The 144,179-nt window shown below is 34.0% G+C and overlaps 5 protein-coding genes across 6 annotated transcripts in view; 1 reads left to right on the forward strand and 4 right to left on the reverse strand.

Moving 5' to 3' along the window:
* LOC141325150 (lysosomal-trafficking regulator-like) overlaps window positions 1-23,505 on the reverse strand; it is an 85,333-nt gene extending 61,828 nt beyond the window's left edge. The window contains exons 1-13 of the mRNA XM_073833647.1: window positions 23,319-23,505; window positions 19,642-19,732; window positions 17,043-19,122; window positions 15,127-16,105; window positions 14,810-14,971; window positions 9,058-9,214; window positions 6,769-6,995; window positions 6,280-6,346; window positions 5,031-5,140; window positions 2,725-3,091; window positions 1,538-1,694; window positions 1,067-1,240; window positions 780-940 (exon numbers count right to left, since the gene is read on the reverse strand). Of these exons, the coding sequence (XP_073689748.1) occupies window positions 780-940; window positions 1,067-1,240; window positions 1,538-1,694; window positions 2,725-3,091; window positions 5,031-5,140; window positions 6,280-6,346; window positions 6,769-6,995; window positions 9,058-9,214; window positions 14,810-14,971; window positions 15,127-16,105; window positions 17,043-19,122; window positions 19,642-19,732; window positions 23,319-23,498 (4,912 nt within the window). The 5' untranslated portion in view covers window positions 23,499-23,505. The remainder of the gene's footprint in view (window positions 1-779; window positions 941-1,066; window positions 1,241-1,537; window positions 1,695-2,724; window positions 3,092-5,030; window positions 5,141-6,279; window positions 6,347-6,768; window positions 6,996-9,057; window positions 9,215-14,809; window positions 14,972-15,126; window positions 16,106-17,042; window positions 19,123-19,641; window positions 19,733-23,318) is intronic.
* Window positions 23,506-46,469: 22,964 nt separating this feature from the next.
* Window positions 46,470-100,779, reverse strand: LOC141325151 (nidogen-1-like). Its single transcript, XM_073833648.1, has 20 exons — window positions 100,552-100,779; window positions 90,563-90,871; window positions 90,197-90,417; window positions 85,286-85,581; window positions 83,104-83,238; window positions 82,650-82,901; window positions 82,277-82,477; window positions 79,123-79,356; window positions 76,427-76,564; window positions 75,855-75,983; window positions 71,165-71,308; window positions 68,875-68,994; window positions 62,763-62,981; window positions 60,815-60,984; window positions 56,018-56,144; window positions 55,690-55,861; window positions 53,017-53,174; window positions 52,722-52,845; window positions 47,123-47,235; window positions 46,470-46,950 (listed from the first exon to the last, which is right to left on the reverse strand). Exons 1-20 carry the CDS (start codon window positions 100,753-100,755, stop codon window positions 46,820-46,822), a joined length of 3,597 nt encoding a protein of 1,198 aa, XP_073689749.1. The 5' UTR covers window positions 100,756-100,779; the 3' UTR covers window positions 46,470-46,819.
* Window positions 100,780-112,979: 12,200 nt separating this feature from the next.
* Window positions 112,980-127,084, forward strand: LOC141326107 (G protein-coupled receptor 137Ba). Its single transcript, XM_073834806.1, has 7 exons — window positions 112,980-113,555; window positions 116,926-116,975; window positions 118,453-118,675; window positions 123,257-123,406; window positions 125,005-125,133; window positions 125,787-125,908; window positions 126,893-127,084. Exons 1-7 carry the CDS (start codon window positions 113,205-113,207, stop codon window positions 126,996-126,998), a joined length of 1,131 nt encoding a protein of 376 aa, XP_073690907.1. The 5' UTR covers window positions 112,980-113,204; the 3' UTR covers window positions 126,999-127,084.
* A 1,849-nt stretch (window positions 127,085-128,933) lies between these two features.
* On the reverse strand, window positions 128,934-137,639 carry LOC141325817 (interferon-induced, double-stranded RNA-activated protein kinase-like). Its single transcript, XM_073834547.1, has 10 exons — window positions 137,179-137,639; window positions 137,021-137,047; window positions 136,802-136,921; window positions 136,574-136,696; window positions 135,964-136,062; window positions 131,767-131,947; window positions 131,540-131,677; window positions 130,931-131,032; window positions 130,772-130,834; window positions 128,934-130,689 (listed from the first exon to the last, which is right to left on the reverse strand). The coding sequence occupies exons 1-10, from the start codon at window positions 137,637-137,639 to the stop codon at window positions 130,564-130,566; spliced, it is 1,440 nt and encodes a 479-aa protein (XP_073690648.1). The 3' UTR covers window positions 128,934-130,563.
* A 2,121-nt stretch (window positions 137,640-139,760) lies between these two features.
* LOC141326108 (interferon-induced, double-stranded RNA-activated protein kinase-like) overlaps window positions 139,761-144,179 on the reverse strand; it is a 7,699-nt gene continuing 3,280 nt past the window's right edge. Inside the window, exons 7-11 of one of the 2 annotated variants that reach the window (XM_073834808.1) lie at window positions 141,879-142,059; window positions 141,656-141,793; window positions 141,471-141,572; window positions 140,706-140,768; window positions 139,761-140,625 (exon numbers count right to left, since the gene is read on the reverse strand). In XM_073834808.1, coding sequence (XP_073690909.1) covers window positions 140,500-140,625; window positions 140,706-140,768; window positions 141,471-141,572; window positions 141,656-141,793; window positions 141,879-142,059 — 610 coding nt within the window. In that variant the 3' untranslated portion in view covers window positions 139,761-140,499. Of the gene's footprint in view, window positions 140,626-140,705; window positions 140,769-141,470; window positions 141,573-141,655; window positions 141,794-141,878; window positions 142,063-144,179 lie in introns of both variants that reach the window. The other variant, XM_073834807.1, reaches the window with a different exon arrangement.

Genomic DNA, 144,179 nt, shown 5'->3' on the forward strand with positions numbered 1-144,179 from the left:
TTTGAACTTCCAAAATGCAGTTTAAATGCAGCTTCAAAGGGCTCGAAACAATCCCAGCCAAGAAAGAAGGGTCTGATCTAGTGAAATGATCAGCTATTAAAAAAATTACAATTCATATACTTTTTAACCTCAAATGCTCATCTTGTCTAGCTCTGTGTGAACTCCAGCTCAAGACAGTTAGGGTAGGTCAAAAACTCCCATCTCATTTTCTCCCCCAACTTCAAAATCATCCTACATTGCCGTTTTAACATTTTTTGTAGAGAAGGTTTGATCTTCTTTGCATGTTCACTTTGTAAACACTGGGTCGGTACTTCTGCCACAATGTTGGATGATTCTGAAGTTGAACGAGAAAAAGAAATAGGAGTTTTTCATCATACCCTAACTGTCTTGAAGCAGTTTATACAGAGTAATTAAAAGTATTTAAAGTGTCCATTTTTTTTTTTAAATAACTGATTGCTTCGCTGAATAAGACCCTTCTTCCTTGGCTGGGATCATTTAGAGCCCTATGAAGCTGCATTTAAACTGCATTTTGGAAGTTCAAACTCACAGGCACCAAAGAAGTCCACTTTATTGAGAGAAATCCTGAAAAGTTTTCCTCAAAAAAATGAATTTCTTTACGACTGAAGAAAGGACAAAAACATCTTGAATGACAAGGGGGTGAGCAAATTCTTCTCCTTTAATAGTCAAAAAAAACTTGATCGTTCTGATGAAAAACACAAGTATTTTAAAAGCGAGATTGTTATACTATAGGGAAGGTCTTATGGAAACTGGTTTCATACCATTGAAGAGCAGCAACGTGCCCATATCCCAGCGTCCACTTAGGCTGGCCTGATCCTCTGAGGGGTGCTGATAGTGTCCAAGCATACAGTAGGTCTTATTACTGTCCGATGACAAACTGGACTTCCTGGGCAGAGTGAAGTCTAGCGAGACGTCACACTTCCTGTATGTGGCACAGGAAGGCTTGATTAAAACATGATTCTGATTGCATGAGAACTGATGTCCGCAGCCCTGGTGGGACCATCATCCCTTTATATCATTCATCAACCAATTGCAGTGGCAGACTCACCTAATGCCCTCCACCCAGAGGGTCAGCTGACCGTGGATGTTCTTCTTGCCCTCGGGCTGCTGAGAGTACGTGAGAGCCAAGTGCTGCCAACTGCCTGCCTTCAGCACACCGTCTCCAGACTCCGCCTGGGCCAGCAGACCCGCCTTCATCTCATCGTTTGGATCGATGCAGATCCTGAATTCACAAACGAAGAGTCGCTTTAGTAATTTAGCATTGAATACATGTACTTTCTGTGGCACAATGCACACAAGGAAATAACAATGTTTATACGCTATTATAGAGTGCACAATAAGGAGTTGATTAGATGGTGTAAAGTGGCGTTTTACATTACAGTGGAGATATAGCTGAATGCGAGTGTTTGCAGGGGATTGTTTACGATCTACTGGCCTGCTGAAACACAATTGGTGTTCACTTTTGAGGCTTTTGAGAGGGGGGGGGGTACTTGGTGGCAATTTTTGGCATGTAGCTCACCTGAAGGTAAAGGCTCTGGTGGAGATGTTCACCCACACCTGAAGCATCAGTGCCTTAGAGCCCATTGAGAGGACATGAAGGAGATATCTGTCTGTCTGCTGCTCTGTGACATGTGCGGGACCATGCGGGGCTTCCTCTGCTAAAGACGTCTCCTCTTCTGGAACACACAGCCAAACAAAATCATCAAACATTGGTTTAGATATTGTGGGATTGTGTTCATGTTTCAGTGCTGTTATTGTTGACTAAAACCAATCATACAGTTGAATTTATAAAAATAACCCCGTTTAAAAGTTTACATACACTTGATTCTTAATACTGTGTTGTTACCTGAATGATCCACAGCTGTTTTTTTGTTTAGTGATAGTTGTTCATGAGTCCCTTGTTTGTCCTGAACAGTTAAACTGCCTGTTGGTCTTCAGAAATATCCTTCAGGTCCCACAAATTCTTTGGTTTTTCAGCATTTTTGTGTATTTGAACCCTTTCCAACAATGACTGTATGATTTTGAGATCCGTCTTTTCACACTGAGGAGAACTGAGGGACTCATATGCAACTATTACAGAAGGTTCAAACGCTCACTGATGCTCCAGAAGGAAAAAACCATGCATTAAGAGCCGGGGGTGAAAACTTTTGAACAGAATGAATTTGTGTACATTTTTCTTATTTTCCCTAAATATCATATTTGTCATGTAGTACTGCCCTTCAGAAGCTACAGAAGATACTTGCATGTTTCCCAGAGTAAAAATTAAGTTAAATTTACCCTTATCTTCATATACCAAAAGTTTTCACCCCCGGTGAAATGCATCGTGTTTCTTTCTTAAGCTTCAGTGAGTGTTTACGAGTTGCATATGAGTCCCTCAGTTGTCCTCAGTGTGAAAAGACGGATCTCAAAATCATACAGTCACTGGGGCCATCTTTATAAATTAAACTATTATTTTCTCTTGTGGACTATATTTAAGTCTCATGTGAAATATCTTAGTCAGGTCAGTACTAAATAAAAAAATAACAACATGCATTTTGTATGATCCCTCTTATTTGGGTAAATTAATTAACATTTTGCAGATTCAAGGTGTATGTAACTTTTGACTTCAACTGTATATAAATAATACAAATATGTATTATATACTTACACTATAAAATATATAAAAAATAATAATAAAACAACGCATTCATAGAACGATCATCTTACCCTTCTTATAACGCCCATCCTCATCCTTCCCCGCTCGCACCCACAGCGAGGCGCTGAAGCCACTGGCCATGTGAGGCCAGCAATTCTGTCCCACTAGGGGCAGGTGGAAGGGTGCCGTATGCCAGGGAGAGGTGCGCAGATGACCGGGCCTGCTCATGTCTGCTTCACCTCGACCCAGGGGTAGTTTACCTCTCAAAAGAATGTTCACTCCACCCTTAGCACCAGCTGTCCCATGAGGCCTCATCCCAGGAGAGGAGCTCAGGCCAGGGACCCCTGTGCCAGGGATCATGGGAAAGGACATGAAGTAGAGCGGCTCTGTGTCTGTGTTAGCCTCCACGATCTGAAGCAAGCCTCTGAGCAAGATCCCCTGAAGATGATGAAAACAAAAACGATTTCACCATTTCATGAAGAACATTTTTTATTTATATCAAATAACACTACAAAATGTAGCACAAGAGTTTAGGGTCTGTAAGTTTTGTTTAATGCAAGGATGCATTAAATTAATCAAAAGTGTCAGTAAAGACATTTTTAAATAAATGCCATTCTTTTGAACTTTCTATTCATCAAAGAATCCTAAAAAAAATTAAATGCATCACAGTTGTCACTAAAATATTGGCAGCACAACTGTTTTTGACATTGATAATAATCAGAAATGTTTCTTTGAAATGTTTCAAATCAGCATATTAGAATGGTTTCTGGAGGATCATGTGATACTAAAGCTGAATGATGCTGAAAATTCTGCTTTGATAACAGGGATAAATTATATTTTAAAATATATTTAAATAGCAAACAATCTAGATAGTAAAAATATTTCACACTATCACTATTTATACAGTGTTTTTGATCAAATAAATGCAGCCTCGGTGAGCAGAAAAGGCTTCTTTCAAAACTTGTAGAACTCAAACAGCAATCCACATGGAAATGTGCTGCTCGATGTAATGCAACCTTTGCAATATGTCCGATTGACAGGTTTTGTGAAATTCACACACTGATGACGCCCGTTTCAGTCGCCTGCTACAATGAAAGTGCACTAATGCTGTTAGGAGCATTAAAGACAGCATGTGTTTCTGAGGTAAAGAGGACTTATGACTCCCTATGGACCTTCATTAACACAACCGTGTGAAAAGCGCATTGCACAGGGCCATTAGCAATACTTTGTGGAGTACAGCAGTGCTAAGAAAGGAGCCAGAAAATACAAGAATTAGATACAGCAGCAGAACACAAATCAAGAAAACACAAAATACTGTGTTTAATGTTAAAAATGTCAAGGGATGGGTCATTAATTTAGCTTTATATGTAAATTTATTCTGCATCTTTAATGCATATCTCTGGTATGTAGAAATCACATCAACTAGTAAATTGGGGTGATAAAGATATATAGCAATAGAAGAAGAGCTCAGAAGCAAACGACTGGCAATCAGAAACAAGGTATATAAAGGAAAACTTAAACAGAGAAAGATAATGAATGTGGAAAAGCTGACTCATATCAGTGATGACAAACCAAAGGCTGGTGTTACTCAAAGCACATTCTGCTTCAGCATGTCCGCTTTCTGACATTGTGTTAAAAATAAACCTGTTTATAGGGTGTTTGATCACACTGACAGCATATGTTTTGTTGTTTTAAACCTTTTCCTTTTCTGTGGACAAAATGAAGTGTGAATGTTTTGATACAGTGTTTTCAGGTATGATACCTGATTTAACTGCTAGCTAAGTGAGCAGGGCTCGCAAAATTTCAAAATCTCTGGTAGCCCTTCGGGCTGGTACTCTTCAGATTTTGGTAGCCCGAAAATTAATTTATTTTTAGAAGGCACATGAACTTCTTTGACATAAACTCTCTGTCACGAGGGGGCGCTTTAGGAGCGCTGAAATATTACGGTTGTACACAAAGCAGCATTAACGCAGTTATCAGGCATGAAATGAAAATGCCAACAACACGTTTCTGTCGGACAGTCGGTTCCCTTCAGATTCATTCATATAAAGAAATCCGTGTGGCGTTTTGACTTTGAAACGTGCAGTACCTATATTTTTATTGAATGACATCATTGCCTTTTGAAGTTTAATCCAGCCCTATCTCGATTCTCGTCTTTCCGTCCTCAAGTGTAAGACCCCTTAATATTATAATTAAGATTTTTCTTTTACTATTTAACATATTTAAAACTTTTAATGGCCTTAAATTAGATACAACTACATTGAAGAGTTTTTAAGGACCTCAGGAGCCCTGTACTTTAAGATAGTTTTAAGGAAAACACAATAGCCCCGGGACGTCGGGCTAGCGATTTTGCGAGCCCTGGTGAGGATATACTCACAGTGGGTGGAGTCTTCTCCAGGAAGAGGCGGGTCAGCAGGGCGAGTTCCTCTGCTGTCATCCTGTCACTCACCATTGCAACAAGCAGCTCCATCAGTATTGTCTGGCACTCTGCATAGAGCAATTAGACCAATGTTTAAGGCTTATTAACATGATTGCTCCCAACAAAATAACACCTTTAGTCACAGTGAAATCAAAATAGAAAATTCTTTTCTTTTTCTTTTATATGTCAGTATTTATTCTAAATGATCTGTGCACTAATTGATTTACTTCCCAAAATATACATATATATGACCCTGGACCAAAAAACAAAGTAGGTCTTAAGTAGCGCAGGTATATTTGTAGAAATAGCCAAAAAATACATTGTATGGGTCAAAATGATCGTTTCTTCTTTAAAAAAAAAAAATCACTTAATGATTTTTGGCATAAAAGATTTATTTTGGGCATTTTCGCCTTTATTGATAGGACAGATCAGTAGTGACAGGAAGCGAAGTGGGAGAGAGATAGGGGGCGGGATCGGGAAAGGTCCTCGAGTCGGGATTCGAACACGGGACGCCCGGAGTGCAACGGCGCAATCATTAAGTGATTTAAAAAAAATAGGATATTAAAGTAAAGCTCCATGAATATGAAGATATTTTTTAATTTCCTACCGAAAATGTATAAAAAAATTCTAAACAATAATAAATTTTTAAACAATAATATGCATTACTAAGAACATTATTTAGACAACATTAAAGGCAAATTTATTAATATTGAGATTTTTTTGCACCCTTAGATTTAAAAATAGGTGTATCTCGGCTAAATACCGGCCTATTCCAACAAACCATACATCAATGGAAAGCTTATTCATTCTTATTCATTTCAATGTATAAATCTAATTTTAAAGATATTGACCTGGTTTTGTCGTCCATGGTCACATATATAAAAAAAATATTTATAAAGAATTGTTCAAAAATATTTATAAGATAATATTTATAATATACATTTGTCAATAACACATAATATTAAAATGAATATATATACACATTTTAATCTGTATACATAATTTTTTTGTTGCATTGCCTTTCAATAAACATCATTTTATTTATTTATTTATTTTTAATTAATTGTATTGCAGTATTTTTTGTGCAAAACAGTAAATACTGTAAAAAAAAAAAAACTCAAAATGTATTATTAAACTCAAAAGTATAAAGACAAAACATCTGGACACATTACAGTAATGATAATTGGAGAAAATATGTATAATTTACCTTTATAGGAGGCATCTGATTGGCTGAGAATGTTCTGAAATCCGGTCAGAATGGCTTTCACACCACCCTGATGAGAGAAAAACAGCATGATGGATCACATTCCCTCATAAATACAGTAAAGATTAATTAATCTGGCTGGTCACTGTATTCCAATCAAGACTGACAATGGGACAAAGTGAAAATAATCACAATATTAAAAAAAAAATCCTGTTTTCTCCATAAAGAACTGTCAAAATGCAGCTACAAGGCTTTAAAAAAATCCAGACAAAATCTCAAGTTGCTAAAAGGTTTGCATAAGGTCATGTTGTTCCTGCTACGTAGATCCTTTGGTTTCAAGTATACTCTTTCAAGCGTTTAGAACAAAACTTTCTACCAATCAAAGGTAGGTAACTTAGACAAGGTCTTCTAGAATAAGATATGTCACGGCGTTGCATCAATATGTAATTGCATACATTAATAAATCAGTTTGGCATGAGATAAGAGTCTGACCTGCTGGTAGAGCAGCGCTGCGTTGTTGTGGTGGCCTTTCACGGCTCCTGACAGGCTTTGCAACACGTGGCCCAAAACCTCCAGGTCCGGAGAGCCGCTGGCTAACAGCTGCAGCTCCATCAAGCAGATCTCCGGGAACAGCAGACGGCCGTGGCCGGAGCCCTGAGGCGCTCCTGCCATTCCCAATGTACATTCCCCCAATGAAACTCCAGCCTCCACCTTTAACCCTGTCACAGGAAGACAAAAGATGGACTATAAACACTGGTGGTGGTACAAGAGTGCGTACAGAAGGACTGAAGAGCAAGTACTGCATGTACAGAGACAGCTTGCAGCGCTCAGAGCTCCAGCTCAGTGAAATGAATTAAGCTGATGGAGGTGCCACACACCGGAGAACCCGCATGATTTAACTGGACTACCCTGCAGCTCCTACGCAAGATCTGGGTGCTTTTCATTAATGAACTTCTGCCTCATGCGCGCACACACACACACACACACACACACACACACACACACACACACACACACACACACACACACACACACACACACACACACACACACACACACACACACACACACACACACACACACACACACACACACACACACACACACACACACACACACACACACACACACACACACACACTCGATACACATACATACTGCGAAAGACAGATAAGACAGACATAGATAGATGGATAGATAGTTTTTGAACATTAAGATTTTTAACGTTTTTTGAAGGAGTCTCTTCTGCTCACCAAGCCTGCATTTATTTGATCCAAAGTACAGCATAAACTGTAAATTTTTTAAAATATTTTTACAGTTTAAAATAACTATTTCCATTTAAATATATATTTTAAAATGTAATTTATATATGTGATCAAAGCTGAAATTTCAGCATCATCACTCCAGTCTTCAGTGTCACGTGATAATTAAAAGAAATAATTATAATAAGCTGATTTTCTCTTTAAGAGACATTTTTGTATTATTATCATCATCATCAATACTTAAAACAGTTGAGTACTTTTTTTCAGGATTCTTTGATAAATAGAAAGATCCGAAGATCAGCATTTATCTGAAACAAAAAGCTGTTGTAACATTATACACTAAACCATTCAGAAGCTTGGGAGTCGGTATAATTTTTGTTTTTGTTTTGGGAAATAAAATTATAGAAAGTGACACTTTTATTTAGCAAGGATGCTTTAAATTGATTAAAAGTGATAAAGTCCATTTATAATGTTACAAATTATTTTTATTTTAGATAAATGCTGTTCTTTGGAACTTTCTATTCAAAGAAAGCTAAAAAAAAAAAAAAAAAAACTTCTACTCAGCTGTTTTCAACATAATATCAGCAAATCAGAATATTAGAATGATTTCTGAAGGATCATGTGACACTGAAGACTGGAGTAATGATGCTAAAAATCAGCTTTGAAATCACAGGAATAAATGGCATTTTCAAATATATACAAATAGAAAAGTTATTTAAATAGTACAAATATTTTAATACATTTTACTGGTAGTGTAGACGGATGGACAGTTGGGCAGATAAATAGATAAACCAACAAAATAGATGGATAGATAAAGACAAAACAACCGAAAGACAAGATAAAAAAGATGAAAGAAAAAAGAAAGAAAGAAAGAAAGAAAGAAAGAACAATGGATAAAACAATAGAGACAGACAACAGATAGATGGGCATGACTGATAGACATTGTGAATAAAATGACAGTACTTCCACTTTAGTGGATTAACAGAAATGTTTCCTCAGATGCTAAAATTAAACTCCACTATCTAAACCACATTTAGTTCACTTTCAGTTTCACAGCCAGACTGCAAACACACATAGTAGCCTCTGCCATTTTGAGCTTTGCCTTCAGTCCCCTCCATTAAAAATTAGATCAACTACAGGTCCTCATTTATATATGTGGACGTAATAGACTTGTCACAGTCACAAGACACAGCTCAACACGGCGAACTTACATCATAGCCGAAGGAAACAATGACACCATTCTCTGGGCGAGAGGGCCAGCGTTGCATGTGACTAGAGAACAGGATCACGTACCGCTTGACCAGACGTTCACTCAGCCTACCTGACGCTAACCGGCTCAGACTGGCATTCGAGATCATTCTAGAAATTCCCCCTGCTATCAGTTACTATGCACTTCTCAGCCTGGCTAACTGTAATGATTATTAGGGTTACACTCATGCTTTGGCTTTAGATAATATGCAAATACACAAATGACCATCACAATGCAAGATCTGATGTCAGAATAAATTGGTGGTACTACCTTCCTCTTGACGGGTGGAGTCCTCAGGGTTACTTTCACTGTCTGCGTCATAGCCTTCCTCTTCTCCCAAGGGTGGAGCGCCACTCACCTGAGCTTCATCCACCTCCTCTGACAGATCACCTGCTGGAGGTGCTACCTCACCACTGACCTGAGACTTCTGCACAGAGGGACAGACAGATCAGTACCAGATGGAAGGATGGATTAGAATATAAAATAAAATAGAGTGTTACAAGCTGTTTGTGCATAGATAAGATCTGTAAAATTGCAAAGCTTAAACTCTCAAAACCCAAAAAAAGTTTATAGTAAAAGTTAAGACTCAACCACACCTCCCTAAAACGGCTCGTTCAAACACGCCCCCCCCCCCCCACTTGTCCATGTCATAGGGTGAGTAGATTAGCATAACACCATACACATGATTATGGAAAGAAAGAAGGCCTAACTTTTACCAGCTGTGATAGTTTTGCAGCTGCCATGTTGTGGAGAAGCAAAAGTGAAAGTACTTTGTTTTCCTCCCAAATGAGGACACAACTAGAAATCAGTGGTTACGTTATATTTCAACACTGTTCTGGAACAGTTCAACACAAATATTCGATTGGGTGATGTGCATTTCAGGGAGGACTGTTTCCTGAACCTGGGAGAGAAGCTTACAATGCCAGCTGTACACAAAAGGTTAAGGCTATAAAGTAAGGCAATTCCAATGTTGCTAGGACAGTCTGCGCTTCTGACTCACAGCCTGTAAGTACGTTTTCATGTTTAAAGAATTCAGTACTGACTATTCAGACGTGAGTTTTGAGCAGTGTAGAGAAGTGCTTATTGTTTCTCATTCTATGATCACAAATGCAGACATGGTGTTATGTTTAAAAGGTGTAAAAAGACACTATGAGTCATTATAATCAGTAACTGTGTCCCCACTGGATGCGACAAATGCCTAATTTATAATGGGTTTTATTGTTTTTGTCTCATTGCACCGAGAAACAGCATGGTTAGGTGCGTAACATTTCTGTCACACGCTTGAGGTATTCAGCCAATCACAATGCACCAGATAGCTGGCCAATCAGAGGACACCTCAGTTTCCAGTAATTATGAGTTTTGTAGAAATCCAAGTGTTTCGGGAAGGCTGGGCGGAGATGAGCAACAATAATGTACAGTATGTGGAAATTGATGTTATTTGAGACTCAAACTGCATAAATACATTGCATTACAACAAATACACAAAATAATGCTTTTTTAGCAACATCATATGACCCCTTTAAGAAATAATTCGGTAAAACTTTACAATACAGTACATTAGTTAACATGAACTAAGAATGAACTTTTCCTGAATTTTTTATTATTTTAGCATTTACTAACGCATTATTAAAATCACAAGTTGTGTTTGTTAACATTAGTTGCACTGTGAACTAACATGAACTAACAATGAACTGTATTTTTATTAACATTGATTTGTCGGCTTTATGGAATTAAAATAATTTGCATATTGATATCTAAGATTATGAATTATTAATTAATGTCTTGCGAATTATTATATTTATATGATTACTAATCTTTTTGAGAACATGTATTCAATGCCCTAACAGTTTTACCCTGACAGACCTTTTGAGACATGAGACTGTATGCTGTTGCTATGTAGCAATGTTTTTTTCATGAAGTACATTTTATCATATCTATCATTAACTCCGACACAGATCGATGTTCTTAGAACAAGAAGTATTTGTTTGTAAATGTAGTAAGGTCTTTAGATGATTTAAACCATCTATCTTTTTAAAGATTAAAGGAAGTTTGGGTCGGTGGGCAAACATGCAAATTAGTAACGCATTTGGTCACGAGCTGCAAAGACATGGCTAATGTTGCTAATCAAAATTAAAAATAAAACTGAGCTGTGGACTTTTGAACAGGAAATTACATGTCGCTTGTCTGGTCTGGTTTTAGAGTGTTCAAACTGCACCCCTGACTTATACTTCTTTACTTCTCCTTTCTGTCCACCCTCCTTCTTTCTCTCTAATACTGGGTGCACCTAGATAGTCTAATCTTTCTATGAGACTTACTTTTCTCAGATTTCTAATTTGACTACATTTAATTACACTTTATTATATTTGGTTCTATTTGACTGTAAAATGATTTGATCATTGAATTATTATTATTTTTTATCAAAATTACATCTTTAATGATGGATGAGACAATTAATGACATCATTCTCTTTCTTGTTATCCTTTTTGCTATTTTTGTATTTGTTTTGTTACTCATAAATATCTTTTGAAAATTTAGAATAAATTTGTAACTTTTCCAACCCACCTGTCTGACTTTGATTCAATTATGCATCAAACATGAACAAAGATTAATGAATAGTGCAATAAATGTTAGTTACTACAACTACTGTTAACTTATAACACCTTATTCTAAAGTGTTACCAATAATTTAAATACATTAGATTAAACATTTTTATAATAAAATAAAATATATTAATATTATTCAAATCTGAATTATATATTAACAATTATTACTACCAACAATAATACTAGCCGGATAGAGGATAATATAAACACAATATAAATAAAATCTATAAGTATTAAATATAATAAATTAATTAGAAATAAGAGAGAAATAATTAAAACAGATTAAACATTTTCTAATAAAGAATAAGCCTTTTATGCTCAGTTATTTGATCAAAAATATAGAAAAAAGTAATATTATGACATATTATTGCAATTACATTTTTTTTAATACACTTAGTTTAAAATATAATTTATTTCTGTGATGCAAAGCTGAAATTTCATCAGCTATTACTCCAGTCTTCAGTGTCACATGATCCTTCAGAAATCATTCTAACATGCTGATTTATTACTTTTATTATCAATGTTGGAAACGGTTGTGCTGCTTAATATTTTTGGAACCTGTGACACTTTCTTCAGGATTCTTTGATGAATAAAAGGTTAAAAAGAACAGCAATCTTTTCTAACAATATAAGTCTTTACTATCACTTTTTATTAATTTAAAACATGCTTGCTGAATTAAAAAAAAATCTTTCAAAGAGAGAAAGAAAGAAAAATAATTACTGACCCCAAACTTTGATATTCAAAACCTTTGCTGAGATAATGCCTCACTTCCTGTTTTGTGTCTTTACTTGCACTTTCATTATGCTTGTCTAAAGCATTGCACAGAATAAATGACAGAAGAACTGAAGATTTTTATACATTTAAATTTTAAATATAAAAAAGTAAAATTCTTTGCTTTTATTGTTTATTATATTGTGATTTGTAACAGTTATTTTATTTTTATTCTTTTTATGTAAAGCAAAACTTTGAATTACCATTGCGTGTGAAAAGTCCTATATAAATAAATATGCCTTGCATTTTTGTGAAAAACTGTGTGTAAAACACTGCACTGCAATGATAAGCATGCTAGTATGCACCATTCTAATACCTCAAATCATTGCAAAGACACAAATTTTACCATTTGGTAACTAATCAAACTTCAGTTTATTATTAGTTTATTAGTTAATAAATGTGTGTAAAAAATAAGTATAAATACAAGAACTAGTGTTTAAGCATCAAAGTAAGAAAGAAAAGGCCAAAACCACTCTTACACAAGAACACAAGGTAACCACTTCTAAATTTTATAGCTTTCATTTCCCTACAGCACAACATATCAGAAGTTAAAACAAACAGTAGCAAAGTAGATTTAAGCAAAGCAAGCAGCAAACGCTTACCTTCTTGAAAATGAGCTCTTCTCAGTATAATGTACTGCTGCATTGCAAAAATTAAATTAAACGATCCTTATAACATTGCTTCTGATGTTGTCTTTGTTAGAGAGATAAAGTCTGTGATTTCAGAAAGCTGGTAAAGTAAAAAAAATATGATTTTGGTCACAGGGCCACATCAGCTGACTGTTTCCACATAAAATATATCCCCCGTGTGCCCTGTGGTGCTCAATCACACTAAAACACACAAAAAGGCTGTTTATCCGTGTGTTGGCCAGAGGTCATTTAATTCCAGAAAGCAGATTTACTTATTAAAGAACTAAAGAGTGCCAAAATAAATCTTACTTGTCCAAATGATAAGTTTTACTTGGGAATTATTCGGTGATGTGTTCCACTACAGACAATACTACTGGGAATAAAAGCCCTCAATGCAACTGAAAGAATCCACTAAACCAGTTATATAAATCATGCAACAGCAAAACAGTAAGTTATATTAAACCACAGAAACCAAAAAATAGCCTTTTTTTTTTTACATACAGCACACTAGTAGTCAAAATTTTTTGAACAGTATGATTTTGAATGTTTAAAAAAAAACAAAAAAAAGTCTCTTCTGCTCAGCAAGCCTGCATTTCTTTGATCTAAAGTACAGCAAAAACAGTAAAATATTGAAATATTATATATATATCAATATATTTTAAAATATAATTTATTCCTGTGATTTCAAAGCTGAATTTTTAGCTTCATTACTCCAGTCTTCAATGTCACATGATCCTTCAGAAATTATACTAAAATGCTGAACGTTATTCTCATTAATATTTAAAACAGTTGAGTACATTTTATTAAGGATTCTTTGATGAATAGAAAGATCCAAAGGTCAGCATTTATCTAAAATAAAAAGCTTTTGTAACATTCTAGACTATATAACATTCAAAAGCTAGAATTTGTATATAAAGAAATATATAAATGATAAAGACATTTATAATGTTGCAAAAGATTTCTATTTCTTCTGAACTTTCTATTCATCAAAGAAACCTGAAAAAAAATCTACTCAGCTGATTTCAACAAAATAATACCAAAAAAAGTTTTTTTTTTTTTTTTTTTAAGGAGAAAATCAAAATATTAGAAAGATTTCTGAAGGATCATGTGACTGGAAAAAATATGCTAAAAATTCAGCTTTGAGAACACAGGAATAAATTACATTTTAAAACATATTCAAATAGAAAGCAGTTATTTTAAACTGTAAAAATATTTCAAAATTCTAGTTTTTGCTGTACTTTGGATCAAACTAATACACACTTGGTGAGCAGAAGAGACTCTAAAAAAACATCTTACTGTTCAAAAACTTTTGATTGGTAGTGTAAAAAGTACATAAATACAGTAAATAAATTATATAGCATATAATCGTCCCTATAGATTTTGTATTTTGTATTCACCAAAAGTTAAAGGTTGTATCAGCGATTTCTAGCCTAAAACATAAAGTGTCAATTTCAGCTGACCTTTCTTCACGATCCGCTCGCTGCCTGCCCCATAAATTGTCTGTGAAAAAAACGCGTCTCTCTGGTCAGCCTAGGGTCCGAGATATGCCAAAAAAACAATCGGCACTACCAACCTTTCCACACATAAACAAACAGTGTTCCAACCAATCAGCGTCAGGGGTTTGGTGTTGTGGACTTTCCTACTGGTGCAGGGATGTGAGGGAGGCAGAGCGAAAGTCCACAACACCAAACCCCTGACGCTGATTGGTTGGAACACTGTTTGTATCTCGGACCTTAGGCTGACCAGAGAGACGCGTTTTTTTCACAGACAATTTATGGGGCAGGCAGCGAGCGGATCGTGATGAAAGGTCAGCTGAATTTGACACTTTATGTTTCAGGCTAGAAATCGCTGATACAACCTTTAATCTTATTTTAGTATATTTGTTATATTTTATAAGTTGTTTCTTCTGGTTGGGTGAGAAAAAAGATGGGCAATGTGGTGAAGATCAGACTCAAACCTGAGTCACCCAAACATACAGAACTGGAACACTACAGATTTATTTAACAACCAACCAATTACCTTGTCAGGTTTCTCCTCGATGACTTCTGGACTGCAGAACATCTCAGCCAGTGCCACGCGCAGTAAGGAATCAAACAGAGGAACTGCCAGTTCAGAACTGACAACTCCAGACCGAGAGAGCTGATCCCTGACCTCACACAGCGTCTCCTCCACGGACTGGAGCTATAGGATAGAGCGTGGGAAAATTACACTCATCAATAATGAGAATAGGACATAGTCCTACTTCAAAATAGGAATCAATAGCTCTGTTTCAAAACCTTTCAGACCCTTATAAGACAGCGGGTTTGAAGCAGAGCTTGTGTTTGTGTCCACTGTACCTGAAAGGAAAGGTCTGGTTCAAGTCTCTGCAGGGCTGAATTGGCACTATGGAGGCAGATTGCCAAAAGTGCCTCCAGCAGTCGGATGCTCTGGAGAGGCCATTCCTCTTCAAGCCTGTGCGTTGGGTCACTTGACTTGCTCTCAACTTGAGAAGAGCTGTGAGTGTCATGCGGGTGGGTTTCCCCTGTACCTGCTGTGGTCGCTACATTGTCAAACTTTCCTGTAAAAGCTTGAGTGGGAGAGTCTACATGAGACGGACTGCTTTTGCCCTTACTCTCTCTCTTTTTCTTAAATTTAGAGTCCTTGTTTTTAGATGTGAGTTTCTGGATGACCATTGTCATTAGACGTGAACAGACATCTAGACCTCCCAGTCTAAAAAACTGCCTCTGGAATACCGGACTGGACATGTACACCCAACGGCATACTGACCAAACGTCAGCAGCCCTCCTTATCTGTTCTTTAGAGGGAAGAGCCACACTGTCTGGAGAAAGGCAGGGTAATCGCCCACCCAATGGTTCACTAGCTGTACTATCATAGCCCGAGGTGTCTTCAGAATCATTCGCAGAGTCTCTATCAGAGTCTGCCTCTTTGCTTACACATAGGAAGGCAACACACAGAAAAAGGTTGATTGCATTTAAATGCGCTTCACCTCGGTTACGCCCTACTGCAGAAAATGTGCTTTTGCCCTTTGGCTGAGGGCATGCCTCTTTAAGGCCTTCGTAAAATTTAGTGAGGCTTTGGGGGCCATCACCGGCCCCACGTGAACTCAGTTCCTCTACAAGCCCAAGAACAGCTTCCCTCTCCTGAGCTTCCGCTCTTTCTAGCTCATGCACAGCAGATTCCGTGTGATGGTGCCACGCGTTCAAGATAAGTGTCTCAAACACTTTCAGTGCCCACGGACGAGTGCAGTCCAAGTAGATCAACTCTGTAATTTGGTTCAGTCCGTTACAACTCAGGAACAGGTCACGTACCACCCGGCTGAGTTGGAAAACAAAATCAGAAGTTAGGTAAGGACATTGAAATCGCAGAATATTTTAAAGGCTCATTTATGGGGGTTTTCACACTGGCACTTTAGTTCAAAACACAGCATGGTTTGCATGAAAAATTGTTCATGTGAAAGTCATTCAGAACTAAGTTAAGTTGCAATGGAAATTTATGACACAGATAATAAGTGACAGTGAGCATGCAGTGTAATCATGCGTGTGAAAGCCCCCTTAAAGGAGAAGTTCACTTCCAGAACAAAAATTTACAGATAATTTACTCACCCCCTTGTCATTTCATTTTTTTTTTTAGAAAATTTGATATACTTTTTGACCTCAAATGCTCATCTCGTTTAGCTCTGAACTCTGTGCGTTCTGATTCATGACAGCTAGGGTTTGTCAAAAAAACTCCCATCTCAATTTCTCCTCCAACTTCAAAATCGCCCTACATCGCTGTTTTACCCACATTTGACCCTCCTTGCTTTGTAAGGAGAAAATAAGATGGGAGTTTTTCAACATGCCCAACTGTATTGACCCAGAATGCACAGATTTCACACATAGCTAGACAAAATGAGCAATTGAGGTTAAAAAGTATACAAATTTTTATTTTTTTAGAAAATGACCGATCGTTTTACTAGAAGACCCTTCTTCCTCGGCTAAAATATTTTAGAGCCCTTTGAAGCTGCATTTAAACTGCATTTTGGAAGTTTAAACTCACGAGCACCATAAAAGTCCACTATATTTAAAAAAATCCTAAAATGTTTGCCTCAAAAAAAATACTTCTTTACGACTGAAGAAAGACATGAACATCTTGGATGACAAGTGGGTAAGTAAACGATCTAAATTTTTGTTCTGGAGGTGAACTTCCACTTTTAAAGAATCTAAACAACATTGAATTAGAGGATAAAGAAAGATGGTTAAAAACATGGTTATACCTTGACTTCAGCAGAGCAGGCAGAGTTTGAAGATAAACCAGTAGTACCTCAACTGGGAGGCAATGGGTATGGTAACTGCAGACTTGGCTACATGTAGTTGCCACACCAAGTTGCTGGGCATGGTGGGTTAGTTCCACACCCCGCTGAAGCACTGGGTTAAAAATATGAGTGTAGAGTTGCCATTGCACTACTGCATTGCCTCGTAAAGTCAACTGGCATACATGTCCGGCAATTTGTTGACTCAAATGCCAGTCCTCTCCAAACACAATTTCTTGATAGGCCTCTAAAGCATCCCACTTCCATAGCATGTCTTCAGCTCCTCCACTGGGCAGGATACCTTGGGAACGATAGGAGGGAGATGGGGATGTGGATAGTTTTGATTCTTTCTTAGGTCCATAGCCCTGCAGAGTCTCTTCAAGGCCAGGTAACTGGCTACTATCCAAAGTGCAAATGTTGCAGGAGGCAAGCGACGCCTTTTCAGAAGGTTGGCCACCTCCAAGCTGTTCTAAGACTAATCTACTAAGGACGCTCAACACATGGGACTGGTAACTCCGAAGTCCTGGTGCTTGAAATGCTTGGAGCATCGGTCCAATTACGGACCTTGGGTCCATGCAGCAACAGATGCCAACAGCTTGCACTCCTGCCAGTACCTGCAGCACAGCAGGACCTGAGGGTGAGAGGCGCTGGAAAAGACGCAAGCATTGGTGGGCACAGGCTGCAAGGCAACAACAGCGTTCAGGGTATCGCACTTCTCCAACATGACCCTCGCAGTCCTCTTCAAAGGGATTACGTCGGGCTGCATGCTTGAAAGCAGATACCGGCAGTCCTGAGAGGTCACGGTGATGGTGCAAAAAGTGGGAGTATTCGCAGCGGCGATGTCGCCGACGTGCACAAACAGACTGGTGTAGCTGCTCTGACTTGGCCCTCTTGACCGCACTGATTATCTTAAGTACATCAGCTATCAGACAACGCAGACGCTCTGATGCCTCGTTGCCGACTTCTGAATCTCGAGCTCCTGCTAAGGCCTCAAGGCGCAGAGCTGTTGCCTCGAAGAGCTCCAAGCCACGGTGTTGGACAAATTCATGAACTAACTCAAGAGACTGACTGAAAAAGAAAGGGTTGGGAGCAGAGACCTGTAAGCAACCTAGTAATAGCTGCAGGACACCCTCCAAGAGTTCTGGCAGTAGCAAGGCCCGGTGACGATACCTTGAAAAAGAAAAATCTTCTTGTATCTCCTGCAGAGTCTTCTTTGGCCTTGGCGCAAAAGGGTCGGCTTGCCTTTCTAAACAGGTACGAATCTTTAAAGTTGCTCTGAGAAGGTCAGTCAAGCTTCGACGCAGATTATCAGGCAGTGTCTCATTTTGACCCACATCTACAAACATCAAGTGCAGAATGGTGCGTAAAAGCATCCTTTGAACAAGTGCAATTGGCTCCTCAGTCCAGCCTCCAGCTAGCTCATCGATCCCACCGCCAGGACCACAGCAGTCACCGAACTCTGTGAGTATCTCTGTGAGAGTGGGAACAACGCTGACCGCCAAGCCTGGGTTGTGATTGATGGTCATGTCGAATTTGCAGACTTTTTCAAGAAGGGAGAGTAGAACATGGCAAAGGTCAAAAGGCGAGTTCTCCATGCGGTTAAAGATGGAGAGAGTGGTTGGATCTGTTAGCATGTTAGGATCTAGTGCGTAAGATCCAAAGAGTCTCACATGAGGTTGGGATGGCTCAATGGTGCTCATGGCGTCGTGAGTGGGGTGTTGCGATGCTGGCTGTGATGGATTGTTGGACTGGTGAAGCTGGCAACTAACGCGAATGGCTGAACTGTGAAACCGGCGATGTTTGCCCCCAGTATTTGTGGTCTTATCATCAGAGTTGGCTTCAGAATCTGACGTGGAAAGCTGAGATTTGCGTGCATCCCTCACAGAGTATCGCTGAGCTGTTCTACGTGAGCGGCGTGACTTCCAAGAGCCAGATAAACGTTTCCCAGAGTTCTGCACATCACATCTATCTTGCCCCGGCTTTTGAGGGATGGTCCTTCCCTCGTGGCATAGAAACACTTCTAGTAATGAAGGCAGGGTGAAATCTAAGATCAAAAAGCAGAGTAGAAAAGGGGGAAAAAATTACATGATTGCCTTTACCAGTTATACAAACTGGTTTAATCTAGTTTCATCAGAGCAAGTCATGATGAGCTCGAGAGGTCTGTTTACAACACAATTACGGGAACTAATAACTCAACAATGTGGAAAGCAGCTGCTAGAAAAGATTAGCATGCCTTCTCTAAATACCTCAGGCCTCAAGCTCAATGAATAGTCTTATCCTTTCCATCATCCTTTAACCGTACTGTTTCATAATTCAAGCCATCTCATGGTTTCACTTGTTGTTCATGCAGGCATCTACTTAAAAATTCATGGCGTCCTTGCGTAATGAAACAAATTGTGTAAAAGTATATCATCTTTCCAACTGAATGCAATGCCAGGATGTCATTTAATATTAGCACATAATTATTTAATTTAAGGTTTAATGTGGGTTACAGTATACCTCTAGTGCATTCTCAAAATTGTTAATAGCATGCATTATTAAAGGGCTTTATTAGGTGACTTACCAGGGGCTTTCTCCTCCTGAACAGGAATCTTCCAAACCAGAGGTAGCAGAGACAACAAGAGCGTAAGCAGCTCTTCCCGACAGGTCAACTCCTAAATAAAAGGTTTGAAAGGTTATTTCTGGATTTTAACTGAATTCCTCACTTAGTCCCTGCAAATCCAATCAAAAACTGTCTCCTTGTGTTGATGTCTACCTAGAAGCAGATTACATTTTTCATCCTGCCTCTCTCGGCAAGCTAGCTTTCAGAGCTACGCAAAAGATAGACAATTGCACTCATCAAAAACTGCATCACTGCTCAAGTAAAATACAGCTTTTGCTGGACATGAGATACGACAGCAAGCCTCTAAATACTGGCTCCACCCTGAGCAAGAAAGCATTCCTCACAAGGAGAAGCGAAAGCACCCCGACACGTGTGAATTAAAAGCAAATACAGGGGGCTGCGTGCCACAGTGCTGTGTGACCCCAGGTAAACAAGCATCTGGCAGCATACTCATAAGCTAATTAGCAAAGTGGCTGGGGAGCCATATTGACCCACCACTATGCAAACACACAGGCGATTGATGTTGTGTTGAGAGATAGTTAAGCAGTGCCGAGTTCAGAGAAAAGGACCGTTACTTGTGAGTAAGAACCACTCCAGACGAGATTCATAAGAACTCTCACTTCAAAGAGAGAAAATGAAGGAGAGGTGGTAAAGAGGGGTCTGGAAAAAAAACACGGGATCAAATAAACCACTTGTCAGTTCCTTTAACATCATGCCAAAAATTCGGTTGATAGATTAACACAGAAAATAATTCTAACTCACCTGTTAAAAACAACAAAATAGAAATGCACTAACAAAGGACGTGCAAATAAATTTTTAGACAACAGACTTTGGTTGTGATTCTGTCATTATTCTTCTTTTCAAAAGTCTATATAGCTTTTAAACATTTTTATTTAAGTTTTAGTTATTTTATTACAAGTTAAAGTAAATAAAAATGAGAAATTAAAGAAATTAATTTTCAGTTTATTTTATTTCAAGTAACCACCATATTTTATGGTTTTAGTTTGATTTAGTTACCTATAATAACCCGTCTAGACCGTAATATAAAGTAACAAATGTCCCATTACAACAATCAAAGCTGTCCACATTTGCAAACAGGCAAAACAACACCGCTTGCTAACTAGAGCCTTTCGGTTTTGCTGTCACATTGTGTATCTCGCTTGCAGTGTGCCTACAGAGAGATGAATGTCTGTACTCAGCGCTTCGCTGCTCTAAGCAAAGATTCCCAGTAGTTTTCCTCATGTCTGCAACGAAAAACTAAGAAAGAAACAGCAAGAATAGATTCCCAGGGCCCATTCATTAAGTTTGTAAGAGGCTGAGCTCCACAGAAAAGACATTACTGCTTAAACACAGATCTGTTGATGTTAATTATATAGAACTGAAAACTATATATACATAGGCAATTCATCAAAACACACAGAAATTCTTGAGTTGAGATTTTGATCCATGGATGCTTAAGCAAAATTTAAGTCACTGCGTATTTCCAAGGTCCACTGTATGCAGTATTAATGCAAATACACGAGGCATTCAGCAGGGCTGCTCAGCTCTGTTGTGACTGTGACATATCGCCACACTATTTCAGAACAACGCCAGCATTTGGAAAGGAATTCATTCCCTAAATAACACGCCTTTTGAGAAATACATTTCCATGACGTGTCCAGGAATTATCCAGTCATTTGTTCCAGAGATGAGCGCAACTAGAAAATAAAAATGGACACATTCTGGACTATATTTTTTGTACTACTGTCTATCACATGAGTAAATAACAAAATCTCTTATGTGTATTGCTTTTTCATTCATCAGAATTTTATCTTACTTAAATTAAGATGCAATTCTGATTAATGAAATTTCTATACCAGTAAAGCAGACAACTTACATAAACTGCATTGCGTAAATATCAATTGTCACTATATCTCCAATAATATGTCTTAGAAAGATAATATTTAAATGCTTCGTTGGATAATCAATATAATACAAATGTAATCCAATGATGATTGAGTGATGAACAAATTAGAGTTCTTCAAAAGCCTGATGATCAGATTTGAGACTTACACATTTTTCTAAAACAATGATTCATGGATAATCAAGTAAAGCAATGCTGCTTCAGTCCAGTAAGTGCTCATCTTAAAATATTACTAACAAAATTAAAGTTATTCTTACATTTAAAAGACCTTTTACTCACAAAAAAAAAATCTAAACTATCAATAAGATGACAGAAGGCATGTAGTAAATTGTATGCAACAGTTTTAACAGCAAACTTTGATCATGCTGATCATCTAGAGACGCTGGTTGAGATCTAGAGTTTCTTTTGCTCATCAAGGCTGTGTTCATTTGATCAAAATACAGAAAGAAAATACATGAAAATTTTAATTTTTATCTGTAATTAAAGTTGAATTTTAAAGTCTGCAGTGTCACATGAACCTTCAAAAATCATTCTAATCGGCTGATTTATTATTTTTTGGAACCAGTGATACTTTTTTTCAGGATACTTTGATCAATAAAAAGGTTAAAAAGAACATCATTTATTTAAAATAGAAAGGTTTTCTAAGAATATACACTACTGTTCAAAAACTTGGGGTCAGTAAATTTGTATTTTTTGGAAGAAACTACTTTTATTCACCAAGGATGTGTTAAATTAATAAAAAGTGATAGCATCGATTTACATTGTTAGAAAAGATTTATATTTTGAATAAATGCTGTTCTTTTTAACTTGAATCAAAGGTTCCAAAAATATTTGACAGCACTGTTTCCAACTTTGATCATTCTAATAATAAAACAGCATATTAGAATGATTTCTGAAGGATCATGTGACACTTAGACTAGAAAATGTAGGTTATATTTTAAAGAGTAAAACAAAATACATGATTTTATATTGTAATAGCATTTTTCAATATTACAATCAAATAAATGCAGCCTTGATGAGCATAAGAGATTTATTTAAAAAAAAAACACAGTACAAATCTTACAGATCCCAAACATTTGAGCGGTAGTGTAAATATCAGTTGTCACTCTATATCTCCAATAATATGTCTTAGTAAGATAATATTTAAATGCTTGGTTTGATGATCAAAATATATATTTACATTTACATTTAGCAGACGCTTTTATCCAAAGAGGCTTACAAAAAAGGACAATGGAAGCAAACAAAAACAACAAAAGAGCAATAACATGTAAGTGCTATGACAAGTGTCATTTAGCCTAACGCAGTACATGTATAAAGGTTTTTTTTTTTACTATATAATAAATAAATAAAAATAGATAGAATAAAAAAGAAAAAGCAAACTAGTGTTAGAGGCCTAAAATAGATTTTTATTCATGGATAATCAAGTAAAGCAAAGCTGCTTCAGTCCAGTAAGTGTTCATCTGGAAACATTACTACTAACAAAGTCAAAGTGATTCTTACATTTACTTCATTAAAATCAGTAATGATTTTGCAGAACAACATGTGAACTATGAGCTGAAGCTGGACGTTTGTACAATTACACTAAAAGACTTTTTATCAATCAGATGAGAGAAGGCATGTAGTAAATTGTGTGCACAACAGTTTTAACAGCCAATTTTGATCATGCTGATCAACTAGAAACTTTACTAGGCTTTATAGTGTTAAAATCTCTTCAAACGAAGCTTCTATGACTGACCTGGTCAATGACAGAGTCCAGGGTGCTGAGGAGCAGGAACCCGCGTCCGCGCACCAGATACTCTCCCAGGGCCACCATGTGACTCTCCTCCTCGTCCTCAGCCCGCTGGGCCACCGCGCTACACAACTGGTGCACATCGGTCAGGAACTCCCGTGCCAGGGTGTTACTGGCCCCACTCATGTCCGAGCTGACGAAGGAAAGAAAACCAGAGCATGAATACATGTAAATCACCTGCTAGAGCTCTGCTTTAGTTTCACATGCAGTTCTCTTTTTGTATAAATTAACAAGAAAATAAATAAAAAAAACAAGTGAAACTGCTCAGGTGGTTTCATGTCCAATAAACACTTCTATATAAATGGATGTAGATCAAATCAAATCTGCTATCCTCATACTGTTTTTATATTTACATGTAATTAATTATGCAGTCTTGTCTAGGAGTTTACTAAAAGAAAACTAGTGACCAATATCACCAATATCTTACAAAGGCTGATAATTTGTTTGACGCCACCTGCTCTGTCATATCAATAATGCAGCTAACCAACCAGATTTGACCACTGAAATGTACTGTAGGTGATGGTATGCACAAAGACTAGGAGTATGTGAGGCCTGTTAGGAACTACAGTGATGTTATGCAACAGGATTAGACTTCATGGACAGGGACAGCAGATCCTGTCATCAGACACTGACCCAGCGTACTGTATCGCATCAACCAGTTATTCCATCCACCACATCAACCGCTGGACAGAATTTCAGCCGTCTCACTTTACCAAACCACAGACAGAAGAACAAACGGTCACAAGAAGTGTAACGATTCCTAGACATTGATTTAACCCAATTACTTTGAAGACATTAAGGGTGATCACTGTAATTAGCCATCATAGAACACCCCCCCAAATTTTTTTTTTAAATGTTTACTATTTAAAAATAACTGTTTTCTATGTGAAAATATTTTCTAATGTAATTAATTCCTGTGATCAAAGCTACATTTTCAGCATCATTACTCCAGTCTTCAGTGTCCCATGATTCTTTAGAAATCATTCTAATATGCTGATTCACTGTTCAAGAAACAACTTTCAATATTATCATCAACATTTACAACAGCTGAGAACATTTTGTTCAGGATTCTTTGATGATCAGAAAAAAACGAAGATCAGCATTTATCTGAAATAAAATGTTTTTGTAACATTATAAACTATACCATTCAGAAGCTAGGAGTCAATATCATTTTTCTATTTTATTTCATTTCACATGGATGCTTTAAATTGAACACAAGTAATGATAAAAAATGTATAATGTTACAAAAGATTTTGATTTCAGATAAATGCTGAACGTTCTATTCATCACAGAAACCTGACAAAAACTGGGAAGCTGTTTTCAACACAATAATAATATTAAATGTTTTTTGAGCAGCAAATCAGAATATTAGAATGATTTCTGAAGGATCATGTGACTGGAGTAATGATGCTAAACATTCAGCTTTAAAATCAACAATCAACAATCTTTTGGCAGGTAATGTCAATTAATACAGTCAATGCCGAGTGGTTATTTAATATACAGACCATTTTTTCACCAGCAAAACAATATACTTTGACATATGTCATGGTAAATGTATTTTGGCCATACTGTCCACCCTAAAGACACATGTGCTCTGTGTTACATAATGCTCATATGCACAATTTCAGCAGACAATTTTAATACGTTTGCTTTACATCACACGCATCATAAACACACCCAGACGGTGCTTTAAAGACACGCCTCCTTTAAAATCTACAATACCCAGAAACACACACACACTATTCTAGTCAACCTATAGTACCTCTTATAACCAGCCTGCTCTGGAACTCAAAATCTCCATAATCGTCCGCAGTGTTTCAGCCACATATTCCACTCATGTTTCTAGTAGTGTCTCCGCTAAACCGCAAGAATCAAGCCTGCGTCCGCATGCCTCCGCGCTTCACTAATGACTGAATTTTCTGTCCTGCTCTGTAAATTCCATTATATGGGAATTTCAGAGGGAAGCTTTCCAGATTTTGAGTTGATCAGTGCATCACATGAAAGCATGTGATGTCACATGGTCGCACAGGGGCAAGCTGGGAAGCAAATTTCTGGTCAGGCCTGAGGGTGACTCGGAGTAATTCGATTTTGTAGTAAAGCTTGGATGGTGAACCTGCCATTTTCCAGACAACGAAACAATCCTGTTATGTAAAAGCAAATCGTACCCCTCTGCAAGCCATATTATCTTATTTTGCACAACTGTGTAAATATGAACATGCTTGTATTTCTAAACAAGTAAACCAGATTTTAGAAATGGACTTTCTCCTTTTAAATACTGTTATTTTCAAACTAAATTATCAAAAGGAACATGACAGAAGAAAATAAGAAAACATATTGGTTCTCATTGACTTTAACTGTATTAAAACAACAACAACAAAATCAGAATTCTGAAATTATATCTTGAAATTCTGTTTTTTTATTTTATAATATATAGATCAGAATTGTGTGAAAAGTCTGAACTATGATAAAAAGTCACAATAACCGTTTTTTTTTTATCCCATGGCAGAAACGGCCTTCCATAGTAGATAGTACACTACCAATCAAAGTTTTTGAACAGTAAGATTTTTAATGTTTTTTAAAGAAGTCTCTCCAAATTACAAAAAAAACAATAACATTTTGAAATATTTGTACTATTTCAAACAATGGTTTTCTATTTGAATATATGTAAAAATGTTATTTATTCCTGTGATTTCAAAGCTGAATTTTTAGCACCATTACTTCAGTCTTCAGTGTCTTTATCGTCACTGATGAATTGATGCATTTAAAGCATCCTTGGTGAATAAAAGTATTAATTTCTATAATTAATATCAAATTTGCATATTAGAATGATTTCTGAAGGATCAAGTGACACTGAAGGCTGGAGTAATGATGCTGATAATTTAGATTTGATCTAGTTATTTTAAACAGTAAAAAAATTTAAAAATTTGACTGTACATTAAAAATCTTACTGTTTAAAAATATTTGACTGGTAGTGTATTAGTTAATATATTTTATTTTAAGCTTATATATTGTTTATTTGTTTGCAAACCAGTTTAATATAAAGACAATGAAAGACTAAGAATTGGTTATAAAATACATTTCATGAAATAGAAAAACTCTGCTTTGTGCAATGCACACATGTAAAAAGACATTATGTGTATGGCACTGCACTCCCATTTTATCATCATTATAATTGCTATACAAGTTAATAATAAACTTATATTATTGTTTCAGTTTGCCAATATGCCTCTGGCAATGTGAAGCAGAGTTACAATAATTCATTATCCACAAAAAAATCTGAAAGTTTAGAACAACATAAGGGTGAATAAATTATGCCAGTTTTATTTGTTGAGTGCACTATTGCTTTATCAAAGTAATTACATTATTATCTCACTCCAAGCAGATAAAAGATTCAAAAGGGTCAAAGGGTTTCATATGCAATAATCATGCACTAATGCATTTCCATCAGAAGGGCTGTAGCTTTGTCCAGTTCCTGTGTTTCGGCTAAAGTTCCAGGAACCGCACATGATCATGAGATAAAGATTAGGAGCTGAGAAAACACACTTAATTGAGCACACGGCATGTAGCCACTCGGTCAGACAAAGAAAGCCTTTTAACACTCGCCAGCTTCTCTCAACACAATGCTAATTAACATGAGCTCTAGTCGCTGGTTGCTATGATTTTAGTTCATCTAAACAAGGTTCAACTGACTGAGGGCGGATCTGAAATTGGGTAAATTACACAAAAAAAAACACTGATAAGGAACTGTGATCTGTGCTTAAAATATCTCAAAAAAGACGCAGTGAGTCAGTGTTTTTAATTGGTCACCAAAAAACAGATGAAACAACAAAGACGTTATTTAAAATTCTGCTTGACAGTTGTGATCAAATAAAAAAAATGCAGTTTTAGGGTTCTTTGAACATGGGCTGTCAACTGAAAAAAAACACATAGGCATACACTGATCTGGTTTATCATGAAAAAGAAGATGGCTTACCAGAATTTGAGCACATCCTTTGCTCTCGGGTCACTGAGTTGTCGCACACAGTGAAACGTGCAAAGAAAACTCTCCAAGCACTGAAGACTGACCTGAAATCAGAAGAAAAACAAGAACATTCATCTCTGTTATGAACTAGACATTTGCACAGTTTGCAGCACAGGATGCGTCGGAACACTTGGTTAGGAGTTTGATCCATACAAGTCACAAATAAGTTTGAATGACAAATAATAACATTGTTAATTTAATTGAGCAAGCACCCAAAAAAACCTCTTGCGAGGGAGCTTTGCATTGTGAGTTTGAGAACTATGTCAAAAGAGCAATACAATCTAGTTTTCAACATGTTCTTTGTGAATGTGTTTCTAAACAAACGTATCGAAATGACACACGCATTGCCTTCAGCTAGTTGATCATTCATTCGGTCAACCAGAAAGCGTTCAAAACACCCAAAGATGTCTCTGTTTCTCCATTTACTGGAACAGACAAGGAATAATCGCATTACATGGAGCAACTTCCACTCATGTGAGCGAGTGAGTATGAGGCCAGACACAGGGAAACATACTACAGCTGCTGCATCTGTGTGGTTCAGATCACATACTATCTGTCCTAAATGGATCAATCTCACGAAACCTGACAAGAACTTATCAAGGGCTGTATTTTAATGCAAAGCAAAAAATAAATAAAAACAATAAAGACAAAAACTAAAAATAAAAGCAATTATGATCATTCAAATGTATTATTATTATTTATTTATCTATTTGCTTGTTTTTATTTGTGGTTAAAATATGACTTGACAAATTCTTAACTAGTTTTGTGAGATGCATACATACACATTCAAGCACACCAGGGATTATTATTATCAATAATATTGTGGTCTCGTGATTGCCATCTCGATATCATTGTGGTCATAAAGTGTAGTTTTCTAATATATTTCAACTTCTTATTCGAACATAAAATATCTGTTGTGTTTTGGGCCATTATGCTTTGGAACAGTACCTGTCGAAAGAACTAAAACCAAAAGCACAATATGGTTTCATTCCTTCATCAAGTCTGTTTTCGCTGCAAGTTTCAAAGCTTAGTGCACACTTTGTTCAGGCGATCAGTTCATGATCCGGTGTTTTCCATGCCTCAGAATGGCTTACTTCACAATGAATGAATGCAGTGAACTCAATTATTGCATGTGCTGTGAGTTTAGCACATGTTTGGTAATGCAACAGTCACCAGTTATGTTTTATTTTCACAGCAGATGATTACAGCATGGTTAAAAATCATGAATAAATCTACAACCACATACAATTGGTAAATCAATTTCTTTTGTTAAATATTAAGATCCAAACAAATACAAATTAAACACTGTAATCAGACTTACGGAATAAAATGATTCTGAACAATAATTATTAAACTCGTGGCACACGATTACAGCATTTCACTAGATTTGTAGTGAGAGGTGTTTTTCATCCAAACAAAAGCTCGACTGACATTTCCGTCAAAATAAAAGCTTGAAAGTGTAGAATGAATTGCTGACAGGTAGTGGTTTAAACGTTATTGCAGGCCAAATTGAAAAATTTCTCTTGAGTGTAGAAATTAGAAAATAAGTATTGTAATTTCCCTATTGTAGTGTAAAGCAAAAATAATATGAAATGTTCTTTTTCATTTATTTACAGTGCAATTGTTTTACAACCAGTCAAAAGTTTGGACACACTTCACCATTCTCTTTGATGGGGAAGTGTGTCCAAACGTTACTGTTAATGATCCATTGTTTAAAGAATAAAATATATATACACATCAAAAATCAGAGGCATGTCTGAAATCTCTGATTATCACAGGATTTCTATCTGCATATGGCTGGTCACCTGACCTTTTAAACTAATAACTATGGGGGGGGGGGGGGGGGGGTTGTTAATGCGGTCAACATTAAAAGGCTCAACAGCAGCTTTGATTGATCCTCCAGCTGTCAGACTGCATGCAGGTCTGCGGGAACCGCTTCACTAATCTACAGCTTCCACAAAAGCATTTAATATGGACAAAACTGCCTTTCATCAAAATGAAAAAAAAAACAGGTAACAATAGCTGCCTGAGATGTTTTGATCAATTCTTAAACTCCTGCACTGACATGATTTATCACTTTCAAACTCTCATCACTAAACTACTAAAATTAGAAATCATGGCGAAATGTACAACCACATACAATTGGTAAATCAATTTCTTTGGTTTCAGTCACCTGAAATGACCCCTCAATATCATCTTCACCTAAAAAAAAGTCGCTGAGCCTCAATTCACAAAATATACTTCCTAAAATGATGAACCCCCAGCGAATAAATAAAAAAAATAATACAGCTGAGGTCAAATTTTCATACAGAATCTGCAAAATGTTAATTATTTTACCAAAATAAGAGGGATCATACAAAATGCATGTTATTATTTTTCATTTAGTACTGACCTGAAGAAGATATTTCACATAAAAGATGTTTAAATAAAGTCCGCAAGAATAAAAATAATAGTTGAATTGGTAAAAATGACCCTGTTCAAAAGTTTACATACACTTGATTCTCAATACTGTGTTGTTACCTGAATGATCCACAGCTGGTTTCTTTTATTGTTTAGTGATAGTTGTTCATGAGTCCCTTGTTTGTCCTGCTGCTGTTCTTCAGGAAAAACCTTCACGTCCCTCAAATTCTTTGGTTTTTCAGCATTGTGGTGTATTTGAACCATTTACAAGAATGACTGTATGATTTTGAGATCCATATTTTCACACTGAGGACAACTGAGGGACTCATATGCAACTAAAAAAATAAATAAATAAATGAATAAATCAAGAACTTGTCATATTTCAACCCAAAAATAATAAGACAATTAGACAGATAGATATATAGACCGAGATAGCATGTCACGGTCCATAAACATCAGCCTATTAGAACTGGTTTAACTCAATTAGTCCAAAAACACACTCCATACACACTATTAGTATTATCACAGGTTTCAAGGCAGGGTTATTGAAGGGGGCAGAGGTCATGACCTTCTGCAGGTATCAGACACTCACCAGACAATCAGGGTCCCACTATCTGAATCAGAGCAGAAGATGATGGTGAGGAATCATTGGACAGCAAGAAGCTGGAAACATGGGACACAGGAGAGAAAGAGACAGATGGGATGAGACGAACAGAAGATGAACGTGACAGGAAAACAAAAATTAAACTGAAGGACAGAGAAACAGGAAAACAAGAAGGACGTAGCTCTAACTAGTTTGAGAGAAAGAGAGAAGTTCATGCAGAATCAAATCCAGGTTTGAACCAATCACCTTTGCTGTAAATGTCATGTGACAAATCACTCTGGAGATGTAGGAAAATGTCAACACTGGCTCTCCACTAGAACAAACACAGACTCACACCCTCACTAGACTATAAGCCGCGACATCAAAAATAACAGAGGAAAATGTACTTTTACCACGTATAAGAGGCCCTCAAAGCAAGCAGCAAGTCTTAACTAACTACTAAAGCAAACTAGCCTAATCTAAAACCCCTGAGACAAATTATCAACAAAAATGAGAGCATATACAACACTAAACAACAGGATATGGTTATGTAGTCACAAAGCAAGTTTCAGACCAAAGGTAGTACCTACTACACAGTATTTGTTTTTGGACGCAGCAATAGTCTTGTGACTGTAATGATTCAGACTCTGCTGTCCTTCTCCAGTCTTATTTACGCTCACAGGATTTTCCAAGAGGACACATTGGATCAGAATTTCCCCAATTTCATGTGACCCAAGAGCTGGGCTTCTGAATGAAACACTGATAGAGTCTTACTGGATACACAAGGAGAGAAAAAAACACCCTTTTACAGGAACGGGTTGTGTTTCCTGTCAGATCTGTTTGGCACTCTAGTAAACTCCACAACACATGAATGAACCAGCAGCACTGCTATCAGGGGAACAGGAGTGGATGGACACTGATGAAATTAATGAAAATACATTTGATGCAAAGACACACTTTTCTCAAACAACATCCATAAGTGTCAAAGCACAAATCACGAGTCATTATGAATAATCCAATTTAATTAAAGCACTATGCATTTCCCAGCACTATGCATATTGCTAGGAAAGTTCCATTTTAAATTAAAGCATGTCAATGAATCAAATTATTCTGAGTTGATTTTAATTTACATTTCAAATGTTAGTTTATATTTTTGATAATCTTGTAATGTTCTTGTCATTTTTTTTTATATGTCTACTTATTTAGTTTCTTTTATTTCAATTTAGTTCGTGATTTTAGTTAATTTTCAAGATAACATTTCACATTGGTGACCCTGGAACACAAAATCAGTCTTAAGCAGCACAGGTATATTTGTAGCAATAGCCCAAAGTCCATTGTATGAGTCAAAATTATATATTTTTTTCTTTTATGCCAAAAATCATTAGAATAAAGATCTAAAGATTTAAAGATTTTTAATTAGTAATATGCATTGCTAAGAACTTCATTTGGACAACTTTTAAAGTCGACTTTCTCAGTATTTAGATTTTTTTGCACACTCAGATTCCAGATTTTTAAATAGTTGTATCTCGATAAAACTCAATTTAGAAAAATGTGCCCTTGGTCACATTTTAGTTTAAGTTTGTTTTTTATTTTTATTTTTAAGTTTACTTTTTTTTTTTTTTCAATATTTATATTTTACTTCAATTAGCAAAATTTTTTTTAGTTTCAGTTTACTTTAACACAGATTTTAACAGTAATTTCCAGAGACCTGGTTTAATACCTTGTTTGTTTTGTATGTCGGCATGTTGTCAGTTTCCTCTTTGCTCAGCAATGTATTTTTCAATGAGTTATGGTTACGCTCTTAAAAATTAAGGTGTTTCATGGTGCCATTGAAAAACCTTTTAGTCTAAATGGTTCCCTAAAGAAAATTGAACATCTGAAGAACCTTTCTGTTTCACAAAAGGTTCTTTCCGGCAAATAAGGTTCTTCAGATTCTAATAAGGTAAGCGAGAAATGGTTCCTTAAAGAATCTTTGACTGAATGGTTCTTTGTGGAACCAAAAATGGTTCTTCTATGACATCGCTTGAAGAACCTTTTAAAGCACCTTTTTTTTTTAAAGAGTGCAGTGTGAGTGTGATATTGTTTATCAGACATAGCAACAGTAACTAAAGAGGGCAGGTTTTTGCGAAGGGTCAATTGCAGTACTTCATTTGATATTCAAGAGCTCAAATGCACGTTTTAAAGAACCGACCTTTTGGTGTATATTATTATCTATTATTATCTATTATTATCTACCAGTTCATTAGCTGTGGTTCATATGTTTTTGTGAGCCTGGAAGGAAAACAGCGTCTAATTAACACGTTCTCACCCCATTTCCATAGCTCAGACACGAATGCGGCACAGGAAGTCACACGTTAGCGTCGGCACTGTTAACGCGAGTCGGTCGCAGAATAACTACAGTGGGTTTGCAGAAGTGTCATTTTCCTTCTGCTGTTGCAAAAAGGCCAAAAAGCAGATGTTGTTTTTGCTTGCAGTGTTGTGTACATGAAGTCAGACTGTGCAGATCTGATGTTGAGGATTAGATCAAAACTTTAAAAGAAAAGTTATACTTCCACAGACAGCATGAAACAATTTGTGTCCTGTATCCTTAGTTTGCATGTACAGTAAAACAGCATTCCGAAAAAAAAAGTAAACAACCTATTTTTGCACTAAAATACATTCCATATGGCTGCTCGATTATGACAAAAATCATAATAATGATTTTGGTCAATACTGAGACCATGGTTATTTAACTCGATTATTTGATGACCTTGGAGAAATCATGCCTTTATTAAAAAAATATTTTAATAGTGGATTTCCTTTAAGTTTAGCTTAACTGAAAAACAAATAAAAAACAAAGATAAAATACCAGTTTTATATATATATGTGTGTATGTATGCATGTTACATCCTGTTTATATCTTATGCTGCATTTACTTTACTACATCAAAAATCTAGATCCAGAAAAAAATAATAATAATAGTACAATTGTGAATTATTAATACAGTTTAAAATAACGGTTTTCAATTTTATTTTATTTTTTAAATAAAGTTTATTCCTGTGATGCAAAGCCAAATTTCCAGCATTATTACTCCAGCCTTCAGTGTCACATGGTCCTTCAGAAATCAATCTAATATGCTTATTACTTTTTATTATACATGTTTGAAACAGTTGTGCTGCTTAATATTTTTTGGGGAACCAGTGGTTCTTTTTTCAGGAGTCTTTGATGATTAAAAGTTAATAAGAACAGCATTTATTGGAATTAGAAATCTTTCTAACAACATAAGTCTATGCTATCACTTTGTATTAATTTAAAATATCCTTGGTAAATAAAATTATTAATTTCTTTCAAAAAAAGAAAGAATAAAAAATTTTCTGACCACAAACTTTTAAATGGTAGTTTATTGTTACAAAACCTTTCCATTTTAGCAAAAAAATATTTTTTTATTTTTTTAACCAGCAAAAATATTAAGCAGCACAACTGTTTTCAACATGATGGTAAATCAGCATATTAGAATGATTTCTGAAGGAATATGTGACACTGAAGACTGGACTAATGATGCTGAAAATTCAGCTTTGCATCACAGGAATAAATTTCACAATATTACAGTTTTTAAATGCGGTCTTAATGTGCATAATAATAATATATTATAATAATAATAATAATAATAATAATAATATTTTTTAAATAATAAAAATATAAATTAATGTTTAATTATACAATGTGTATATTATTTAAAAAATATAAAAATACTAAATAAATTGGGCCAACAATACATCAAAATTGCTTAATCCTGATAATCTAGTTTTCATCATTTTTGGTAAGACAAATAGTAACTGAATCAATAAAAATTTTAATAATTGGTCATGCCGCCCTAGTGACCTGTAAAGTTGTCTAATTAAACCTTTTGATGTCTATCTACTTCTCAATGTTGACAAACCAGCTGATTTTTGCCCAATGACGGTGACAGCCATTAGAAGCAAGTCTGCCGTATGACCCCGTTCTTACAGAGGATAACCGTTGTGTAACACTTTTTTCCGGTCCTAATTGTGACTGATCTAATTTGGTCTTTGCTTTTATGATGAACATCATGAGGAGATTTTTTGAGTTCCACATTCCTCCAAGAACCATGAAAAAAGAACTGGAGAAGTGAAAATGAACTCAGAGATGCCAGCCAAACAAACATGTACACACTCGTTTACATGCCTGTGAGGTGATTTCAGATGAGGGCTGTGCATTATGATGGTGCAGTATATACAGTATAGTGGTCAAATCTGCACCACAGTCAGTTTTTCTGACCACAAACTGCACTCCAGCAACATTACATTGGCATAGTGACTCAGAGTCAAATATATTTGGAATTCTAAAAGAAAATACAGTGAATTTATGTTCAAAAATGTTCGAAATTAGAAGTGTAGAAACAAATTAAGTTGAAGCTACACACAAGAACTAGAATCATGTACGTAAATTAAACATTGAGTCACCAACGAGACAATAACTTCTAAACAACTAGTTGACTATTTAAAATGATTCAGAGCAAACTTCAGTTAAAAAGAGCATCTATCAGATCACAGCCAGTGGTAGAAATGTGACTCACCAAAGACAGAGATGAATTATTCAAAGAGCTGAGTCAATTAACTAGTCCACTAAGCAAAATGTTCAATCTGGCGGTAAGTGGAGAGGATAGATGTGAGGCTCACGCTAGAGTTCACAAAAGCAGAAACACAGTATGTTGAACCAAATGATTGCTTAAAAGTGATTTAGAAATGCCAGTGGCAGAATTAAGGATGAACTCATGTGTTTAGTACTGCAGATGTTGATTTAGACATCTTGAGCAGAATAATACAAATGCATCAACAGTTTGGAGACAGAATTCATTCTCTCACAAGTCCTAACTTGGACATTTTTTGGCGTGTAAACCATTTGACTGGTGGTTTTTTAAAGAAAGATCTGATGAGATCAATCAGTTGATGCCAATATTAAAAACCCATGTTTCTGATTAATTCATTGCACGTCACTCCACAGGACATGTGTACAAGAATGAACCACCGGACGTTACCCAAATAAACATCTGAAGTATTGGCCATTTAGAATATCAGATTATCCCTATAATCTCCAGCCATTAACAATCAAAACCCAGCCCAACATTTTGTGTCCTAATATTTCCGTTTGCAACAACATAAAGGCAAGTACTTTTTCCCCCAATTTATATGGTTAAATTATATTTAATATTCAAGAATATTTAAGCAATTGAATTCATAAAACATTAACAATTTAAGAATTTATTATTATTGCTATTTTTCTTTTACAATAATAAGGCACTATGAAACTAATTAATGTCTGATTTTTCTGCATTTATCATTTAATACATGCTAACTATCAAAAACAATCAAATAAAGGCATAAAACTTTTTTTTAAAAGTAGTCATAACTTAATAGCAACTCATTTTATTCTCTGGCAAACAACAGAGGTTTACTGTTAAAAATAAAACATGGAAGAAATACTGGTGTGATATTCCTTAAATAAAGCTTTAATTATGTTAGTAGTAGTTTGAGAGGTACAGTACATTCAACTGTACAACAACAGTCAAATTCAAGTTAAACCAAACTTTTATTTTGACAGGTTGTTATGAAGAACGTCTAGCTTCTGTGTGTATGCCAAATTCCGTGACAATCCCGGTTTACACTAGAAATTCCATGATTTTGTCTGTGCTTTTTGCATCACAGTAATCATAGGTTCGATAAATGTTAACAGACTTTTCACGTTTGAGTGAACTGTTCATTTAAAGCTCAATGGGAAGAGTGTATCTTGATGTCACTGCTGACATCTGATTGACAGACTTCACAGAGAGACTCGATTAAACTAACAGACTTTTCAATCATGGCATTGAATCTGCACTTCATGAGAAAATCCAACAATCTCAAGTAAACAAAACTGCCATTTCAAAAGGACTCTTTACATTTACATTAACAATCTCATAAGCTTTAAACCACTACAAATAAGAATGAAATGGCATTTTAAATGACTAACTTACCCTCAGTCATTCAATGTGTTCAGAGAACAAATCTTGTTGAAAATAAAAACTCTCTCCTCATTTGTACAAACGAATCGCTACTCATACAGACATAAAAAGCAGCAAGAAGCAAGAGCAGCGAGCATCCTGTCAGCGAACAACATCCCCTTATCAAATCTAAACTCATCTCACGCAAACCTCAACTGATTTAAAGCAACACTGACATGTTGAAAGTCTCTTCCAATGAAATAACAGCCCACATAGTGCAATGGAAAAGCGCGTGGTTAGTGTAACACATCAAGATAACGGCTGACCTTTTTCTCCAGCGTTCTCTTTAACAAACCACATTTTCACTGCACGCTCAGTATGGTTCAAATCGGAACTTTCAGACCTAAAGACCCATTTACAAGCAAAGACAATAGCTATAACAAAATCTGTAACCACAGAGATCCGGAGGACTGCTCGATGGCCTGGGGCCAGCGTGAAAGATGTTCGGGACAGTTGATGAATTTGATCGAGCCACTGCTGCTTCCTCACAAAAGTTTATCATTTACACATATTTTGAAGCCTTGCCAATTTACACATTCAAGCATTTTTAAAACAACTGTTGCCAGACTAGATGGACAATTTCCAGGCCAAAAGCTCACCAAAACCCGCCTACTTCAACAAACAAAAAACACCCAAAACATTAACTGTCAAAAATAATGTGATAGAATGTTATTGCCATGCCAAGCAAGGTTAAGAGCCATTTTTAACTCTGAAAGGAGAAGTTCACTTCTAGCACAAAAATTTACAAAATGTACCCATCCCCTTTTCATACAAGATTTTCAGGAATGTTCTCCATATAGTGGACCTCTATGGTGCCAGCGAGTTTGAACTTACAAAATGTAGTTGTTTCAATGCAGCTTTAAAGGGTTCTAAACAAATTGCTTTCTCATAAAATTGACAATTTTAATACTACCTTTTAACCTCAAATGCTCATCTTGTCTAGCTCTGTGTGAACGGTGTATTCTATTCAAGACAGATGGTCCTACATCGCTGCTTTACCTTTTTTTGTAAAGGGTGTTTGACCTCTACTCCCTCGTTCACTTTGTAAACCTTAGGTCTTACTTCTGCAGTGATGACGAAGGACGATTTTGAAGTTGGAGGAGAAAATGAGATGGAAGTTTTTCAAAATACCATAACTCTATTGACCTGGAATGCATTTTGCAATTTAAGAAAATAGATTTAGAGCCATTTGAAGCTGCATTTACATCTACATTTATTAATTTAGCAGAAACTTTTATCCAAAGTACAAATGAGGACAATGGAAGCAATCAAAATCAACAAAAGAGCAATGCTATGTAAGGGCTATGACTAGGGTTGTGCTGATAGACGATAGAATCGTGTATCGACGATCGTCAGAGATATCGCCTGTTGCTGATGCCTGTGACGATAGGAAGACGATTATTATTATTATGAGTCAAAAAGGCACCTAACTTTAGCGATGCAGCGTGGAGAGTCGGTTCTAGGATGCCTCAGAAACTTGCCGTGGTTTTTTATTATATAGTAAATAAAAAGAAAATGGATAGAATTGAAAATGAATAGAGCAAGCTAGTGTTTTTTTTTTTGTTAATTGTATAATTAAATAATAAGGAAAAAGATAGAAAAGATAGGAGATATAAAAGTAGAGAGGTTTTTTTAACTGCATTTTAAACTGCATTATGAAAGTTCAAAGTTGCGGGCTCCATATAGACGACTATATAGAGAAAATCCTGAAATGTTTGCCTCAAAAAAAAAAAAAAACAATTTCTTTACAACTGAGGGAAGAAAAACATGAACATCTTGGAAGTTGCTGAGTAAATTATCTGTACATTTTTGCTCTGGAAGTGAACTTCTCCTTTAAAACTTAATAATGATGACAGAATAATACAAAAACAGATACATTTTCCAGGAAAACAGATCAAATCAAATTAGAGAACAACTGAATTTGACTAAAATCTGCAAGCAGATTTTAATGAATGAATAATGGCAAACAAGAAATGAATACCCTCGAAATATGCATCATTTTCAATGTCAACAGTCAGAATAAATAGAAAAAGAGCCCAATTTAAGTGATTAGAATAAGCAACATAATTAGCAATTTCACACTCATTCATGCACGCACCATGAGTCTGTCATTCATTGATACATGCTGTATGATAATCCAACAATAAAACATTAACAACAACAATAATGTGCTTAACAATGTGTCACACTTTAACTATAGACAGAATTAGAGGAAGTCTTTCATCTTAGTACATATTGTAGTAGAACATAATACAGAATTGCAAAGTCGAAACTAAGCAAGTCAGTTTTCAAGTGTATAGTGTGGACAGATGTCCTGATGCGTATAGTCCCATTACGATTTTGCCCTTGTCGTGCTAAAAACCTGCATACGCCAACATTAAATTCTCTTTCCTGCCTTGCTTTAACACACAAATATTAATTTCCATTCAACATTCAATAGATTTTAAAGCATTCAATAATGGGCTTTAATACTAGAGCTACACAACTTATCTTCATCTCAGACAAAGGCTCAAAAAGGCTGATTTTACTTCTGGCTCATCAATTGTACTGCAAATGGAAGGTCAAGAACATTGCATCATGGGATAAAGTTTCCAATGTAGTGTGAATTTGATGTATATTACACAAGCACATCTAGTAGAGAAATCTACACATAAACATACTACATAAAGCAGAAACAGCATGTGTATGTATGTAAGTATGCTGTTACAAACATAACATAGAGTTGTTTATTTCACTTAGTAACCTTAACAAGTTCAACCCCATCACACGAACATTAATGAGCAGTTTATTTGACGGGTGACAATAAATAATTCAAAGGAAACTGGATGAATGGATGGAAACAGCATCACAAAAGGGAGGGAGACACAGTCGTCACACAATGTTTACTAGTCAGTGGCGTTGAGAAGAACTGTCATTATGGTGAAACCATATGGCAGGAAACTGAAATTGTGACGCTCACAGCCACAAACACACATGAAGAGAAACTACAGTGGCATACACTGTAATAAAGACACAAAACAAGGACACAACTATATGGTAGATTGCAGAAATGACAGACTTTAAACTCTGACTAGTCCAAATTTACACTGTAAAAGTGGCAGAGAAGCACCTCTGAGCAGCATCAAACTGTCTGTGTTACAGATGCCTTAATGTCACTTCTGAAGCACAGAGCCTCGAATGTCTCATGTTTAGGATTCAGTAAGAACAAAGTCTGTAGAAAAACTCCACAGTTTCTAGTTAAGCCTGGCTGACAGGCTTTTAACCTTTTAATCCACTCCACCCAAACATCCAGGAGGGCTTTGATAGATCAGCCTAGATGTGTTTTAGCTGTTTGGGCCAAACAATCCAACTAAAGCAAAGTGAACTCATCAACGTCCACCAACCCCTGAATTACAAAAACAAAAAAAAATGAAGATCCACCAAATCTGACAAGATCTGACACTTTGTTTGTGCATCTTATAATAAAATCACACAATCATTCACAGTTAACTCCATCCCACCCGCCAACATAGCAAAGTACAGTGCGAAATCAAACCAACAGTCAACATAATCTGAACTATTCTTGGCCGTCGCTCCACGACAGCTGCTCTCAGCAGACACGCAGAAGACAAATATGATTAAGAAGTGCTCCAGCAGGACATCTCTGTGTATTTATCAAAGTATTTATATCTTTGTGAATTCTGCTAATTGTTTCTTGCTGTGTGATTTTGTACTAGTATCATGTTTTTTTGGACATTTACCATGGTTGAACCATACAATTCTTTTTAGTTATCAGTGAATAGCATGAAAATCCATGGTAATCATAGTATTATAATCTCATGCACTCACTAGACCATAATACCATCACGCTGCTACTTTAAAAGGGAGTCCAGGATGCTTGGCTTCTGTCTAGTACCATAACACCCTAGTAAATCTACAGATTGAGAATTAGTAAATCAGAACTATTCAGTATCTAGTATCTGTTTGTCTAGTAACACTACACACCATAGTAAGTCCACAGCTGTAGATCTAGTAAATCGAAACACGGTAATTTGTTTGCCTAGTAACCTTAAACACCCAGCAAATCTACACATTTAAATCTATCAATCCAGAACTACTTTATCTGCTTGTGTAGAAACCCAACACACCCTAGAAAATCTATGGATCTAAATCTATTAAATCAAAACTAGTTAATCTGTTTAAAAACCAAAAACACCCTAGTAAATCTACAGACATAGATCTAGTAAATAAGAACTAGTTAATCTATCTCTAATAACCATAAACACTCTAGTAAGTCCATTCGTAACTTCTTCCTTAAATGGGAACGTAAAGTCCACACTAGAGGCTAGTAACTACTAGCTAGTTTGTAACTAAATCTATACATTATTTGGTTGCACCAGTTGTTCGTAAGGCAGGACTCAGCTAGTAGATCGTAAGCTCTCCGTAAAGTAATGCGTAGTCGCATAATATGACGTTTACACTAAATCATCCAATAGAAACCTTCAAAATACGTAAGCAGAACTTGTTTAAATGCTATGAATTGTAATTTACCCTTCATTCTAACTTCTGTTGCCTCACATATACTAACGGTAAAAACAAGTTTCCATTAAAAACGAAACAATAATAACACTAGTTTATATGTAAGCAATTTTTGGCAGGGTCACGTGTGTAAATAACATTCAGAGACTAGCAGAAATAAATAAGGATCAATAAAAAATTAAAAAGAAATGCTATTTATTAATTTTTCATCTGACATGCTCAACACGAAGTGCATAGAGTCGCACTGTAGATGGTGTGTTAAAGACGCGCTAAAAAAAGAAACAAGTATGTTTATTCACATATTGTTCACTCTCTTAATATGTGTGTGAGTGTAAATGTCAGCAGCATCATATATGTCTAAATGATTTAAGGTTGTCGGTTCAAAAAAGAGCATTTTGATGCAGTTCACTCAGTCTGCTATTTTACTCCAACTGTTATTCCTGACCAGACGCTTCCAGAAATATTTAGTTTATACGTAGAGTTACGTTGAAACTAAGTTTAATGGTGCAACGCAAAAATATTTAGTAGTGCGTAAGTTAACTTAGTGTCCATTTACGTCGCAACTAGGCTAAATTGTAACTTACGCACAGCTGGTGCAACCGGCCCCAGCTGTATATCTAGTAAATCATAACTAGGTAATCTGTTTGTCTAATAACCCAGAACACCCTATTAAATAAACAAATTTAGATCTAGTGAATCAGAATTAGTTAATCTGTGTGTCTAATAATACAGAACACCCTAAGTCTATAGATGTAGATCTAGTAAATAAGAACTAGTTATTGTGTTTGTCTAGTAACCTTGAACATCCAAGTAAATCTACAGATTTAGATCTAGTAAATCAGAACCAGTTAATCTGTTTGCCTAGAACCCAAATCACCATAGCAAGTCTATAGATGTAGATCTAGTAGAAATGAACTAGTTAATCTGTTTGTTTAATACTCCAGAACACCCTAGTAAGTCTATAGAGGTAGATCTAGTAAATAAGAACTAGTTAATCTGTTGGTCTAGTAACCTTAAACACCCCAGCAAATCTACAGATTTAGATCTGGTAAAACAGAACTAGTTAATGTTTGTCTAATAATCCAGAAAACCCTAGCAAGTCTATAGACGTAAATCTAGTAAATCAGAACTAGTTAATCTGTTTGTCTAATAATCCAGAAAACCCTAGTAAATCTATAGACGTAAATCTAGTAAATAAGAACTAGCTAATCTGTTTGTCTAATAATCCAGAACACCCTAGTAAATCTATAGATGTAAATCTAGTAAATAAGAACTAGTTAATCTGTTTGTCTAATAATCCAGAAAACCCTAGCAAGTCTATAGACGTAAATCTAGTAAATCAGAACTAGTTAATCTGTTTGTCTAATAATCCAGAAAACCCTAGCAAGTCTATAGACGTAAATCTAGTAAATCAGAACTAGTTAATCTGTTTGTCTAATAATCCAGAAAACCCTAGCAAGTCTATAGACGTAAATCTAGTAAATCAGAACTAGTTAATCTGTTTGTCTAATAATCCAGAAAACCCTAGTAAATCTATAGACGTAAATCTAGTAAATAAGAACTAGCTAATCTGTTTGTCTAATAATCCAGAACACCCTAGTAAATCTATAGATGTAAATCTAGTAAATAAGAACTAGTTAATCTGTTTGTCTAATAATCCAGAAAACCCTAGCAAGTCTATAGACGTAAATCTAGTAAATCAGAACTAGTTAATCTGTTTGTCTAATAATCCAGAAAACCCTAGTAAATCTATAGATGTAAATCTAGTAAATAAGAACTAGTTAATCTGTTTGTCTAATAATCCAGAAAACCCTAGCAAGTCTATAGACGTAAATCTAGTAAATCAGAACTAGTTAATCTGTTTGTCTAATAATCCAGAAAACCCTAGCAAGTCTATAGACGTAAATCTAGTAAATCAGAACTAGTTAATCTGTTTGTCTAATAATCCAGAAAACCCTAGTAAATCTATAGATGTAAATCTAGTAAATAAGAACTAGTTAATCTGTTTGTCTAGAAACCCATCACCCTAGTATATCTACAAATGTAGATCTAGTAAAGCGGTCCATATCTAGGAACCTAATCTGCAGATGTAGTTAATCTGTTGGTCTAATAACCCAGAACACCCCATTCAATCTAAACATGTAGATCTAGTAAACCAGAACTAACGTTAGGTAAATTAGGCTAATCTGTTTGTCTAGTAAACAGGACATCCTAAAAAAACTACACAATTAAATCTAGTAATTCAGAAATGGTAACTGTTTGTCTAGTAACCGAGTAAAGCCTTAGTAAATATACAGTTACAGATCTAGTAAATCAGAACTAGTTTATCTGCTTGTCTAGTAAACCAGAAGATTTCAATTTTAAGGCTTTCCCTCAACTTCCAAGGAAATCTCTGACTAGCCCACATACAAAGTTTGTTGTTCGTCTCTTCAGTAAGCAGCTCTCACGACTCACCTGCAGATCTGCGCCCTGTGCGCGGCAGTCCATGTAGTTGTCCCAGGCCTGGGACAGATCAGCCAGGTGTGAGCTGGCCATGTCCAGCTGACCGCCACCGGCTCCGGTTCATCCACAGCAGAGATCGAAGCTCTAAAATCCAGCGGTTAAACTCGAGCTGCGTGAGCGTGAGCGGCACATCATTTCATTAGGTCTCCATTCAGATTAGAAGACGTGAAGTCCGTTAAATCCGTTAATGCCTACAGAGATGAAATAGAACTTTTGAATTTACGCCTGGCGCGAATAGGGCTCTGCACTGGATCAGTTCACATTCAAGTCAGATGCTTTCAGTCTAGCTGTCAAGTTGCAGTAATTTGAAGCAGTAATATTTACGTTAGGGCTTCTATCAGTTTCGGCGTCAATATTAGTGTGGATGAAACAGTAAAACTGCATTAACTTAAATAAACGGTTCGTATTTGCAGACAGAGACTCTTGTTTGCTTGTATCTGGATCATTTCACGCAACAGCAGACGCAGAATCTCCTGCAGCACAGCTTAGGCTAACACTCATTGATTTAGTTATGTCACATATGAGGAAGAACGAATGCCAAGCAGCCGTGTTTAATCGTCATGTAAACATTATTTATCTGAACGCAAGGGCTAAGGTCTAAATACAATTATAATTCACGTACCTCGTCTCCGGTCTTCCTTCTAACATATACACAAGCAATTTAGAAGAAAAAAATGTGATGCAAAACAGTACAGGAAATAACGCCCACAAAACAGAATTCGAAGCGGCTATTGGTTGAGCGGACTGTCAATCAAATTCGCGGCCTCTGAGGACGCTCCTCTCACCAGTCGTTCGGATGACGCCAATCGTGTCCCCCCTGTAAGGGCGGGGCTTAGCTGCTTACGTCTCTTGTTCCCGCGGTGGGCGGGGCTGACGTGATGACGTCGCTGCGCAGCGGCTCCGGGGAGCTCCAGTCACAGTGAAGGATAATATTCGCCAGTCACAGAGCTTCTCTTTTTGTGTGTTGTTGTGTGTGAGTGTGACACACAATCCTCTTTTATTGTGGGAATAAGAGGATGTTTGTGGAACTGCTTTTAAAGGCCACAGCAGGAAATTATTCAGACGGATCTTGAGTCGCTGATCTCAGATCAGATTTGAGCCACTGTTCCATGAAGTCACCAGTCTATTGTAGAGATTCTGATTCATTCATTATTTAAGTGCTAGAGTCAGTCCTTATCATGTATTAAACGTCAAATACAAATATTATAATACTATATACATACACAAGAAACACAATATTATTTGACTAAATAATATTGCATTTATTATCAGTATAAACAGTGTACACAATATTGACTGCACCCCTGTGTTTATATTTGTTTGCACATGCAAGTCATAATCCTGCTCTGTAAATTTTCTTGTCTAATTGTTGTATTTATTATTATATATATATTTTTTTTTTAATTTCCCACATTTATTTATTTTAACATATGGTGGAAAATGTTTTTCTTCTTACGTTTCTATTCATATTTAAAGTGATCAGATTTTTTCATCTCAAAATGTATTTTTTAACTTCAGTTTAGATATACTTAGATACACTGCCATTCGAACACTTGTTTTGTAAACTGCTTAAATGAAATATTTTAATTGTTTTTGCTATTTTTTTTATATTCATTTAGAATTTTTTTTTTTCATTTTTATTATTATTATTGTTATTATTATTATTATAATTTGCTGGGCATTTATTTGTAAAACTCCTGTGCTGCTGACATTGTATTTTCTCAGTGGGACCTTTCTGATAAAGAAAAGAACAGAACAGAAAAGAATTGTTTAAGGTACCCAAATTTGATCATTTGTGTTCGTTAAATATATATATATATATATATATATATATATATATATAAATACAATCTCTGCAGCACATATAAATTTCAGAAGTAAATGCACAAATGCAAATGCAAATGCAAAAAATATATATATATATATATATATATATATATTTTTTTTTTTTGCATTTGCATTTTACAGAAGTAAATGCACAAATGCAAAAAAAAAAAAAAAAATATATATATATATATATATATATATATATTTTTTTTTTTTTGCATTTGCATTTGCATTTGCATTTGTGCATTTACTTCTGAAATTTATATGTGCTGCAGAGATTGTATTTTCTCAGTGGGACCTTTCCGATAAAATAAAATAATTTTTTAAAGGTACCAAATTATAATTATTTATATATATATATATATATATATATATATATATATATATTATTTTATTTTATTTTTTTTGCTGTGCATTTATTTGTGAAACTCATATGTGCTGCTGAGATTGTATTTTCTCAGTGGGACCTTTCCGATAAAGAAAGAAAGTTAAGAAATTTTTTTTTTAAAGGTACCTATATTTGATTATTTGTTCATTTAATTTATTTGAGATTGTATTTTCTCAATGGACTTTTCTAATAAATAAAATAAAAATAAAGAAAATCATAAAAGAAAATTATTTTTAAAGGTATTATATTATATATTAGATCATTATTTCTGAAACTCACATGACCTTCATTTTCTCAGTGGGGCCTTTCTAATAAAATAAAATAAAATATTTTTTAATTTTATTATTTAAAACTAATGTTATTATTTGGGTTAATTTAATTAGATTTTTTTTACTGTGCTGCTAAAATAAAATAAAATATTTTCTTTTAAAGGTACCTATTTGATCGTTTGTTCATTTAATTTAAATGTATTACATTTCCATTTACTACATTAAAATCCACAGAAATCTCCAGAATTGTTTCAGTGGAAAGAACACTTAATAACAACTAATAAATGTTAAAAATAATTACACATGTGTAACATAAATTAAATAATGTTTTGATGTAATTAAAGACCTACACAGTGAAATAGACAGTAAGAAAAGAATAACTAGACAATCTAATAATTTGTGCAGGGAGTTTCAACCTGATTTTTAGGCTGTTGCTGCCCTCTGATGGTTACTATTTTCTCTGCCCAAAGGCTTCATATTCTCAACATGAGTGAGTTTTAATTACAAAAGAAACAGTGTAACAATATATATAAAAATGACGAGGCTAAATAAACAAAATATGTTTTTATTGAAAAGATGTGTGTGTAAACATCGATTTACACCAGGTTACTTCACAACTGTATAATTTCTCGTATCAGGGTAATACTGTTAGTTCTGCTGGAAATTGTTTGAAAAGACATGAAACTGTATTCACAATGACCTATTTATCATTTAATTTGCCTTTCAAAGCACCATGATCATATTTAAGGCACGGATACATTTAAAAATCTTTAATACTGACTGTGGCTTTATTGCATCTTTCAGACGAGACATGGAGTAACAAGTATTCAGATGAACGGCTGTGATGGAAATGCCATGTCATTCATCACCGGAAGGTTTGCTCACATCTCTCTAAATCTTCAGTTCCAGCCTTCCCTCTCCACACAGCCCAGGCCTACAGCGTTATCCGGACACCTGCACGAGCGACCAGCAGGTGTCGCCAGACATAAGTGAGTGCAGCCGCCATTATTGGTGGAGCAGTAGTTCTGACCTGATGGGAAACAGGGAATATCTTACATCAGCTGCAGTGATGGTATAAATGGGTTGTTTTAGGCTTGTTTTAACTATTTGAGCATGGTCAGAAGCACTCAGCATTAAAAAACTGACATCATTTTTGAAACATTTAAGAATAGGAAGTGAAATATATAAAAGAAAAATCATACCAGACGGGCAGTGAGCGTGTGCAGTGGCGATCCCGTACAAACGTGTTCGTTTCTGGGGCTGGAACTCGTCCACCTCTCGTCTAGCATATCGATCAACTACAACTACAGCACCCCTGGTCAACACAAACACACAAACGGTCAGGAAAACACTGGGTATATACAGTCCTCACATTTCAGCAGCCATTTTAGTATATCTTCGCAAGGGACAATACTATAGAAGTGAAACTTGGGATATATTTTGGAGTAGTCAATGTGCAGCTTGTATAGCAGATTTATTGTCCCCTGAAAATAACTCAACACACAGCCATTACTGTCAAAATAGCTGGCAACAAAAGTGAGTTCACTCTAGTGATGACAGCAGTGTGTTGTTTAAAGGAGTAGTTCACTTTCAGAACAAAAATGTACAGATAATGTACTCACCCCCTTGTCATCCAAGATGTTCATGTCTTTCTTTCTTCAGTTGTGAGGAAATTATGTTTTCTGAGGAAAACATTTCAGGATTTCTCTCCATATAATGGACTTCTATGGTGCCCCTGAGTTTGAACTTCCAAAATACAGCTTCAAAGGGCTCTAAATGATCAAAGCTGAGGAAAGAAGGGTCTTATGTAGCAAAACAATTGGTTATTTTCTCCTAAAAATTACAATTTATATCATTTTTAACCTCAAATGCTCATCTTGTCTAGCTCTGTGTGAACTCTGTGTACATATTAAAAATTATATAAAATGTAAATGTTTTTAGAAAATAACCGATCGTTTCGCTGGATAAGACCCTTCTTCCTCGGCTGGGTTCGTTTAGAGCCCTTTGAAGCTGCATTTAAACTGCATTATTTAAGTTCAATTTTGGGGGCACCATAGAAGTCCATTATATAGAAAGAACTCAAATGTTTTCCTCAAAAAACATAATTTCTTTATGACTGAAGAAAGAAAGACATGAACATCTTGGATGACAAGGGGGTGAGTACATTATCTGTAAATTCTTCTTCTAAAAGTGAACTACTCCTTTAACCATGCAAAGCCACATGTCCTATTCATCATGTGCTTGTTTTTGTCTGCTTGACAGGACCATACAAAGTTGTGTATCTTGTATTAGAGCAGTTAAAATTTGGTGCTTTAAGTACAATTCTCTCATACTGACCACTGGATGTTCAACATGGCATCTCATGGCAAAGAACTCTCTGAGGATTTGACAATAAGAATTGTTGCTCTCCACAAAGATAGCCAAGGCTATTAGAGGTTCAGTAACACCCTGAAACCGAGTTACACTACAGTGGTCAGGGTTAAACAGGGGTTTTCCAAGATGGGTTCCATTCGAAACAAGCCTTGCAAGGGTTGATCAACGAAGTTGAGCACTTGTTCTGTGTGTCAGATGCAGAACTTGGCTTTAAAAAACAGATGCATGAGTGTTGCCAGCATTGCTTTAAAGGTTGCAGATGTAGAAGGTCAGCTTGTCAGTGCTCAGACCATACGCCGCACACTGCAACAAGTCGGTTTGCATAGGCATCGTCCCAGAAAGAAGCCTCATCTGAAGCTGGCTCACAAGAAAGCCCACAAACAGTTTGCTGAAGACAACCAATCCAAGAGCATGAATTACTGGAACCATGTCCTGTGGTCTGATGAGACTATAAGATAAACTTGTTTGGCTCAGATGGTGTCCAGCATGTGTGGCGATGCCCTGGTGAGGAGTACCAAGAAAATTGTCATGCCTACAGTCAAACATGGTGGTGGTAGCATCACGGTCTGGGACTGCATGAGTGCTGCTGGTACTAAAGAGCTGCAGTTCATTGAGGGAAACATGGATTCTATTATGTACTGTACATTCTGAAGCAGAACATGAAGCCTTCCCTCCAGAAACTAGGCAGAACGGCAGTTTTGCAACTTGCTAACGATCCCAAACACACCACCAAGATGACAACTGCCTTGCTGAGGAAGCTGAAGCTGTAGGTGATGGGGTGGCCAAGTATGCCTCCAGACCTGAACCCTATTAAGCACCTGTGGGGAATCCTCAAGGGTAATGTTTCTAATGTCCAGCAGCTCCGTGATGTCGTTATAAAGAAGTGGAAGAGGATCTCAACAACAACCTGTGCAGCTCTGATCAATTCCATGCCCAGGATGATTAAGGCAGTGCCAGATAACAATGGTGCTAACACAACATATTGACACCCCTCAAAAGTATCTAAAATTGTCAGTTCTGAAACATTTGGTGGAGTTTCAGTAGTGACATCTTTGTTTTTTGGGTGTAGTCCTGACTAAAACATGTCATCATTGTTTTTGTAGTGACAAAAGGAAACACATAATCCTCATATTTAGCTGAAAGAAACAAAATTTTAGTACAGTTATGCATTTCAGTATGCGAGTTAAAATTCTGATGTGATGTGGTTGCAACCAAAACATTACTGTCACTACCGAAAATGCGCAGTCACTACTGAAACATGGGATGTTTTGTTGAAAATAAAAGTATATTGAATTATCAACTAAGATGTTATGATAGTTTTTGGTTCAATGTATATTCAAACTAATTCATCCTTAAGTTTGAAATCAGTATGATCAACAGTTTGCCTTTTACAAAGAAGAATTGTATTCAAAATACAACAAATCCTATAAATTATACTTGAAATATTGTTACAAATTTAATTGTTATGGATTTATCTCTGTAAAAAAAATTTTTTAAAGAGTATTTATTATTATTATTATAATAAATTAATTGAATTATTATATAACCCTTCTAATTCAATTATTATTATTACTGTGTTTCAATAGTGACAAATTTGGGGAGAGGACAAATATTCCAAAACTTTCTGAAAATACAATATGACAATTGACTGCACAATTACTAGAAATATGTACCTTGGCTATTATACAAATTGCATACATACAATTTTTTTCCCCCAAGATGGTTCCAACTTTGACTTTGGACCAATTCTGTAGAATGGCCCATATATTTAAGAATTAATTCGAATTTTTAAATGCTTTTGACAGAAGTCTATTGTGCTCACCAAGGCTGCATTTATTTGATATAAAAATACACTAAAAACTGAAATATCTGAAAAATCAGGATGTATTACAGTAACAAGAATCTGGAAGAAAAAAACACTTAATTTTCAGGAAAATTATGCAAAAAAAATTTTGTGCGTGCAATGTGCATGTGTGTTTTAAAGAAGTCTCCTCTGCTCCCCAGGGCTGCATTTATTTGATTAAATGTTTTTGTAAAAACGGTAGTATTGTGAAATATTATTACAATTTAACATGAGCGTTTTTATTGTAAAAAGTAATTTATAACTATATTGCAAAGCTGAATGTTCATCATCATTATCCAGTCTTGAGTGTCACATGATCCTTCAGAAATGATTCTAATATGTCGATTTGCTGCTTAAGAAACATTTTTGATGATAATAAATGTTGAAAACAGTTGTGCTGCACAATATCTTTGTGGAAAACATGATAGACTTTATTTTTCAGGATGAATAGAAAGTTAAAAAGGACAGCGTTTATTTGAAATAGAAATCTTTTGTAACAATATAAATGTCTTTTCTGTCACTTTTGATCAATGTAATGCATCCTCTCTGCATAAAAGTATGTCATATTATTTTATTATTAATTAAATAATTAATAATAGCATATTAAAATGATTTCTGAAGGTGATGCTGAAAACTGGAGTAATGGTGCTAAAAATTCAGCTTTGCATTACACAAATAAATAACATTTTACAATGAAAACACATTTTAAATCATAATTTCACAATACAGTTTTTTTCCTGTATTTTTGATCAAATAAATGCAGCCTTGGTGAGCAGAGACTTTTGCACCATTTTCATGAAAACGAAGCATATTTACCTTCCAAATTCTTATTACTGTAATGCATCCTGACCTTTTACATGTGAGTTGTTTGAGTTCTGTTTATTATTGTCAATTACTATAAGAAGCTCTATTGTGACTCTCCACTGACAGAGAGGAAAAAAGCTGTAGGAAGATCAGAGAGACACAGACGGTCCGTGAAATCACACACAGCTGCCACAAGCCTTAAAACAGGCCTCTTGACCCGACCTCTGCATAGCAAACACATTCAGGGTTAAAGCGCCAAATCAGTGCATGCTGCTGTTGAGGGAACCTGCGTTAGCAAACACACACATCAAGGCCTCAGAAGAACAGAGAGCTGCTGTTGAGCTCACAGGTCGACTGTCGACTGAACCTTGACCTTGCTTTCTCGTCCTAAACCACAACCAAACAACACGAGCAAGACCAGATCCAATCATTCTTCTGAACTTCCTATTCGTCAAAGAATCCTGAAAAAAAATTACATCACAATTTCCAATATAAAATATTGGACAGCACAACTGTTTTTAACATTGATAATAATCAGAAATGTGACACTGAAGACTGAAGTAATGATGCTGAAAATACAGCTTTGATCACAGAAATAAATTACAGTTTGACATATATTGACTTACAAAGCAGCTATTTTAAATTAAAATAATATTTCACAATTTTACTGTATTTTTGATTAAATAAATGCAGTCTTGGTGAGCTTTCAAAACATCTAAAGGACTCATCACTCAATAACACAGTCTTCAGTGTCACATGATCCTTCAGAAATCATTCTAATATGCTGATTTGCTCAAGAAACATTAGTTTTTATTATTATTAATATTGTCAATATGTAAAACAGTTGAGTAGATTCATTTCAGGATTCTTTGATGAATAGAAAGATCCAAAGATCAGCATTTATCTGAAATAAAAAGCTTTTGTAACATTGTACACTACACCATTCAAAAGCTTGGAGTCAGTATCTTTTTTGGGGAATTACAGAAATTATTACTTTTATTTAGCAAAAATGCTTTAAATTGATCAAAAGTGATGATAAAGACATTTATAATGTTACAAAAGTTATTAAAAATTATTAAAATGGGAAAATTCTACTCAGCTGTTTTCAACATACTAATAATAAAAAAAAAAAATTTTTGAGTAGCAAATCAGCATATTAGAATTATTTCTGAAGGATCATGTGACTAAAGTAATAGTGCTACAAATTCAGCTTTGAAATCACAGGAATAATTTATATAAATTACATTTTTGAATATATTTAAATAGCAAACAGCTATTTTAAATAGTAAAAATATTTCAAAATTTTATAATAATCAGAAATGTTTCTTGAGGAGCAAATCAGCATATTAGAATTATTTCTGAAGGATCATGTGGCTAAAGTAATGGTGCTATAAATTCAGCTTTGAAATCGCAGGAATAATTTATATAAATTACATTTTAAAATATATTTAAATAGCAAACAGCTATTTTAAATAGTAAAAATATTCCAAATTTTTATAATAATCAGAAATGTTTCTTGAGGAGCAAATCTGCATATTAGAATGATTTCTGAAGCACTAAAGACTGAAGTAATGATGCTGAAAATTCAGCGTTGATCACAGAAATAAATTACAGTTTAACATATATTCATGTAGAAAGCAGCTATTTTAAATTATAATAATATTTCACAATTTTACAGTATTTTTGATTAAATAAATGCAGTCTTGGTGAGCTTTCAAAACATCTTAAAGACCTGTCACTCAATAATTGTCCATTAAAGTGTTGTTTAAGTGAAAGTTCACCTCGTCCAGTCCGTGTAGTAGAGGTTCTTCCCATCAGTAGTCAGTCCAAAGGGATACTGAATTCCCTCCATAAGCTGCCTCCGACCGCTCTGCTGTGGATTCATGCACTCCACTTTATGTGTACCTGCATTCGAAACACCAAACATCATCATTAACACAAAAATGTAACTAAACAAAGCGTTTTATGAAGCTTCTGGCTTTAATGAGCTAAATGATTAGTTGTTTCCCCCGAGAGACTCAAGCAGCTGTGACTTTATTGCACTTGTAAATGTTTCTCAGTGAACTGGAGCCCTACCAGCATCCGCCCAGCACAGCAGAGACGTTTGGGGGTCGTAAGTTAAACCGTTGGGGAGGCCCAAATCATCCTTGGCCAGGACTCTCCGATTTGTGCCGTCCATGTAAGCCATCTCAATTTTGGGGGCGTCCCTGTTCCAGTCGGCCCAGTAGATGTAGCTGAGGGAGAAACAGACTTTGAAAACACTTTGCAATGACTAATTCGCTGCAAAAAAGAATCAGTGTCTAAACAAATCTGACATTGTATTCAGGGTCTAAAACTAATGCAGAAATAAGTAAATGCAACTGTATTTTGCATCATTTTTAATCTAACATTATTATGCTCATTTTAAGGTGTCTTTACACAGCTGCTCAGTGCTTGCTCAAAATTCAATGTAAAGACATAATGCCATATTAAAGCCAGATTAAATTATGCCTGCTCTCTGCTCCAGACTCACTTTAACCTCTAGCATCACAGTATACAAATGCATTTATGAATTTGGCATTACTCAGCAATGCCTTTAAACAGACTGTTTGATATTGCTCATCTGTATCACTGCAAAAATGCTTTTCTTACTTAGATTTTTTGTCTTGTTTCCAGTCAGATTATCTCAAAATTCTTAAATCAAGAAAGATTTTCCAGATGAGCAGTGTTGTTTTCGTCAACGATGACGATGACGAAATCATTTCGTTGACGCCACTTTTTTTCATGACGATAACGAGACGATGACGAGATAAAAATGGCTCGTTGATGACTAAAACATGACGAGACGTGTGTGAGTTTTCATTGACGAGACGAGAATAGACGAAAGCTTCAGAACTTATAAGTGACACTACCCAACAGCAAAATACTTACTGACCTACATTAATTTGTTAAAAGACTACTTTTTTCCCTTTTTTTGACTAAAACTAGACTAAAACCTTTTTGACTTTTCGTCGACTAAAATTGGACTAAAACTATCACATATAGAAGTGACTAAAATTTGACTAAAACTAAGAAGCATTTTAGTCCAAAAGACTAAGACTAAGACTAAATCTAAGATGGTTGTCAAAAACAACACTGCAGATGAGTTAACATTTTTTGTCTTGTTTTCAGAAAAAAACAAGTCAAAATTAAGTGCATTTGTGCTTGAAACAAGCAAAATAATCTGCCATTGGGGTAAGAAAAATAATCTTGTTTTCTGTTTGAAATAAGATTTTTTTTCTTACCCCACTGGCAGATTATTTCGCTTGTTTTAAGCAAAAACTCGCTTATTTTGACTTTTTCTGAAAACAAGAAAATCATTTTTACTCATCTAGAAAATCCTTCTTGATTTAAGAATTTTTAGATATTTTGGCTGGAAACAAGACAAAAAAATCTAAGTAAGATTTGCATTTTTTTTGCACTATTCTAATTCTAGGGTCAGAGCAGGCATTTTTAGTCTGGCATTTTATGTTTTTACACACAATTTTCAGCTGGCAAAAAGCAGCCTTAACTCATTTGTACACTACCAAAAGTTTTTACAATTGTTAACATTTTTTTAAGTAAGTATTTTCTGCTCAACAAGCCTGCATTTATTTGATCCAAAATACAGCAAAGGTAGTAACATTGTAAAATATTTTTTACTATTTAAAATAACTGCTTTCTATTTGAATATATTTTAAAATGCAAATGTAATTTATTCCTGTGAGCAAAGCTAAATTTTCAGCATCATTACTCCAGTCTTCAGTGTCTAATATGCTGATTTGCTCCAGAAACATTAGTTTTTATTATTAATATTATTATTGTCAATATTTAAAACAGTTGAATACATTTATTTAAGGATTCTTTGATGAATGGAAAGATCCAAAGATCAGCATTTATCTGAAATAAAAAGCTTTTGTAACATTATACACTACACCATTCAAAAGCTTGGAGTCAGTATCTTTTTTGGGGGGAAATAAATTACAGAAATGAATACTTTTATTTAGCAAAAATGCTTTAAATTGATCAAAAGTGATGATAAAGACATTTATAATATTACAAAATATTTCAGATGTGAAATATTTGAATATTTCAAATGCGGTTCTTCTGAATTTTCTAAAATAAATGGGAATTTTTTTTTTTTTTTTTGAGCAGCAAATCAGCATAGAAAGATTTCTGAAGGATCATGTGACTACAGTAACGATGCTACAAATTCAGCTTTGAAATCACAGGAATAAATTACATTTTAAAATAAATTCAAATAGAAAACGATTACTTTAAATATTAAAAATATTTCAAAATGTTACTGTTTTTGCTGTACTTTGGATCAAATAAATGCAGGCTTGGTGGGCAGAAGAACATTAAAAAACATTAAAAATCTTACTGTTCAACTTTTGACTGGTAGTGCACATAGCCAAGTTAAGGCTGCTCTGTGCCTGCTCAAAATTCAGTGTAAAGACAGAATGCTGCATAAAAAGTATACAGCTGCAATTGCTGTGTAAATGCATTTATGCCACCTCTGAGCAGCATTAAACACTGTGTAAAGACGCCTAAATTTCACTTCAGAAGCACTTCTGTGCCACCTTTGCTGTGTAAATCTGGCATGCGTAAAGAAGCCCTTATTATTGAATTGCATCACCTTTCATACTTAATTCTTATCAATCTAATAGATTTAAAGATGCATTATGTTGCATTTCTCTCCAACTATCTTTACTTGTCAAAATCACTGGTTGTTTCTAGTTAGTCACGCACCCATTGGTGGGATCTGTGAGAATGGCTCTTGGGTTAACCAGGTCAGTGTTAATCAATACACGGCGTTGGGATCCGTCTAATGAGGAAACTTCAATTCTGTCCTTCATGGAGTCTGTCCAGAACACGTTTCTTCCCAGATGGTCGATAGCGATGCCTTCAGGACTGCTGAGATCTGACACATAATCAGTAGGAAAATCAGTGTCAGACAACTTCTTAAGATCCCATGAAATCAAAACTGATCTTTTGTGATCCACAGAAGACAGTGAACAAGTTTGGAATAATGCAATAAGTCATTTTTGGGTGAACTATTGGTTAAAACTGACTCTACCTGATTTAACAATGTGGACAGGTTCTCCTCCTTGTAGACTAGCTTTGCTAATGGCAGGTGTGCTGATGTCTGTCCAATACACCATCTTCTCCACACAGTCATAAGCAATTCCAATCACTACTTTCTCCTGCAAATCAATAAAAAAGACTCAAAAACATGCATGGAACTGTTTAAGATGACAACACTTCTAAGACACTTCAGACATTCATATATCTGTCTGTCTTAAACGGCTGTCTAGACATGAAAACCACTCATCCAGAATCTAAATGAGTCAAATGACTTTCGGGCCAGCTTTGTTACTAACGCAGAGTTAAATATTCCCTTGTTTAGTAAGGCTAATGTTAGTCATTACAGTAAATGTTCGCATGTGAGCAGTAAATAAGAGCAGATGGGATGAAGACTCGTTCAGATTTAAGATTTCCCACAGTGCTGCAAACAATAGGACCAAGAAGGTCAATTTCAGGAGTCGATAGATGAAAATATAAACCATTTGCATATGCTGCACACATAGCTAAACACAATCAATTGCCAAATATAAACAGAAATAGTGAGAAGCGATAATATTTACCATTGAAAATTTTGGAATTGATGGGGACATAACAACAGACAACAGACATTTAATTCCTTGATCAAAATTATTGGTAGGGACAATCAAAGACTATAGAATACCCAAGACTTGTCACTCATATAGTTTTGAATGGGGACAAATGCAACGCTCATTATGGCCGCGAAGCCCCGCCTTCTTAATGAAAGAGCCAATCGTTGATCAGTAAAGTCAGCGCGTCACTGCAGCTGCCGTTAGAAGTCCCGGTTGCTATAGAAACAGTCGGCTCTCTAAGACGTGCGCTCAGTACTGCGAATGCGCACTGGCTCATTTAGCCGGAAAAATATGCGTTTTTTAACGCTATTGGAGCACAAGGAACCATATTTATGAGGTAGTTCTTGTTGGATTTCTTTGGAGATTTAAAATATGAAATTTAATCGTAAGCTTGGTGAACAGTTTTGGAGAATTTGATGTTTCCCCATTCAAACAGATAGGAGCTGCACTTGCACTTTGGGACAATTTAGCGGCTGGATATTAGTGGGGACATGTCATACTATGCACTCTACTAAATACTATGCCCTTGAAAAGCATAAGTGATGTCCGACTTTAGAAAATATAGTTCTTTCTTTAAATATGAAGAGGTCAAATAACAAATTAATGAGCTAATCCAAATTTTACAAAAGTCTTATGGATGTAATTATACTGATGTAAAACCATTGTATTTGTATTTGTGTATAATTTCTTTCTTTCTTTTTTTCTTTGTTTTGTTTTATAACTGTACTGACTTAATGGTTTGATGTTTTCTACTGTTCAATAAAAAAAAGTCCCGAACTGAAGCAAAAGATTCACAAACCCGCGCCACACTGCAAAAAATGCTTTTCTTACTTAGATTTTTTGTCTTGTTTCCAGCCAAAATATCAAAAAATTCTTAAATCAAGAAGGATTTTCTAGACAAGTAAAAATTATTTTCTTGTTTTCAGTAAAAACAAGTCAAAATTAAGTGTGTTTTTGCTTGAAACAAGCAAAATAATCTGCCAATGGGGTAAGAAAAATAATCTTGTTTTCTGTTTGAAATAAGATTTTTTTTCTTACCCCACTGGCAGATTATTTAGCTTGTTCTAAGCAAAAACTCACTTCATTTTGACTTGTTTTTACTGAAAACATGAAAATTCTTTTACTTGTCTAGAAAATCCTTCTTGATTTAAGAATTTTTAGATATTTTGGCTGGAAACAAGTAAAAAAAATTCTAAGTAAGAAAAGCATTTTTTGCAGTGCAAAGTACCAATCCAAATCAAATGATTCTCAATCCGCGCTCTGAAGTCCCATTCTGAAAAATGATTCGCAAACCATCATTTCAGATGAGGACTCGAAACGCGGACCATGAATCACTGAATTCGCAAAATGATTCATGAACCCGCTCAGAATTTCACGATATGCAGTCTGAAGTTCCAATCTAAATCAAATGATTCATGATATGCAAAGTTCCGATATAAATCAAATGATTTGTGATCCGGTCTCTGATGTCCCATTGTAAATATTGATTCACGAACCATCATTTTAGTTCAGGATTCAAAACGCAGATCGTGGATCCCTGAATTTGTGAAATGATTCATGAACCCACTCTGAATCTCCATCCTAAATCAAATGATGGCCCAAAGTCCAGATCTAAATTAATGATTCACAACACACAATTTGAAATCCCAATTTGAATCAAATGATTTGCGATACCCCATCCGACTGAAGTGAATTATTTTGCCACACAAAGGTTTAACTGATGGAGTTTTACCCATCACCCAACATATTTGTTTAAATGTCAAAATTAAAAAAATGTATGAATTTTAATTTGCTCTGTTCCAAACATTGCGCTGTCAGTGAATCGCTTGAAATTAATGATCCAAGTCACGAGTTTGAATCAATCGGAGCGGTTCTGGGGTAAATGACTTACTCAAATGATTCGGCTTATCTGTTCCTCTTTTTTTGCGTCTTTAGCCATGTTAGCCATTAGCTAGCATTTTTTATGACATTATCTTAGGGTGAACATATTTTAGTTTTTAAAAAAAGAGAACGCAGGACATGTGGGGAGGGAGGTGGATGGTCCTAGTTTTGGTATCAAAATATGTAATTTCCAGAGCAAAACATATTTTACAATTTTACAGTCACTGTTATGCAGATTAATCATAAACACAGCTAAAAAGCTTCCTACCACAGTGGCCATCCTTCACAAAACTAATATCTTTCAATGCAAGCATTTCAGTCAAATGGAATTTATGCAATATTTCAAACTTTTAACCCACGGGAGAAAATCAACCTGCCGCAACAGTTTAAAATCAGCCCAATTCCATGGGGAAAAAAGGCAGATTTGGCAACACTACATCCAACACAACCTGCATCCAAAGCAGATTAAATACTCTGCATATTTATAGCACAAAAATTATATTCTATATCAGAATGTTTGCGGGAGCGGGATTAAGAAAACAGAAGAGTCAACCGCTTTCACGCACGTCTTTCAAAATAATAGTCTAGCGTTAGAAAAAACAACAGAATTACGTTTGTTGTTTCTTTGATTGCACACTCCGCGACCCATTCAAAACGTTTTTACGACCCACCAGTTGAGAAACACTGCTTAATTAATGTTTTTTGATGACTTAAGGTTAACTAAAGAGCATGAGACGTCTTCCTGCTGGCCAGTAACGTTAACGTTATTTGGCATAGTAGCCTATTTCATTCTGTAACAAACAGATTTGTATTATGCTATTGTTTTTGATTGTGTTATACATTTCTTTCAGATATTAACGATGATCACTGCTTTTGTCTTACCGATTGTGCTATCTTCCTGTCAGCAATTAGGTTACAGATTGTCTATAAGCTTTTTTTATGAATGTACAATGTTGCCAGATATTGCTACGAAAAACAAGCAATTACAAAAATAAAGAAAAAGATATCCGAAATAAGTTCAAAGCTTGTGTTTTGTAAATAAGATTAATATATCACTAACACTAACGTCAACTTTTCACTTTATAAACGTCCCAAAGTGTCACACTAAATTGGAAAAACGAGTAAAAAACACGTATAATAGGTGGATCTGGCAACAAACGGAGGCTGCACCCGCGCTCTCAAGCCCCGTTTACTGCGCTAGCTTCTCGCAGCAACATGAATTGCAAACACTCATGTGATATGAGGTGGTTTAAACGGCTTAATAATCATTCAGAGAGCTTGACATTTTATTTTTGAATATAAAAAAAATGACCGAGGTCCGGACCTCCGTGACCTCATAGCTGGCTACGGCCGTGACTGTAGAAAGCAAAAACCAAATCCCGGACATTTTGGGCGATTTAGGAATCCCGGCCGGACACATTTTTTTAAGAGTAAAAAGAGGACATGTTTAGGAAAACTAGGATGTATGGTCACCCTAATTAATAGAAATTTTAAACACTAATTTCATAGATAGGCTACGTTGTCTTTTAATAATTAAAGCATCTTTCAAGTACCCCTTCAGGAATATTGCTATTTATAAGGGTTTTTCCAGGCCTTAAAATTCAAAAAGTACTTCAAGCATTTTAAGCACTTAGTACGAACCCTTTGAAAATCATTTACATTTTAAAATATTTATTTACATATAAAACTGTTATTTTAAATTGTGATAAAAATGTTACAGGTTTTACTGTATTTCTGATCATGTGAATGCAGCCTTGGTGAGCAAAAGACTTTTCATCTTTTCAAAATCTGCAAAACATTTTTTACTAAGAGTTTAGTCGAAGGCATCTGCAAAAACGAGTGTTAACATAATTTTCTTTTGTAAATATTCAGCTCTGTTTCTCCTGGAATCTCTCCCCACGTTCTTACGGTTAGAGGCCGACAGAGGTTATGTAATCAGCGGCATATGGCTCCGATAAACACAATTTCTCTCACACTAATACTTCCAAGAAAAACAAAGTTAAGCAATCCTAAAATTCCCCAGCGAGCCCCCAGCAGGACTCTGGCTCTGAGTTATCAACAATTTAGCCGAGAGAGACAAACTAGGAGCAGAACGCAAACCACACTGACACATTCACTCTGTAGTTACTAACATCACTAAACAGGCTCGCCATTAATGCATACCAGAGATTCAAAACGGCAGGGAATAAATCCCAGGGAAGACTTCTGGATGATTGATCTGAATCACTTCACAACAATTCATAACCAAGGCAAGTATGTGTTGCACTCTCGGGCATTAGTGCAAACTATCTTTTTCCACATTGAGGTAAAAGCTTTACCGGGAGGTGCAGTGCAGTCTTAGCTTCGTTCTTCTTCAGGTTGTGGCCATCTAGAGGAATATACTCAATCCTCCCGCTCTGGGCGAAGAGGATGTGACTGCCAGGAGGCAAAGGACTGACGTTAGGATCTGGTGTTGGTCTAACTGGGCCAGGAACATCATGTCCAGGACCTAAAATACAGAAGATCTATGAATATCATTGACTTCATTTATAATAAATTCATATGACTATGACAATGCACCACCTATGTGTATGGTAAATGGTCAATGTGACAATAAAAATGTATTAGTACAAAAATTAGTATTGATGTGATTGATGTGGGCTACAGAAATAATCAATTTTGAGATTTTGTTTAGTTTGGTAAGAAAAAAATCTAAATATTGAGAAAATTGTCTTTAAAGTTGTCCAAATGAAGCTCTTAGCAATGCACATTACTAATCAAAATTTAAGTTCTGATATATTTACAGTAGGAAATTTACAAAATATATTTATGGAACATGATCTTTACTTAATATCTTGATTTTTAACATTAAAGAAAAATAGATAATTTCAAGCCTTTTTTTAACAAGGCTTCTTTCATTTTAAACAGTGTATTTTTGGCTATTGATACAAATATACCCATGCTACTTAAGACCAGTTTTGTGGTCCAAGGTCACATATGTTGATATGTACTATAAGTGTAGTTTTATAGGTTGTGACAGTGGCTTTGTTCCAAAAACCTAATGAGCTGCCTATGTAGGTACTGTATTTTCTCAGGCCTCAACATACTTCTAAGAAACCCCAATATGGCTTAAAATGATTGAAAATAAGACTAAACAAGCTTTAAAATGAACTGAAACTATTCTTAGAAGTACAGTAAACTGACATTATATTTCTTTTTTTATTTATTCCCTTAACAACTGTCAGTTTCATTTAAGAACCAGGATTCTCATTGTCTTGAAGAATGTAGATATATGAGGGAATTTTAAAAGCAAGATTTCTAGACCTGGAAAAGTCTTTAGCTAAGAATATTTTCAACTAGGTAGAAATTGCTTTTTGTGAGTAAAAAACAAAAACAAAACAAAAAAACTCTGTAATCACAAATGACTTAATAGGTAACATAAATACAGTGTCAACATTGCAAAACATTCAGTTATTTAATCTTTTGGAATTTAGCTATTTTAATTCATTATAATAATTAGATTTAATAATTTTAATATATTACCACTCATTATTTAATATTTGTTTATTTAGAATTTTAAAAAGATGAACAGAATTGAATTTAAGAAAAAAATACGGTCTGTTGTTTTGAACTTACTATTCATCTGCGAATCCTAAAAAATAATTTAAAATAATAATTTATATAAAAATATTGGGCAGCACAACTGTTTTTAACACTGATAATAATCAGAAATGAAGGCAAGTTAGCTGCAGCGCGTCGGTGTACATGTGATGTTTTTAATTGTAAAGCCATGTGAATAAAGACTTTTTATACTTTCCTAGAAAGTTTTTCATTTCCAGGCCCATTTTTCAAAATTATTAGAATGATTTCTGAAGGATCTTGTGACACTGAAGACTGTACACATTACACTGAAGAAGTAATGATGCTGAAAATAATGCAGCTTGCTGAGTAGAAGAGACTTCTTGCAAAAGTATAATAAAATCTTACTGACCCCAAACATTGTACAGCCTTGTAGACAAAAACGTTGTGAACCGCTGTTTTAGGCTATAATGCTCCTGACACCAAGGTAGACAGAATACTTCCATCTTTCCAGAATGCATTGCAACAAGTGCATGTGTGTCTTATGTATTTTTAAGCTTACAAGAATATTACAAGAAGATTTTTTTCCAAATTAGTCACTCATGATTCTCATTTCAGTTAATCTCTTTTACAAGGCAGTTTTCTCTGTAGTCAGCAAAGCAGCTCACTAGGTTTTGGAACAGTCTTTTTGAGTTTTTGAGTACTCACACTCAGGAAAGCGCCCAGGTCCCGTTCGTGTCCCAGAGATCTCCAGGCCATTGCGGTCCACGCACCAGCACTGGCCAATGCTGGCGTGACATTGCATGGGGTCATATCCGCCCTGGGCGTCACACGTCGGCACAAACTGACCGGGCACAGGACGGGGACCACGAGGCTCAGTGCCCAGAACACTCTCCCTATGCAGCTGGCATCGTGTCTTCTCACGTTCTGGACGGATACAAACACACACGGTTAATGCTATGAAGCCTACAGCATCATATATGATATGCAAGACCTCTAAATAAATAACATTATCAAAACTTTGCTGTTAAACCTTGATCGTTTATACTTTTTTATCAAGTAAAATATATTTTAGCACAACTGTACAAACGTCCACCCTCACTTGTGCTTCACATGTCTTTATGCATTTAAATTTGACTGATTTTTATGAAGTAAATATGTGACCCTGGACCACAAAACCAGTCTTAAGTCGCTGGGGTATATTTGTAGCAATAGCCAAAAATACATTGCATGGGTCAAAATTATCGATTTTTCTTTTATGCCAAAAATCATTAGGAAATTGAGTAAAGATCATGTTCCATGAAGATTTTTTGCAAAAGTCCTACTATAAATATATCAGAATGTAATTTTTGATTAGTAATATGCATTGTTAAGAACTTAATTTGAACAACTTTAAAGGTGATTTTCTCAGTATTTTGATTTTTTTGCATCCTCAGATTCCAGATCTTTAAATAGATGTATCTCGGCCAAATATTGTCCTATCCTAACAAACCATATATCAATAGAAAGCTTATTTATTGAACTTTCATACGATGCATACATCTCAGTTTTGTAAAATTTAACCTTATGACTGGTTTTGTGGTCCAGGGTCACATATAAGAATAACTTTGATATTGTTTCACTTTATTTGATCATCCAAAAAAATCATTTTTTTAAATAATCAATTGAGTCTCAAATATGATCATCAGGCTTTTGAAGAAGGTTTATTTATTGCATTGCATTATATGTTTTGGATTATTTAAATATCACCTTGTTAAGACTTATCATTATATTATTGGAGATATAGTGACCACTGATTAGATATTTATATCATTTAATGTAAGTACTTGTTATACTGTTAAAAAGATCTCACTGGTTTACATTATAAGCATAAGAATTTTATCAGCTTTTTATCATATAAATATCAGAATCTGCATCTAATAGCATGTTTTTGCTCAGTTTGGGCCTCTGAAAAAACTTAAACAGTTTTTCTAACTATTTTTCAAGTTACAGGGTTAAAAAACATAAACCAGATATTGGTAGTGCATTTATTGAAAACCTGCTCATGCTTACATATCTAACAATGCCAGTCAAAATGTTTTTATATTTTTTTAAAGAAGTCTCTTCTGCTCACCAAGCCTGTATTTATTTGATTCAAAGTACAGCAAAAACAGAAAAATTCTGAAATATTTTTACAATTTAAAATAACGGTTTTGTATTTGAGTATATTTTCAAATTTAATTTCTTCCTGTGATTTTAACGCTGAATTTTTAGCATCATTACTCCAGTCATATGATCCTTCAGAAATCATTCTAATATTCTGATTTGCTGCTCAAAAACATTTATTATTATTATTATGTTGAAAACAGCTTAGTAGATTTTTTTCAGTTTTTTTGTGATGAATAGAAAGTTCAGAAAAACTGCATTTATCTGAAATAGAAATCTTTTGTAACATAATAAATTTCTTTATCATCACTTTTGATTAATTTAAAGCATCCTGGCTAATTAAAAAAAAAAAAAGACCTTTGATATGATATATCAATGATAATATTACAAAAGCTTTTTTATTTAAAATAAATGCTGATCTTTGGATCGTTTTTGGATGTTTTAAATATTATTGATAATAAATTTTTCTTGAGCAGCAAATCAGCATATTAGAATGATTTCTGAGGGATCATGTGACACTGAGGACTGGCGTAATGATGCTATAAATGTAGCTTTGATCACAAGAATAAATTACATTTTAACCTATATTAAAATAGAAAACAGTTATTTAAAATAGTAAAAATATTTCAAAATTTTACTGTTTTTCCTATACTTCAGATCAAATAAATGCAGGCTTGGTGAGCAGAAGACACTCTTTTGAAAAACATAAAAAATCTTTTGACTGTAATGCCCGGCTCACACTACAGGATTTTTTGCCCGATTTTGCCCCGATTTTCCCCTCCCGAGAATTAGAGCAAAAATTTTGTCAAGCACCTCGATCGGCCCCGATGTTCGGTGCAGATTATCTGGTAATGTGAGGCGTTCAAAGATCGAATCTTGCACCTCCCGATCAGCTAGCACACAGATCGGGGCTGCCCCCATTTATATCAAACATGTTTGATATTTAAGATTTTAAATCGGGATGATGACGTCTATGTGCTTAAATCAGTAGGCTACTTTCACAACAGCCAATGCGCGACCGCAAAACAGCTGCTGTACGGGTCCGCTGGATAGTGGAGATGGAGGAAACTGCTTCTTCAGTTTTTGTAGTAACACTCTCTGTCTGTCTGTATAATGTGTCGAAAACGTACCACAAACGTAAGGAGAAAGAGGAGCTCTGCTGAGGTGAAATCGTCTCAGTTTCGAATAGGGCAGATTTTTACTAAGTGGTGCAGTGTTTTATAAATATATGTGACCCTGGACCACAAAACCAGTCTTAAGTCGCTGGGGTATATTTGTAGCAATAGCCAAAAATACATTGTATGGGTCAAAATTATTGATTTTTCTTTTATGCCAAAAATCATTAGGAAATTAAGTAAAGATCATGTTCCATGAAAATTCTTTGTAAAATTCCTACTGTAAATATATCAAAATGTAATTTTTGATTAGTAATATGCATTGTTAAGAACCTAATTTGGACAAATTTAAAGGTGTTTTTCTCAGTATTTTGTTTTTTTTGCACCCTCAGATTCCAGATTTTCAAATAGTGTATCTCGGCCAAATATTGTCCTATCCTAATAAACCATACATCAATAGAAAGTATTGAGTATTCATATGATGTATACATCTCAGTTTTGTAAAATTTAACCTTATGACTGGTTTTGTGGTCCAGTGTCACATATGTATATAATTTTGAAACACAAAATAAATGAGGCTCAAACATTATTATCAAACGTGCATGCTTATTTTAGCACTTCAGTCAGTGAACAAGCAGCCTACAAAACGCCAAATTAAATCAAAGAAATAATATATTTAAATAAGAAAGTAGCCCTAATGTTAAATAGGCTACTAAACAAACATTCGTTGCAAAAATGTCCGACGTGTAATCAAAACTACTTTTTTCTCTTTCTCTTCCCCATTACACAGCTGCTGTTTTTAATAGCAAAGTGATTACAATTATTTCCGTTTGTTTAGTTTATGAAGTTAATTTAGATATATTTTTGGAACACTTTTTGTTTGTTAAATTCAAGTTTTTGCTTTTTAAAGTAACGACCAAGCGACCAACGGCAGACAGATCAATTTAGCCTTCTCAAGTCATCACGATTTAAATTGAAGTGCATAGATATAAAAAACCTAAAGCATATCACAATATTAGTTCATGAGCAGGTGGCGAGTCAGGATCGGCAACTTCATCTTTGCGACACTGACTCAGAAAATACTAGTTTACTAGTAAGTAAATCGAATATATCTCCTTAATTTTTGCATCAACACATTTAGGATACTTACTTTTGCTGGGGCTTTGCATCCAGCTTTAGTCTATTGCGTGCATTTGAACGCGAGACTCTTCCAGCTGGATTTTAAAACTCCTGTAGTGTGAGCCGGCCTTTAGTGTATCTTTTTTATTTGCAGTTTAGAGATTGTCAGACTAACATGAAAAGGGACTGACCCACATAGTATGTGAAAAGTATTTGCAACATCCTGAGGCTCAGTGCCAAAGTTAACCTGTCAAACCTTGACCCCTTCGGCTTATGCAGATTGTCAACAGATCCAGGATCAAACTTCTCTTTCTAAGAATTTCCAGTATTTCCACTCAAATTCAATCAATGCTACAGCTCTGGGTTTAAATCTGAAACAGATATGCTAACGTGAGCTGCTACGGTACATTACATCAGTCGAAAGAGCTCTGTCTGCTCACCCTGGAAAGTAAAACAGGCCACAACAACAAAACTCAACCTTCTGCACCACTAATCAATACCATTACTACCACAATCATGACAGCGCTCATAATCGACATGACACGCTCAAGACAAACATGCCTTAGGCAATACGAGCCGCTCAAACTAGATTTTAAAGCATGTAAAATTGTTTCAGCCTGAATATAATATGAAGTCATGCTCCACAGATTCTATTTTGAATTAAGGTAAATCTCAGGAAAAGCTTTCATGACTATCCAGGTCAGAATAATTAGACTTTTTCCCCTCATAGACCAGACTTAAGCCTAGTCCTAGACTAAAATGTAAGTGTGAGTGTGTAAATGTAATCTTAGGCATGTTTATAAAAATTACTTAAATGTCCTTATTCAACTATGGCCTAATCCTGGCTTAGGCTAAGCCCTGCCTATGAAACTGGGTCATAATTAAGACAAACTTCATTTAAAAAGCATTTTGTTGGAGTATTTCATTCATACTCTTCATACTCTTCATTTAGAAAAATGTTATATCCAATAAAATACTCTTTAAATAAGGTTTGTTTTAAATATGAGTCTCATTTGTAGACAAAATACCCTCTTAATTGTATATATGTGTGTGTAAATGAATATATATATAAACATATAAATTATTTTTATATTCTCATCTTTTTTTAAAGTTTTGGGGTTTTGGGTATATATATATATATATATATATTTTTTTTTTTTTTTTTTTTTGCACCCCAAAACGGATTTAAAAAAAGATTAATTGAGATTTTTTTATGAAAAATAGGTCCTATCTTTAAGGTTAACTTTTTTCTCTTAGGGTTTATTTTGTTTGTTTGTTTTTAAAAATTAGATTGTCATTTTTAAAATACTATTTTAACTATTTTTATACTATTTTAAAAAGGGATACAGTGTGTTTTAATTGTTTAAATTTAAAAATAATTTAAATGGTATAATTTAGCTTTTTAAAAAATAAAAAGTAATAATTAAATAAATAAATAATTTTTGTAAAAAGTCTATTATGCTCACCAAGGCTTAGTTTATTTGATCAAAAAACAGTACAAGCAGTGATTTCACAAAATATTATTGTTTATAATAACCTTTTGTTAAATATATTTTAATGTGCAATTTATTCCTGTTATGCAAAGCTGAATTTTCTGAAAAATCATGTGTCACTGAAGACTGGACTAATGACGCTAAAAATTCAGCTTTGATCACAGAAATAAATTACATTTTACAATGTACTCACACAGAAACCAGTTATTTTAAATAGTAATAATATTTCACATTATTGGTGATTTTACTGTATTTTTGATCAAATAAATGCAGACTTGGTGAGCAGAAGAGACTTTCAAAAACATTAAAAAATCTTAATTATTTCAAACTTTGGACCAGTATTGTACATTTCTGTTAAAAGTTTATTTAGCAGTGTTATATATTTTAACTTCAAGTTTAGTAACATGGACAAAAATTCATAAAATTCACTGATATTATTATCACAGGGCCCTATAACTCTGAGAAACCAAAGCAACTGGTCAGTTCCCAGCAGATACGCAGCTGTCGAGCTGATCTTCATGCCAGCAGGGCTAAGCCGTGACATAACTGAGGGGTCAAGAGGTCAGGTCATGTTGTAATATTTAAAGAGCTGAGGGTCGTCCGTCATTAGAAAGACTATAATGGCTTATGGCATGAGCTTTGGTTAAAACAGCTCCTAAATAACAGCAAAATGAGTTGCTGTCTACTACAACTTTGTAATACAGAAGTGTTGCTCAAGGCTGGATGATTATGCAAAGATGTATAGACATTCTCCAAACCACATTGACCAAAAACCTAGTAAAAATCTTCAAATATGCTGGAAATGGTTTTAGTGGTATTTAACAAAAGTATGAATAAACCATCAAAGCTGTTTGTGAAAGCTGTTGGTCTGAGTAAATGAGAAGAATGAGCACAGTTACAAAACCAAACCAACAACAAAACTGATGTTCATTTACAGCTAAAGTCTACCTGTAGAGCAGTGGAAACCATCGCCATAGTAACCAGGGTTGCATTGACAGGTGAAAGATCCAGGTGTGTTGTAGCAGACGGCATTTTCATGACACTGATTCACCTGACACTCGTCTATGTCTGAAAGAAACAAATTAAATAAACCAAATAAATACAAATAATTCAATTCAATTAACCATTTATGATCCCACTTTCATTAATGTTATGCATTTGACTCTGGACCACAAAACCAGTCATCGCTTTTAGGTGAGGACCAGAAGGACAATATTTGGCAGAGATACAACTTTTTGAAAATCTGAAATCTGAGGGTGCAACAAAATCTAAATATTTAGGAATTCACCTTTATAGTTGTCCAAATGAAGTTCAATGCATATTACTAATTAAAAATTAAGTTTTAATATATTTATGGTGGAAAATTTACAAAATATGTTCATGGCACATGATCTTTACTTAATATCATAAAGATTTTTGGCATAAAAGAAAAATGGACAATTTTGACCCATATAATGTATTTTTAGCTATTGCTACAAATATACCCATACTACTCCGTGCTAAGACTGGTTTTGTGGTCCCAGAGTCACATTTTATTTTCTACAGTGATTTCTGAATTTATTACATCATTCGCAGTGCTTCTTAGGAAACAAATAAATAAAATATAAAATAGAAAATAGAAAATAAATAAATAAGAAATTTTCCCTTAGAGAAGATTTTCATTAAGATTTTTTGCATTTAAATGACAATTAATCACACTTAAATGTTTTAGAAATTTAATACATAAATGTAAATTATAATTTTAAAAATAAATAAAATTATTAAAAATAAATGATTGAACAATAAATTCATTATAATAAAAAATAAATGTTAAATATTTAAGTGTCAGGCATTCATTTACTCACCTCTGCCTCTGTATCCGTCTGTGTGTGTGCGTGTGTGTGTGTGTGTGTGTGTGTGTGTGTGTGTGTGTGTGACATTAAGAAGTTCACTTTCAGAACAAAAAATTACAGATAATGTCTTACTTTCTTCAGTCGTAAAGAAATTATGTTTTTTGAGGAAAACATTTCAGGATTTTTCTCCATATATTGGACTTCTATGGTGCCCCAAGTTTGAACCTCCAAAATGCAGTTTAGACGTGGCTTCAAACGATCCCAAATATGGTTGTAAACGATCCCATCCGAGAAAGAAGGGTCTCATCTAGCTAAATGATCGGTTATAGCTGTGTATTATTGTTTCAAGACAGTAAGGGTATGTCAAAAAAACTCCTATCTAATTTTTTTTCCTCAACTTCAAAATCGCCCTACATCGCTGTTTTACCTCTTTTCTTAAGGGTGTTTTATTTTCTTTGTATGTTCACTTTGCAATGACTGGTTCGGTACTTCTGCAGCAATGTAGGATGACTTTGAAATGATTTTTGAAGAAAAACAAAACGATTTTATCTAGTTTTGCTAGATAAGACCCTGCTTCATCGGATAGGATTGTTTAGAGCCTTTTGAAGCTGCATTTAAACTGCATTTTGGAAGTTCAAACTCATGGCACAATTGAAGTCCACTATATGGAGAAAAATCCTGAAATGTTTTCCTCAAAAAACTATTATATTATGACTGAAGAAAGAAAAACATGAACATTGGATGACAATGGGGTGGGTACATTATCTGTAAATTTTTGTTCTGGAAGTGAACTTGTTTAAACAAACACATCACATTTAAATAATGAATACGTTTATATAATACTTAAATTTAAATGTTAATTAAGTCAAATCTGTGAATAAAGGAAGTGCAATAAAGCTGAAAAATTAAATGAAAAACAGGAGCTACTGGAAACAGAAATGAAAGCTGATCACAGCTGTGTGTTTGTTTTCCCTCACGGCTAATAATCAGCCTAAGGTCAAATCCATCAACATCATGTCAAGTTATTTATAGGCAATGTAAAGTGCTCTGTCATACATATCTCTGACAAATATAGAAGATTTGCAAATGGAAAAAAAATCTTGAAATTTACAGTAGTGGCTGATCAATCAGAGCTTTTAATGGGCAGCATACATATGAAATTTAACAATAACAGATTTTAAAACAAAATTGCTGTGTTTAAATGAAATTTAAATATTAATATTAAAAAACATTAAAAAGCAAAACAATGTACACCATCTATTGACTACTTCTATTAATCAATCAGTCAATCAGGCAATTTAATTAGCTAATAATAACCTTCTTACTGACATTAGAATAGTGAATATTCTTCTAATAAATCTTGAAAATGAATGAAAGCATGTCTGTATAGCGAGGTAGAGACCCACCCTGACAGCTGCGTCCATCTCCCATGAATCCCGGCAGGCAGGTGCAGATGTAGGACGATCCTCCGGTGTAGCTGCAGCGAGCGCGATCAGGGATGTCACAGTCATGGGTGCCAGTGCGACACGGATCCACGGGACGGTGCACCTCTACAAAGCAGCACAATTGATGATTAAATATAAGCATTGCAATTTTAATCCAACTAGTGCAAATGCATTTGATTTAAAACACAAGAGTCTGAATGTCCCGCAGGAATGATGCATCACAAAAGAGATCTCAATTCTCAAAGACAGCAATTAGATCAATTGCTTCTTTGACATTTTGGAGATAAAAGATCCCTCTAATCTCCCACAAATCTCCTTTATTCTTCAGTGTATGATTTTGAGATCCATCTTTTCTGAAGGTTAGAACGCTCACTGATGCTCCAGAAGGATACAACATTTTAAATTTAACTTAATTTGTCTTCTGGGAAACCTAAGCATCTTCTGTAACTTCTGAAAGGCAGTACTAAATGGAAAAATATGGTATTTTGGCAAAATAAGAAAAATGCATGCATCTTCATTCTGTTCAAAAGTTAATGCATGGTTTTTCCTTCTGGAGCATCAGTGAGCGTTTGAACCTTCTGTAATAGTTGCATTTGAGTCCCTCTGTTGTTCTTAGTGTTAAAATACGGATCTCGAAATCATACAGTCGTTGTTGGAAAGGGTTCAAATACACAAAAATGCTGGAAAACCAAAGAATTTGTGGGACCTGAAAGATTTTTCTGAAGAACAGCAGACAGTTTAACTGTTCAGGACAAACAAGGGACTCATGAACAACTATCACTAAACAAAAAACACAGCTGTGGATCATTCAGGTAACAACATAGTGTTAATAATCAAGCTTATGTAAACTTTTGAACACGGTTAATTTTATAAATTCAACTATTATTTTTTCTTGTGGACTATATGTAAACATCTTTTATGTGAAATATCTTATTCAGGTCAAAAAAAAAATAACATGCATTTTGTAGGATCCCTCTTATTTTGATAAAATAATGAACATTTTGCAGCTTCTGTGAGGTGTATGTAAACTTTTGACCTAAGCTATATATATTATGGACATGATCTAAATATAAAAATTTTTCCAGTGAAAAAAGAAAGCAAGCAAGCAAGCAAGCAAGAAAGAAAAGACAATGCCTCACGAAAAAAAGGAATTAAGCTTAATTCTGCTTAAAGAAAATGCATTACATTTTTTTGCATTTAAATGACAGTTAAGCACAGTTTCATTTTTACATTTAAATAACAAATAAATGTGTTACATTTAAACATTAAATAAAATTAAATGTTAATTCAGTTAAATGTTTAAGTAAAATGCAAACAGGCTACAGGCTGAAATAATGAGAAATAATTAGCTTCAGATAAGCCACATCCTCTATAGGGAATTTCTCCTGGGAACCTCAGAAGCAAGACACTTTAACTTAAATCTCGACTCTCTTTTCATTTAATCTCAACGTTGTCTTGAAAAAGCAACTGGGATCTTAAAGAGATCGCACTGGTGATTTTTCTTTCCTACAGAAGACCAGAATAAACAAGGGATGTGATGTCAAGTTCAACATTTTTTCCCACGAAAATCAAGTCTTATGGTTTCTTTAGATTATGTTTACTATATTAAATTTTCAGAAGTGGAAATTTCAAATAAAAATATAGAAAGAAAAAAAAAGACTTGTGACTAAATCTTTCATATTTCTAGGTGAATCTCACAACTATAGCTCAAAATAAGTGGAAATTTATAAGAAATAAAATATTGCTTGAAGAAAAGTCATTTATTAAATTTAAATACCTAATATTCAATTTAAAAAATAAATAAACTTATTACATTCAAACATTAAATAAAATTAAATGTTATTTTTCTCTTTTAAAATCAAAAGAATGAAAGAATTAAAAAAAAGAAAAAAGAAAGAAAGAAAGAATGAAAGAAAAGAAAGAAAGAAAATAAAGACAAAGAAAGCAGGAAGAAAGAAAGAAAGAAAAAAGGAAAAGACACTTTATGCTTTTTAATATTGTTTTATTTAACATTTAACTGTGTTTAATTGTTAAATAAAAAAATAATATTACATTTATTAAAACTGTCTCAGATCTCCATTTGCTTTCCATTTAATCTCAGTCTTGTTTTGAAAAAAAAAAAAAAAAAACTGAGATCATAAAGAGCTTTTTCTTTCTTATAAAAGACCATTTTGCATTAAAAACTATTTATTAAATTTGAATTATTTACAAACATTGATTTAATGTAAATTTGTATAATAAATAAACTTAAATGCTAATTAGAATAAATGTGCTAAAAGGAGTGACTTCTTCCACAGGGAATTTATGGTCTTTTTTTTTTTTTTTTTTTCTTAGAAACATCAGAGACCAGAGATTTTGTCTCAGATCTCTATTTGCTTTCCATCTATCTTGGAAAAACAACTGAGATCATTAAGTGCTTTTTCTTTCTTATAAAAGACCAGACTAAACAAGAGACAATTCTAAATTCTTCTCATTAAAATCAAGTCTTACAGTTTCTTTAGATTATGTTTAGTATATTAAATTATCAGAAATTGATGTTTCAAATCAAGAACGAACAAAAGAAAGAAAGAAAGAAAGAAAGAAAGAAAGAAAGAAAGAAAAAAAGACTTGACTAAATCATTTATTTAGTATTTCAAGGTGAATACCTCAAAATCAACAGAAATTAAATTAAATTTAGCTTTAAGAGAAGCAATTATAGGACCATTAAGAATTTTTGCATTTAAAAGACAATTAAACTGTTAAATGTTAAATAAATGTATTAAAATTGTCTCAGATCTCTATTTGCTTTCCATCTCTCTTGGAAAAACAACTGAGATCATTAAGTGCTTTTTCTTTCTTATAAAAGACCAGACTAAACAAGAGACAAATCTAAATTCTTCTCATTAAAATCAAGTCTTACAGTTTCTTTAGATTATGTTTAGTATATTAAATTATCAGAAATGGACGTTTCAAATCAAGAACGAACGAACAAAAGAAAGAAAGAAAGATTTGTGGCTAAATCATTTATTTAGTATTTCTGGGTGAATACCTGAAAATCAACAGAAATTAAATAAAATTTTGCTTTAACAAAAGCAATTATAGGACCATCAGGAATTTTTGTTTAAAACAAATACATTTGTTAAAATTACATTATACATTTATTAAATTTGAATTATTTACAAACATTGATTTAATGTAAATTTGTATAATAAATAAACTTAAATGCTAATTAGAATAAATGTGCTAAAAGGAGTGACTTCTTCCACAGGGAATTTATGGTCTTTTTTTTTTTTTTTTTTCTTAGAAACATCAGAGACCAGAGATTTTGTCTCAGATCTCTATTTGCTTTCCATCAATCTTGGAAAAACAACTGAGATCATTAAGTGCTTTTTCTTTCTTATAAAAGACCAGACTAAACAAGAGACAATTCTAAATTCTTCTCATTAAAATCAAGTCTTACAGTTTCTTTAAATTATGTTTAGTATATTAAATTATCAGAAATTGATGTTTCAAATCAAGAAAGAAAGAAAGAAAGACAGACTTGTGGCTAAATCATTTAGTATTTCTGGGTGAATACCTCAAAATCAACAGAAATTAAATTAAATTTAGCTTTAACAAAATCAATTATAGGACCATCAGGAATTTTTGCATTTTAAAGACATTTAAACTGTTAAATGTTAAATAAATGTATTAAAATTGTCTCAGATCTCTATTTGCTTTCCATCTATCTTGGAAAAACAACTGAGATCATTAAGTGCTTTTTCTTTCTTATAAAAGACCAGACTAAACAAGAGACAATTCTAAATTCTTCTCATTAAAATCAAGTCTTACAGTTTCTTTATATTATGTTTAGTATATTATATTATCAGAGATGGACGTTTTAAATCAAGAACGAACGAACAAAAGAAAGAAAGAAAGATTTGTGGCTAAATCATTTATTTAGTATTTCTGGGTGAATACCTGAAATTCAACAGAAATTAAATTAAATTTTGCTTTAACAAAAGCAATTATAGGACCATCAGGAATTTTTGTTTAAAACAAAAACATTTATTAAATTTGAATTATTTACAAACATTGATTTAATGAAAATTTGTATAATAAATAAACTTAAATGCTAATTAGAATAAATGTGCTTCAAAGGAGTGACTTTTTCCACAGGGAATTTCACCTATGGCCTTTTTTTTTTCTTAGAAACATCAGAGATTTTGTCTCAGATCTCCATTTGCTTTCCATCTATCTTGGAAAAACAACTGAGATCATTAAGTGCTTTTTCTTTGTTATAAAACAAGGGACAAATCTAAATTCTTCTCATTAAAATCAAGTCTTACAGTTTCTTTAGATTGTGTTTAGTATATTAAATGATCAGAAATTGATGTTTCAAATCAAGAAAGAAAGAAAGAAAGACAGACTTGTGGCTAAATCATTTAGTATTTCTGGGTGAATACCTCAAAATCAACAGAAATTAAATACAATTTTTCTTTAAGAAAAGCAATTATATTTAATGATATTTAAGTCCATGACTTAAGCGTTGTTTAAATGCTGTGGACATTTTATGATGCAAATCGTCTGCATTTAATTTTATAATATAAACAGCAGGGGGATTTTCTCAACAAATAACGCTGACGAATACGAACAGACATAAACACGAAGTGACTCAAGAGACATGACGTACCGACACAAGTCTGTCCGTCACTGGCAAACTGAAATCCGTCCTGACATTCGCAGCGAAACGTTCCCGGCTGGTTATTGCAGACGGAGTTCGGCCCACAGATCTGAGGGGTTTCCCTGCATTCGTCGATGTCTGATGAGAAAAGAGAAGCAGACGTATCCTGAAGATTTCCACAAGCATTTTCAGACAGACCAACTTTGTTAATGCTACCGTAAACAAAAAGACTTCCTCAGCCACATTCCCATGCATGCCGTTGATTCTCATAATTACAGCTGTTTAAGATAACATCTGTCCCATTTTGGTGTAATTTCCTTTAGGCATCAAGGGATGGGTCACATCCTTAGAGGTCTAGGGGATATACAGTATTCAGCCAATTTTGGCGTCTGACTAGAAGATTGCTTTGGAAATAACCCCTTTAGAAAGCAGAGCTGTACTTTCATGGACCAAAAAAAACGATTTTCCTTCGGAAGGAAACAGATTAGTGGCCGTTTTAAGAGGGAAATGAAACAGTAAATGGTTTTAATTAAAATGATGGACTGAGGATTGATTTAATAATGCGAAATCGCCAATGGTACCATAGCAAGCGCGTCCGTCTCCAGTGAAGCCCGTGGCGCATTCGCATGTGAACTGGTTTCCTTGTTGGGGTCTGCAGACGGCATTGGTGTCGCAGCCGTGTCTGCCAGTGAAGCAGGGGTTTTCTTCAGTTTGTCCACCTGCAGATGTGGTATAAGAATCAATTATTAATGCCCCGGATAATGAAAATACATTAAGAAATTACATTAAGAAAAATGATTGCAAATTTTTTAGACTTTTTCACAATTCTGACTAAATATCTCAAAATTTTGACTTTTTCCTCACAATTGATTTCACAATTCTAACTTTATATTTCGCAGATTTGACTGTATAACTTGCAATTCTGACTTTATATCTCACAATTTAGACTTTTTCACAAATCTTGCAATTCTGACTTCATAACTTGTGATTCTGACTTTATACCTCAATTTTTACACAATTCTGACTACACCTCAAAATTTTGACTTTTCTCACAATTGACGTTTTCACAATTCTGACTCATAATTACTGACTTTATAACTTGCAATTTTGACTTTCTCACAATTTTGACTTTATAACTTGCAATTCTGACTTTCTCACAATTTTGACTTTATAACTTGCAATTCTGACTTTGTCTCATAATTCTGACTTTATATCTCACAATTTAGAGTTTTTCACAATTCTGACTTTTTATCTTGCAATTCTGACTTCATAACTTGTGATTCTGACTTTATATCTCAAACATTTTACACAATTCTGACTATACCTCAAAATTTTGACTTTTTCTCACAATTGACGTTTTCACAATTCTGACTCATAATTACTGACTTTATAACTTGCAATTGTGACTTTCTCACAATTTTGACTTTATAACTTGCAATTCTGACTTTACATCTCAAAATTCTGACTTTAAAACTTGCAATTCTGACTTTGTCTCATAATTCTGACTTTATATCTCACAATTTAGACTTTTTCACAATTCTGACTTTTTATCTTGCAATTCTGACTTCATAACTTGTGATTCTATCTCAATTTTTACACAATTCTGACTATACCTCAAAATTTTGACTTTTTCTCACAATTGACGTTTTCACAATTCTGACTCATAATTACTGACTTTATAACTTGCAATTGTGACTTTCTCACAATTTTGACTTCATAACTTGTGATTCTGACTTTATATCTCATAATTCTGACTTTTTCCTCACAATTGACTTTATAACTTGCAATTTTGACTTTATAACTTACGATTCTGACTCTATTACTTGCAATTCTGACTATATCTTGTAATTCTGACTTTTTTATGACTTTATATCTCAAAATTTTGTCACTTTTTTCTCACAATTGACTTCACAATTCTAACTTTATATTTAGCAATTCTTACTGAATAACTTGCGATTCTGACTTTATATCTCAAAATTTAGACTCACAATTCTGACTATACCTTCAAAATTCTGACTTTTTTCACAATTCTGAGTTTATATCTCGCAATTCTGACTATATCTCATAATTCTGACTTTTTTCACAATTCTGACTTTAGATCCCACAATTTAGACTTTAAAACTTGCAATTTTGACTATAACTTGCAATTCTGACTTTGTCTCATAATTCTGACTTTATATCTCACAATTTAGACTTTTCACAATTCTGACTTTTTATCTTGCAATTCTGACTTTATATCTCAAAATTTTTACACAATTCTAACTATACCTCAAAATTTGGACTTTTTTTCACAATTCTTACTAAATATCTCAAAATTTTGACTTTTTTCACAATTGACGTTTTCACAATTCTGACTCATAATTACTGACTTTATAACTTGCAGTTTTGACTTTCACAATTTTGACTTCATAACTTGTGATTCTGACTTTATATCTCATAATTCTGACTTTTTCCTCACAATTGACTTTATAACTTGCAATTTTGACTTTATAACTTACGATTCTGACTTTATTACTTGCAATTCTGACTATATCTTGTAATTCTGACTTTTTTCACAATTCTGACTTTATATCTCAAAATTTTGACTTTTTCTCACAATTGACTTCACAATTCTAACTTTATATTTCGCAATTCTGACTTTATAACTTGCAATTCTGACTTTGAAAATTCACAATTACCTTTTCACAATTTTGGTTTCCCTGTGGTGGAAATGGGCTTCCATAGTAAACTGATAATCATGGTTATTTTTCTCAAAAATGTCAAATTGCATTGTATTTTACCTCATCTAACTCCTTGATTATATACGTTGTATAAATTGGCATTATTAACACTGATAGAACAATAAGTTTATAATGAAATGAATCATTTCAACTCTAAAATGAACTTTTATTGTGACACTCAAGTTTGTGTACTTATTCAGTAACCTTAATCGCAATCAATACTGTTATCTATGTTTAAATTTATTACAATTTATCAAACAGCCTTGCTAAGGAACACAGACTGGCTGTATAAGGTTTTCACTTGAGCGAAATATTGCAGTATCAATCACTAAACTCCAACATAAATGTCTGACATTGTTTTCAGATCATAAGCGTTTCTTTCCTAGTGCAGAAAGAAAATGGTTGCCAAATTAGGAATAGTAATTAAAACTCTTGGCAGAAAATGTATCAATTTAAGAGAAAAGCTCTGATTGGAGGATTTAAACTGTTGATTTAAACATCTGGCAACAACAAACATGAAAGCACATGGAGGCTTGTTATCAATGCAATGCCCTCACCGTTGACGTCTCCAATCTTGTTACTCATGGCATAACGCAAGAGCTGTTCGCTCCTATCGTACATGACGAACACCTGGTCAATGCTGAGCATCTGAGTGGACGGCACGGCCCTGATGCCTTCATCGTGCTGGCAGCCCTGAAACGTGATGGTCTCTCTGAAATTGTAGCTTCTGCTCTGGCTCGTACGGTCCTGTAGATTGATCACATACTCCCGTGTGGATGAAGAGGTGATCACTGACAGAAGAGACACACGAGTCAAAAGGTTTCATAATAGGACTTTAAATGCAAAGCATGATACGTTGCTAAAGGAAAATACATTAATACATATATCATGCATACTTACTGCATACTTATGCATGTTTTATCATACATATTCACACGTTTTGTAATGCATCCTCATGCATGCTTTTTATGCATACTTATGCGTGTGTGTGTGTGTGTGTGTGTGTGTGTGTGTGTGTGTGTGTGTGTGTGTTTTATCATGCATACTCATACATACTTATGCATGTTTTATCATGTATACTAATACATACTCATGCATGCATTGTCATGCATACTCGTACATACTCATCCGTGTTTTATCATGCATACTCATACATACTCATGCATGCATTATCATGCATACTCGTACGTGTTTTATCATGCATAATCATACATACTCATGCATGCATTATCATGCATACTCGTCGTGTTTTATCATGCATACTCATACATACTCATGCATGCATTATCATGCATACTCGTACGTGTTTTATCATGTATACTAATACATACTCATGCATGCATTATCATGCATACTCGTACGTGTTTTATCATGCATACTCATACATACTCATGCATGCATTATCATGCATACTCGTACGTGTTTTATCATGCATACTCATACATACTCATGCATTATCATGCATACTCATCCGTTTTATCATGCATTCTCATACATACTCATGCATGCATTATCATGCATACTCGTACGTGTTTTATCATGCATACTCATACATACTCATGCATGCATTATCATGCATACTCGTACGTGTTTTATAATGCATACTCATACATACTCATGCATACTCATACGTGTTTTATCATGCATACTCATGCATACTCTTGCCAGTTTTTTTATGCATACTCATACATACGTATGTTTTTAATGCATACTCATGCATGTTTTATCAAACATATTTATGCATACCTGTGCCGTTTTATTATGCATACTCATACGTTTTATGATGAATACTCATACATACACACATATCAGGGTTGGGGCCATTCATGAATTGAATTGAGAATGAATGGTAAATTCCAATTCACTTCCTGGAATTGAATTGGAATTGGAATTGGATGCAGCTGACAGGAAATGGAATTGGAATTGAATTGGAATGTCAGGAAACAGAATTGAAATCAAATAAATTCCACTAAGTTCCACTTGAGTTGCTAAATAAAATAATTTGGCTTGATTTTCTTAATACTTTATAGTACATTAAATATTGTAAATCACATAAACAACAAACATATAAAAGAAATGCAAAGTTCTGTATGTTTAGTATGTTAAACATGATCATTTCACATGCCAAATTTCAGGAAATGATGATAATTCGATGCAATAAAAAGTGAATGAAATACATGAATGAACATGACTCATTTTTTGTGAGTTGAGACATATATTATGTGGTAATCATATATTGAATGTATAGTACATCCAGAAACTTATCACCACTTATCATCATAAATAAAGTTCAAATGTATCTCTAAATGCAATTAAAAATAAATGCTCAGAAACAGCAATAAACGGAATTCAGTGGAATTTCCCTGAATTGAATTCCACTTACTGTAATTCCAATTCAATTCCAACTCTGTTTAATGTAATTGTTGTTGAATTCCAATTCCAATTCCATTTCCTTCTTTGAATTGGAATTGTTGAGTTCATTCCTGAATTGACCCCAACCCTGATACATACACATGCATGTTTCATCATACATATTTATGCATACTCTTGCATACTTATTTGTTTTATTATGCATATTCATTGTTTTATAATACATACTTATGCCTTTTTATCATGCATACTCATACATATTCATGTTTTATTGATGCATTCTCATGCATACACATGCATGTTTTTTAATGCATAGTACTCATGCATGTCTTATCATACATATTTATGCATAGTCACGCATGTTTTTTGTGTTATGCATACTCATTGTTTTACCATGCATTCTCATGTCTGTTTCATAATGTATACTAATTCATACTCGTGCATTTTTTATGATAAATACTCATGCACATGCATGTTTTATCATACGTATTTATGCATACCTGTGCCGTTTTATTATGCATACTCATATGTTTTATGATGAATACTCATACATACATACATACATACATACATACATATCAGGGTTGGGGCCATTCATGAATTGAATTGAGAATGAATGGTAAATTCCAATTCACTTCCTGGAATGGAATTGGAATTGCATGCAGCTGACAGGAAATAGAATTGGAATTGAATTGGAATGTCAGGAAACAGAATTGAAATCAAGTAAATTCCATAAATTTTTGTGTTATGCATACTCATTGTTTTACCATGCATTCTCATGTCTGTTTTATAATGTATACTAATTCATACTCGTGCATTTTTTATGATAAATACTCATGCACATGCATGTTTTATCATACGTATTTATGCATACCTGTGCCATTTTATTATGCATACTCATATGTTTTATGATGAATACTCATACATACATACATACATACATACATACATACATACATATCAGGGTTGGGGCCATTCATGAATTGAATTGAGAATGAATGGTAAATTCCAATTCACTTCCTGGAATGGAATTGGAATTGCATGCAGCTGACAGGAAATAGAATTGGAATTGAATTGGAATGTCAGGAAACAGAATTGAAATCAAGTAAATTCCATAAATTTTTGTGTTATGCATACTCATTGTTTTACCATGGATTCTCATGTCTGTTTTATAATGTACACTCATTTATACTCGTGCATTTTTTGTGATAAATACTCATACATACACATTCATGTTTTATCATACGTATTTATGCATGCTCATGCATACTTATGTTTTATTGTTTTATTATGCATTCTCATTATCATGCCTACTCATGCAGTTGTGACGGTTTGACTCACAGTTGGTGCTGTACTGGTAAATTTCTGTGTAGGGGTCGATCTGAACTGTTGCTCCCTGTGGAACCTCAGGAATCTTTCCCTCAAGTCTGGTGTCAACCATCAGGTGGTCATGCTCATCAATGCCTTTGAACTCCTGAGAGATGGTCAACCGTTCCCCGCCTGGCTGGAAGGTCACGTCAGTCTGCCGTTTAAACTCACCGCCTGTCAGACAGGTGAAAGAGGAAAAAACTCAAATTGATGCATCAAAGCAGACACACATTGGTTAGAAAACACTGATTTAAAACAATGGTTTGTTGCAGAAACTGTTTAAAGTGCCAAGTCAGATGCATCTTATGAAGGACTTCTCACTATATGAAATCCCTGAGAATCTCACCGATGATGCTGAAGCCGTTCTTGAAGCCCGGCTGCTGAAGTGCGAACGCCCAGCCGATGATTCCTCCCACAGACGAAAGCGGCTGCAGAGAGAAGCCGACGATCGGTGGAATGGCGCTGATGGCCACATACGCTCTGCCGTCATTCACCACCACATACGAGTGGAGATCATTACTGGCAAAATCAACAGGCACCGGCGAGTTTCCCACAAACACCCTGCCGCTCACTTTACCATTCATCCTCTGAGGAATACCTGTGAAAAATCATTCAGACATCATTATGACTGTAGCTTTTAACACAGTGCCAAAACAGAACCATAACTAGTAAATGTGTTGCAAAATTTATATTATATTTATTATTTATTATTTTTATCTGCTGTAAGTGATCGAACCACACCATAAGAAAGCATTTCTATAAAAAGAAATAAAACAAATAGTTCATTATAGAGACATTACCATCAGGTACACACTGAACCCCATTGCCGTAGTATCCAGGTTTACACTGGCAGCACCGTCCACTCGGAAAATTCCTGCATTCACCAAATTTGGAGCATTTCTGTCCACCACATTCACCAGAGTTGTATGTAAATACTGCGTGCAAAGAACAAGACAAAAAAAAAGATCAAAAATAATTTTGGCTGAAGAATAATAATAAGTTGTTAAAGGAGAAGTTCACTTCCAGAATTTTTTTTTTTTTACAGATAATTTACTCCCCCCCCACCTTGTATTTCTAAATGTCTTTATTTTAGTCATACAGAAATTGATCATATGCATAGAGCGTTCTTTAGAACAGGCGGACACTCTTGAGACTCCTCTACTGCCTCGTTCTTATCAGAAACTGAGAAAAATAATAATTGCAACGTCGTAAATAATGATAGCAGCATGAACACTTGGTGTCATATTATTTAACAACATATAATATAAATGCAGAGTCTGGTAATCCCAGGAGAGACCCTGCTTAGTTGTACATTTAAATGCTGACAGCTAAACACTAGCATAACGTGTTTAGGATAACGTTAGTTAGCTAGCGATGCTTCTCTTTAAGAATGTCTTAATCGTATTTTTGATCATCAGTAACTTGCCTTCATAGTAATGAACACATTTTTAAAATCTTGCAATATTTTAAAGCCTTTATTATTCTTTTACCTCTACAGCTGTGCAATGAAATTCACTTCAAAGATTCACTTTTGATTCATAAAGACGACATGGAAAAAAAGTATTTTAAAATAAAAACATTAAATTACTCATATAACCAGAAGATGGCAGCAGAGGGTCAATCATTGGCGGCAGCTGCCATTTCAACTCCCTAGTTTTTTCCAAGAGGTCTTGCTTTTTGATTTATTATAAAATTACCAGTATAATAAATTGTAGTACTTTTACCACACTTAAGTATGTAGTATAGCAAGTGCAGAAAGTCATTAAAATAAATCGATAAATAAATAAGCTCAGACGCGAACAGCCTAAAAGGGTGAATTATTTAAATACTTACATATAGTTCACTACAAATTAAATAAGTTATTAAATATTTAACCAACACATACTTGTTGCTGCTGTAGTTTTGTTACTCTGAATTTAGTCTGAATCATTTAATGCACAGCTCTTTTTTTGCCATCAGCTTGTCAGATGTTTCGTCCGGGTATTACTGTCAGTCATAGCAATGACGCATATTTAGCCGATTTACTCGCATATTTTTTTTAAACTTGCGTTTGTCATTTTTGAAACGGTATACATGGACGTTTGGTCCTCTTAGACAAACAACACTTTTCTTTGATTGTAAATGGATTATGTAGAGAAAATGAGCAAAGTACACTCCTATTACAGCACAAACAAGGTCTAAAAAAAAGGAAGTAATCCGTTTTTGAGGAAAATATTTCAGGATTTCTCTCCATAAAGTGGACTTCTATGGTGGGTCCAAGTTTGAACTGCGAAAATGCAGTTTAAATGCAGCTTTAAAGGACTATAAATGATCCCAGTCGAGGAAGAAGGGTCCTATCTAGTGAAATGATTGGTTACTTTTTTTTAAATTATAAATTATATACTTTTTAACCTCAAATGCTCATCTTGCCGAGCTCTGTGTGAACTCTGTGTATTCCGGTTCGAGATAGTTAGGGTATATTAAAAAAACTCCCATCTCATTTTCTTCTTCAACTTCAAAATTGCTCTGCATCGCAGTTTTACCTTTACCCTTTACCTTTTTTTGGATCACTGTTTTACCTAATTTCTTTGCACGTTCACTTTGTAAACATTGGGTTGGTACCTCTGCAGCGATGTAGGATGATTTTGTTGGAGGAGAAAATGAGATGGGAGTTTTTTGATATACCCTAACTGTCTTGAAATGAAATGCAAGTTCACACAGAGCTAGACAAGATGAGCATTTGAGGTTAAAAAGTATATACATTGTCAATAACCAATCATTTCACTAGATAAGACCCTTCTTCCTCGGCTGGGTTCATTTAGAGCCCTTTGAAGCTGCATTTAAACTGCATTTTGGAAGTTCAAACTCGGGAGCACCATAGAAGTCCACTATATGGAGAGTTGAACACCTTTGACAAGGGGGTGAGTAAATTATCTGTACAATTTAGTTCTGGAAGTGAACTTCTCTTTTAATTGTTAAAGTAAATAAACCATTCATGCTGACCGTCAACCTCGATGTTGTCATCATTTTCGATTTCCACAACCGCCGGTCGTTCAGGTCTGAACTGAACCGTGTGCACCTGAATGGGTGGAGGATGTTCTGGCTGATGGTAAACTCCATCTAGGTTCTCCTGCTGGTCGACAGGATACACCGGGTATTGATGGGTCTGGCTTCCTGTGTTCCTTTGCTGGTTGGAGTCCAAAGGTAAATCTGGGACTTCTCCAGGAGCGACGTCCGTGAAGTGAGGAAACGTTCCTATTTCATACACCCACACACCACGCTTTCCGGAGTTAGTCTGTCTGGAAAAGACATTCAACAGCTTTATAGGAAAACACTGTGAAAGTACACTGGCACTTAAAATAACAAAAACATTATTAGTTCACCTAAGAATAAAAATCCAATGCACTCAACATAAGACTGTAAGATAAAAAAGTATTTTAAATTTTTTTACATTTAATTGAGAAGGAAAATTACTTCAGATATTAGACATAAACATTCATAAATAATTAAAAGCATCCTTGAATCATCCATAAGTATATAAAAATAAAAAATAGCTATTAAGTTGTTAATATTTTAGACCCAATTGACATTTCTTTTTAAGCATAAATTTACTAAATTTTGATAAATGTTTTTTTTTAGAACACAAGACTACACAGTATGTCTTATTATCTTAAGCAATTTTTAGTTTTCTAATAAATGTATCTTTATATTTGTACTGAAAACAAGATAAAAACACAGAGATTTTTTTTTTTCAAAAATCTTAAAAACATTTGAGCTCAGCAGTGTTGTAGTCGAGTCACCAACTGTCGAGTCCGAGTCGAGTCTCGAGTCCCAGTGTTCGAGTCCGAGTCCAAGTCCGAGTCACGAAAGAAGAGTCCGAGTCGAGTCCAAGTCGAGTCACCATTACCAGAGTTCGAGTCCGAGTCGAGTCTCAAGTCCCCAGTTTTCGAGTCCGAGTCGAGTCTAAATATCTTTATCATTATATTATATATAAAATTATATACAATTAAGCCAAATCAAGCAACATTTTTCAGGCACTCTTTCTTACAGCTAGAAATGTGTATATCACATCACTAGAATTGTCTTTGACCTTAGTTAAAATCATTGTTAACTAGCTGTGGCACGATTATATTTATTTAATAGTTTAAATATTTTTTATATATTTCTAATATATAAGTAACATTAAAGGATTAGTTTACCTCAAAATGAAAATTTCCTAATAATTTACTCACCCTGATGAGGAAACAAGAACAACCAACTGAGTTAGCATTGAAGTTCATTAAGAAAACATCCTGAAATGATTTTCTTTAAGTGAACAATTTATTTTCCACTGAAGAAAAAAACAGATCCTGGATGGCAGTGGGAGGAGTAGTACATGATTAGGAAATTTCCATTTTTGTGTGAACTAATCCTTTAACACTGTATTACAGAAATACACTCAGCGAAAAAAAGAAACCTGCATTTTACAGGACACTGTATTTTAAAGATACTTAAAACATAAAAAATCAATACGATATGCAGAGAGAGAGAGAGAGAGAGAGAGAGAGAGAGAGAGAGAGAGAGAGAGAGAGAGAGAGAGATTGTGTGTGTGACCGAATTATTTAACGTGTGTGTGTGTGTGTGTGTGTGTGTGTGTGTGACGGCAAGCGACTGGTCAGAAAGCAACGTGTAACGTTAGTCTTACATGTTTCTTGTCGACACCACAGGATTTTAAGAGTCAAAATTGCAAAAAAAATGTTTAATCTGACACAGTGACTATCGCAACAGACAAATATCGCAAAAATCTGATCTGGCACAGTGACTAGTAACGTTAAGTTATCAACAGACAAAAAAATGCTGTACCAGACATACATTAACCCTAGCTTCTTCTGTTTGTTATCATATATGCATTAGTCAATAATATTTTTTTGAAAAAAGCTAACGGTTAGGCAATGGAAAGCATTTTACTAACTTTTCTGGGTGCATCCGTGACAGGTGTCTGTTAAAGTTTGAGGTTGTCCCAGTCTTTTCCTCAATTGTGCGATTACACACACAACATTTAGCGCTGCTCTTTCCCGCATTAGAAGCAAAATTCGCATAGGCGAACTTCATGATCCGGGGGCACGTCTTTCTGCATTTTACAAATGTGAACATTTAGCCCGTGCATCATGCATTGAACGAGCGTAAAAGTGAGTGACGTCAGTGAGTGTGTTGTCAAGCAAAGAGAGCGAGAGGTAGCAGTGTCTGTGAAGGGACTAGGGAGATCGCGGCCGGTCTTGGGCACGAAACAGGAAAAGTGTAACACCTTATATAATTTTTTTATAACATATTTAGTCAAAAACAAAGTGATGAATGCTCAAGTCCGATTGTATATATCCTCGAGTCCGAGTCCAAGTACGAGTCATCAATCCGCGAGTCCAAGTCGAGTCACAAGTCCAGAGAGTGGATTCTCGAGTCGGACTCGAGTCCAAAGAATAGTGACTCGAGTCGGACTCGAGTCCGAGTCCAGGACTCGAGTACTCCATCACTGGAGCTCAGTGCAGTTAAAATAAATATTAATAAATAACAATAATAATAATAATAATAATAATACTACATTTAATTGTTAGGCAAAAATACTCAAGGTATTAATATTTATTTGCTGAAAAATGTATAAAACTTCTTTTTTATGCTTAAAACAAGAAAAAAAAATATCTGGTAAGATATTAAGTTTTGTTTTCTGAAAAATGTATAAAAATTAACTGAGATTACGCTTAAAACAAAAAAAGTCTATCAATAGGGTAATAAAAAATATATATTTTTAAATTAAATGTATATTTTTGACCCAATTGACATGTTTCTTGTTTTAAGCATTCATTTAGTAAATTTAGATAAATGTTTATATATATATATATATATATATATATATATATATATATATAAATAGACTACGTCTCTTAATATCTTAAGCATTTTTGCTTCTTTAATAAACGCATTTTCATAAAAGAATGTTTAGATATTTGTACAGAAAACAAGACAAAAAAAAACAGAGGATTTTTTTTTACTCAAATGGTTAAAATATTAAATAAAAATAAATAGATAAATAGATTTTTTTAAATAAAACATTGTTACATAAATGTATAATAAATGTAATTAAGCAAAAATACTTACGGTACTATAATACTATACGGTATTAAGTTTTGTTTTCTGAAAAATGTATCAAATTTAAATTAAGTGTAAATTTAAACTTTCAGTTTGGTTTATTCTTAAAACATAAAAAGGAAAATATATTCAAATGAACTGAGTTTAAGCATAAAAAAGTATCAATATCAATTTAAGATCAATTTAATTTTTTTTTTTTTTTTTGCAAAGTTTTGCAAAGATACTTAAGATAATAAGCTTTGTTTTTCTGAAAAATTTATCAAAATTAATTGAGCTTAAAACAAGAAAATCAAGCATAGACCCACTTAAATTTTATACATTTTTCAGAAAACAAGATTTAATCTTATATAATTTTGCTTCTCCAATAAATGTATTTTGGTTTAAAAATGTTTAGATATTTTCACAGGAAAACAAAAATACAGAGGAAGAAAATAATTTTTGCATAATTCAAGAAAATATTTAAGCTCAAACTGGTTAAAATAAAAACAAAATAAATAGATTCCCTGCTCTATTTATTTTGCTATCCTAAATATTATTTATTATTTGATATAAACATATATAAATCTGTAAAATATACTATATATATATATATATATATATTAATTTATTTTTAAGCAAAAATACTGAATATATTAACTTAATATATATGCATTTTTTGTGGTCATGATAAAAAAAGTATAGAAAAGACCTGCATTAAGTTGCTTCTGCTTTCAGTTTTACAAAAGAAAGAAAAAGATTTGCATGTAGGAGCATCATTACAGGGATAGTTCACCCAAAAATGAAAATTTGATGTTTATCTGCTTACCCCCAGGGCATCCAAGATGTAGGTGACTTTGTTTCCTCAGCAGAACACAAACCAAGATTTTTAACGAAAACCGGTGCAGTCTGTCAGCCAAATAATGTGAGTGGATGGCCACCAAACCTTTAAAAGTAAACAAAAACATGAACAGAAAAATCCAAATTACACCCTGCGACTCGTGACGATACATTGATGTCCTAAGACACGAAACGATCATTTTTTGCGAAAAACTGAACAGTATTTATATCATTTTTTACCTTTGAAACACAGCCACGTCCATCTGTCCTGAGCACGACTTTGGCATCAGTCACGTCACATGTACGCGCTCTGTCGTAGTATACGCAAACACCGTAAGGGGAAATCAGTGAAAAGTCCCGGATGAGTTTGCGCAAGCAAACGTAATCTTTTAGCTTTAAATCGGTTTAAACAATCAGGATACGCGCAAGTAATTATCATTTTGAATAGCCGCTATACCCACAATCTCTGTGCACTGTGTAAACAATGAGTGTTGCATTCATGCGACAGATCGCTTCTTGTGTTTGCATATACTATGCCAGAGTGTGTTCACATGTGACGAGCCTGATGCCGAACTCGTGCTCAGGACAGATGGACGTGGCTGTGTATCAAAGGTAAAAAATTATATAAATGCTGTTCAGTTTTTCGCAAAAACCGATCGTTTCGTGTCTTAGGACATCAATGCATCATCACGAGCCGCAGGGTGTAATTTGGATTTGTCTGTGCATGTTTTTGTTTACTTTTAAAGGTTTGGTGCCCATCCACTGCCATTTTTTGGCTGGCAGACTGCACCGGTTTTCATTAAAAATCTTCGTTTGTGTTCTGCTGAGGAAACAAAGTCACCTACATCTTGGATGCCCTGGGGGTAAGCAGATAAACATCACATTTTAATTTTTGGGTGAACTATCCCTTTAAGGTGAGTAAATGCTGACAATATTTACATTTAGGTGAACTCCAGCACTAACAGCAAACAAACTTACTCCGCTAAGTTCTTGACAGACACCTCGGTGTCTTCTGTGATGCGATAGTATGCTCCTTGTTTCTTATTAAACACCAAGTAGGTCTCCTGTCCTTTACTGAAGCCGGCGTGCATCGTGTAGCTGTTGCCGGTGCTCTGGAACTGCATCGTCTCTCTCGGGTAGAGAAGAATCGCATAGGACATCGTCTCCACCGAAGCGATGACCAGTTGAAATGTATTTCGCTATAAGGATAAAGAACATGATTTATTATTTATTAACTTTTCAATAATCTTACCAATAATGCAAGGTGACCAACAATACATTAATGAAAAATACATGCTAAAACGGCTGTATGTGTGAACGGCCCACAAATAAACTGAACCTCACTCTTCCGGTGGGTTCCAGTCCGTCTCCTCTGCTCTCAGACTGATGGGACGCCACATCCACCCATGTGACCACCACAGCGTGGACGGGGTTCACAATGTCATCCTCAGGAAAAGCTCTGTTGATGTGTTCAGCCGCCTGTTGTAAAAGAGCCGGACTGGAGTCCTGGCGGAAGAACACCTTTCCTACACCGTCGCTGGTGTCCAGGTCGCCCTGCAGAGCAGCGATCATCCCAAAACTGGCCGGCATGTTCCCCAGATACTCAGTTTCTTCTGTTGGCTTCTCCAGGGCAACAAAGCCATTGGTGTTGATCTAAATGTGAGAGACAGAAATAGATCATGAAAATGGGAATAAATAGCCAACACTACAACACAGTGATATTTGATGACGTTCAGTTTGGTTATTGACTAAATCTATAGCACCACTGTACAGTCGTGGCCAAAAGTTTTGAGAATTACATAAATATTGGAAATTGGAAAAGTTGCTGCTTAAGTTTTTATAATCGCAATTTGCATATACTCCAGAATGTTATGAAGAGTGATCAGATGAATTGCATAGTCCTTCTTTGCCATGAAAATTAACTTAATCCAAAAAAAAAACTTTCCACTGCATTGTTAAGAAGGCTTCAGGGCGTCCAAGAAAGTCCAGCAAGCGCCAGGATGGTCTCCTAAAGAGGATTGAGCTGCGGGATCGGAGTGCCACCAGTGCAGAGCTTGCTCAGGAATGGCAGCAGGCAGGTGTGAGCGCATCTGAACGCACAGTGAGGCCAAGACTTTTGGAAGATGGCCTGGTGTCAAGAAGGGCAGCAAAGAAGCCACTTCTCTCCAAAAAAAACATCAGGGACAGATTGATCTTCTGCAAAAAGTATGGCGAATGGACTGCTGAGGACTGGGGCAAAGTCATATTCTCCGATGAAGCCTCTTTCCGATTGTTTGGGGCATCTGGAAAAAGGCTTGTCCGGAGAAGAAAAGGTGAGCGCTACCATCAGTCCTGTGTCATGCCAACAGTAAAGCATCCTGAGACCATTCATGTGTGGGGTTGCTTCTCATCCAAGGGAGTGGGCTCACTCACAATTTTGCCCAAAAACACAGCCATGAATAAAGAATGGTACCAAAACACCCTCCAACAGCAACTTCTTCCATCAATCCAACAACAGTTTGGTGAAGAACAATGCATTTTCCAGCACGATGGAGCACCGTGCCATAAGGCAAAAGTGAGAACTAAGTGGCTCGGGAACCGAAACGTTGACATTTTGGGTCCATGGCCTGGAAACTCCCCAGATCTTAATCCCATTGAGAATTTGTGGTCAATCCTCAAGAGGCGGGTGGACAAACAAAAACCCACTAATTCTGACAAACTCCAAGAAGTGATTATGAAAGAATGGGTTGCTATCAGTCAGGATTTGGCCCAGAAGTTGATTGAGAGCATGCCCAGTCGAATTGCAGAGGTCCTGAAAAAGAAGGGCCAACACTGCAAATACTGACTCTTTGCATAAATGTCATGTAATTGTCGATAAAAGCCTTTGAAACGTATGAAGTGCTTGTAATTATATTTCAGTACATCACAGAAACAACTGAAACAAAGATCTAAAAGCAGTTCAGCAGCAAACTTTGTGAAAACTAATATTTGTGTCATTCTCAAAACTTTTGGCCACGACTGTACATGACATTGTTTTTGTTTTTTGTTGTTTTTTCTGAATTATGTTTTCACAGTCTGAATTGTGGGTTATAAGAGAAAGAATGAATGCTGAAACATAATACAACAACATCTTTTAACTGCATTGTCTTTGCAACAACAAATTAGTAACTACTTTAAACACTATGGTACTGCACAAAATGTGTCTAAAATATAGTAAAATGAAACAAATTGGCAAATAAAAAACAAAAAAATAAAATAAAATAAAACCACCAGAAGTCATATAACTAAAACAAAACAAGACTTTTAAATATTGAAAATATTTAATTCTACAAAGTAGAATATTATGAATTGTATATAATGAATATTATAAAAACATATAAACTAAATAATAATAAACTTTAAAAAATAAAATAAAACAAAGCCATCACAAGTCCTTCACTTTCTGTGAGTCAGATTTGATTGAAAAAGTAAATGTAAATGAGAAATTTACAGAAATATAATAAATAAAACAAAACAAAACAAAAAACAAAAACTTTTAAATACTGAAAATAGATATAAACTAAACTAAAATTAAATTAAAACAAACAAGCCATGAGAAATTAATAATTTTCTGTGAAAGTCAGATTTTTTAAAAAACTAAAGTAACATAAAATAAAACAAAATAAAGGCATTAGAAGTTATTAGTTTTCTGTGAGAGTCAGATTTGATTAAACAGGAAAGGATGCAACTATAGACCAAAATCAAATCATCTTTTTATAGGCAACATTATTGAAAAGGTTGTTTTTAATCAGCTGAACCACTACATACACTCAAATGGATACCTGGACCATTTCCAATCTGGTTTCAGACCACATCATAGCACAGAGACGGCGCTCATAAAGATAATAAATGATATTCGCCTAAATTCAGATTCTGTCAAAATAAAAACTGGGTCGGGCTTTCTGGGATGGTTCTCAAATGGTTCAGGTCATACTTAGAAGGGAGAGGCTATTATGTGAGTATAGGGGAACTGTACATGCCTGTATATGCTTCCACTAAGTCAAATAATGAGAAAGAACCAAATTGCATATCACAGCTATGCAGATGATACCCAGATTTACCTAGCATTATCGCCAAATGACTACAGCCCCATTGACTCCCTCTGCCAATGCATTGATGAAATTAACAGTTGGATGTGCCAAAACTTTCTTCAGCTAAACAAGGAGAAAACGGAAGTCATTGCATTTGGAAACAAAGATGAAGTTCATAAGGTAAACGCGTATCTTGATGCTAGGGGTCAAAAAACAAAAAATCAAGTCAAGAATCTGGGTGTGATTCTGGAGTCAGACCTCAGTTTCAGTAGTCATGTTAAAGCAGTAACTAAATCAGCATACTATCATCTCAAAAACATTGCAAGAATTAGATGTTTTGTTTCCCGTCAAGATTTGGAGAACTTGTTCATGCCTTTATCAGCAGCAGGGTGGACTATTGTAATGGTCTCCTCACCGGCCTTCCCAAGAAGACCATTAGACAGCTGCAGCTCATACAGAACGCTGCTGCCAGGATTCTGACTAGAACCAAAAAATCAGAGCATATTACACCAGTCCTCAGGTCCTTACACTGGCTTCCAGTTATGTTTAGGATAGATTTTAAAGTACTTTTACTTGTTTATAAAGCACTCAATGGCCTAGGACCTACATACATTGCAGATATGCTCACTGAATACAGACAACTCAGATCACTAGGATGGAGTCAGTTAGTAATATCAAGGGTTCACACAAAACAAGGGGAATCCGCTTTTAGCTATTATGCCGCCCGCAGTTGGAATCAGCTTCCAGAAGAGATCAGATGTGCTAATACATTAGCCACATTTAAATGCAGACTCAAAACTCATCTGTTTAGTTGTGCATTTATTGAATGCATTTATTAATTTTTATGATATTATGATTTTAATTCCTTTTATGTACAGCACTTTGAATTACCATTGTGTATGAAATGTCCTATATATAAATAAACTTGCCTTGCCTTCTGTCAGAGTCAGATTTGATTGAAAAAGTAAATTAAAATGAGAAATGTTGCATTACCAACTTACAGAAATAAAATAACAAACAAAACTTTTAAATATTGAAAATATTTAAATTATACAAAGTAAAAAATAACACTGGACATTTCCACTTGTTTTAACTTTTCATATTTTAAATAAAAAAAAGATATAAACTAAACTAAAATTAAAAATTAAAAAAATAAAATAAAGCCATGAGAAATTGTTCATTTTCTGTGAGAGTCAGATTTGATTAAAAAAGTAAATGAAAAAAAGAGAAATGTTGCCTTACCAACTTAAACAAAAACAAGAAAACTTTCAAATACTGAAAATATTTAATTAGGCAAAGTTAAAATAACATGACATTTCCACTTGTTTTAACACTTTATATTTTTAATAAAAAATAAATTCAAAAACTAAACAAAAATAAAATATAAAAAAAAAATACAAAATAAAACAAAATAAAATAAAGGCATCAGAAGTTATTAATTTTCTGTCAGAGTCAGATTTGATTAAAAAAGCAAACGAAAATGAGAAATGTTGCCTTGCCAACTTACTGAAAGAAAATAATTTAAACACAACAAAACGTCCAAATATTGAAAATATTGAATTATACAAACTAAGTGAAAATAACACTGGACATTTTCACTTGTTTTAACTCTTTATATTTTAAATAAAAAAAAGATATAAGCTAAACCAAAATAAACTAAACTACAAAAAAAATAAAATGAAATAAAACTTTATTTTAATGAGAGTCAGATTTGATTGAAAAACTAATATGGCATGTTGCTTTGGCAGCCTACTGAAATAAAATACCTAAACTGAAATAAATAAACTATAACTATACAGACATACAAATATAAATAGATGTAAAACACAAATGACAACAACACAGGAAAATTACTAAAAACTAAACTGAAAACTAACTGAAAAAATATATATATATAAATAAAAACTATTTTATTAATTATATTAAATTAAATAAAATTAAATAAATCACATAAATTACAAAAATAAAAATAAATGCACATTCATATGTGTAGAAAAGAACTGAAAGTTTCCTATCCTACTGAAACTTTTACATAAAAACATAGCAAATACTCTTAAAATGTGCACTGAAATAAACAGAAACTGAGTTACACAAGTGTCAAATTAAAAACTAGAACAATCCTGATCAAAACTCAACATCAACAAAACATATTTTCAACTAATGACTGTGACTTATTTTGTAAATAAAACGATAATAAAGAGGACAAAGCAACAAATTCTTCATGCAGTGTCCTAGAATGACTCTCAGAATGAGCAATAACTACAGTCTATTCAACACAGCCAAAATAAAATCAGAAAAACTCAAAGGCCCGATCTTGTGATCTCGCCCTAATACTTGAACAGATTCACTGATCCTGTATTATGGCTGAAGCATGTCGTTTCTGTGCCACGACGTCACCCACGAGAATTGCAAAAATGATGTTTGTTTTCAAAGAGGTTTCCGGGTGGCTCATCCTGGTATTGTTCACCTATTGTTTCATAAATACTGTGTACGTCAATATATGCTCACATACTGTAAGTTGTTTTGGATAAAGTGCCTGCTTAATGCACAAACTTAAATAGAACTCTTTCAGCAATTAACTTTCATATGGTTTAATTAAACATTAAAACATGCACAATAACTGAATTTTTAAAACTGAACAGCTACAAAATAGGACAGCTTAGTGAAGAATGAATGAGGGAATGTTAGCGGTTTAATAAGCAATGTCATGCACATTTTAATCGTTTGTACAATGACTGTTCAACACCTCACTAAAACAGATGTGCATGCTGAAACTGGATTTCCAGATGTTGTCCAAATGCTACAACGCATGCACTTTGTATTCAGCCAGAGCCAATAAATCTCTCTGTATGTTCATTCCTTCTAGTGACGTTGTCATTCATTCAAACTGCTCTCAAACGCTGGAGATATTTCAGCTTTACAAATAACAAAACACAATGTTACGCAATGTTACAGCCTTGACTTCTGCTAAAATATTCATGGTAAGAACCACAACAGCTTAAAAAGGAAAAGGAAATTGTCAAAGGAGGCCTGTGGGAAAGGAAGCATTCACGGGATTGTAATTATGAATGTTTTCGTTAGTCGAGTGCTCTGCGAAAATCTTACATAGAGTCCTGCAAAGGCATTTTCCTGTTATGTCTGGGTCAATCTGACCCATGTTTGTTGCTTTAAAATAGTTTATTCTTGACATTTGGCCACTACTTCTTGTTTTGTGTTATGAACATGCATGCAAAGTTTCAACACATACACATACAGTGTTTCTGATTTTTTATTTTTTTGCATGTTTGTTACACATGTTTCAGATCATCAACAAATTTAAATATTAATCAAAGATTACACAAGCAAACAAAACATGTAGTTTGTGAATGAAGTTTTTTATTATGAAGGGAAAACAAAATCCAAACCCACATGGCCCTGTGTGAAAAAGTGTTTGCCCCCTAAACTTAATAACTGGTTGGGCCACCCTTAACAGCAACAACTGCAATCAAGCGTCTGTGATAACTTGCAATGAGTCTGTTACAGCGCTGTGCAGGAATTTTAGCCCACTCATCATAGCAGAATTGTTGTAATTCAGCCACACTGGAGGGTTTTTGAGCATGAACCGCCTTTTTAAGGTCATGCCACAGCATCTCAATAGGATTCAGGTCAGGACTTTGACTAGGCCACTCCAAAGTCTTCATTTAGTTTTTCTTCCGCCATTCAGAGGGGGATTTGCTGGTGTGTTTTGAATCATTGTCCTGCTGCAGAACCCAAGTTCGCTTCAGCTTGAGGTCACCAACAGATGGCCGGACATTGTCCTTCAGGATTTTTTAGTAGACAGCAGAATTCATGTTTCCATTTATCACAGCAAGTCTTCCAGGTCCAGATGCAGCAAAATCATCACACTACCACCACCAGATTTTACTGTTGGTATGATGTTCTTTTTCTGAAATGCTGTTACTTTTATGCCAGATGTAATGAGACACACACCTTCCAAAAATTTTGTCTCGTCGCCAGTCCACAGAGTATTTTCCCAAAAGTCTTGGGGATCATCAAGATGAGTTCTTCTAAAACTTTGGCGAGCCTTTATGTTCTTTTTGCTCAGCAGTGGTTTTCATCTTGGAGCTCTGCCATGCAGGCCATTGTTGCCCAGTCTCTTTCTTATGGTGGAGTCATGAACACTGACCTTAACTGAAGCAAGAGAGGCCTGCAGTTCTTTAGATGTTGTTGTGGGGTGTTTTGTGACCTCTTTTTGAGTCGTCGATGTGTTCTTGGGGTAATTTTGGTCGGCTGGCCACTCCTGGGAAGGTTCAGCACTGTTCCATGTTTTCTTCATTTGTGGATAATGGCTGGAGTCCCAAAGCTTTAGAAATGGCATTATAACCTTTTACTTTCTTTCTCATTTGCTCCCCTTTCTTTGGATCTCAACGTCATGATGTGTAGCTTTTGAGGATCTTTAGGTCTACTTCACTTTGTCAGGCAGGTCCTATTTAAGTGATTTCCTGATTGCGAACAGGTGTGGCAGTAATCAGACCTGGCTGTGGCGAGAGAAACTGAACTCAGTTATGTTTTAACAGGCAAACACTTTTTCACACAGGGCCATGTGGGTTTGGATTTTGTTTTCCCTTCATAATAAAAATCTCATTCAAAAACTGCATGTTGTGTTCACTTGTGTTATCTTTTATTAATATTTAAATTTGTCTGATGATCTGAAACATTAAAGTGTGACAAACATGCAAAAAAATAAAAAATCAGGAAGGGGGCCAACACTTTTTCCCAACACTGTAGATGTGTTCCAGAAAGACTGTACAGAAACTAGGATTCGTGTTGGGCTCAAATCGACCCAAAATGATTTCCATGTAAATTGCCAAAAAATAAACACTATAGAATCCTTTTCTTTCCACTCTCAATTGACTCTTTCAGCACTGAAAATAAATGTGAGAAACTCATTTTACCTCTGTAAGACTTAAAAACAATAAAAAAGGCAGAGAAAGTGCATTTAGCAATAAATACTACTACCACCAAGTATAAACAATATAATTATTTTGCATGCAAACCAATGGGTGTCAATTCGACTCCAAAGCAAAAGTAGTGCCCAGATTTCAAAACCACAGGAGGGATAAATCATCTAAATAGTCCAGGGTCTGATTCACCAGATCAATGCGTACTTATGCAGGAATGTGTCTGGAGTATTTCACTACAGGAGTCGCTCAAAGTCAACATGAAAGCTAAACTGACACTATTTACTTTTGTGATAAACGTTCCAGCTCTAATTGTTAATGATTCATCAGTGCAATCAATTCGCCACTCAGTCTTTAATAAAAAAATCAAATCCTTCTCTACATTTCTTTTCACGAGGAGTATATTGTAAACAGAAATAAAACAATGTTTTGTATAAAATGTCAAAACATTACACAGTGCATATACTGTACTCAATCATTCTGCTTTCTAACCGGCTCTTCATGAGTTTGTAGTCATCCTGAAATGACAATGCTGTTTCAAAACGTCTTTAAACAATCTCTTACTCAAACAGCAATGGATTACAGCATTTCTATTTTAAGAGAGTCTAATGAGTTGTTTTGTCTGTTTAACTGCCGAATGTGCTGCTGTAGTTAATGCACTGTGGCAAAAAATCAACTAAAAACCAACTAATATATTAATAAATAAACCCACAAAGCATTTGCATTATGAACCTTATTCATCTTTTATGTTTATTTTAGAAAACTCCCTGAACCACAACAGCTGACAGAGACTAATTTAGATTGAAAAATGTTGGCATTGGGCAGGTGTTGGGAATTTCAGCTGTGAATCGTATTTCAGCTCATTTAGTTTCAGTAATTCATCCTAAAGACACAAACGTGTATGTATATGTTTGTGTATTTATGCTATAAAATGCTATAAAGCCAGCTAACAGAAATATGTTTTAAGAACGTTTCGCTTATGTTTCCATTAAATTATGAAAATTTTATTTCAAACTTCATTCAAAACAAGTTTTTAAAAATTCTTGGTTATATTAAAGTTAGATAAAAAACATTAGGGGAATGTTCAGTTTTGTAATTTTGCAAACATTATTGGAACGTTAAGTCTGAATGTTCTCTGAACGTTCCGAAACAAATATTAACGTTAAATAAATACATACATCCAATGACTAGCATCCGTCTACAAAATTTCAGTAAAACTATCCATGAGTTATGTATAATTTGTGGGCATTTCTCTACAACGTTATTAAAGACCAGATAACATTAGGCTACTGGAAGAAAAAAAAGTCTTAACAAGTGTGTATTTAATTGACCCAAAGTACAAAAAAAAACAGTAAAATTTTGAAATATTTTTACTATTTAAAATAACTGATTTCTATTTGAATATGTTTTAAAATGTAATTTATTCCTGAGATTTCAAAGCTGAATTTTTAGCATCATTACTCCAGTCGCATGATCCTTCAGAAATCATTATAATATTCTGATTTGCGATTGCTTTTATTATTAACAAAACAGCTGAGTGGAAGTTTTTCAGGTTTCTTTGATGAATAGAAAGGTCCGAAGAATAGCATTTATCTGAAATAGAAATCTTTTGTAACATTATAAATGTCTTTATGAACACGTTTCTATAAAAAAATTCTAAAAATAAATAAATAAATAATAATAATAATAATAGACCGATTTCAAGCTTTTAAATGGTTTAGCGTATTAACGTTACAAAAGCTTTTTATTTCAGATAAATGCTGATCTTTGGATCTTTCTATTTATAAAAAAAAAAATACTCAACTATTTTAAACACTGATCAATATTGATAGTTAAATAATAATGAAAAACTATTTAAAAAATGTTTCTTAAGCAGCAAATCAGCATATTAGAATGATTTCTAAAGGATCATGTGAGCCTAAAGACTAGAGTAATATTGCTGAAAATTCAGCTTTGATCACAGGAATAAATTACATTTTATAATATATTCAAATAGAAAGAAGTTATTTTTAAATTCTACAAATATTTCACAATATTACAGCCTTGATCCTGTACTTTGGATCAAATAAATGCAGGCTTGGTGAGCAATCTTTAGACTGGTACTTCATAAATACTTGTAACACTGACCTTTGGCCTTACTGAATTGACCTAAACAAAATTCTTACTTATATTTTGGATATGTAGGCTACCATGGTAAAATGCCATTGGAGTGTAAAATAAATACCAGAGTGTATGAATATGCCAATTAACTTGTAACACTGTTTATATGAAAGTACGTTACTAGGGTCTTCATATTATTACTAAAGCTAAATTATCGTCTATTATTGATAGTTGAAACACTCACATAAATCTTGTTAAACTGTCCGTCGTAAAACGTGACTGGTTTCTCCAAGGTAATCTCCTGAGTTTCATCATTGCCATCATGGAGAGACTGGTCGCCTGCGTTTCTCCCGAATGGAAAAAGTTCCTGTCGTGTTATCCCGCTGACAGACACTGACAATCCCAATAACAAGATCCACACTGGCCATCTTTGCCCCTGCCGACCCATTTCCAGTCCCGAACCGAACCTGAAGCTGCCTGAGACTGACTGACTGACTGATGTTTGGAGGAGGCGCGTGCCCGATTTAACCAGCAGCGCTCGCTCCTCCTCCCTCACTGAAACTATCCCGCTGTTACTGTTTTAACATAATCAGTAATACTAACAAACCACATTCAAATAAGCGTACTTTTTTAATATACGCGTGTTATTGTCGCCCGGATTCGGTTATGCACTATTACTCCAGTGAACATTTATAAAGCAAACATGCCCTTCCGATTTAAACCAACTCTAAAACGGCTGTCGCATTTTTACATTCTAATAAATGCTGGGTTAAAAACAACCCAGCGCTGGGTGAAATATTAACTGTTTAACCCATCCTTCTGGGTAGTTTTATTTAACTCAAATATTGCTTTAAAAGTACTATATTTCTTGCTTAAAATATGCCCAAATAGCTTGGAAAGTATTCTAGGCATCAGCAATAATCCAAATTTGAACATTTATTTATTATTATTTATTACTTATTAAGCAATTAAATTTTTTTATTTAATTATTTATTCAACTTATTAATAAATGTTCATTTTTTAAATGATTAATAAATGTTACTTTCCAAGCTATTTTTTGGGCATATTTTAAGCAAGGAATATAGTAATTTTAAAGCAATATTTCAGTTAAATAAAACTACCCAGAAGGGTGGGTTAAACATTTAACCCAACTGCTGGGTCAAAACAACCCAATCGCAGGGTTTTTCCATATTTCACCCAGCGCTGGGTTGTTTTTAACCCAGCACTTGGGTGAAATCTTTTAGAGTATACAGCGTTGTGCATTATAATCAATCACACACGATTCTGTTGAGCTTATGAACGCAATGGCCAATCAGAAGCATTCAGATGAGTCTGGGTTTTGCCTCATTGATTATAAAGAGGTTTTCAGTGTTTTATAAAGAATTGGAAAACTATTTTTGTACTATGCTTCATAGTACTAATAGAAAAGCAATCAAAACTGTCCGTTTGTGTACTGACTTCAAAATCTTTGAATAATGTAAAGGTCATGCATGTCTTTGATTATTTTTTTATTTTCTTCTATTTATTTTTATTTATCATTTGTTTCCCTGAGTTTATATTATCTGTTGTATTTGTCTGTATCTGTTGTTTAACGCATACAATTTAATAAATAAATAAATTTAAAAAACAAGTTTTTTTTTTTACATTCTTCAAAAAATGCTCATTAGTGCTAGAAAGAAAATCATACAGTTTCATACAGTTGAATATTCATTTTCATTGCATTAAATGTTGGTAAAAATCATCTATGGCTGTCAAATCACTAGCCAATTTAGCTGGTTACATTTTGTGTATGTTCACTCATTAATTTTTTGGGGAAGTTCATGCAAGCCAAATCTGCACAGGTTTTACTGCAAATAATGAACCCGTGAGGCATGATATTCCCGTGAATAATCCCAAAAAAACAAACAAAACACTCCTACAGAAATGCACACACTGATAAGGTCTGGTTAGATGAATTTAGTTTGTGTGCGCATTCAGAGTGCTTTCTTTCACTGTATGACTCAGTCTATTAATATACATTGAGAATGAATTCAAGACATGGGGCAGAAAATGTATTTATATCATTTCATATTGTTATAATATCACACAAAGAGTGCCATTTTTTCTTAAGACATCAGCATGATTACAAATGTGATTTTTTTTTTTTCAGTTCAATAAACAATAAGAGACTTACCCATGTTTTAGACACCACATTGGCTGTTTTTGCTCCATTTCGCCAACAAAAATCATTTCAGCCACAGCACTGTTTTGCATCTCAGAGCAACATTACAGTGTTTCTTTCCTGAATGAATCAACCGTTTAAATGATTTGATTCATTCGCAATCACTTATTTTAGAGCTACTGCCACAGCTACTGGCCGTTTAAATTTCCCATTTAAAGTATCTTTTTATTTTTTTAAATAGTTTCAAATGTCAGTATTCAACGTTTTATGTTTAAAATATCAAAACGTTATTTATGCATTTGTAACTGCAGGTCCATGTAAATGGCACCTTAGATGCAACTTCTGCAAAGATTAATTTAACAGCCTAAATGTATTATTAGTATTATGACTGACTGATTAAATGTATGAATTTCACGCAATAGATGATGCATACTTAACAAAAATGGCTTTATAAAGGTAAAAATCTATATAAACCTATTGGAAAATATTAATTTCTATCACTGCAAGGAACTGGGAACACAGAATATTAATAATATCAAAGAATTCAGGAGTCAGTTGTCCACAATAACAAATACCACATAATATTTGTCTAATTACCTTTATTAAGACTGTTATATATAAATAACAGTATATATACACTATATATATAAATTCTGAATGGCCAGTAATTTAAAAATTTAGTCAAATTAGCTGGTGAGTGAAAAAGTTAATTTCAATCCCTAACTATAATATATAATCTATATATAGAATATTGAATAGTATATTATAATGCTGATGTTACTTTGTAATTTTCATGTACAGTTAGTCAAGATTTTGAACAGTAGGACTTTTAATACTTTTTCTTTAAAGAATTTTCTTCTGCTCACCAAGCCTGCATTTATTTGATCTAAAACACAGCAAAAACAGTAATATTGTGAAATGTTTTTACCATTTTAAATAACTGCTTTCTATTTGAATATATTTTAAAATGTAATTTATTTCTGTGATCAAATCTACATTTTTAGCATCATTACTCTAGTCTTTAGTCAGTGTCACATGATTTGTCAGAAATCATTCATTTGCTGCATTTTTATTAGTATCTATTTCAGACAAATGCTGTTCTTCCAAACTTTCTATTCATTAAAGAAACCTGAAAAAAATCTACTCAGCTGTTTTCAACATAATAATTAATAGTTGTTGTTTTTTTTGAGCAGTGAATCAGAATATTTGAATGATTTCTGAAGGATCATGTGACTAAAAAAATTAGCTTTGAAATCTCAGGAATAATTAAAAAAAACATTCAGATAGAAAACAGTTATTTTAAATAGTAAAAGTATTTCCAAAAAATTTTGGTGCACTTTGGATCAAATAAATGCAGGCTTGGTGAACAGAAGAGACTTCTTAAAAAAAAAAAAAAAAAAAACTAATAATCTTACTGACTGGAATGTAGTTTCTAGTCAGAGAGCCTTATTATTCACGATCCCACTTGCCATTCTCTGCAAGATAATTATCACATAACATAATTAAAGCTCATGACAGAAGTGTTCACTACACCATCAGCTCTTGTCGTTTTGATGATATAACTGATCACCATCCAAAAGACCATCAGAGCATGAGCTTGTTTCTGCCAAAATGCCTTTCCCTTTGAAACTGCACAATAATTGGCAATAATATCCTGAGATACTTGCACTGTGTTCAAAAGAACAGTGACATGTTATGTCATTACGGTTCACTGTCAATGGATAAATATGCATGTAAACTAATTAGAGGTGCCTTTATGCTGAAGATGCAATATTAAATGCATTAATATTACATCAAATGCAGTTTTTTTTTACATTAAATGCAACACATTTAAATGCAGACTCAAAACTCATCTGTTCAGTGAGCACTGTGCTACGTCTGAACAGATTGCATTATGTTATGTAAAATCATTTTTACTGTGTTATTAATTTTAAATCAATTTTTAAATCATCTTAAATGTTCTTAAATTTTCAGTTTTTATTGTTGTGATTATTATTATTCATTTTCATGATATTATGAGTTTAATTACTTTCATGTACAGCACTTTGAATTACCATTGGGTATGACGTAAATAAACGTGCCTTGCCTTGCCCATTGCCTTAACTAACAGCGCCATCTACTGCTTAACCGCATCTCTACAAGTCTTGAACTCAAGTTGGAGTGAATTTTCTAAATTTAATTATATTTCAATTCGAGGAAGCAAACAGGATGCAACTTAAAATGAACTGAAATTCAGCTTTAATTCCTCACTATAAATAATACAGCTATGCATACACCCATTTAATCAACTTTCTGAACATTTAATGAAAATAATCTTCAGTGTCTGAAATTACACTTTGTATTTACTGAGATTTGTCTTTCATTTAAATATATTTATCTACATTATTACATATACATAATTTCCCAGTATGCTCCTACTGTCTATTATAAAGTGAAGTGTTTTTTCCAGATGGAAACCTTGAACAAAACTCTTAAGAAATCATCTGCTCTGGAACATTTTAGTTGTTACATTCAACTGAAGGAATTCCTGAATGCTGAATGATTGTGTTGAACACTATTTTTTACAGTCTATGGTTAAACATCTTTAATTCCTCTTCCTGTCATTTCAATTCAACATTTTGTTTGTTGTGGCCTGAATTGAAAATTGCATGTTGCTCAAATCCTGCTTCATAAACTTTTAAGTATTGCCAAGCAGTATATCCAAGTTAAATTCAAATAATAATGCAAGAATACAGCAAATATTAATTATGCCTAAATTATGATATATTTCACTCGAAAAAATCTATAAAAATTGTTTGTGGTAATAAGAATGGCAAAAATTTGAACTTATAAGAATGATTTGCAGCTGAATTATTATTGGTGCTCAGTTATTATTATAATCAATGTTTATTATTATCAATGTTGGTATTTAGTTTGTAGTTATGGAATGGTAGTTTATTGTGGTTTTGCACAAATATTGTGCAGCACAACTGTTTTCAACATTGATAACAATCAGAAATGTTTCTTAAGCAGCAAATCAGCATATTAGAATGATTTCTGGAGGATCATGTGACACTGTAGGCTGGAGTAATGTTGCTGAAAACTCAGCTTTGATCACAGAAATAAATTACATTTTACAATATATTTACATAGAAAACAGTTATTTTAAATTGTAATATTTAACAATTTAACTTTATTTTTGAGCACATAAATTCAGCATTGGTGAGCAGAAAATACATTAACTTTTTTAAATTTAAAAATCATAGTACTACAGTTTAAGTCAAAAGTAGGTTTGCAAAAATGTGGAAAATTTAAAATTTAAAAAAACATTCCAGAATTTGGAAACCTTCCTGGGATTTTTGGATATTTTCCAGAAATTTACCAGAAATGTTCCACCTCGTCAAAAATGTACACTGTAAAAAAAAACAAAAACCAAAAAAACATACAAATTACGGTAAAAAAAAAAAAAAAAAAGGCAGCTGTGGTTGCCAGAAGTCTACCGTAAAAAAAAACGGTAGCAATATTTTATGGTTTTCACTTAAATTTACAGGTAAATACCGTTATTTCATTAACTGATATAATGGTAAAGTACCAATCTTTTGAAGTACTGAAATCTGTTTTGTACCTTTGTAATACAATGATAACCACCAAAAGCAGGTGGTGATGACAACATCACATGATGAACCAAAGCCCATCAGAAGGAGTTTTAAATAATAACATATATAGAAGGTGCACAGTGTCATTCACACAAACACTAAACACCATCATGGTAACACACATAAAACTGAAATAATGCAAAAAACATTAATTTAACAACATTAGATGTAACATACAACCCTAATGTACAAAACTGGCAAGAAAAAACTAAGAAGAAAAAGTTATTTCAACAAAAAAACAGGGAATTCTGGGAATGTCAATTTACGGTTATTCACTGTAAATTTTATGTCTATTTCACTTCCAAAAACAGAACACGTGCAAAATACATGCAATGTCCAACACAGTTTTTCACCGTATACTTACACTGTAAAAAGTTTGCTGTAAATTTTACAGTAACTTACTGGCAGCTGGATGCCAGTAAGTTACTGTAAAAATGTTTACAGTATTATTACTGTAAGTGCATTTACAGTACTAAAAGACCTTTACTGTAATTTCATTTACAGTATTTTTATTGTAATTTCATTTACAGTGTTTTTACTGTATCTTCAATTACAGTATTTTCACTGTATTTTCAATTACAGTATCAGTCCAATAGAGTTTATTTTCATTTATTTTAAACTTTTTTTACCTGTAAAAACAATCCAATTGTCGTATAGCACTGTATTTTAAGATTTTTACCACCCCAACCCCATAAAAATCACAATAACTCATAAGCATTAGTTCTGATAATATTCTTTTTATTTGTTGAACATTTTCTTTTTAAAAGTACAAATTACAAATGTTGACCTCTAGGATACAGCAGAAAAAAGGGCATCACCACAGTCCCCTGGAGACTTTGTATCATGGCAAACATACACATACTGAAAAGCAAAAATAAGTAAGTACACTACCAGTCAAAAGTTTTTGAACACTAAGATTTTTTTAAAGAATTCTCTTCTGCACACCAAGCCTGCATTAATTTGATCCAAATTACAGCAAAAGCAATACAATTGTGATAAATTATATAAATGAACTGCTATTTGAATATATTTTACAATTTAATTTATTCCTTTGATCAAAGCTAAATTTTCAGCATCATTACTCGTCTTCAGTATCACATGATCCTTCAGAAATCATTCTAGTATGCTGATAAACATATTTTATTTAATTTTTAAATTTTTCAGGATTCTTTGATGAATAGAAAGATATTATTTAGCAAGGATGACTTAAATTGATTAAAAGTGATGATAAAGACATTCATAATGTTACAAACTATTTCTATTTCAGATAAATGCTGTTTATCTGAACCTTCTATTCATCAAAGAAACCTGAAAAAAATCTACTTCACTGTTTTTAGCATTATATTAATCTCAGCAACATCATAATAATAGTTTTTGAGCAGAAAATCAGATAATTAGAATGATTACTGAAGGATCATGTGACTGCAGTAATGATCCTAAAAATTCAGCTTTGAATTAATGACATTTTAAAATATATTCAAAAAGAAAACGGCTCAAAAGTGTACTGTTTTTGCTGTACTTTGGATCAAATAAATGCAGGCTTAGTGAGCAGAAGAGACCTACTTTAAAAACATTTAAAATCTTACTGTTCAAAAGCTTTGTCTGGTAGTGTAAATAAAATAAAATCATGCAGTAAAAATGAGTTTGTGTTGTGTTAAATTTTAGCAATTTTGAGTCAAAGTTGACAAGCTCTCTGATGAGAAACAGCAGAATGGGATTCGGGCTGATGCTTGTTGTTTGCACCCTCTTTCCAGAAGTCCATCTGATCTGTGACTGTCAATGCATTTGCTGCCACAAAGATTGACTGTCTGAACGAACCTGCAAACACAAGAAAAAAAAAAAGATTTTTTTAAAGCAGTGTTTATAGAATTTGCCTCAACTGTCGAACTTGATGCTGTATGCATTTTTTTATTTTTATTATATACTACATATGAACGCTGTAGTAAGAAAAAAAACTGAAGAAACTTTTTATTGAAATTTTTTATAAAGAATTTTATGAATGGGCCAGTGAATCACTGATTCAAGGTGTTTAAAAAAGGTAAATTAATTCAGTAATTAAACACTGCTGTGTGCAGAGACGCAAGACATGGCTTTGTTTAAAACCGTTTTTACTAAATGGAGCACAAAGACAATATTTTCTTCATGATTTAAATGACTTAATATTACATTCTTGTTTATCTAATTTTGTTGCCCTGACACTTAGTAAAGTCTGCCACAGACCATGCTAAATGCTAACTAATCTGTTCATATTAACATTCTAAACGTGTGTTTCCTAGAAAGTCTGTGCATATAATAAGCCTACTACGATTAAAAAAATCTCTATTTGTTGCTTTACAGTAACATTAATCTAAATTTGACAGATGGTAAGATTGCTATTATGAATTTAAAGGTTACAGTAAGGTAAAGACACCTGAAGCAGCTGCATTTTGCTGTTTAAATGCTGGTTTAATAGAAATAATTTTAATGCGCATGCAAACTCAATCTTGATGTGACAAGACATGGTAATAAAAAACATTCCCAGGGGGGTGTTCCATAAAACAAGTTTACCAAATAAGCCAGGCTTATTTCAGTTAGTCTGACTTATTGTCACTTGATTTGGCACAAAATAAGTCAGACTAACTGAAATAAGCCTGACTTATTTGGTAAACTTGTTTTATGGAACACCCCCCAGGAAATGAATACCTTACGAAATACAATAAATAACAATATAAATACAATATAACTTGCTTAGGATAAAAGCATCTGAAAAATGCATGAATGTAAATGCAATGTAAAACAAAATGTGTTTTGGGTTACCTTATTCTGCATGTCTGTAAAATGGACAGCTGGCTGTATGATGATTCTGCATCTGATGGTCAGCATCCAGTTAGTGCTTGGAGAAATCTCCTGTAACAGACAGTGTCACAACACCCTTTTAGTGTTACTATAGTTTATGATCAGAAAAGACAACTACTGTACAGTAATAAAATTTACATTTTTAATAAAATAAGCATTTATCATATTTATTAGCAAAACTTGCTATATTAATATATTGCTAGCTCGTTACTCTCTTTAAAAAGTTAACCTGTTCTGCAAGTCAGTGGAGAACAGCAGCCTGTGACTAATTTGGCTAATTTAGTAACGTTAACATTAGTTAAATTGATGAAAGGGGAAGCTCACCTGTTGTTTGCACCGCGACGACGGCAATCACCAGAAAAGACTCTAATACACCTCCGATGCAGACGACATGACCACGAGACCACAAACTTGAAAATAAAACACAAAAGATGCAGTTAACCGCGGTGTTCAGTTTTACCTCAGTGTTTCATGTTAGCGCGCTGTTTATGTCACGTCTGTCACTGAAGGGACCGTCTATAAAGTTACATACGACATTCATACACACATTTCTTACTTAAACATCATTTGAAGAGAATTACCTTGCTAGCTATAAAGAGGCAGCGTTTAAAAGATATTATGCTGCTCTGTGACTAACGTTAAGTTTGTCAACTTCGGCTTACTGACATTATTAGCTCACCAGTTCATGTTATCGTCGATACTATGGCAGTCATTCACAGAAGAAGATCCAAAATACACCTCCGCGCGCCGACTTTACAGACGACATCCAGACCAGAAACTTGAAAATAACAAACAAAAGAAGGGCTTGAAAATACAGTTTAAAATCTCCACAGAAACAGTGGCGTTGCTTAACGCACTTTACCTCAGTATTTCACCTCAGTTTGCTGTTAAGCTTGAGTAAGGGCTCGTCAGACGAACTAACTTGCATTAAAGGGCAGCCGAATATACAAACGTGTTTCTCAGTTTAAATAAAGTTTATTTCGACTAATATAGGTCACCTTAATTTACTCACCAGTCCATGTTTTCACCGTTATGGCGGCGCCCCGGCCGTCAGTCAGAAAAAAAAGGCTACCGACATGAAAAACACGATGAATATTGTTAGTTTGCTGTTAACAAGTGAAAACAAATTAAAATTGTTCAGTTTTTCATAAAACAGAAATAATATACTAACCTTTTTGTCGAGTTATTGATGCAACATTTCTCTTTTGTCCTTTTTACCGCCACTTCCTCTCAACAGGAGAAAAAAAATCTCCCTTGCCATTGGTCAATTTTTCGCGGGCAAGTTCACTACTGTAAACGGATTTACAGTAGTGGAGAATTACAGTAGTGATCATATATTTTCCCATAATCCTTTGCAGTTTACAGTAAAATACTGTATATACATTTTACAGTATCTTACTGTAGATATTACAGTAAAATACTGTTCAAATTACAAAAATCGGTTACAGTGTACCGTTTAACCATTTCACAGGTTTTTACTGTAGCATTTTTACAGTTTTTTAACGTTAAATTCACCGTAATTTTTTACAGTGTACAAAATCTGCAAAATGCATGTTATTTATTATGTAGTACTGACCTTAATAAGATATTTCACACAAAAGATGTTTACACAAGAGAAAATAGTTGAGTTCATAAAAATGACCCCCTTCAAAAATTTACATATGCTTGATTCCTAATACTGTGTTGTTACCTGAATGATCCACAGCTGTGTTTTTTGTTTAATGATAGTTGTTCATGTGTCCCTTGTTTGTCCTAAACAGTTAAACTGTCTGCTGTTCTTCAGAAAAGTCCTTCAGGTCCCACAAATTCTTTAGTTTTACAGCGTTTTTGTGTATTTGAACTCTTTCCAGCAATGACTATGATTTTGAGATCCATCCTTTCACACTGAGGACAACTGAAGGACTCATATGCAACTATTACAGAAGGTTCAAACACTCACTGATGCTCCTAGAAGGAAAAAACATGCATTTGACCTCTACAGCTGGACCTCTGACCTCTGGGCCAAGCTGCATTTGTCAAGGACTTGCTGCCATGTGAATGAGAGCATCAGCAAAAATTCACAAATACAGTCCCAGACACAGAAAAGTTCTCATGGCTGGAGGAGCGTGGTAAAAACAAGAGGTTAGTCAAACACAGCAACAAACGCTGAGAAGTTATAAATCCTTCAGACCAGAGAATCAATCAGGCTGTAAGGAGGTTATAGAAATACTTGGATAACAATAACTGGGTAACAAGTCTGAAGTCAAAAAGAGCCAACACTGTTTGAATATTAATTAGTTTCCTCACTCGAATATTAATTACTGACTTGATGTTTGCAAACTGACAAGAAAGAACTATCCAGCATCTTAAATGATGCTTTAAACATGACTGAAGCAGAAGCATTTTTAATACAACTAAACAAAAAGGTTGATTGTAATATACTACATTTCTTCAGTCACAAGCAATAATTCAGTGATGTTTTAAAAAACGACAACTTAAAAAACACAAACTAGGCAAAAATCTCAAAATTAAAATGTTGCTTTAGCAACTAAATAAAAAAAAGTAATAAAATGATTTAAACAACTGAAATAAAATAAATTAAGGCTAAATATAAATATTAAAAATTTATAATAAAAAAAAAGAAAATTACTCAAACTAAAATTTGTGCAAAATGCAATAAAAAGTAAATGCAAATAAACAAAATAAAGCAAATTCTTATAACTTACACAATAATTAAGATTTAGGTCCAACCGAAGGAAAATGCAAGCGAACAAACAAATGAGTTCATGAGCATTAAAATGAAATAAAAATGTATACTAATTTCAATCACTGTATTAATGTACAAAAAAATTATTTAATTAAAAATGCAAAAAACTAAAAAATCTGATTTAGTCCTACTTAGAAAAGTGCAATTGCCCCTGGTTTACATGAAAAATAGATAAATAAAATACAGCAAAATTGCAAAAATTATAAAATAATTAAGACTTCGGTCCAACTGAAGGAAAAAGCTAGCAAGCAAAGAAACAAATGAATGAATGAACATCAAAATTAAATAATTCATACTAATTCCAATCATTGATAAATGTAAATTGAATAATTAAAAAAAGAGGGATTTAGTCCTACTTAAGGGAGAAAACTGCAATTGTCCATGGTTTACATGAAAAAAAAAAAATTAAATACAATACAATAAAATAAAATAAAATAAAGCAAATTCTTTTAACTTACACAATAATTAAGACTTAGGTCTAATGCAAGCCATAAATAAACAAATGAATGAATAAACATTAAAATAAAAATACTAATTCCAATAATTAAGATTTATGTAAATAAAATTGTACTAAATTAAAATGCAAAAAAAAAAAAAACTGATTTAGTCCTACTTAGAAAAGTGCAATTGTTTGTGGTTTACATGAAATAAATAAATAAAATAAAATAAAGCAAATTCTTATAACTTATACAATAGTTAGGACTTCAACAGAAGGAAAATGCAAGCAACAAATAAACAAATTAATGAATGACCATTAAAGTGAAATAAAAATGTATACTAATTCCAAATCATTAAATTATACAATAATTAGGACTTAGGTCCAATGAATGAATCAACATTAAAATAAAATAACTCATACTAATTCCAATCATTAACATTAATGTAAATGAAATAAAATTAAATTAAAATGCAAAAAAAAAATAAAAAAAAAGATTTACTCCTACTTAATGGAAAGAAATTGCAACTGCCCCTGGTTCCTATGAAAAATAAAAAAAGAGGAATTAAAAATTGCACTATTTTAAAGTACAATATTTCTAATACAAAGATGCAACCTGTGTTTTATTAGATAAGGCAAACAATATAAACACTCTGCTCCGCTAAATCTTCAAGCAAACCCGTAAACAGCCAGGAGAAAGCAGAGAAGAGAAAGCAGCATCCCGTGGGAGTTTGCCAGCGCTGGGAAGCCTGAGCGCAGGGTTAAAGGTACAGTACAGCACGTCAACACAGCGTCAAAGGGGCCGTCCTCCTCCTCCTCCTCCTCCCTCCGGCTTTCACTGCCCGCTGCACAATGCTCTTCCTGCCAGCTGAATGCGGCTCATGCAGCGCTGCACATAGAGGAAGAAGTGCTGCTGGCTTTCTTTTCCTCTTTCTCCCTCGTTTCCTTCCCCTCAGACGCTTGTTTTCTCCAGCAGAGCCGGCGCTGTAGTGATTCTGACACTTGAAGGAGGAGCCGCAGAAGCCGGTGGAGGAGGAAAGGCCCCTTCTAGACTTCCCTCTCCAGGCAGGAGGAAAGGAGAGCCATGGAGAGCGACTCGCTCCCGCCTCCGCCGACGTTCAGCCCGGCAGTGCCGCCCTACGTCAAGCTGGGACTGACGGTGGCCTACACCATCTTCTACTCGCTGCTCTTTGCGTTTGTGTACGTGCAGCTCTGGCTGGTGCTGAGATACCGACACAAGCGTTTCAGCTACCAGACGGTGTTTCTGTTCTTGTGCCTGCTGTGGGCGGCTTTGCGCGCCCTGCTCTTCTCCTTTTATTTCAGGGACTGCGTGACGGCAAACACACTGGGACCCTTCGCTTTCTGGGTGCTCTACTGTTTTCCAGTCTGTCTGCAGTTCTTCACTCTCAGCCTCATGAATCTTTACTTTGCACAGGTGAGTTCGACAACAACTTTTTTGTTGGAGAAATTATTTTCTGACACTAAAAGACCTGACCTTTTCAGATGATATCAATCCCTCTTATTTGTCCAACCACCCATCATTGCTATACCATTATAGTTTTTGTTAATATTTTAGGTTAGATGTTCTTTTTCTTTTAATTTTAGCTGAAGTTTTAGTAGTGTTGTTATTTTAGTATTACTGGTATGCCAGTATTGTTTTTACTTTTTTTAATTTGATTTGATTTTTGTTTCATATACTACGTTTTTATTTTTATATTATATACAAATATTGTTTACATTTTTAGTATTATTGGTATGCCGTTACAGTTTTTGTTAATAGTTAAAATTAATAATAATATATGTTTGTGTTTTAAATTAATTTTCTGTTTTTATTTTAATTTGTTTAAACTATAATTATTTAGTATTTAATTAACCCATACATACTAAAATAAGAAAATAATTAAGGTTTAGTATTTTGCCATTTTTGTATTACTGGTATACAATTACAGTTTTTCTTAATATTAATAATATTTTTTTAGTTAATTTTTGAGTATTAGTAGGTTTTAAGACTACAGGTCACATGTACGTTTATGAGAGACATTATTAAAGACATTCAATTGTAAGCAAGAGGAGATATTGTGTCTATAGGTGTGAAGCCAAAATTACTACTTTTTTAAAACAACTTTTTTGTTGGAGAAATTATTTTCTGACACTAAAAGACCTGACCTTTTCAGATGATATCAATCCCTCTTATTTGTCCAACCACTCATCATTGCTATACCATTATAGTTTTTGTTAATATTTTAGGTTAGATGTTCTTTTTCTTTTAATTTTAGCTGAAGTTTTAGTAGTGTTGTTATTTTAGTATTACTGGTATGCCAGTATTGTTTTTACTTTTTTTAATTTGATTTGATTTTTGTTTCATATACTACGTTTTTATTTTTATATTATATACAAATATTGTTTACATTTTTAGTATTATTGGTATGCCATTACAGTTTTTGTTAATATTTAAAATTAATAATAATATATGTTTGTTTTTTAAATTAATTTTCTGTTTTTATTTTAATTTGTTTAAACTATAATTATTTACTATTTAATTATTAACCCATACATACTAAAATAAGAAAATAATTAAGGTTTAGTATTTTGCCATTTTTGCATTACTGGTATACAATTACAGTTTTTCTTAATATTAATAATATTTTTTTAGTTAATTTTTGAGTATTAGTAGGTTTTAAGGCTACAGGTCATAAGGAATGTTTACGAGAGACAGTATTTTGGACATTAAATTGTAAGCAAGAGGAGATATTGTGTCTATAGGTGTGAAGCCAAAATTACTCCTTTTTAAAACAACTTTTTTGTTGGAGAAATTATCTTAAGAAAACTAAAAGAGCTTACCTTTTTTTTACCCTCCTTTTTGTCCAACCACCCACAGTGTTATTTTAGTATTACTGCTATACCATTATAGTTTTTGTTAATATTTTAGGTTAGATTTTATTTTTATATTTTCTTTTTATTTTACTTTTAGCTAAAAGTTTTCTTATTTTAGTATTACCAGTATGCCATTATCGTTTTTTTTACTTATTTTGAATTAGATTTTATTTTTATATTTTCAGTTAATTTTAGTCAATTTTTTTAGTAATTCTTTGTACATTTTCTTTTTTACATTTTACATTTTACAGTTTCAGTAATTCAGTTATTTTAGTTTTTGTAATTATTTAATTTATTTTTTATATTATTTTATTTTATTTATATCATTTTTGAGTAAGTTTGTAATTGTAGTAAAATTAGTATAGCATTATATATATATACACTTTTTAAATATTTAAGATTAGATTTTATTTTTACATATTCTGTTTTAGTAAGTTTTAGTAATTCTATTATATTATTTTTTGTAATACTTATATTATATACTATATATATATATATATATATATATATATATAATATTTTATTTTGTTTTTATAATGTTTCAGTAATTTAGTTATTTTAGTATAATTGGTATACCTATATACACATACATACATACATACATACATACATACATACATATATATATAAAATAGTATACCAATTGTACTAAAATAATATAAATATAAATATTAGTATTACTGGTAAGCCATTGCAGTTCTCGGTAATATAAAAATTATTTTATTTTTATATTTTTTGTTTTGTTGTTATTTTAGTTTATTTTAAATTTTTTCATTTTATGTTTTTTTTTTCTTTTTTTTTCTTTTTTTTTGTTTATTTGTTTTTTAATTGAATTGGAATCGCATTATACCTTTTATGAATTTAAGTCAAATTTATTTATATATTTTGTTTTATTTTAATTGTAAAGTTATTTTATGTTTATAGTTTTTAATACATTTTAGTTTTATTTTTGTTTACTTGCACTTAAATGAAACAAGAGAATAAGAAATGTTGCTAATTATTTATATACTTTTAATTACATTTTTATTTGAAGTAATACATATAAATAACAATAATATTTTTGCCAATTATTACTACAGAAAAAAAAAAAAAAATTCACCACCCAATCAATATCTGATGATAAAATAAAAGAATATAAATCAGATTTAGCTCATTAGTGAAACCCAACATCTTTCATGCAAAAACCATCAACAGCAAAAAGCATCTTGATCTCATTGTGGATTATGCAATCATACTGTACCATATACTGTAGAGAAAACACTCTCTATCCATGATTATTGCTGCATAGATCATAATAATATGACAGTGAAGCCAAGGAAGAGCAGCTTGGGTCATTATTGATTTACACCCACACTAGTGCGTACTGTATGTCAATTCATTTCAATGCAATGTGTATTGTACGTTCTCAAAAAACATATTGTTCCAAAGCAGAGATGTCGCAGTATAAAACTCTTCTTCCTGTTTTATTTTGATCAAAGCTGCGCATGTAAATGAATCACACATGTGGGAGTACGGCGTGAGTACAAAAAAAGAGAAGTGAAATCACTCACTGCGGTCTGAAGCGTTTACACTATATAAAAAAAAACACTACAGAAAAGACTTCTGTCATTTAGTGCAACTATTGTAAAATGAACTGGATTTGGTGGATTTTTAAGTGTAGTTTTAGTCAAGTCAAAAAAGTATAATCCTAGTAGATCCCAGATCTTATGCAATAGTTGTGAACTTGCTGACATGTTTATGATGGAACTGAGCAGTAAACCTGAGAAGCTTTTGCTTTACAACCTGCTGTTTCTGTTATGAGCAAATGCTTGACCAGGGAACTGGTGACTTTTGTGATTCTGAATGTGACATTCTTGGTTTAATAAGTCGTTAGCTTAAATGCTTTATGCATGCAATATTTACACTAACTTACAACTTGTTTTCTGCTTCAGGTCATTTTCAAGGCAAAGTCTAAATATTCACCAGAACTTCAGAAGTACAGGTGAATATGGTTCCAAAACTATCATCTAAAACGACTGTACTTTTGTATCTAAAATATATTTTGTTAATTGTAATTTTCTTCTTTTTTTTTTTTTATAATATATTATTATATTTTATAATGTTAACATCATAATGTTATCTGATTATTGAAAAAATAAATATATATATATATATATATATATATATATATATATACAGATATATACACACACACACACACATTTTTTAAAGATATATATATATATATATATATATATATTGTATATATAATAAAAATAATTATCATCGACTTATTAATATAGTTTATTAAACTAAATTAAAATTTGAATATATTTCATTCTGTAAATGTAAGCAATATCCAACAATACACTGTATGGGTCAAAATTATAGATTTTTCTTTTTTGCCAAAATTCATTAGGGTAAGTAAATACCATGTTCCATTAAGTTTTTTATATAGTTCTTACTGTAAATTTATCAAAACTTAATTTTGTAAAAAGTAATATGCATCGCTAAGAACTTCAACTGGACAACTTTAAAGGCAACTTTCACATTTTTAAAAAAAAATAAGTATCACTGACATATTATTACAGTTTAGTAATATTTTATATTGTTTAGATTTTTTCAATTTCATTCTTTCATTTCACTTTAAGTTTGCAATTTTGTTTATATATATATATATATATATATATATATATTTTTTTTTTTTTTTTTTTTTGGACGACTTTAAAGACGATATTCTCAATTTTTTCCTTTTTTTTAAGTATCACTGATATATTATTATTATATATTATTATAATTATTATTATTTATTATTATTTAAGTTTAGTAATATTTTAAATAGTTTAGATTTTTTCAATTTCACTTATTCTCATTTCACTTTAAGTTTAAGAATTTTGTTTTTATACATCAGGTTTTTTTTAACAACTTTAAAAGCGATTTAAAATTTATTTATTATTATTATTTTTTTTTTTTGCACCTTCAGATTCCATATTTTTTAATAGTTGCATCGTGGTCAAATATTCTAACAAAACAGTTATTTATTACACTTACAGATGATGTATAAATCAAATTAAAAAAAACCTCACCCTTATGACTGGTTTTGAGTTCCAGGATCATATTTTTATTTCACATAATCAACATGTTTATTTTTATTTTTTTATAAGTATCACTGACTTATAAATAGTTAATAAATATTTTAAATTAGTTTTTTTTTTTTTTCAATTTCACTTATTCTCATTTCAAGTTTGTAATTCTGTTTAAATATATATATATATATATATATATATATATATATATATATATATACATATATATATGTATTAGATTTTTTTATATACGTTAATCATATGTTTTATTTCAAGTAATGGACTTTTTTTTTGTTTTTGTTTTTTAGGGTTGTGTTTCCATTGTAGTTTTCTATAATAACCCCAAAGTTTCTGTAGTATACGAGAGCTTTACTCAGCGGTGTGTCTCGTCAGGTTGCCGCTGTACCTGCTCTTCCTGTGCATCAGCATCATCTTCCTGCTGGTGAACCTGACCTGTGCGCTGCTGGTGAAGATGATGAAGGCCGACACAGAGACTGTAGTGCTGGTGCGCGTGGCCATCAACGACACTCTGTTTGTCCTCTGCGCCGTCTCACTCTCACTGTGTCTCTACAAGATCGCCAAGATGTCTTTGGCCAACATCTACCTGGAGTCCAAGGTAACAAAACACAAATACACAAAAGACAAATTAAAACAGATGAAAGCTTGGTTTACAGCAAGATTAAAGTCAATATGAATACTGTACATACATTACAATATATACTGAATATGATAGGTGTGTTTTGATTCGTTTTTTTCATTTGCAAGTTTTTGTACACAAATAAATTATCCATTTAAACAGGCAAAGCATTTTAGTGAGTTAACCAGAAGGAAATGGCCTCTTTAAAAACACAGCAGCATGGAAAAGCATTTACAGTGTATTTATCCATACATCATCTTGGAATTTATTTTGGCTTTCAGTCTTAGAAAACATATTCCCAAGTCCATTTTATGTCTATATAGAGAGGCTGAAATGGATTGTGGGACACTTTCCTTGAACTTTTTTGATTTAATGCATATCAGGGTTATTATCGTTATCTAAAACTAACACAAAAAACATTAAAAATCATTTTTGTTACTTGAAATTAAATCAACATTAATTGAAATTAAATAAAATATAAAAAACGTAAACTTGCTTTATTTTAACTAGTTGCCAAACAGGATCATCATAATAAACTAAAATTAAAAACATCACAAATAAATAAAAAAACACATACAAACACATACCAAATTTACTACAGCAACTAAAATTAAAATAAAAACAGAAATATTAAAAACTAACACAAATTGTGTGTTCATGTGCACATTGACTATCACTCTAAATAAACTAATACAATCAGATACAACATTTTCTCAAATATTTATTACAATATACAGTATAAGTTACTGATAAATTTAACATTCACTTCAATGGAATGAGCTGGTAACGTTTAGCTTTCAACTAATGAACTGTCACCAAATGAACTGTAGTGCTCAAACTAGTTCAAATATAGTAAATTAAGCTACAAACTCTATCATAATGCACAAAGTTTTCATCTAACATGTATTTTTGAGGTGCAGCTTGTCATATTAATGAAGTGTTTTCACTAGTTAGCATTAGCAGTAAACCGGTTATCTTACCTGAATATGTAGACTTGAGTTGGATCTTTGGAATGGAAATAAGGATTTTTTTTTCTTAACATCATACTTTTATTCATCAACGCTTATTTCAGTTAATGTCATAAAACTACTAAACTAAGCCGGTAGTTGTAACGTTACTGACAACGAGGTTTAAACATGGCGGAAGACGCGAAAAGAGAAACAGACAAAACGAGTCATTTACGCTGGAACCGCTCTGATTGATTCAAACTTGTGATTTCGATCGTTCAGTTCAAGCGATTCACTTGCAAAAACAGATCAAAAGAGCCATTCCTCTTCGAATGTCCACATCGCCTGTAATGATTTTAAAAAGCACGCCACTAGTGATGGGTGAAACAGAGCTATTGAAAACTTCGAATCAATTACACTGTTGCGTCGCAAAATTATTCACTTTTTCGAATCTCTCCAAGCGGATCGCGAATCGTGAATCATTTGATTCAGATCAGGGCGCGAATTGCGAATCGTTGTTCGGAATCAGAGCGCGAATCATTTAGTCAAATCGGAATTTCGGAGCGCAGATCGTGAATAATTTGATTCAGATCGGATCTTCAGAGCGCAAATAATTTGAGTCAAATCGGAATTTAGGGGAGGGGTCGGGAATCATTATTTAGATCGGAACTTCAAAGTGCGGATTGCGAATAATTTGATTTAGATTGAAACTTCAGAGGAGGTTCGCAGATCATTTGATTCAGGTTTGAACTTCAGAGCGTGGATCGCAAATCATTTGAGTCACATCGGAAATTCGGAGTGGGGTCGGGAATCATTTGAGTCGGATCGGAACTTCGGAGCGCGGAGCGCGGATCATTTGAGTCAGATCGGAAATTCGGAGCGCCAATCGTGAATCATTTGAGTCAGATTAGAACTTTTGAGCTGGGACGCAAATCATTTTGCAAATCATTTGAGTCAGAACGGATCTTTGTTTACTCAAGCCAGCTAAGTCATTTCCGGTCAACTGTACTGTGCCGTAATATGTGCGCACTTTTGTTCGTTTTCTCTACATAATCCATTCACAATCAAAGAAAAGTGTTGTTTGTCTAAGAGGACCAAACGTCCATGTACACCGTTTCAAGAATGACAAATGCCAGTTTAAAAAAATACGCGAGTAAATCAGCTAAATATGCGCGAGTCAATGCTATGATTGACAGTAATAACCAGACCAAACAAATGACAAGCTGATGTCAAAAAAAGAGCTTAAATGATTCAGACTAATTTCACAGTAACAAAACTACAGCAGTAGCAAGTTTGTGTTGGTTAAATATAGGCTATTAAATAGCTTTTACAGTTCAAGATAAAACTTAAAAGATGTAGTTATTAAATTTGATAAAATATTTCAAATTCATATTGATTCATATTGAGTGCATTAAGTACTACAATTTATTATACTAGTAATTATATAATAAATCGAAAAGCAAGACGTCTTGAAAAATATATAGGGATTTTAAAAGTCAGCTTCACAATAAATAATTCTCTGCTGCCATCTATTGGTTATATGGGTAATTCCATAAATAGACGTTGTTTTCCGATGCCGTTTTTATGAATGAAAAGTGAGTCCTTGAAGTACATTTTATTTCACAGCTGTAGAGTTAGAAAAAAAAAGGCTTTAAAATATTGCAAGATTTTAAAAATGTGTTCATGACTATGAAGGCAAGTTAGTGATTATCAAGAATACGATTAAGATGTCCTTGAAGAGAAGTATCGCTAGCTAGTTAACGTTAGCTTAAACACGTTATGATAGTGTATAGCTGTCAGCATTTAAATGTACAACTATGCAGATACAGAGAGTACGGGATTGCCAGGCTCCGCATTTAAATTATATGTTGTTAAATAATATGAAACTGAATGTTCATGCCGCATAACATTGTTTATAATGTTGCAATTATAATTTTTCTCAGTTTCTGATAAGAACGAGGCAGTAGATGAGTCTCAATAGCATCCACCTAATATATAGCACATAGAAAATGAGCTTCAGCGGAAGTTTACGAGCTGGCTTATCTTTATGCGGAAGTTCTAAAGAACGCTCCGTGCATAAGGTCAATTGAGTCAGACCGGATCTTCGGAGCGCCGATCGCAAATCATTTGAGTCAGATCAGAACTTTAGAGCGGCCCCAGGTTGCGAATCATTTCGCAAATCATTTCAGTCGGATCTTAGGAGCGCGGTTCGCAAATCATTTGATTTAGTCTGAAACTTTGGAGCGGGGTCGCAAATCATTTGAGTCAGATTGGAACTTTAGAGCTGGGACGCGAATCATTTTGCAAATCATTTGAGTCAGATCAAATCTTTGGTTCACGAATCAATTGAGTCAGACCGGATCTTCAGAGCGCCGATCGCGAATCATTTAAGTCAGATCAGAACTTCGTAGCGCGAATCAGAGCAGGGTCGCGAATCACTATTCAGATCGGAACTTTGAAGCGCGGATTGCGAATCATTTGATTTAGAACGGAACTTTGGAGCGGGGTCGCAAACCATTTCACGAATCATTTGAGTCAGATTGGATCTTCGGAGCGTGGAGCACAAATGATTTGATTCAGATCGGATCTTCGGGGTTGTGGGTTGCGAATCATTTGACCTAGATTGGAACTTCAATGTCATTCACCTGTTTGACAATTTACCACACAGAGACATTTTGATCAGATTTTTTATGTTCATCCAATCTCATTTTGTAATTGATTTTTTTTTTTTTAAGATTTTCTTTGGATTGTTTGATACTCAAAAGAGAATATAGGTTAATGCAACTTAATTTATTTTTCTTGCTAGCTAAATTTCACATACATAAAAATGTACTGGCTCTAAACCTCTTTTCTTTATTATAAGTTGATCTAGACAAGTAAACTATAAAGTTCTGTTAATCCTAAAGCAGTGAAAACAGCATCTCATATTCATTCTATGTGTCAAATGATGTAAATCTATTTATTTATTTATTTTGTTAACCTGGCAACACATCCCTTATGAAAATTAACCATGGTTTTACTACAAAAAAAAAACATTGTATGGAGAGATTTTGTCTGCTGTTGTCAAAATCAAACCTATGCCCTTGACAAAAAATATCAATAAAAACAATAATATAAAATCTCAATGATACTAAAATAACAATGTTGCCAAGGCATCTTCTCATTTTCATTTAATTTGACATAAAATACTAAAACTAAATAAACTAAAATGAATAAAAATGACAAAAACACAAAACAGGTGAAAACAGCAATATTTGATGCTAAAATAACACTGATGCATATTGCATTAATCAGTTAAAACAGATAAACATATTACATACAGGGTTGTCAAACATCAACATCAAACCAGTTATAAACTATATCCAGTTCATATCGTTCACTTTCATTCTCATGATGGTAAATGTAAAACAAGATTACATTAGTTAATGTTAAACTGAGTTTAGTTTAACAGTTAACATGGGAATACTCCCATGTAGTGAAATAGATCAAAGTCAATGTGAATCTTTGTTTAAAAAACTAGTATATATTATCCGCTGCATAAATGAACTGAATAGTGTTTTTCGTACCAAAATTGAGTCTGAGATGAATGTCCCATCTCGTCTTTTCTGTCTAGGGTACATCCGTGTGTCAGGTGACTATAATCGGAGTGACGGTGATCCTGCTGTACACGTCCCGTGCGTGTTACAACCTTGTGGTGCTGGCACTGGCAAATATCAAGAGCATCAACTCATTCGACTACGACTGGTACAACGTATCAGACCAAGTATGTTCAATGCAATTGCTAAATTCCTCTTTTAAACAAAAAAATGCTATCAGCTGTATGCAAAGTGACCCACATTCAGTTTTTGACCACTGAAAAAAGATCCCCTCATCTCTGGAATTGAACTAAATATGTGACCCTGGACCACAAAACCAGTCATAAGGGTCAAGTTTTGAAATTGAGAATTGAGAATACTTCATCTGAAAGCTGATTTGATGAACGAATGTTAGGATAGGACAATATTTGGACGAAATACAACTATTTGAATATCTGCAATCTGAGGGTGCAAAAAAATTGCAGAAAACTGCCTTTAAAGTTGTCCAAATGAAGTTCTTAGCAATGCATATTACTAATCTAAAATTACATTTTGATACATTTATGGTAGGAAATTTACTAAATATATTCAAGGAACATGATCTTTACTTACCTAATGATTTTTTGCATAAAAGAAAAATCAAAAAATTGGATGCATACAATGTATTTTTGGCTATTGCTACAAATATACCCATGCTTTTTATGACTGGTTTGTGGTCCAGGGTCACACATGGCCTTATAGATAAAGATAGATACTAAAAGACAAGTTTGTTAAGCACCAGAATCAAAAAGAATATTAAGACATCTTTAATATTTCTTGTAAAAAATTTGCTGTAGTTCTGCAGCTGGTTGCCAGTAACTTACTGTAGATTTTTAATTTATGTTATTTACTGGCAACAGTTTGTTCAAAGTTAAATGAACATTAAACATTAACAAGTCTTTGTCTTTACAGAATAAAACTATAAAATAACAACCTACTGCAAAGCATTCTGGGAACCAGAAACCTTCATCAACCTTTTTCTGTTTTTTTCCTTCAGATTTTGGTTCCCAGAATGCTTTGCATGAGGCTGTTATTTTAGTTTTATTCTGTAAAGATAAAGACTTGTTAATGTTTAATGTTCAATTAACTTTGAACAAACTGTTGCCAGTAAATAGCATAAATTTAAATCTACAGTAAGTTACTGGCAACCAGCTGCCAGTAATACTGTAATTTCTACAGATTTTGTTTACAGTGTACAGTCATTTAAACTTTGGATAAACAACACGAAAAGTGCTTTTTCCCATTTTTGAACTGTCACCATTGGCATGTAATGCCACAAATATAACTAAAGACTGATTTTACTAATAGACCTGCCAATCTCTGTGTAAAACCTGTGGATTATTCATTATTTATGTATTATTTGTTATAAATATACATCCATTGCTTTTAATTTCTTTTTGAAATAAGAACAAAATTTTAAAAACAAATAGCTGTCACAGAGAAAGGGGTGTGGTTACAAACGAGATAACAAGGGGGAAATACAAATATGGGCATGACTAAACCAATAGGAAACAAAACCAAAGGGGACAACACGGACTAAACCAAATGCATAGGAAACATGGGGGGAAAAACACCGGGAAAACATGACAGACAAGACTCAAATCCTGACAATAGTTGGGGGACTTTCTGAAATCTGGTTGATTTGACAACGAATGAGCCTTTTTGTTTTTTATGATTATTAGTGTATCATGATGAATTTAGCAATTTTGCTAATTTTTGCAACTGCTAAAATTATTTTATTCTTTAGGCAGATCTGAAGTCAACGTTGGGCGATGCTGGATATGTGGTTTTTGGGGTAATCCTGTTTGTTTGGGAGCTGTTGCCCACTTCACTGGTGGTCTTCTTTTTCAGAGTCCGTAAGCCGGCTCAGGATCGGGTACGAGATTTAATATAACCTTAACATACACTCTTAACAGCGATGCCATAGAAGAATCTTGTTTGTCTAAACGGTTCCATAAAGAACCTAACATCTGAAGAACCTTTCAGTTTCACCAAAGGTTCTTTGTGGCAAAAGAAGGTTCTTCAGATTATAAAAAGGTAAGAAAGAGATGGTTCTTTAAAGAACCTTTGCCTGAGAGTTTCTTTGTGCAACCAAAAATGGTTCTTCTATGGCATCGCTGTGAAGAACCTTTTAAAGCACCTTTATTCTTAAGAGTGTACAACATTTAAGTTACCAAACAAAAGTTTGGGGGTCAATAAAAAAGTGATACTTTTATTCATCAAGCATGCATCAGATTGATCACAAATTGTGTCAGTAAAGACATCTTTGAAGAATCATGTGACATTTAATACACTTAAGAAAATTCAGATTTGATCACAAGAATAAATTACAGTTGAACAGATATTCACCCAGAAACAGCTATTTTAAATTGTAATAATATTTTACAATTTCCCTGTATTTTGGCTAAATAAATAAAACCCTGGTGAGCAGAATAAAACAGATTTCAAAAACAAAATAAAATGTACTGACCTCAAACTTTTCAATGGTAGTGTACATGAAATCTTAAAGACTCTCTCTTTGGCTTGTAGAGTGTGTCAGTGATCCCCGGCCACATGTTCTCATCTAGAGCTTATTTCTTTGACAACCCGCGACGATACGACAGCGACGATGATCTCGCATGGAGTATCATCCCACAGAACATTCAAGCCAGGTATGACAGTCAAGTTTCTCATTCAGTCAGAAATATATCACAAATATGAAATCAAAATGTACCATGATTGATAATCTACTCCATGCTTTCTAACATCTAATAGTTTAGACTTTTTTTTAGCAAGTAAAAAGCTTTTTAACTGTACCAATATTTACCATCAGCAAACATTCCACCTTTACTGATTTTTCAAAAGTAACCATATGAAATTACACAATTCAGCTGTAAATTTCAGTGAAAAGTCTGTCTTAATTTCATGCATTTAATGCATTAAGGCGAGGCACAACAGGTGAATAGGGTAAAAAAAATTACTAATAGTTATCTTTTTACTTACCCAGTTGATTGATTACATGGATAATTGCAAACATATTTGTATTACAAGTTTTCTAAAATGTTAGGTTTTATTATGCAAATGAGACATTATATAATGAAATATGCACTAATTTGCATACATTTCTACGACAAAAAAACTTTCTTTAATTTTTTTGACATTAGAGTCAAATGTTTTTACAGAGGGGATTGTGGGCATCTCCTTTCTCACGCCATAATTCAGAAAAAAAAACTTATACACTATATTTTTTACAATTTTGGGGGGAATAAAATGTTGTATAAAATCAAGCAAATTATATATGACCAAATCCCTCTGTAAAAACCTTCAGGATATAGACAGGAATAAAAATGTCAAGTTTGGTGTGTGTAAGTGCTACAGAAGTGGAGATTTATAGCTCAGAGTAGGAGAAAGAACTCATTTTGAGAAAACAGCCTTTAAAAATATGGATTGCAGTTGAAATCTAGTGACACAAATAGATAAAGTGCTATAAAAGAGACACTTAACACTGTCTTTTGGATATTTTCTTTCCACTAGTCTGAAAAAACACTTTTTGAAAAAGCAAAAAGCCCAAAATCTCAAACTTGACAGCTGCATGAATAAACAGCGTTTTTCCTTAATTTGACTATAATGGTTTAAATACATGCTTTCATTCACAGTCTTACACCTGACAGCTATGACTGGGGTTGTCGAAACAACAGTTTCACCGCATACGTTGAAGGTGAAGAGTCTCATCTAGCAACGGAGGAGTTGAACCCCTACTAGAACATTCCTAATGAGGAGTTGTATTGTTTTGCACATTCCCCATCACTGATGGGTAATATTACATACCACAGATGTCTCTATCTGTATTTATTAGGGAATTTCAATATAATACAGCAGTACGACTCTGGAAGCAAAACTACCAATCATTTTCTCCAAAAAGAAATCAATATTCCTGTATTGCAATTACAGATTTTTAGAATGATTCACTCACTTCAATGATGCACTGCAAAAAATAATGAATTCCACATCCATATATGTTCTAGACAGTAATACTTGTATATTTAAATATTTGTATTTGTTTTAAATATTTGTATTTTTGTATTTAAATATTTTAAATATTTAGATTTAAACATGAACCTACAATTTCAATAGTCATTGATTCAATAGTTTTATATGGTGCAGTTGTTTTTGATTCGATTACTTGCAGTGCCTCATGGGAAGAGTAATGCATTGCCTAATTAAAGAAATTAAATATCATTTCATCAACAAATACAAACTGAAATCCCTATGGTGAAAATTAATGGGAAAAATATTTTCCAGAATCAGTGCTGCTGAAAATGTGGCCGTTCATTGTTTTTAAAAGCATTTTTATGCCAGTAGTTCTCATTTAAGATGTTCAAAACGTCTCTGAATTGAGTTTGCACTGTCGATTATATACGGAAGAATATATTAAGTATACTAGATGAGTATGCTAACATTCCTAGTTTTTGTTGCTATTTTTGTATTGCTGCTCCATAAACAAAATCATTATCATCATATTTCAGTTCTGTTCAGATTCGGGACACAAGCCTGTTTAACAAAACCAGATGAAGGAAATAATTCATTTCATATTTACTTGGCCTGAACTGTGAAAACATTATTGATACTCTCCCATGGAAAATATATATTTTTGGAGATGTTTTTCTATAGACAACTGCAATATAATGCATTAACAGAATGATCACTATAGACAAAACAAAACATGGATATATTTTCAAATGTTTAGAAGTAAATGAAGGAGTTTGGTTTGTTGTCCATTGTTTTTATAAATGCATTTTCAGTGTTTGATTGTACAATTTGTAGCTTTTGCACTTTGTAAGACTTTGTCTGACTTTGTTTTCTATATTAATAAAAGAAAAAAATCTATATACAGACAATGAGATCACTTGTCTAGAGACTGAATGAAACCTATTGCAGATTGACACAATTGTTTAGTATTCCATCACTTGCTCACCAATGGATCCTCAGCAGTGAATGGGTGCCGTCAGAATGAGAGTCCAAACAGCTGATAAAAACATCACAATAATTCACACCACTCCGTTTTTCTAAGAAACAAATCCATCGAGACGTTTTTAACTTTAAACAGTAGCTTCCAGTAGCTTTTCGTTTTTAGGTGAACTATTCCTTTAAGAAACACGTGGTGTCTTGTACAGTAAACAATGGCAGTAATGTTGTTCTTAGCCATAATATACTCATTCATATCTTTTTCTTTAGTCAAACACTGTAACTGCTCGTCCATTATAAAAGAGTGTTGTTTTGCATCTGCTTGTGTCTAATGCCTCTATTCATTCAGATGTACAACAGAGCATTCATGCTCATGTTATGGTAAATGAAAGCTACTTACATAAGCTCAAATCTGCAATAAGTAAATATTATACAGTAGTTCAAATGGTATTACAAGAGATATATCTCAATGTTTACTCACCTTCATGTTGTACTAAATCCATATGATTTTCTTTCTTCTGAGGAGCATGAAAGGACAAATTCTGATTTTTTTTTATGCTGCTCTTTTCCATGAAAGGACACACACACAAAAAGAACAAGCAGCACTATAAAATAAATGTTTAGTTTGCAAAAAAATAAAACGTTTACAATTAAAGTGTTTACATTTTACATTGTTATTTTTTTATTCATGCTTTTAAAATAACGTTTTTACATTTGATACAGATAAAACTAAACCTTAAGTCTCTTGCAGAGTAATCTTAAACAAAAATACAAGTTCGGACAAACCCCTCACAGTGAAATCAACGCGATACTAGCGACACCTAGCGAACTAGAAGAGCATTTACACCCTACTCTGTGTTGGGATAAGAGTAAAAGAAACCATTTAAAACGACGTCAAAATATACCTAGAATTAGTAATAAAGGTTTCGTAGCAGAGATTATTGTTCAAGTATTTCTTCATTATTTAGGCGTTTGTCTAATGAATTTAAATGAGCTTAAATTAATCATCAGCTCAATGAGGGATTGTTTGCCTACATAAAAATATGGGATTTTTTTTAACATGATGGACTGTTTCAGATTGAAAAAATAAATCAACACAAAATTGATAATACTTGCTTTACCAAAATGGCTTCACTTTTTTTAATGATGATTAAAGAAAAGATTTCACATTACTCAATATTGCAGTTTGGCTACATTGCCAACTTCAACTCTGAGAAACATTATTTTTTAGTTGCAATTACATCTATGATGTAAATACATTACAGAACAACATTACAGAAATGTGAAATTATCTTCACGGTTGTAAAAGTAGCCTCACAACATCATATTATAGCCTATATTTAAAATATAGGCTACTTGAAGAAATCTAGTAAATCTAGTAGAAATCTTAAAGCTATTCTCACTTTTTGTCTATAAAGTCACTACCCAAAGTATACATTTTATATAAGTTTATAAATTAACAGTGTTGGGGAAAGATACTTTTAATAGTAATGCATTACAATATTGAGTTACTCCCTAAAAAACTAACTAATTACGTTACTTATAGTTACTTTTTATGGAAAGTAATGTGTTACGTTACAGTGTACTTTTGCGTTACTTTTTAAATCTGGGCAGGGCTTGCTGGTTTGTTTTTAATACAAAAAGTTCTATTTTTGGCAAATGGAAAAGCCCTTTCACACAAAGCCTCAGGCTTAGAGAAAAGTAAATTCATGTCTGTACAGTAGACCGCAGAAGAAAAAATGTCAACTCTTCAGCAATAAAAAAAGGAAAACAAACGTTAGATTATCTTGAGTCATTTTTGCTTATTAGTATGGATGAATTGGATCATCGAAGTTCGGCAGCAAAGACATCGGTTCATAAAATGGGATTAAATACATAAAGGATATTTGTATTACTTAACATTTAATTATTGCAGGTTTGTGTTGAATTTGACTGTTTTTATTCATTTTGAAGAACACTGTATCTGTTTTTTAAGTGAGTGAGATGAATTAATGCATGTTCGCATTTATTCTAGAACTAAAGTTACATCTTACAATTTCTCTCAACATGGGGACAGGAGAGCTTTTAATCAATAAATGGGGGGTGGAAGTAACTGGCGTTACTTATTTGAAAAAATAACTCAGATATTTTCCAGTCAATTAAACGTTACTTGGAAAAGGTAATATTATTCTGTAACTTGCTTTACTTGTAATGCATTACCCTCAACACTGTATATTAATATATCTTAATCAGAGACTATTAAACAGTTCATTAACTCAAAAAAACAAAAAAAAGTTGTTGCTTGTCAGAAGTACTCTGTGGCAGTTCATTCTTTTGAGTGGACCTGACTGAAGTGCTGAGGCAGTGTCTACACGCAACAATCTCAGACCGTTTTCTGGCTTAACAGATCCTGATCCAAAGAGAAAAACCTATCCAGGTTTTCTTTTACGTCTTTTGCATTTGGCCTGTGCTCTGGTGAATATGACAGCATCTCCATGATGAATTTACTCTGAAGAAAATAAAACAATTAAAGTTACAGGCTAAACTCGGCCCAATCAGAATTTTATTTAAAGTAAATTCAAGTTTCTTACTTCAGTTGGACATTTGTCACTGAACATTTTTGGAAATCTTTTATTTCTCAGATCTGGCCACAGCTGCAATACCAAAAAATGAAAGAAAGAAAGAATACAAAACTGTAAAGATACATTTTTTGCAAATCTGCATAATGACTGTCATGAAATACTACTGACCATTACCCTCTCCATACCAGTAGATATTTTCCAGATCATCTCAAACCATATGAGTCCAAGGGGGAAAATGTCTGTTTTCTCATCATAATTCCTCTTATTTTCCTAAAGTAAACAATGGTATTTATTTTATTAGTATTATTTTATTTTATCGCAAATACAACACACAAAATACATTTATATGAATCTAAATGTTAAAATATACAATGCAAAGGTGACATTTGTATGTCTTTTAAAAAATATTAATAATAAACAAATTTTGTTTGTGTGGCCCCCTGGTGGCTTGGCGGATACCCATACAGTATAAACAAAACAGGTACTGCTACTGCTATTGTAATCTTTGGCCCGGTTTCTCAGACAGGGCTTAGACTAAACCAGGATTAGGCCATAGTTCAATTAGGACATTTAAGAAATTATTTTTAAACTTGTTAAGAAAAAAACATTACCGATGTGCATCCTACGACAAAGGCACTGGTATATTTTAAGATCAGTCAGTGCAAGTTTTTTTCAGTTGAAACAGCTCAGATTTACATTTTAGTCTAGGATTAGGCTTAAGCCTTGTCTGTGAAACCGGGGGTTTTTAATCTAAATATGTCAGTAAAAAAGCATGACCTGTTCAGGACTCATATACGTTGATGTCCCTCTGTTTGATCTCTCAATAGGGTCACCATTTTGATCAGTCTGAGTCACCACCAGTCCAAAGTCTCCAATCTTCACTTTGCCATCAGCGCTGAACAGTATGTTATCAGGCTAAAGGGAAATGGGAAAGTACACATGGGTTAATATCAGGGTTAACGATAAAATGCTTAACCATTCTCCCAGGAACTAAAATGAAATACCTTCAAGTCTCTGTGGATGAGATTGTTTGCGTGGATGAATTCCACTCCAGTGATAATTTCATAAAATATTTTATGGCTTTCCACTGTAGTTCTTTGTTTTCGCATATCATTTCTTGCCTTTATCCAATCAGTCAGATTTCCTCCCTCGCAGAAATCCATCTGAATAAATAAGTAAATCCTGCTGTTGAAATCAGAAGGAGAAAGAACAGTCAACTCACATGGGTCAATGTTTAACATTGTGAAGTACTGTCTTAAAGGAACACTCCACTTTTTTTGGAAATAGGCTAATTCTCCAACTCCCCGAGTTAATAAGTTGATTTTTACCGTTTTTACCGTGATTAGACCAATAGCATCGCGTTCAAAAATGACCAACGAGTTTCGATATTTGTCCTGTTTAAAACTTGACTCTTCTGTAGTTATATTGTGTACTAATACCGGCGGAAAATGTAAAGTTGCAATTTTCTAGGCCGATAAGATTAGGAACTACACTCCGAGGAAGTTTGCTGCCGTAATATGGCCGAAGCAGGCGCAGTAATATCACGCAGCACCTGAAATTCGGTCACAATTTCAAGAAGCCGGTCACATTGGAAGTTACCTAGCTGGGAACTAGATCCGTTACTCGATGCTATTGGTCTCATAGGATTCAATGATCTATGCTAAGCTATGCTAAAAGTGATATCGCCAGAACAGGAGAACGGCTGAATGGATTTCAAAACGGTAAAACTCAACTTATTAACTTGGGGGGAGTTGGAGAATGAGCCTATTTCCAAAAAAAGTGGAGTGTTTCTTTAAAGGATACACTTTTTTTTCAAAATCATACATTTAATATTTTATTTTTATTTATATATATATTTTTGCACTAAATCATTCGTAATTTATTATATGATTTTCCACTCTTTTCTATCTTTTTTTTTTAACATTAAAGGGGTCCTATTATGCTTTTTCACTTTTTGAATTTTAGCCAGTGTGTGGTGTGTATGTTTGGGCATAAAAAAAAAACATCTGCAAGTTACAAATCTCAAAGTCCACTCCACAAAATTTTTCAAGAACTACAATGAATGGCTCCTTTGGACTACAGCGTTTGTTTTCCAAATGCTATGATGTCACAACACAGTCCATTAGAATATCATTCAAATAAATCGCGGAAATTCAAATCGTTGGCGGGTGGGAAGAGACGAGGTGGGGATTCGCCTAACTTAAACAATGTAACATGGACAGCCGCTTCTGGGTAGCTTCAGCTTAAATGCGAGCCAGTGGCGGTTCTAGACTACTGTAACTGGGGGGGCCAGGCAGGGGCCACTTATGCTTTTAGGGGGCACGCAAACATTTGTTATGATAATTTTTTCAGTCATTTTTCACTTTTTCATTAATGTTTTATTCATTCATTCATTTCATTAATTAATTTAAGAAATTCATGTTACACGTTCTTTTGCAGCAGCTAATTCTTTGTATAGACCTTTTTCCTGAGTAAACGATGAGCGCCGCCATTACGAATTCTAACGTCAGATTGAATGCTTTTCTGTTTCCCATTTCCATAGGAACCCATTCAAATAGCGTCCATCTGTTTTAATGTAGCTAACGTCCGCTGCTTCGTGTCATCTACACACTCATTAAAGTGAGGCACTGACAAATGACGGGCATTGCGACATTGCCAAGTGATGGCGCTATGGAGCCATGTGCTTTTTAAAAACATTTTAATAGGTTTAACATTAGTTTATTAGCTCGGAATACACCCTAATTTGACTAGAAACAATGCAGACCGGAAATGCAAAGCATTCTTTCAATTAAGAGTCCGTGTTCAGGAAAAATGTCTATACCCACGAGTCACGACTGCTTTAACTTAAATGCAGATTTAACATGCGCAACACACTGGAAAATATATGTCAGTATTTTAATATGATGTGTAATGATATGCATTTTCATTATATTTTACAAAATATTTTCATTACCTGTATGATGTAACGTTAGACCTTGGCTGTTTCGGAAATTGCCCCTTATACCCTATTCACTATTCCCTACATTAGTCCACTCGTACAGTTCACTTGATGGAGTGAATGAAAACGAGTGAGTGCCACTGAAGGACTGCCGCTTTTGCATAGTATTGCTATAACAATCATTTAAAACGGACAGTTCGAGTAGTAAGATTAAAGGATTTATCTTGAACTATGTCAGGGAATTTACGTATAAACCCTGGTTAAACAATTTAACAGTTGTATGTATTATGCAGTGGACAAATGCGCTGTAAAATGAATGGATGGATGGATGATTCAGCTGCGGGCGCCATCGTCTGGCGAGACGCGGGAATTCAGTCGGCGCATGACTCTAACAGTGCATTATGGGTTATCTCTAGCTGTTGAGCGTACATCGGTTGTACACTCGTTTTTGCGGTGCATTGTGGGATTGAATGAGTGCACTCGGGAATGTTCACTATAGTTTCGAACACCACTTAAGCTGGCTGTCCCCTCAAATAGTGCCCTATTTGAGGGTATAGGGGGCGATTTCGGATACAGCCGTAATCTCGTTGAGGGCACACAGACTCGACATTGTTGTGGTCTTGCTTGCGTAATCTTTTCCGTTTTGCACACAAGCATCATTACTGTCACCTGCAGGACAAACTGTGTATTGCACCCGAAAATGCTCGGTTGTGGTAAAAACTTCCAGAAACGATTCCAGATTTAGGGGGCCAGTGGGGTGGCCAAGTGTGCTGACGCAGGGGCACTGATGCGAGCATTGACTAAAGTGTCCGCGAACTGCTCCGGTAGCTATGCTGGAGCTGCACTGTTGATGTGTGCGAAATAGAGGGTCAAAACACATGCGCAGCCATGGCGGATGTAAACACAAGCAATGACTAGAGCGACGATCATCGGTTGCCACGTCTGAGCCAAGCTGTAGATGTGTACAGTTTGTGGGAAGAGATTTATTCATCATACAATGTAGATAGCTTCACTTGCCTTATACTGGAGCTGGTTTCAGGCAGGTAAATAATCAAATATATAAGCACAATAATGATAATATCATGTATCAGCGATCTCACAGGCTGATGATAGGACCAACAGTACTGTAGCGGATTATTTCCTCACCCTCCATGCATCTTAGGTGTATATGACTTCCTTCTTTCAGATGCATGCAATTACTAAGAACTAATCGAGCCATTTGTGCCTGCCTGGGAAGAAAGCTTTTGTGATAATGTAAATTATGTGAAAAATAATGCGTTTTCCGAACCACCAAGCATGAGAGCATGTTCTAGTGCACCCCCAAAACAAAATATAGACTTTTTAAAAGAGCATAATAGGACCCCTTTAAATAAGGTTATATTGTAACCAAGCATCTGCAACTGTGTGGCCCATTAGTGTTTTTTAGTTGTGATGAAATATGCCTCAGATTTATGCTGCCAAAATGATAGATTTTTAGTTTACATGGCATGCCTGATCATGATTTTAAAAAAGGTTGTTTTGTTGCTGTGAATTTTGCATGAGTAACAATATTTCTCAGGGTTTGTGTCTGGTTTAAAATAGTTTAAACCTCCACCTTTCAGTAACAGCCACCTTCATCACATTATGACAGATTCATAAACCAATTAGTGTTGAAATGTGCCACTTTTAATCAGTAGATGCATTCTCTTTTTTAATCTTTAAAAGTAATATCCCCTTTTCAAATTCAAGTCATTCTCAGCTTCTTGTCGGTGTCACTTCCGACATCTGAGCCGCTGAAGATGCAGAGGATAACGTTACTTTCGTTTTTCGATCCCGATCTACTAAGCGTCTATGTTCGTGCAAATTGTTCCTGATGCAGCTTCATCCACAGAAAGAGTGAGTATAAGCGTTTGTATGCATCTTTGCAAATGGCGTTTCTTAATAATGTGCTAGTTAGCAAGTTTCACAGCTAAATATGGCTGCTAAAGTAAACATTACGGCTCATCATCCCACGGCAGAGAGGGGCGGGGCCAGCAGAGCTCATTAGCATTTAAAGGAACATGCAACAGAATAGCTCGCTCTAAAAAGGGCTGATATTGCCAAGGTAAAGAGTGTTTTTTACACTACCATTGAGAATTTTTAACCAAAGTATGTTATAGACTTCGTATTAAGACCCTAAATAATCATATCAACTTGCTTAAAATGGGCATCTGATGACCCCTTGTAAATGTCTCATAGAGCAGTAGAATAAACAAGTGTTTCATAAGAAGACTGCTGAACATACTCTGTCACACCCAGACTTTCCATTCCTGATTTGTAATCATCATCACCATTCCTCTCTCCACAGCTGAAAGTCACTACATCTGATGAAGAACCTGATTTGCTGAACATAAAATAGAGAAACGTCACTGTTGAGAATCAATTAATGTTTTATAAAATGTGACCCTGGACCACAAAACCAGTCTTAAGTCGCTGGGGTATATTTGTAGCAATAGCCAAAAATACATTGCATGGGTCAAAATTATTGATTTTTCTTTTATGCCAAAAATCATTAAGAAATTAAGTAAAGTTCATGTTCCATGAAGATTTTTTGTAAAATTCCTACCGTAAACATATCAAAATGTAATTTTTGATTTGTAATATGCATTGTTAAGAACCTAATTTGGACTATTTTAAAGGTGATTTTCTCAGTCTTTTTGATTTTTTTGCATCCTCCGATTTCTGATTTCAAATAGATGTATCTCAGCCAAATATTGTCCTATCATAACAAACCATACATCAATAGAAAGCTTATTTATTGAGCTTTCATGATGTATAAATCTCAGTTTTGTCAAATTTAACCTTATGACTGGTTTTGTGGTCCAGGGTCACAAATGTGTTGAAGACTCACTTACTTGGACACTTGGTTTCTCTCTTGGATTGACGTCCAGTCGTCAGAACCTGGCCAGCAGGTAATGTAACGCACTATGTTTGGGTGATCTAGTCGGGCCAGTGCTTTCACCTCAGAATCAGCTTTCCTGATTGAAAGAAATTATTATTTTTTTTAAAGTAATTGTGCCAGATAATCATGACAGTTCTTTTGTTTAAAATAAGATATGACTTTATGACTTGTATATACTTACCTGGTTAGGTTGACCCTCTTTACAGCGTAGATCTTGCCATCATATTTATGCTTTACTTTATAAACGCAGCCATAGCCTCCTTGACCAAGCTCTGCGATCACATCAAAACTATGAGACAACCTATAGATGATAACACACATGTCAAAAGCAATAAAATCTTTATGCATTATCCTTAATTAATTAAACAAGACATAAAACTGTCAGGTCTCGAATGCTTACCCTGAAACTGAGTCCAGTCCTTGATCACTGGGATACGAACTGGAACTAATCAACAACAAATCATTTTTAAATTATTTTCCAAAATACTGGTACACTAAATACAAACAGTTAATATAAATCACTACTGTAAGCATTTTAATAAAATACACAAAACAAACCTTTCTTGGCTAAAACTTTCATCGCTCCCCTCCTCATTCAGAGACCAGATCTCGCTTTTGATACATTTCTTGACTTTCCCCTTCTTCTCCATACTGTACATTAGATTGTTGATGGTTTGTTTTGTCTGTCCCAGCTCTCTGGCGATATGAAGAGCTTTCAAACCTCCTGACCTCATCAGCAGATCCTCCACAGGTTTCTCCTTACTTGTTTCTGTCGTCGTCTGAGACGTTCGCTCTGGTTTGGGGGTCAGTTTGAGCTCATTCTTCTTCTCCATAAGGTCCCAAATAGAAGTATCTTCGTTCGTTTTGAACAGCTGATTTGATATCTTTAGGTTGTGCAGATGTTTGTTCACAGTGGGTTTATCGAGTCCGAAATGTTGAGCAATGATCAACGCCTTGCATTTGCCATTTTGTCTCAAGAAGTCACAGATCTTTCTCTCCATTTCAGTGTCAGCAGACATTTTGCTTCAGTCCGAAAGGTTTTTAATAGAGTTCAGATTCTGTCAGATCGTTGTCTTCTACCTTCTCTGGTTGGTCTTTTTTAGCTTTTTGTCTCTTTGTCACTTTCCTCAGCTGTAGCTGAACTTCCAGACTCGCCCAGCTCAAGGTTTCGAATCGTAGCTATCATAAACCTTTATTACTTAAGTAAACAGTAGGGGAGACCGGGTGTTGTAACATGGGGATAGTTGTAACACTGTCAGTTTGATGAATCAGAAAGGAGCTGTGGTGATGTCAATATCATATACTCCATTCACATTTTTAATCTTAGAGGAGAAGTGGTATGTAAGTGTGAGCAACATTGTAGATTTTATGACCAAAAAACAGATTTTCAGGAAAGAAAGTAATTTTTTTCATTAAGAATATTTTTTTTTGCCTAGCAATCATTGTGTTCCAGATACAATTATGTAGGACTTACATAAACTAAAGTAGCTGTTTCTCTAATTTAATTTGATACTTTGTATTCATGCTAACTTAAATCCCACCTAAAACTGTTTGCTATGTTATGGCTGTTCGGAGTGGGAATAGTTATAACAGTTCATTAAAAATGTTACAATCAACTCCTTATGATGAGTCCAATGAGTCCAATGAGTTTTCAATCAAATCCTCTCTTGAGGCAAAGTCATGTGAGGTTTTTGTTGCACATCAAGGGATTAGTAAAATGTGTTTCCATCATAGTTTATGGACATTTTCTTATTGGATAAAAACACTATCCGCCTCAAATGAGCATTTGTTCTCATGTTTAGAATGTATGCTTATCTTTACTTTCCATCCAGCATTATTTTAAAAAGAGGTAGATGGCCACACAGCTAGTGACTGAATACAGCATACACACAGCAATTGTTTTTGTGCTAAATTTAAAGTCCTAAAATGAATACAGCATAATATGTTTGTCATTTTATTAAAAAAAATATTATTTTGATTATTCTTTGTTCATCAACCAAGTTTTTGCATAAATTAGAAGTTTTTTTTTTTCAGGAAATTACTTCACATTGTTACATTCTATCCCCATCATGTGTTACAACTCACCCCAGTAGAAGGGTAGATTGTAACAATGCAACTCTTTGTACTTGACATGAACCCACATAATCTGTAATTATACAGTACACGCCCAAGTGAGTTTTATTTGTAGTAGACAAATGTGGCTACCATATATCAAAGTTTAAGTGATCTAGCACAAACAACCTCTAGTTACTGATGCTCAAAAAAATGAGAAAGAATAAAAAATAAAATAAGAATGAAAAGTACATTATAGCACACATCCATAACCTAAGGTACAAAATTGAAATACAGTTTATTATGGAAATAATCAGGGGCGGACTTAGTGATTCTGGGGTCCTATGCAAATTCCAGGTATGGAGTCTCAACATAATAATTATGTGCTCTTTTACACCTATCCCTTATTTTGCTTGCTTGCTCACATAGTTTATAAGCTATATTTTTTTAGATTACAAAAAAGTCATTATGAAAAGAGAAAGAAAAAAGCTTGCACAAATCAAAAATGTAATCTGTTATTAAAGGGATAGTTCACCCAAAAATGAAAATGTGATGTTTATCTGCTTACATTTTCTAACTCAAACCGTTGCAGTCAGTCAGTCATATAATGGCAGTCAATGGGCTCCAAATTAAACCCTGCAGTTTGTGACAATACATAGAGGTCTTAAAACACAAAACAATCGGCCTGTGCAAGAAACTGAACAGTATTTATATCATTTTTACCTCTGATCCACCACAACGTCCAGCTGTCCTGAGGGCGTTCACAACAGCCGGTATTTCTTCATTATTTATGTCTAATGGGATGTAAATAAAGAGCTAAAGTTGATCATTAGCTCAGTGATTGCTCACATAAGAATATGAAACATTCATTTGGTATTTTAAATCAGGGTGGAATGTTTTGTAGTGAAATAACCTCATAACCTGATAACACATCAGATTTAGGCCTATTGTTAACACTTACTAGGATTTGTGAGCTTTGCCCTCCAAAATGATGTCACTTCATGGGGGATGATTGTTGCAATGAAAAACAATTAGCTCAAAAATTGAACAGTTCCAAATTTAAAAAATAATTAAACAAACACATGGAATTTGTTCATATAATTTTATTAATAAACAGCCAATGTTTAGTTTTACAAGGCAAAATGATTACCTCCTAAAGCATTGAAATACACTTGAAATATACCTTATGGTCGTTTTGTCATTGTATTATAAAAAAAATATATATATTTTAAAAGTTTTACTATTTCATCCAATGGCAGAACACATGATGTTGATATTAATGACACTTTTTCTTTAATTCCACCCAGGATAAACAGTATAGTCGTCAAGAACAATGCCTGATGGCTGAAAGACATCTTGAGCAGCAATCTTTCCCAACCAGCAACAAAATGTTTTCACATTAGATAATATTGCAATTCGGCAGTAGTTTGGTTACACTGTAACCAAACAACTGCTACTTTAAGAAACATTATATTTTAGTTGGAATGACATCAAAGATGTAAATGCATATTCAGCTTATGCAGCCAACATTCCAGAAATGTTGTGAAATTATGTTCATGTTAAGATTTTTAACTTCACAACATTATTAAGAAGTATTTTTATCACTCAACTTTTAAAAATTGTGATATATTTAAAATATACTAGAAGAAATCTAAACATTATTTCAGTTTTTTTAATAAAATCCCTCCCCCAATGGTCAACACTTCATGACTGAGACTTCACGAGAACATAAAAATTGTTCATTAGACCATGAAAAAGTTGTCGCCTGTCATAATTTTTTAAGAGGACCCAACCAAACTGCTGAGACGATTTCTACGCACAAATATCTCAGACTGTTTTCTGGCTTAACATATTCTGATGTAGAGAAAAAAACTTCTCCAGTGTTTCTTTTGTGTCTTTTGCATGTGGCCTGTCCTCTGGTGAATACGACAGCATCTTCATGATGAATTTACTCTGAAAAAGAAGCATAATAAAGCTACAGGCTAAACTCGGTGCAATTAATATTTATCTGAAGGTAAAATCAAGTTCCTTACCTCAGTTTGATAACTGTCACTGAAGCCTTTTGGAAACCTCCGATCTCTCAGATCCGGCCACAGCTGTGCAACGCCAGAAAATAAATCACTTAAAATGAAAGGAATTGTTCTTTTTTTTTTTAAGTTTGTTTATTTATCAAAACAGATTTTTAAAAATGTGTCATTGCATAACTTGCTCACCAATGGATCCTCTGGAGTGAATGGGTGCCGTCAGAATGAGAGTCCAAACAGCAGATACAAACATCACAGTAATCCACAAGTAATTAAGATGTTTTTAACTTCAAACTGTTGCTTCCATAATCAATAATAACGCTTCCTCCAGTGAAAAAGTCCTGTTCTCCAGCCACATATTTCTTTAGAGCTGTTTTGGCTTGTAAACAGTGCTTTATCCGTGCAGATTTTTCTCCTGATTCAACTTTTTCACTGGAGGAAACGTTATTATGGATTATGGACTTAATGAGGATTTGTTTCTTATAAAAATTCCACATTCCCGTCTCAAGATGTTAACTGATGGACTGGAGTGGTGTGGATTATTGTGATCTTTCTATCAGCTGTTTGGACTCTGATTCTGACGGCACCCATTCACTGCAGAGGATCCATTGGTGAGCAAGTGATGGAATGCTAAAAAAATCTGTGTCAATCTGCAATAGGTTTCATTTAATCTCAAAATGGCCTGAAGGTGAGGACATTTTCAACTGTTTTTTGCAAATATGGGTAATAACTGTGCTTATAGTATCACTACTGATGACATGAAATACTACTGACCTTCACTCTTTCGCTAAGAGTAGATATTTTCCAGATCATTTCAAACCACACGAGTCCAAGAGGAAAAATGTCTGTTTTTTCATCGTAATTCTTCTTATTTTTCTAGGGAAAACAATTATTTTTTCAATTCATTCATTCATTTACCAAAGTCTTATGTTGTAATAGAGAAAATAAAAATGCATCACCTGTTCAGGACTCATATAAATTTGTGTTCCTTTGTTTGATCTCTCCATTGGGTCGCCATTTTGATCAGACTGAGCCGCAACAAGCCCAAAGTCTCCGATCTTTACTTTGCCATCAGCGCCGAACAGTATGTTATCAGGCTAAAGGTACACATGTACACATGGGTAAAATGCTCCTTTGTTTAATCACAAGTTCAAGTGCCCCCCAGCAACATCAAAGAAATACCTTCAAGTCTCTGTGGATGAGCTTGTTTGCATGGATGTATTCCACTCCAGTGATAATTTCATAAAATACTTGATGGATTTCCACTGTGATTCTCTGTTTTTCCTTTAAATTTCTTGCCTTTATCCAATTGGTCAGGGTTCCTCCCATGCAGAACTCCATCTGAATAAATAAGTAAGTCCTGCTGCTGAAATAAAAGAGAGAAGAAAATGCATTAATCATGGATCAATACTGATATATATATTATAGTCATTAATATATTATAGACAATAATTTTGTGAAACTGCATCTTTGATTATGATCATCTATTTGAATGTGAAATGACTAACAGCATTTACTCAATGTTTGCCATTTGGTTTCATGTTGTTTAAAACTGCTCCACCCTTCAATAACAGCCTCTTTCATCACATGACAAATTCGTAATTCAGATTCAATGTGCAACTCACAGTAATACTTTTGTTTTCCAAATAAACCTCAGCTCATTTCTAACACTGTTATTTGTCAGAGGGAAATGCAGAGCAGTAGTTTGGTTTCAACAGATGGACCAATTTAACTTCAGCAGGGTTCGTACAAATTCCAAAATAAAAATAAAAAATTCCAGGACTTTCAAGGACTTTTAAAGCACTACATTTTTTGATTTTCAAGTACGTCAACCAGAGATCTCAATTATGTCTTCTATTTCAAATGTAAAAAAACAAAACAGAAATGTATAAATAAAAATGTCGATGGCAGAAATAAAGTTAAGCACATGCAAAATATTACTACACTTTTACTATAGTTAAATCACAGTTAATTTTCTTTCTTTCTTTTTTCTTTTTGTTTTGTTTTTATAACTGTACTGCCTTTTGGTTTGATGTTTTTTACTGTTAAAAAAAAAAATCAGAAAAAATAGGATTGGCGAAATCGCTCTGAAATCATGAATCAAATTATTCGCGTACCAGCTTTAAAGTCCCGATCTAAATCAAATGATTCACGATACAAGATCTGAAGTTCTGATCTGAATCATTTCGTGATGCAGTGGTTTAACTGATTCGGGAATTCGAAAAGCTCCATTTCACCTATCACTACATGCTCTTTACAATCGTTACAAGTTATGTTCAATTTGAAAATGAATGGCTCTTTTAATTTTAATAGTTTTTTATAGTGAATCACTTGAAATGATTGATCGAAGTCACAAGTTTGAATCAGAGCGGTTCCAGCGTAAATGACTCAATTGATTTGGTTCATCTGTTCCACTTTTTGCACGACGCTATTGGTACAATTACTTACTTAGCTCGATGTTTTTCTGAAATAAGCCAAAAGGGTATGATGTTTTTTGAATTGCAGGAAGTTTGCGTGAAACGATTTGCTTATTGACCAAATTAAACACATTTTTCATAAATACTTATCATTCAATAATTCAGTACCTCTTCCGGAACCCTATTAAATAAAACAGCATATGCTGGTTAGGTAGGTTTTTGACCAGCACATGACCAGCCAAGGACCAGTTTAAACCAGCTAAGGACCATCTTAAACCCGCATCAAAACATACCTAACCAGCATTTGCTTTCTTTTTCATCAGGGAATATTGATATTTTCCAGGGTTTTCTAGGTCTTAAAGGAACACTCCACTTTTTTTGGAAATAGGCTCATTCTCCAACTCCCCCTGAGTTAATAAGTTGATTTTTACCGTTTTGAAATCCATTCAGCCGTTCTCCTGTTCTGGCGATATCACTTTTAGCATAGCTTAGCATAGATCATTGAATCCTATTAGACCAGTAGCATCACGTTCAAAAATGACCAGCGAGTTTCGGTATTTGTCCTATTTAAAACTTGATTCTTCTGTAGTTTATTTTGTGTACTAAGACCAGCGGAAAATGTAAAGATGTGATTTTCTAGGCCGATAAGATTAGGAACTACACTCCCATTCCGGCGTAATAGTCAAGTCAGTTTGCTACCGTTATATGGCCGAAGCAGGCGCAGTAATATCACGCAGCACAACGTGACCAACCGCATGCACAGGGAGCATTCCTTGTTGGAAGTTATCCAGCTGGGAACTTATTTCAGGTGCTGTGTGATATTACTGCACCTGCTGCGTCCATATTACGGCAGCAAACTTCCTTGACTATTCCGCCAGAATGGGAGTGTAGTTCCTAATCTTATCGGCCTAGAAAATCGGCCCAGCTTTACATTTTCCGCTGGTATTAGTACACGATATAACTACACAAGTTCTAAATAGGACAAATATCGAAACTCACTGGTTATTTTTGAACGTGATGCTATTGGTCTCATAGGATTCAATGATCTATGCTAAGCTATGCTAAA

Source organism: Garra rufa, chromosome 2 (assembly GCF_049309525.1).
Source record: "Garra rufa chromosome 2, GarRuf1.0, whole genome shotgun sequence".
In the NCBI taxonomy this organism is placed as follows: Eukaryota; Metazoa; Chordata; class Actinopteri; order Cypriniformes; family Cyprinidae; genus Garra; species Garra rufa.

Bases quoted from the DNA above. Each gene is read 5' to 3' on its own strand.
- LOC141325817 (XM_073834547.1), bottom strand. From the start codon at position 137,639: ATGTCTGCTGACACTGAAATGGAGAGAAAGATCTGTGACTTCTTGAGA. The intron at 137,048-137,178 runs GTTTGTTTTGTG...TTCGTATCCCAG, and splicing joins GAAAGTTTTAGCCAAGAAAG to TGATCAAGGACTGGACTCAG. The intron at 130,690-130,771 runs GTAAGAAACTTG...TATTTTCTTCAG, and splicing joins GTGACAAATGTCCAACTGAA to AGTAAATTCATCATGGAGAT.
- LOC141325151 (XM_073833648.1), bottom strand. From the start codon at position 100,755: ATGGGTCGGCAGGGGCAAAGATGGCCAGTGTGGATCTTGTTATTGGGA. The intron at 90,418-90,562 runs GTGAGGTTCAGT...TTATCCTTATAG, and splicing joins GACTGGAACCCACCGGAAGA to CGAAATACATTTCAACTGGT. The intron at 82,902-83,103 runs GTAATGTCTCTA...GATTTTTCACAG, and splicing joins GGTTCAGTGTGTACCTGATG to GTATTCCTCAGAGGATGAAT.
- LOC141326107 (XM_073834806.1), top strand. From the start codon at position 113,205: ATGGAGAGCGACTCGCTCCCGCCTCCGCCGACGTTCAGCCCGGCAGTG. The intron at 116,976-118,452 runs GTGAATATGGTT...GTGTCTCGTCAG, and splicing joins CCAGAACTTCAGAAGTACAG to GTTGCCGCTGTACCTGCTCT. The intron at 125,909-126,892 runs GTATGACAGTCA...TTTCATTCACAG, and splicing joins CCACAGAACATTCAAGCCAG to TCTTACACCTGACAGCTATG.